This window comes from Pagrus pagrus (genome assembly GCF_965226575.1).
Source record: "Pagrus pagrus genome assembly, chromosome: 5".
NCBI lineage: Eukaryota > Metazoa > Chordata > Actinopteri > Spariformes > Sparidae > Pagrus > Pagrus pagrus.
In genome coordinates, this window is record NC_140189.1 from 28,268,091 (window position 1) to 28,407,711 (window position 139,621).

The window sequence follows — 139,621 nt, forward strand, 5'->3', positions numbered from 1 at the left end:
TTTTTCCACCACCATCTATTTCCAGCGAGGCAAATACAAAACATATTGTACATTCCGAACATCGACAATCCTGCAATGTGTGTAAAATCAGAAATAGAAATACGCCCTCTTTCAATTTTGTTTGCCCACAAGGGTTTTAAATTTCAGACTATTGCACCATTGGTGTGAGCATATGGGACAGGCCAGGTGAAACGCAGTGACCTGGCAAACAGTCCAAAGACTGATGAGAGTCGGGTACACGTCAGAAGGCACTGGGAGTGCTGGCACAAACAGTACCCAGAATGTGGATCAGACAGACACCCAGCACTCGTTAGCTTATTACTCTCTTATTAGGAACATTTTTGCCTTGCATGGATTGGCAGAGTCCCGCTAGCCACCCTCTTCACATGGCCCAGGCTCTGTCAGAGCTGATCAAAAGACATTTCTTCACATCTCCAGACGCCAGGGAAAAAAGGAGAAGAAAAGAGGGAGAGAAGAAAAGAGCCAGAAGGGGGCATACTGCTCTCTCTTTACTCTGGTCTTTTGGTGAATGAGGACTTTTCACAATGCCCTCTCCTTTTTCTTTATTTTTTCATTCTTTCATTGGCAAAAAAAAAAAAAAAAGAAAAAAACAGTATTTCCCATCGCGTTTCGCCAAATTGTTTTTGCCATATCAAAAACAATTCTCCTCAGGTGAAGAATGCGCCTGCAGAATTACAACCATTCCAGGGGGAGAAAGAGGTCTTCACAAATCTGACTGGCTTCCAGGCAGCCAAGACCCCCTCGAAGTGGTAATGAAAAGTGTAACTTTAGCCTCCCAGCTGTACGTCTCAATCCATAATCCTTCCCCAAAAACCTCACCGTAGAGCCGCCTACCACTCCCATGGCGTTCCCAGCCTGTGCCGGGCTGGGCCTGCACTGATTTATGTGGCAGTCCCGTGTCATACTCTCAACCTGAAAAGGATTTGCTCTCTTATATTTACCAGGGTGGTCAGGGCAGCTCTCTGGAAACACAGAAAGCCCAGTCTCCGGGCCTCACTCCCAGCCAGTCTTTTTTACCCCTCTGTGCCAATAACATGGACATTTTGGACCTTACCAGAATCCACCGAGGCTCCAGAGTTTCCATAGTGGTGTGTTTCAGCAGTGCAGAGGTGAGTGTCTGTGTGGGGGCGTGTGTGTGTGTGCGTGTGTGTGTGTGTGTGTGTGTGTAGAGCTGTCTGCGACAACATACAGAAGCTTAGTTAGAACCTGGTACGTATAAGCGTGTTCAGTGTTCAGGACTGGTGGCTCGGCCTGTGAAGTGACAATGGGCCCATGAACCTCTGAAATGAAGGGACAGTTTACACCTCAGCACTGCGTTTATTTCCTCGATCTTTGTGTGTTTGTGTGACCATTTTCATAAACACGCTGCGATTTGAAGAAGATCGCGTGCATGAGATGGACCATCTCCTGCACAAATACGAGGCGGTGGTCATGTCTGTGCCAGGCTCAGGAAAGTGTTTGCAGGGAAGTGTTTTACAGCGCTCTCAAATCAACCTCTGCTGTGAAACACTCGATTAAAAATGTATCGATTTTCAGTGAATTATTCTGCCCCGAGTTGAAAAGGAAGACGCTAATTGGTAGAGCTATAAGTAATTGATGACGTGTGTGTAAATTACAGATTTTCAAAGAGTTGAAGGACATAAGAGAGAGCAAGTCTTCAGCAGGTCTGTCCATCACAGTTCGTCTCTCTGTGCTGCAGCTGACTTGGGTGGAAAAAGTACAGACTGTGCTACTTACCAATACAGCGTGACTAAGGATCGAGTGAGAGAGTTGAGAGCTGAACACATGTCGGTTGTGGATGGCGGTGGTCCACTCTGCCACTGTGCATCCACCGCCGTCAAGTAAACAAGCCAAGGTGACCTCTGGATCGCTGGGTTTATACATCCTGTGGTTGGTTGTCTATGTAATGTGGTGGTGGGAGCAGCGGGTGGTTGACGCAGACTCGGAGGAAGGGATCAGCTCGTCCTATTTTGTGTGTGTGTGTGTGTGTGTGTGTGTGTGTGTGTGTGTGTGTGCGTGTGCGTGCACCCATACTGCGTGCATGAATGTGTCCCGTATGCATGTGCATTTGTGTAACAGCTATGCGGTTGATGCTAAACCTCGTCTGTAGCCTTCTGAGCAGGAAATGAAAGCTTTACTGTTCTGAACATGCCTGATTTAAGTCACTTTTTCCACCATACGTCCTGGTTAAAAGCACAAATTAAAAAGATCTCAGTCCTGCAAAATATCTGGGAAATCTCAGCAAGAATTTCAAATAAATGCGGCATGACCTGAGAAAGACATTTGAACCGATGCAAATGCAGACAAAATGGCCGCTGTTGCTAAGCTAACTGGGGAGGAAGAAGATGGAGCTCTCTTTGAATGCTGTTTGAAAGCTGCATGCTCATTTGGCAGCAACCAAAGTGCACAACACAGTCAGACAATCGCAGAATTTCTACATTTTGTCCAGTTCGTTCGAGCCGCTGAAGCCTCACTTTGCTTCCTCTTGTACATTTTGTTTCAGATGTACCGCATTTGCCGTGCTATGTGCTCTCAAAGGTGTCCTGACATAACACCTACAGATTGACTTTTAGAGCGTGTGATTTCGTTTTGTTAGCATCAGCCTGTTTAGAACTTGTGCAAGTCCGTACAAAATTTAAAAGCAGAGGTTGTAACGGATTTCAGCATCCGAATTAGTGCTTACGTAAATATTTTCAGGCAGAATTGTGAGTTACGAGATGAGTAAAATGTGACGGCTTCATATGAAAGTCTGTTTGAATCTTTGCAGTTGAAAGCTTTCATGGTATGACACAAGGAAAGCCTTCACATTTTTTCTTTTTTTCTTTTTTTTTATCCCCTATGCGTTAACTTTGGGAAATCATGTGAGAGATAGATAAGACTGATAACTTTCTCTCCCACTATACTTTCTCCACTGATCTCAGATTTTGAAAGTTTAGATGAGGTGGATATGTTCTGGGTTTTTTTTTCTTTTTTTCTGTTTTTACAGTATTCTCCAGAATGTTTAAAGTTTCTTTGACAGTTTCTTCAGGCATAAAGAAAAGAAAAGAAAAGAAAGAGAAAAGGCTTTAAAACATAGCAGAAATTAAAGTTATTATTTTATCCGTTTAAACACCGCTTTATATTGATCTTGTTATCATATTTCGCCCGTAAAATAAAATTCACAGCAGTAAGCATCAATAAAATCTGAACAATATTTTCATAAAAAAAGCAAATGTTGATTGTTTGCACTTTCAATACAGTTGACCTTCTGATGTAAATAGAAACACGAAGAAGAATTGAATATTTGTGTTGTGAGGATGTGAAAGTGTCCTGATAAGTAGGAGGGACTCTGCTGACAGTCCAATGTCCTCCCTACATGAACACCACAAAAAACAGATGGTGGCCTTTCATTCTGCAAACTGAGAGAAAGTTTCACATTTCAATCTAAGAGAAACAACTGATTTGACTCACAGCATTTGATCAAAAACTCTGGTTCTTATTTATCATCGCATATTATTAGATTATGATGAGAGCCTCGTGGTCCCTTGAAGAAATAAAAAGACTTGAAATAAAAGAATCTTCTGCCGGTTAGATACCACCTTGAAATAGAGAGCTAATGAATTTCATTGTCTTTTGATGCGGCATATGAAGTTTTGCAAATGTAGAAACAATTAAAAAGAATTACAAAGAAACTTACAAACAGATGGCTTCTCCAACAAACAGCTAAACGAACACAAAGTATGCATAATCACTTTCCGATTGTTCCTTCAGATACCATTCTATCTGACATAAGCTGGAAAACTTGAACAATTATCGCACAACTTTTCTTTTCTCCATCTGCCGGAATTAGAATAAAAAACTATAATGTTCCTTTGCGACTGCTTCTCTTCAGTGTGAAAGCAAAAGGGTCAAAATCAAGTTCATGCACACTTAATGAAAATGTGACAAAATAGAGTTTATTTAATTTCGCTACATCTTCATTGGCAGTTCGACTGCACATTTTTATTTAAATTTAGCGATGGTTTTTAAAATCATATTTTTAAAATGAACCCTGTTTCTTAACTTATCAATATGCTTTTTTAAAAAACTTTATAAATGTATTTTTAAAATGAGAGTAAAAATAGTGAAAATAACTCACATGCTATTACCACTTTTTTATCCTGAAATAGTCTTGCATTTTAAATCTACTTCTAATTATTGAATAAAAATCGTTTTTCATATTGTTAATTTATAAGTTTATTTTTTATTTAATAATAACAAATAAAATCTGATCAAAACCAAACACCCCACAACTTTCTTGAATTAAGGTAACAACGTCAAATTAATTGTCGTGTGTCTTGCTTAAATTTCACCTTTATTATAAAATCAACGTTTTTTTTCTCATTCGGAAAATTAAAAGTTCAACACTGAACAACATTTGTTCACTCATGTAAATAAGCTGTCGTCTTATTTTGATGTTTTCGTTATTAAAGAAATTCCCCTAAATTTTAACACTTCAAAATAATAATTCATTTAGTAAAAGTTTAGTTTCGCTTTTCAGTAAATAGGAAAATAGAAAATAGGAAAGAGAGGACGATAATGATGATGATGATGATGATGGTGGTGATGATGATGATGATGATGATGATGATGACTGAGAGTATTGTGACTGTGAGAGTACACAGTATGCATTCAAAGAAGTGGGAGGCCTTGCTTATATCACAGAGGGCCCCCAGTTTCATTTAGTCGAGTTAAATTGATTCACCTGAAGGTTCTGGTCACGTATTTCTCTAAAAGCACCTCAAATGAGCCCGACCATAATTTTAGTGTACAAAAGGGACGTGTCAGAGTCACACCATTGAGGAGAAATAAATAGGGAGTGGGTTTTTGTGGATGTTCTTCAAAGGCGCTCCAATTTCACACCGTCAAATTAAAGCACCCTTATATTTTAGTTCCATGTGTGTTCTGCCTGCTGTTTGGTCTTCAGGCTTTTTTTTTTTTTTCACTTTTTTTTTTTTTTTTTAACCTAGTAATTTAGGGCAATCTGAGGTTTGATATTTTGGAGTTAAATTAATCAAAATGATAGATTTTTTGCAAAGTAAATAAATATTTTTTTACTGTTCCCAGAATGACATTTAAATACTGTACATCATTTTAAGCTACATTCTTACTTGAATATTGATGGATTGACGCCTCCTCATAACATATCCACTCAACTTTGTCATATCTGGGCTACATTAGGCGTCATTTCTGTCGTCTATCAGCGCTCTGTTCTGACTGCTGATGTATATATTTTGGTTATCCATGTTGTTGCGTTACCTGCGCTGCCTTCATGACACATCACATCTCGACACTTGTCTGAGCTGAGCGCTGCCATGCGTCACTTTTTTGTTCTGGGAATATCGGCTGCGTGTCACTCAGTGTTTGCACAGATGACATACATGATGTGTGACCTGTGCACATGCGAGCTGATGCTCAATTCAAGGACTCTGACATGCAAGTTTGAAAGAGCAAGTGCAACTGACAAAGTGGGGAGATTTGGTAACCTTTAGCTCAGCTCGTGTTGTCGAAAAAAACACCATGCTAGATCTCTACTGCAAAGTGATAACATTGAAATGTAAAAGCAGTGAATACTAAACAACGTGATAATGAGGTTGGTGGAAATTCAGGAATAGCAAACAACACTTGTTTTTTCAGAATTTATTTAATTTGTGCAGGACCCTTGAGTGGGACCTACAATCTTCTTTTCAGTAAAAAAAATGGGTCAGCATTATATAACCAGGAAGTCGACTGCCAAAGTCCTGCAGCTTGTTTATGGTGACATCTCATTGCTTAGTCGGCAGGGTCCTACCAGTGTGCATCTTTATTAGTTTCTATGCACTGCTGGCGTGGGCACCCCAGCAGCAGCGGTGACAGCCCTTATCCCTCCTCTGTGCCCCACCTCATACTAAGCCCTGGATTTGAAGGACAGGCAGCTCAGGACAGAACAAGTGCGGCAAAGCAGAACGCAAGCGAAGCTTAAGAGCGAAAGGCCACGTTCCAGTGTATCATTCTTGGACAACAAGTACGCCACACTTCCCTGCTTAAAAAAAGACATGACACAGTTGATGCTTCATCTATCAGACAGATGGGTTTAGCCAACAAAAAAACGTGAAAGGGCAAACAGTAGGACTACAACAAAATATCCTGGATCCTGTTAAGCAACATCAATGCAATTTCAAGACGTTTATGTGAAAGAACAGAATAATAAAAAATTCAGACGCATAGCGAGACAGATCGCTGCTATTACCTATAAATCTGTCGGCTGAATCTTTACTCCAAAAGGGAAAGTTTCCTCCTGTGGAGCACCAGGAGGTGCTGTAAAGCAGTTAGCCTTTGATAGCACAAAACCAGCAAAAACAAACATGGCTGATGAGGAGGGGCTGGGCCGACAGTAACATATACAGGCGCAGAGAGCTAATGCAACATTTAACGTCGGAGGAGCTTTACAAGCCCGGAGTATTGACATTATTTAGAAAGATGCCCCCTGCACGCCCTCTTACCTGAGGCTCAGAGAGGAGACGCACACCTGCTACGACCTCAGCCGAAAAATTCAAAGTCATAGAAAAGCTGCAGTGCTGTGGTTAGCATCGTAGCTAAGAATGCTTAGCACCCCACAATGCTACAATGTGAAGCTTTGTCTATTTTCTAGTGAAGCAGGCATGTAAACTTACCACCTGTGCTGTTGAATTTACCCCATGTCACAACTTTTGCACTTCTTTTAGTAGTAGTGTCTAAAGCGAGGTTACATTCTATATCTGCAGTTATTACCACTGTATCACTGGATCTGCACTGGCTCGATCACAGGTGGATAAAGACTGGGTTTTGCTGAGGAAGAGCGGATTGATTGACAACAGCAAAACTGTGTTAAAGGCTTGTTTCATTGAGTTGCAGATTAGGCCAGGCGGAAAGTGATAAACTAAAAGACGAAGCGAGGCGACCTGGTCCTCCTTCATCCTCATCTGAAGTGCTAAACCTCACCCTGACTTTATAACGCTGAGGCTTGTGAGTCACAACTGTGAAGATATAATGTTATTTGAACCCAATCTGTCACCAAATGGAGCGAAAAAAAACCCTGCTTGCCAAGTGCACAAGTCTAACATCACCACTCATGAGATACACACTCTCGCACGCACACGCACACGCACACGCACACGCACACACCTCCCTATCTCCATGTCATTACACCAGCAAAATCGCCAATTAATAAAAAGTGAATTCATGCAGCTGTCATTAACACGACGGCTATCAAAGGTCAGGATAGACATTAAGGAGCAAGTGACAGAAGTGTCAACACTATCATGTGACTTATTATGACACCATTATGTGAAATAATTAGTCCCCATAACTGCCAGGTCATTTCAGTTGGTAATGAAAAAAAAAACTTGAAAATATTTTCTCGCTGTGATAACATACAGTAATGAATAATTTCTCAGCGACGAAACATCGCGGCGTCCCTCGTGGGTCTTAGTTGTTGCCTCGGCGCTTGACCTACTTTGCCTTTTTTAAACAAACCAGAGATGTCGCTAATTTTGACAGCTCATTTCACGAGAACCCAACCCTTAACAAGTCTGCCACCTTGGTGACAGACAGGGAACACTGGCATGTTGGTGCCCTGGTGGTGCCCAGGTGGTGCTCATGGTCCTGAAAAAACGCATGTTGCCACATGCCCAGAATGGATGGACGGATGTTGGCATGTTCAAGCCAAAAAAGTTAGTTTTGTAAACTGTTTGTGACCCCGTGTATACATATAGACAGTAGTAAAACAGGTTTTCAGATCCTTTTAAAAAGCTGTGCAAAGCTGTAGAAATATGTTCTTATTTATTTTATTCTTTGTCAATTTTTTATTCAGGAGCAGCATTTTAAGGGTATAGTTGCACATTCAGAACTATGTTGACCTACTTTTATACTGCCAGGTAGTTAAATCTAGAGCCGTAACGATTAGTGGACTAGTCGACTAGTCAATCGGAATAAAATTTCTGTTTATTGACACATCTGGTCGGACATCTTTCAAGCAAAACGCTGCATCCAGCTGCATGGATGTCCTGTTTTTCATCATATTTGAATGTGAATACTTTTTGTTTTAGGACTATTTATTGATAACATAAAAAAATGGCAATTAAGGGATATCACTTTAAGGTCTGGGAAGTTGTGATGGACGTATTTCAATACTTTCTGACGATTTATAGACCAAACTATTAATCTGTTAATTGAGATTAATATCAACAGATGAGTCCATGATCAAAATACCATCATTTCATAAGCTGATAGTTATATGGAGCTTTAGTTATCAGATAAATGTAGTAAAAAGTGCAGTACTTTCCTCTGAGATGTAGTGTAGTGAAACAAAAAATAGCATTAAATGAAAATACTCGATTAAATTGCCTCATAATGATACTTAAGTTCTGCACTAATGTGTCTTGTATGTGTGCGGCTATGACGTCCAATTCATCAAGGCACTGCGGTACCGGCCATTTATTAAATTTAAGTGCAACATCACAAATCTCCCTGCTGATAAATTTCACATCATTGTACGTTTTGTTATCATCATGTTGATGCTAATATGTTGTCATGAGGAGGTTCACAGATTACTTAAAACCAAACGTCCTAGCTAACATGACACACTTGAAAATGTGTACATCGATTTTCTGAAATACGAACCGCCTGCTCATTATTCTACAACACACGGCTGACAGACAGTTCACCATAATTTGGAGGTATTGTTACAGTTTTGTGCCTGTGTGGAAGCATTTCAGGGAAGCTTATGATATTATATAACCGAAACTATTCAGGGACGGTGATCCCTAAAACCCGCTCAGTTGGTTTGACTTTGTCTTTCTGAAGGTCAATGGATTCTGTTGAATTACTTTACGTCAGTTTGTTTAAATCAGCAGGTCTGCAGTATAATAGAAGGGACTAACCTAAGTACACTCGGGATATATCGTTCAGGCGTATGAATTCAAATTGCTGAGGGAAGCGGTATTTGCAACCTCAGGCCACTTTAAGAACCCAAATCAACATGGCTGCTGGGCTTTGAGAGAATAATAATAATCTAAAAGAAAAAAATTATATATTGCCAAAATGAAACTGGCAAAGAATGCAGGGTGTGCACGTGGCAGTGGGCTGCTCTATAAAGACATCTGCTGATTACTCAGTTTGGGGAGGCCTGGTAGAGAGGAGCCTGGCAGTGAAACGTGTAAAGAGATTGAGACCACACGACGACTGCTGAAAGAACACAGCACTCAGACCCTCACAGCCAGTCACTCGGAGCATGAAGCCATAAAGACGTGAAGCGGAAAGTTGTCTTTCTCTCTATTTTACACAACAAGAGAACCTGGGCTGCCCAGGGTGGCAGAATAATATTAGGCCCCCGGAATCCAGTCGAGGGCTTTCTCATTTTGTTCAGGCCCACGACTCGGCAGGCACACAAAATATCCAACATGGGCCGGATTGAATTTTTCACTGCTATTGTGAAGTGTTAGCAGGCGCAGGCAAAAAAAAATGCCGCTTTTTTGATGGTGATGGTGATGGTGATGGTGCAGTTTGGAGCATGCTCTCTGCATACATCAGATGTGTTCACCTCCCCCGACACGGTTGCAAATTGGTGTCTGTCCCGGCTGACGCTGACATGCCTGTAGACAGGTCTGCCCACGTGCACCCCTGCGTGGTGTTGCGTGCGCGCTCTGCCTGGCAGGTGGAGACAGAGACTTGCTTCAGGTGGCCCCCATGTGCTGCAGTGTGGCTCCCCGGGGAGCCGTGCTGCAGATGTCTTTCTAGACGTGGCAGCAGGGCCACAACACAGCACCCAGAGCCTTCCACCAAACAGGGGGCCAGATCTCTGGACTTAGACAACGCCCACTGCCGTCTGCCACGCTCCTTTTAGATTCAATGTTGAATCAGCAACTGCAACCGCCACCTATGTGATACTGCTCGTCAACCCTGGCATGCCATTACGCATCAGAGTTCACTGTGGAGTGAGTAAACAGGAAAACGTTTGGCTCAGAAAGTGCTGAAAAATGAAAAGAACAAAGGCGGCGCAATGTCCAAACATCGGATCCTAGTTTATGGAATTCAGGATTAAATGCTTAAAAAATATTCTCTATAATGTGATAAAACAATGTCCACATATTTATCTGGTAAATTATCGCTGCAAGTGCATTTGAGAAAAGGCTTCATGAGAGATTTGTTTGGATATGTTCCTCTGGTTAGTTACACACAGGCTCCACAACTGACATACAGATTCAGAGAAGAAACAGACGGACCGGTGAGAGTCAACTATCTGTTCTTTTATCTTTATTCTTTTATCGCATGTCTATAAATATTGGCTGGAACAACCTTTCCTCAGTGGGCTTCAGGTACTTTTGTTCAGCGAGAGGGCTCATTACGACGGAGCTCGGTGTTATTTTGAGAGAGCTTTTTAATTTGTAACTGGGCAAATGTAAGTATTTTTAAAAAAAATTTTTTTATCTGCAGATAACCAGATAAAAACGGTGTTATTGGCTCTTAATTGAAGCTTATCGCTGAATTATGCAGAACTTAAGCACAGTCCGTACCGAGGCGAGGTGTTTATACTGAGCTTATGTTTCATCAGGACTTCTGAGGGCATCTGGTTCTACCTCAGCCGAGCCATATGTGTCCCTCTGATCGTGTTTAGCCAATGCGTCCTGCGTGTGTTTTCCCTAAGCCTCCTCTCTCCTCCTGACCTCTCACCCAGGCTCTCTCTCTTTGCTTTGTTGTGCAGGTCAGAGTCCGTGCACCCGCGCCCACACAGCCGCATGACCACGTTTTGGTATGCAGATACACAGACACAGGTAAGGCTGGTCCAGGTGCACCCCACGGTGGTGCTGACCCGTTCTGATTCACCCCGCAGCTCTCGGGTCAGGCCTTGGGCCCAGCAGGCTCCCAGCGCAGGTCACAGAGGGCCTCCACATCCCAGAGATGAGACTCCAGACTGGCATGAAGAGGAGTGTTTGATGTGGCCCTGAGCCGGGCTGTGTTACCGTGTTACTATGCCTTTAATTAGCTCCAGCAGCTGCTACTTCCTGGTTGACAGGCCCTGGCAAACTCCACTGTCTCTGTAATCTCTTACAGGTGACTGTCAGTTGCATGTCAACTCGTTGTATAAGTGACAGGCTGTGTGTTCCTCTGTAAATCAGGTCTTAGAGCTTTGGAAAGTAACACTGATGTTACCAAGCTAATTAACTGTGAAGTGACTGTAGACAAGATTCAAATGAAAAAAAAAAACAGCTCACAGAGCTATAATGACCACAGCATGTATCCAAATATGTTATGCAAATATGTCTCCGAGCGCCAATCCTCTGCCCATTGTTTTTTTTTACAAGTTGCTTGTCTGTTTTCGGAGGATGCAATCATGATAAAGAGACAGCAAAGTTCTCCTGGTGACAGTAAAAGTGCCACTCTGCATTCTTTATCTGGATTTCCAGCTTGCACAAAGACATCTTAACCGCTGGAAATTGCCCTCTGAGGACTGACAGCGAGAAATTGATCTCAGATTAGACGAGCGCACCTCGTTCCCTGCTCCCCTTTGTCACTCCCAAGTTGGTGGATCTTTCCTTAAAACTGCACCAGAGATGAAAAAAGGGAGACTTCACAGCTGGCTATGGCATACTAATACCCTGGACTCATTAAATTAATGGGGGCCAGATTCCCCTTACTGAATGTGCACTGATGCCCTTTGAGTTTGCCGGGGCTAGAGGGTGTGCAGCACTTTGAAAGCCCTGACCGGCATATTGAACGTGTTTTAATAGAACTCTTTTGAGACTCTTGGTAGGATGCACACTAACTCTTTGCCTTTAAGTTCCCGCACCTCTCCGTGTGATCTTGTCAGATAGCCACTCTATCCTCGGATTCAGGCCTGGAGAGGGGGGAGGGGACCGTGCACGTTAAATGAGGCCAGAGGTGTCCACATCTCAGCAGAGGCCATTCTTTCCTGGAGATGTGAATCTTTGAGACATGGTGCGCTGCGAGCTTTGATGTGGAAAGGTGCTCGGCGTAGGACTGAAACAGGAGGCTTACAGGCCGACGTTCAGCGGGATTCCCTTCAGGGAGGAGAGTCTGGCCCTCTCGTTGGACAGCAGTCCATACAGTGTTGATTTAAATGATGTATTCTGCGATTCACCTAGCACTAGAAAATAGATTCAGTCCCACGTATGGCCATTATGACTGTCATTGCCCATTTAATGTGAAGACACCGCTGCGAATCCCTCCATAATACAGGCAAGCCGCAGGAATGTGGAGGATCCAGCGAGGAGGTGGTTTCAAAGGAAGCAATGGCAGAATTTCAAGGTATTAAGAGCACAAAAAAGATATTGTTTTTAATGACAATATATTGAATAACTCCTAATATAATGGGAGGAACGGAATATTAATATATGAATTTTGCATATTTGCCCAACAGCAAAAAGATGAATTGATAAGAATAGAAAGAGGGTGGATTTGCATGACAAAAAAAAAAGTCCCTTTAGAGCACTAATGCATCACCCTTATGGTTATAAGAACCCCAAGTGCCAGATGTGAAGATAGGAAGACTTCCTCCTCAATGAAATTAAGATATGACGCCATGAAGCTGTTTATCTCTCAGTGCTTCTTTACATCGATATTGTTTTTTTTAGGGAGCAGCAAGACGAAAACATGAACCTCTCTCTGCCCCGAGCTGAAAGGACATTGTGATATAATGATAATCTTCCTTTCAGTTCTGCTCCGTCATCTCGACTATAAGCTCTCGAACGCCATGAAACAGAGAAACATCGCTGACAATGACGAGATTATACACAGTCAGGAATGAGGTTGCAGGACTCGTCCCGGCGGGGCTGAAATATCCTTTAAGAAGGAGGTAAATAAGACAAGTGTCTGTCGTCTGCGGTGGGATGCTGACAGGAAGACGCGGCGACAATGAGGCTCGAGCTGCTGAGCGCGGTGAATAAACAGAAATCCAGTCGAGCTAAAAATGGCTGACTCAGGTGCACAGCAGAGGAAGCGTCTCTCTCTCCCTCTCTCTCCCTCTCTTTCTCTCTCTCTGCCTCTCTACCTTAGCCTTTGCATGTGACAAAACAGCACCATATACCTCTTTCAGAAATCCGTGTCGGGCAATCATTTGATTTTCATAGCTAGCTTTGACAGTAATGATTTCATAAAGCCTTTGATTTTAGCTCGATCACCATGGCTGCAACATCGCCGGGTACCGCTCCTCATTAGCGATTCCATAAGCAGCGAGCAATGCACCGCTGTAGCGCCTGATACTTACATGCCTCCCACTCTAAAGTGTGCTGGTAATTTATTCTCTCCCCGGTGCTCATCATCCTGATGCAACTCACACAGTGACAAGAATCCATCTCTGTGGTACCTTGCAACAAAGTGGGAGGACGGGCAGAGGGAAGGGGGGGATCACATATTTTGTGATCGCAATCAGAAGGGAGAGGACGGTTACTAGGCAGGTTTACAACACCAGAACTAGCACCAGAACATCCCGCGAACAAAATGAGTGCGAGGAGGTTAAAACAATTCAGCGGCTAAGATCCGATCTGATGAAAACCGTCCTCTCCTGCCAAAGGTTTTTCTCAGAGTATGGCTTAAGCACTTCAAAGTTAAGTACTATATAGAGAGTATGATTCATTTGGCAGCTCATATTGTCCAGCTTCAAAAACCTAAAGCTAGCCAGAGACACACTGTGGGCTGTTTTCAGCTTCAGAGAAGAGAAAGAATTTGGCTTGAGCTTAGGCCGCCCATCCCCATCCAGAGATGGGCTCTTTTTCATCTTATCGTAGTCTTAGCGCATTGGTGTGGTGACTATGTGCTTCACAGGTGGGAGTCTGCCTCTGTCAAATAAGCCAGTTCACTAAGGACGGGATTTGCCGCTGTTATTTTTCTATTAGGGAAGAATTATGCTAAGCCTTTAGAGGCCATCTTTGTGTTGCTATGGCAGCCCATATTTCCTACCGGGTTGAGACCTTGAATGACTACAGTGCAAAGCCAAGTAGCCCCAAAACCCTTTGAGGATTAGAACCCGGGTCTCATAGTTATGCAAAACACCTCTGATATGATTGAACCTTGAATAGTTGAATGACAAAGTTTATTGAGATTGCCTCTCTTTTCATCTGATTATTGTCATTTGATTATTCCCAATCACTTGGCATGGCTTCAAACGCAGCTTTTCAAATGGCCATTGTTTAGGACAACACTGAGAGCTATTTTTTTTTACGAACATGGCCCCCCCAAACCGTCATATCTTTGACTATTATATCAGTGAAAACAAAAATGCACGATTCATGGTGGTAGAAATGTCATACAAAGGCATTCATACCACACAGAAATACAGTAGACTGCATTGCTGTTGTGGGCAGGGCTGCAACTACTGACTCTTTATGTTTTATCTGTTGATTTCACTGCACTTTTCTTTGGAAATGTTTAATCGTTTACATTTTTTTTTTTAAAAATTCTCATTTCACGCTTGTTTAAGCAAAAGCATCATCTAAAACCGCTTGTTTTGTCTGACAAAAAGGATGTTTGATTTTGAATTATATGGCAAAGGGGTGTCGCAATATCGCGATATTCACGATAAAGGTGATACCGTGAAAACACAAATATTGATATCATGTTAATAATACACACGTGATATCGTCTTAATAATATCATCTTTTCACTAGTAGCTGCGTAGTTGATAGTAATTGTTCTTTTCGTACATGTTTTAAACAGTCTCTGTCCACTTCCCTACACTCGTGCTCATATTTTGAGGAGTTTCTATTTGATGAATAAAGAGACAAAAACACAGTAAACTAAGTTTTTAAGTAATTTCTCTAGATATTGCAATAATATCATTATCATGAATATGTTTGTTGACAAGCAGAGAATACTCAAATATAAGCATTTGGCATCAGCGGATGTTTGGTGTTTGTGCCGCCTTAAACAACTGCTGGATAATCAGACTTGTCAACTAATTTTCTGTCAGTCGACGACTCGATTAACTCGGCAAATCGACCCGGAGATGACAAGCATGACTCTGCACGCCGCTCGCTCTCTGCAGCTTTTTTTTTGTGGCGTCTTCTACCACAGATGTCTGGAGTTGTGGGTGTGATGTGTGTTTCACAGCTGCTTGGGAATTTCCTTCCTATAGCTCCCACAATGCCTTTCAGCGTACTAACTGAAGTTTCCGCGTTGCTGTAACCATCAAACGCATTTTTTTGGTCATGAAAGCAATTTCACAAATCTCAGGTCAAATTTCATGTGCAGCCAAATCAATAGAAATACTTTTTTCCCTCTTTAGATTCCGTCCTAATGCTCCCAACTGTTTCAGACCAGCCATCAAAGCCTCGACTCTATTCGGAGACATGTATAGACAGCAACTCAAAGCTGACACAGAGATGAGGCTTTGAAAGTACGAGATTGACACTATTGTGGTCACAAAGCACAACAGGAAACTACTTTGAAGGGGAAAGTGCTTTGAGTATCGGATTTCACTTTCGAAATATAGTGGCCGAAGACGAGCTGAAGTATTAGACGTGTTGAATTGGTGTACATTAAACAACAAGTGAAGACATGTGCACCAGAGGCCACATCCGTGCCTGTAGAGCAAACAGGAATGTGGGAAGGTCAAGACTGCTCAAGTTTTTTAAACCGCACGTAAATATGACACTGTTTTTTTCTGTTTTATCTGGATTTTGCTGCACACGTTCTCCTGCTTCAGTATCGTGGGATGGTGCAGGCTTGTGATGCAAATAAAAAAAAAGTTGACAATATATCCAAGTGAACGGTACTTTTTTTTTTTTTTACTTCACAAACTAAAGTGCTGCTATCAGAGCCATGTCTCGCTGGCAGTTTGGGAATTGATCAGTCTCAATCCCAAGCTGCATCCTTGTCAACTGGCAGGTCTGCTGAAGATGACACATTTTCTGACAGTGCCTTGTCAATGACTGTGCTTGAGTGAAATCCCCAGCCATGTTTGCTCACCGCCAAAGTGATATCTATCATCTTATTTTTGACAAATTCGTCACACCCATCTCTCAATCTAATTGGTCTTTGAAGCCCCTGTAAGACAAAGACTGCTAATCTTAGTGTGTGCGTTTGAACAGTGCTTGCCACTGAATGCCTCTCAAGTCTTTTGAGCGCCCGTGTTCAGCGAAGTTTGAAAAACATGACAGTCACATTTTAGGTGCTCTGATGTCACACAGTCTTTCTGGCTTAAAAGTTCACTCAATATGAGGTTTGGTCTGCTTTGATGTGGGGTCTCTAGTGATGCGATTTTAGCATGCTATCTGCCTCTGCTGTTCTCTGTCACCCACTCCTGCAAAGACTGACATGGGAGCTGCCAGAGCTGAGACTCAGCCTTTTATTCCTGGTGACTACAAATTAAAGATATGGGGAAGGTAAATTCAAGCAGCGCCATGACAAGCAGAATGTACAAACTTCTGCCAGCATTTACTCCGGCACTTCAAAACCTAGGATTTAGATTTGTGATGCCATCTATCATCCGTTTCTTTAAATTGTTTTTATAATAATAAAAAAGTTATTTTTAATGAATAGGCGCCTGATCATGTGCAAATAGCATCAGAACAAAGATATCAAGCCCTGAATTACTAATGCATCCCATGATACTTTTACATGAACAAGCTCACCTGCCTGCTCTGGGAAGTTTATTTATAACAGGGAAGTTTATTTACAACGTTAAAAAACAACAACAACAAGAATCCCAACGACACAACAACTAAGAATTCATTTTCCTCTCTCATTATGCAACAACAGCCCCCCTATTTGAATCTGAGATTGTGGAGTTTGCTTGTTCTGCGAGGGGGGATAAAGATCTCGTAATCTTGTTTTATGCTCATGACGGTGAGAGGAGATCCTCCGCCCCCCTGCGACGCGACGCTCACCTGAAGAAGCAAACCGCAGCTCCACATGACTCCTCTCGCTGCTCACATCTCCGTGTCCTGACAATTGGGGTTTTAGGGAGGATTAAAGCAGAATATTTCAATTTAGCGCCGGAATTCACCTGACTGTGCCAAAGTAACTACCTTACCCCTGCTGAAAAAAAAAAAAAAAAAAAATGCAATTACGGAAACAGTAAAACACACCTACAGACGGGGGACACACAAAGAGCTCTAAGACGTATAAACAGGAAATCTAGGAGTGTAATGAAAGCAATTTAAAAATCGTCGCAGCAGCCGGGACTCTTAATTTATCGCCTAAATAGTGAATGGGTGATTGAGCTGAAAAGACATAAAATAAGACAAAGCTCCATTCAGAGGCTTCTCCTGTTGGGAGACGAGGGCAACAAAAAAAAATTTAATTTAGAAACATTTGGCTATTTTAAACACATTTCTATTCAACAGATATTTCAGTAATTTCAGTCAGTTTTCAGGATTTTCCTCTTTTTATTTTGATGCGTTCAAGGAAAACAAAAAGAATCCGAAACGGAAATATCTATCTTGAATATGTATTTATGATCACAGGTTGGCTTCAGGAGTTAATACATATCATTGAATAACGGTGTAACTGCGGACAGTGTGTGCACTGAAAGACAGCACAGAGAGAAAAAATAATACATTTCAGCAAAGCCATGTATTTAGTAGATTGTGTGTTTGTAAAAATCCGCTAAAACACGTGCAGAATAATTGTTTTTTAGGGGGGAAAGTGGGAAACAAAACCATTTCACATCCTCTCCTAACATCAGGCTGGCTGTAAAATGTAGGGTCACATTTTGATTGCTGGTGATGCATTTAAAGTCCTGCTGGAAAATAATTCAACCAGTTTCGCACACATGATGTCGCCTTCAGTTGAATCCGCGTGCAAAAAAAACACTAATTTCACCTCATGTGCGTGATATAACGTGATCCTTACGGTCAACTCCTGTTTTATTCGTCTGCGTGATGCGTTCAGGTGCTGCATCAAGAGTTGTGTGTGTGAAGTTGTGTTAGGAGAGGGGCCTAAACAAGAGGCAGTAACGGTGTGGCTGTGTGTGTTCGTTAGGCTGCTGCCCAGTCGTTTGTTGTGGATGTGAGGCGTCACAGTCTGAGGGAGACGCTCACATTTAGTGGATTCCACTTTTCCAACATTTCTAAATGTAAACTTTGATTTATTTATCCTGGGAAGCCTTTTTTCCCCCCTTTTTTAAATGAAACAGGTGAAAACAGGCAGTAAGTGAAAGATGCTGGTCGTTGCTCTTTGTTAGAATAAATCACGCCTGTGCTGTCTGTGCTTTGGTTTTTGTTGCAGATGGTGCCAGAGCTGATTCACTTTGCCTTTCAGACGGAGAAAGAGAAAGAGGGAGAGAAAATGTGCAGCTCTGTCCGGTCTGAAACGCAGGGAAGACGAGGCAGAGGCCCTCTGTGGGTATATCCCATGTAAACAGGGCCCTGTGCATTGTGTAAATTAGGTGGATTAGCCCCTGCTTTTGTTGGACATGGTGTGTACACATGGACACTGATTCAGCTCTCCTTAAAGCCAGTTTGGCCCTCAGAAACTTTAAGGAAGTCTTACAGCCTCGAACCTTCAGCCGGAGATGATCTAAAGGAGGAGGAGGAGGGGAGAGAGCCTTCATTCATCGTCGCGTTGCTCCTGGTTTTGTTTGGCGAAATGCAAGAAAACACAGCTTTCTAGAGAAGAATAGAAAAAAAAAACATCCTGTTGCTGTCTCCATATGAAAACCCAGGAAATTGTTTAATCACCTCCCGAACCACAGACCTTTTGATTATCGAGTCCAAAAAAAAAGAGATTTGCGGACGCCAGAACAAAATGATTTGAGTGACGTGAAATTTTGTCAGGAAATATGGCACACACACACCCTCACACACACACACACACATGCACACACGCACACGCACGCACACGCAGCATCCCAGCCCACCCGCCGCGTGTGCACGTGTGCACGCATGCTGTACTTGGAGGTGTAAATATAAACATTTGCACATATTTCTTAATAATTTCAGCATTTGGACCAATTAAGGCAGATAAATTTAACGGCTGCTTTATTAGCTGCGTCTAATTAAAACGTCCCCTGAAAGGATTTTTTTTTATTTATTTATTTTTTTTTTTATCTTTATATCAATTATCTTCATAGATGCGTCCAAATCATTTTATTAAGGGAAGCGTGCGCCTCTCGGTCACCTGTCGCTCATCTGCCAGGTGCTTGTGAAAGGATTTTATTTTGATATTAACTCACAGTCTAAATTTAATTTGGTGCAAACTTCTTTCCCTCTTCTTTATGAATCTTTCTCTCACATAAAAATAAACACTTTTATTTACTCTCTCCGCTTTTTCTGTTGAGAACACGGAGCGCAACAGATCCCAGAGAAGAAGAAAAAGGAGGAAACTTCATTTAATCGGACACTTAATGTCGAGCTGGCCCACATCTAACAGCCTGACCCTTTTATCATTTTAGTGATTAAAAATAAGCAGCTTGGAAAATAGTTTTAATGCGGATATTTTTTTTATTTTTTTTTCGCGAGAAGATGAGGAAGCAGTGGAGGAGACAGGAGGAGGCCTGTGGGCCCGACTCACTCTGGGGGATGTTTGCAGCATTGCCCGTCCACCTGTAGCATCCAGCCTCCTGCTGCCTCCGCTCGTACAAACGGAGACTTTCCCCTTATATTTGATAGTGTTTTGTTAAAACTACCTCACCTCTGCCAGGTGTTCCGTTCGACTTTTATTTTAGTATCATTATTATTTTGATAATAACTTTCTGATGATATATTTCATGACGTCTGATTCAGAATAAAAAGGCTACAGAAAGTGTATTCAGACGCTCAATTTTGATACTCACACCCGTCATGTAGCCTCAGTTATACATGTATTTACAACTTTTTTTGTTTTATTGTGCCTTTTGTTTGTCTCATTATTACGCACAGTAAAAATCAAATCCATGCAGATTACCATCACCTCATCCAACGCGTAATTGTCAAAACTCGATTGACATAAAATCTCCTTGTTCAGTGGCACATAATTGTCACAGAGAGGATTCAGATAAGTATTGGATTTTGTTAGATTGTGTTGATATTGTAGTGTAATAAATTGTGTTTGTGTTATCGCCTGTGAGCTCGCGCTGACAGACTTTGATTCTGCTTGATAGAAAAAAGGGATTTTGCGTCTTTTTGTGTGTGTTTGTGTGAAAGCAGATTAGGGTTGGAAAGAAGAGCTTCAACATTTGGTGGTAACCTTTTCAAAAGGGGAGCACTTCAACTTATATTTCATTAATTTGTTTGCTTTCTGTTTGTTGAAGGGTAATTGTCTTAAAGCCACATGTTTTATGGCTGCGTTATTACTTTTATTAAAGTTCCACTCTAATGTTTCCCTCTTTTTTTTCATGGAATAACAAGTTTTATAATTAAAACAAAAACAACAAAAAAAAGGGTTAAACTAAAAATATCTATTCTCAGAAACCCTCTGTAGTTTTTCCAGTTAAATGTACAGGCGCTAAGAGTTTTTTCTCTTGTGAAAACTGATTTCATATGTGCACAGATGGCTTTTCAAAGTAAATCTGCCTCATGTCTTTCCATGTGTTGGAACATTTTTATTTTACAGCATTTCCTCTTTGTTTAGTTAAAGGGAGAGTGTCTCACTCTCTGGTCCCCTGAGATATAGATGCTGCTCTCCAACATCCAGGAAAAATCAAAGTCATTTAAAAAAAAAAAAGAACAAAAAAACAAACAAAACAAACCCAAAAAATGCATCTTTGCAGACCTAAATACTATTTTCTCACTGCGAAAAGTAACATTTCAAAGTGGAAATATTTTTTGTTTTCATGCCATCAGTGTCCGGCTGAGATTTCCACATCCTGTGAACAGATGTGAACAGATGTGACGAGAAGAAGATGACCAGAAAAAAAAGCCAAATTTTACACAAAAGACTCATCCCTGCCTTTCCTCTCTAGAAGTGACGGTAAGAGAAGCCTCATGAGAAGTATGTCAGATGCCATGTAGGAATGAGCTGTTGAACATGTTTAACCATACAGGGAAAAGCTTTACGTCCCACAGATGACGAGGGAGGATGACTCACATGTTTGAGGAGCGAGTTTGAGTATTTATTTAATCATTTTCCTGCTTCACGTCTTAATGAATTCTTTATTTAAAGGCAGGGTCATTGAATTCATTAGTGTGCCGAATCGTTATTTTTACATGTCCCGTTTTGCAGCGTACAGTATGTCTATGGAGTTAATTGTGCCTAATTGTGTGTGTCCTGGAATGTGTGCGCTCACCATAGTTGTCTTTTTGTCTGTAGCCTCCATGTGCCCATGTGCCAACGCAAGTGTGTGCCCATATGTGGGTGTATGAGTGCTCCACTGTTACTCTGTGCCTGCGTGTGTGCCCATGTGTGTTGTATGCAGCCTATTAGTGGAGTTTAACCCCTGTGTTCAGGGAGTCACATCCCCTCAACACACCAGTCTCCATTCTTACTGCAGCACGTTAACATTTTACTCTCTTCCCTCCCCACCCACCCCCTTCACTTTTGTCCTAAGAGGGCAATTAAGGAAACAAACGTTTTCCCTAAGATAAGCTGGCTGCCAGCTTTGCATACTAATGCAATGCCAAGTGGTTACAAATAGTGAGTGCTCTAATTACCGGCACTGTTTTCAATCAGAAATTGCTCAATTTCCCAGGATGAGGTCTCCATGGCTGGAGAAAAAAAGCACAACCTGACAGAGGCAAGAGACAATCATCTCTATGTGGAGTGTGGCTGATTTTGTCTCCCTACGTGTGCGTGTGTGTGTGTGTGTGCCCACATGTGTGCACACGTGTTGGTGCAAATAAGCTCATCTGCCTGTGTGTGTGCGTGGACCCCGGCACAGCCCTCTCTATCACCGCTGCCCTTGACAAGTCAAGAAATGGATCCTGTCAGCCGCTGCAGCATTTAGCACCACAATTATCCCTCTTTTCACAGCCTGGCTGCATTAATGTAAACCACACCAGGCAGTAGTTGCCACTCATTGATGAGCACGATGTGGTGCACCATCTCTGGGTGAGCAATTTGATGCAATTGTGCTGCTGTGTGATCATCAGTGCAAATCAGGGCCTGCTCATTTATTAAGCAATTTCTGTTGGAGAAAATTAGAAGGAAGGCTCTTTTGATTTGGCAGCAAATCTTAATATCTCTAAAAGCAACAATAATGCATAATGTGGCTGACATCAAACAAAAAGGGGGACATTGGAGTGAGTTTTGCCCGCGTGAACCCATCAGGGAGCGGTATACTATTCTGAGAGGAGCGGCCATCGTCATGTGGCCACGGGAGCGGGGGGCAGCACAGACCAAAGTGACAAGGACTCGCTCCCTGGGTCTGAGAATGAGTCGCTCCATAGGATGCGCACGCAGGACCCATCCGTTGGCCTTAGCTGACCTTTAGCTCTGACAGTGGCTAATGGAGGGCTGGCCCTCGATCAATGCACCGAGAGACTGGGCTCCCCATCTCTGCCCTTTCACCGGGCCAGGAAGGGAGGGGTGCTGCCAGAAGCCACGCCACGGAGCCATCGACCCTGCCACTTTCCCATCCTGTGGGTGACAGCTGCAGTGCCAATGAGCCTAGGGACGCCACGCTGCCCTGCCACGTAGGAAGGACAGCCAGCAACTCTATCTCTGTGGTGGCGGGAGAGAAAGTCACTGATGATCCGCTTGTGAATGTCAGATTCATGTAAACAAGCCCAGAAAAAACACTGTTGGTGTTGATGATAGCATGGCCTGAATACCTGCACAGCAAGATGACACTTGATCATAGTTGCCAGATGTGTTGTTATGTGGCAGGTGAAATATGTTCTGTTTGCATCTCAAAACTTTTTCTTATTTATTTATTTATTTATTTATCTATTTGTTTGTCTGTTTGTTTGTTGCCACCCTCACCACAGTCTGTCCATGCTGCATGTCACTGCCGTGCCATCGGCCAAGGAAGCATCTTCGTTCCTCAGGTACAGCTGTGAACTCATCCTCCACATTCCACCATGAAAATATTATTTTTGCGGCTTGATTATTTATTAACTTGTTCATATAGTTTTTTTTTTCTTTGGAACTACAACTGGAGTTTTGTTACACAATCTTGAATCTAAAGCTGAGACAGTCAGAGCTCTTTCATTGCTGTTTGATCGAGTTGTAGAAATGCAGTGCTTATTATGTTTGGTGTTGAACCTACACAAGGTCATGTAAACATAAAGAAAGTTGTGACCAATCAGTGCATGCGTCGACAGCTTTGTTTATAAAGACAGGTTGCACTTAATTGCTTTAATCTAAAGCAACACTGTGTAACTTTTAAAGCAGTTCTGGAAAAAGATGGTCAATTGTTGAGACTCATTCCCAGATTTGGGTTGATGGTTCGTGTCCAAAAGCCAAAGAACCGATCATGGAATTAGATTTCGGTTGGTATTTGACAATCTGGGCATGAGAGTGGCGGACCCCGCCACGCACCCAATGTTAGCTTGGATCGAGTCCAGTCCTCCACGATGCTGCAAAGGATAAGTGATTACAGATGATGGGTGGACGGACGGAAAGAGACTCAACAATCAACTTCAGTTCTGCAGAAAGTTAGATAACGTTGCTTTAAACTGAACAGAGTTGGACCTCCTGTAACCTTGGTGCGAAAAGTTACACTAATAAAGCCCGACTCCTGCATAACCCTTGTCCAATGTTAGACGTCGTGTTTGCATTTTGAGCCTTCTTTGCATTGTGCACTTAAAAAGCTACCGTAGGGAATATGTTTCCTCATGCAGCACCATGTTGCTAAGATGTGCCTGATGTTGTTCTTGGGGATGTACTTTGTAACCCAGATGGTGCACCACTGTATACCTTTTATCAGAGCAGCCTTTTGTCAGTAGGCAATGCTTGCATAAAAACACGGAAACAATATTTACTGTGCATTTTAATTGCACACGCTCTAGTTCAAAAACATTTGGAGACATTCAAAACAACAGCAGATAAAACATAACTTCCATATGGGGAGAGAGGAGAGGACATCCAAGAGGTTTAGCACAGATTGTTCTTTTTATTATCATTAACAGTAATGTGATTCTGAAGCCCCCTGTGACCTCCTCACAGCAGCACCTCATCTCAGAAGTCATTCATTAGAACAACCAGAAGGCAGGCAGAGAGACAGCGCGAAAGAGACATGGGGAGAGAGCGAAGTGTAAAATAAATTAGACTGTTCTTATGAGCCAGATGAACCTTGATGAACCAGTTTGAGATGGGGAAAAAAGAAAGCGTGCCTCGTAAATTCAAAGGAAATCTAATAGCGCAGTGTTTGGGAGATGAAGATGTCACAAGGAGCCCCGTGATCCAGTTGTCGGTGCTGCTATGTGTGTAATCACAGCTACACTTACTGTCCACTTTGGATTGTAAGGCCCACAGGGAGTCTTGGAATATATGTGTGTTTGGTTTGAGATTGGGCTGTTTCAGACCACGGCCTGATGCTGGCTGTGGTGAAACTAATCAAAAAGCTTCTTATGTCTTCTTCCTCTGATATAAATGGATTGTACAGCCCATGATTTGTCCCAGTGTTTACTAAATAAGATTTCTTACAGTGGAGTGAGAGTAAAGGCCACCTCTCTCAATTAAGCCGTTCCATAAGAGCAGTCGAGACGGTCGTTTCTCCGTATCTGCGCGCCCTGCTGCTGCTTCTTATCTCACCAGGCCTGTAAAGGTCTGAATGACCCACCTCTATACACGCTATAATGTGTGAAAGCATACACATGCGAGGATAAAATAGCAGGAATGTGATGCAGAGTGGTCAGAGGCTCATGTTGGGCCAGGGCGACAGAGGAGAAGCAGGAGATGGGGTGGCGGAGGGGGCGTAGGGGAGGGTGGGGGAGCCGTGTGGATCCTTGGAGTGGTGTGACAGACTCCCCAGCCTCCTGGTAGGATTTGTTGGAATGTGAGAGAGGAGGATTTTAGCACCAGGCGAGCCACGCCAGAGTGCTGCAGACTTCATGCCATCTGTCTCAGCCTCCATCCTCTCCTTGCCAAACTCGTCAGACCTTTATTTCCTCTCCCTCTATCTCCTTCTCATCCCTGTTCACAAGAGTAGCGGACATACTGAGATCTGCTAATGTATTGGAGGGGAAAAAAATGGCTGGGCTTAATAAGCAGATTCAAAAATTCGCGATTGATTAATATGTATTCTTGGAGCTAATTGTCCAACAGCCCTCATGGAGATAAAATGTGTGTTCGATAGCCCTGCCATTTGTTACTTGACCAACAGGGAAGGAGAGATAGAGATTTTCATACCATAGCAAATCTGTTGATCAGTTAATAATGAAACATGTTTCAAGTGAGAGCCAAGAAGTTCACTTAATTTAATGCATCATTATAAACAAGCTATTACCTTTATTAACTTTTGTATCGTACTGTCTTCTGCTATGAATAATGTCTGATTAAAAATATGAACGAATAATAATCTGTGTCGATGTGGTTATTCTGTCACTGAACTGAAAATGAATTGATGGAAATCAAAATTAGAGATTAAAGTCCACTTGACATCTATCAGACCATGAAAATGAGCATGTAAGCCAACTAAAAAAGGACCAGATCACCTCCATATTCACAGAGATATGTATCTTAGGCCACAATTGAATCAAAAACAGATTTTCACATCAAATGCTCGTGTGATTGTGTGGCGTCTGAACGGGACTGATCTCTCACCCTCTCTCCCCGTGTGGGCGACTGGGGAGGAGGCTGAAGGAGATCACAGGGAGGAGCTGTACCGGCTCCATGTCCTTAACCTGTTCTCGGAAGGGCAACCGAGGGTGGAGGGAATGGAAAGGAAATGTACCCTTTGTCCGAAGTGGAACACCAGGTGGCAGGAAGTGGGCAGGAGGCCTTTGAAGCTGACCCCCGGTCTCTGCGCTGAGATGGCCTCGGCGATCGATTGGGCCAGAGATGGCAGGGAGCGGAGCCAGGTGCCCCCTGAGAGCCAGCAGACCAAGCAGACCTATTACGGGCGAGGAGGAGAGCGCTCCCATCATATCGCTGTTCAGACCGCCAGAGTCAACTGGCTGCATCCTAACAAGCAGGCGAGTACTGACAACAGTCTGCTGCAGAACAAGCTCAACAGGCTTCATATGGAAACTTTAGGAAGGGCTTCCACTGCAAAATGCTGTCAAATCTGTGCGTGACAAAACACTGATTCACTGGTGTGAGTGTGCAAACATGCTGCGTGACAAATGAAATACACGCAGGTCAGTGCAGAGCATTTGGAAACGTAGCTGCATTGAGCACATTTGTAAAAACAAATAAAATAAACATAAATGAGTTACATTAGTGTATCAATGCATTTATTTCTTTCACAGAATACAACCAAAGATTGCATTTAAATGACTTGGGGAGCTGCTGCAGAAGTTGTGGGCTGAAATTATAATACAGCAACACGTATCAAGATCCAATTATGCCACACAACAGAGAGAAATATCAAATAGGAACACAAACAAAAGGAAAACACAAAAGCAGAAAATCTAATCAGCGGATGTTTTTATGTGCACACGTGCACACACATGAATGTGGGCAGCTGCTAAGTGATCCAGTAAATTGCCAACATTGCTTTGAAATTGTCAGAAAAGAAAATATCAGCAAATACTGAACAGCCATTGTGTGCCTCGGGATACCTTTTCCTGCAACACTAATGAAAAATATCCCGTGCTGAAGCTGAAATAATGCTAGAAATCAGTGAGAAATCTGACTCCTAAGTAGGTTTTAACATGAATCAGGCGTCCCATTCATAGGGAACGTGCTCAGCGACAAATCTGCTCCAGCATTTGTATTTTGGCCAGCTTTGGAGGAGGTGAGTGCTATCAGTGTCTCCGCGCCCATCCCTCTGTATCTCTAAGATGTTTACTGCATGCAACATGCGAGCAAACACACATGTGCACACACGTTTAAATGCGCAAACAGAAACTCTAATCCTGACCCCCACCCCCTCTCCCTCTCTCTCTCATCTCTCTCTCTCTCTCTCTATTCCTCTCCCTGCTTCCCTCCCCGGGCGTGGAAATGAAAGCTGGGCACTTGGAGAGGATGGTTGGAAGAAATGAAGACGTGTCTGATTTCCAGAGCAGCCAATGATGATGCAGCGCCCCGCTCTCTCTTGCCCTCTGATAGGTCTTTGTCACTCTCTTCATCTCGAGGCCCGTGTCAGTCCCCCTAATCCCCCCCCCCTCCCAAACGCAAGCGGGCCAATCCCGAGACGAGGCTCAGGGGTTGGGGAGGGATGAAGGAGCTGAGGCATGGAGGGAGTGAGGGATGTAGTTCAGGAGGAGAGAAAAGGAGCACCAGAAGCTGATGTTGGTGTGAGAAGGAGCCAATGTGTTATTATTAATAAAGCATTAAAAAAAGTGAGCACATCAAAGCATACAGGGGCTATGCTATCATACATGAAAGTAATGCACTATGGCTTAATGTTTCCTAAGGCGTGTTATGGTGACGCTGCTTTGATTTGAAATGCATTGTGTGGAAAATGGATTTACAGGAGTGGGGAGAGAAAGCCTGGTGTGGGCGCAGACCATAATTTAAAACCTGACCTCATAGGCTCTTCAAAGTCTCCTTGAGTGTGGATATTTAGGATTTCGGTACAGTATGTGTGAGACCCAAACCACAGCTGCAAAAAACAACTAATAAATACATACATACATAAAAGCGAGAGGGATGCTGAGGACACCTGCAAAACAGAGAAAGAGCAATCAGTGTCACAACAAAATTAGATTCACATTTTGATCATTAGAAATGTTTGGATCTCATTTTTCTTTCCTTTCTGAGCCAAAGGTGCCGCACCTGATTATATTGCACTCCTCCGATCGAGGACCGCAGGAAGTGAGACATCTTTCTCGTCGTATCCCCCCGTGGCCAGGTAATTATCCTAATCTACCTTCCTCCTGTGCTCCAGCTCCTGTGCCACACTGGCTCAGACCACCTCTGTGGCTTCATTATCAGTGCTGGGACTCACTAATGGCTCGACGGTCTCAGTGTGCAGGCTGCTAACGGAGACAAACCAGGGGGAGAGGAAAAGGGAGAAGACGAAGAAGAAGCAGGAGGAGGAGAAGAGGCAGAAGAGGGGTGAAAAAATTAGACACTAAAGAGCAAAGGGCTGCCCTGAAGGTTAACATCTCAATCATGAGGGACAATACTCTCCAGTCCGACAGCTTCGGCTCCTTAAAAAGTCATTGTTCACTGATGGAGGATGAGGCTATAGGGCATGGCGGTGTCAGAGAGGAAGTCAGGAGATCGGCCAAAGACGGCACAATGACCATGAAGTGTGTGCGCTCGAGGTAACAGGTCGCCACGTTCACGTGTGCGTCCCCTACACACCCCCACCTTGCATGTTTGAAGCAGCAATAACCTCACAACATACAGAAGGACTGGGGGTGGCAATTCAGTTTCACTTTTTTTTTTCTGACAAATGACACCCTGACAGTTGGAAAAAATGTTGGGGTCCCTGAACAGATTTCTCAGTTACAAAAATAAAATGTGTTGGATTAGACAAAGACAGACATTTTGCATTCTACTTTTGAACCCCAATGAGAGCACTGACAAATGCCACCCCACCCCCACTCCGTCTGTGCCATGATTGTTTTTTTCTCTCCAGAAATGTCATAAACTTAAGAGGTGACACATCTATATGGCACAAACAGACACCGGCTTCTTCCAAGTGTACATAGCATATAGGCTGACACAGATTGAGATGGTGTAACATGTCTTTGCATCACTCTAAATAGGCATGCGGGGCTCTGCTCAGTCTTTACGTCTCCAGAGAGTCCGGCGGACTCGCTTTTCCGAAGTGGAAGAGGAAACTCAAACGCAGTGCTCCGGAGGTGAGAAAAAAATATTCAGAGGTTAAAATGACTGCAGACCTCAGCTAAAGTGTGAAAATGTATACTACTCCTGTTTCTGTGTAGGCGTGAGAGCCTACATTTCAGGAAAACTTCAGAAATGTGGAAAATTAAATGATAAACAGCATATTAAATACACTCTGTAGCATCATCCAGCACATCACATGATAAATGCATGTGTAAAAAAATGCTGATTGATGCTAGTTTCAGTATCTATGGATGCAGTTTTGCTTCCAACACTTTGAAGAGAATCTCATTCAGAATTCATGTCATGTCATAGGCTATACCCAACTTGAATTAGCATGTTGGAGTGCGCTATGCTCTACGTGTAAGGACCAAGAGACGCTTCGAACCATAGCTGCTAGGACAATGGTCTACACTCATGTTACGGCGAATTGGGACAAGTGTAGGTGGGTTTGCACCAGTCAAATGAGCAAAACTCTTCTTAAACACCTCCACAGTGAAACATGCTCTCTCACAGATGGAAATTAAACGGTGCTCTTTTGCAATCTGGTCGTAGTGTGACTGGCACCAATTTATCTGCAAATGAGCAGAAACATTAAGGTAACTCAGGAACAATACGGCCCCTCGAAGGAAGATTAATATACTCTGGGAAATATAAGGGGAAAAAAACTTGAAGAGCGAACACAGCAAGTTTTAAAGCAGTGAGCTGCTTTTGTGTTAAAGGGTCAGTTCACCCAAATTACAAAAACGAAACCTATTTACTCACATATTTCTAGAGGTATTAAGCAGTGAAGATAGTGTTGGTTTAATTTGTCTGGGTTTTGTCGATCCATCTCTGAGACTTCTACCTCCAACCCTGAAAGCAAACTTCAGTGTATAAATCAAAGTGGATCTGTAATAAAGTAGTGTCGGCTTCAGCCTGTACCTTTTTGGTCACTATAAACTTGCTTTAGTTTGCTTTTTCATTTATTGATTACAACGATGGAATGTCCTGTAACTACTTACATTTAGTCAAGAAGTGCACTTCAGTACAATTTTGAGGTACTTCTACTTTACTTGAGTATTTCCATTTTCTGGTACTTTATACTTCTACTTCACTACTTTGGAGGCATATATTGTGCTTTTTACTCACCACATTAATTTAACTTTAGATACACCAGAGCCAAATGAGTGCATGTTTAAATTAACAGTTTTTATCGACAATGAGATTAAAAAAAACAAAACACTGAGTCCAATAATCAGAAAAATGCTGATTATCGGATATCGGAACAGTGACTTTCACTTTTACCAAAGTAATATTCAAACATGATGTCTTTACTTTTACTCACGTAGGACATTTGGGTACTTTAAACAACAGTAATTATCTATTTATTATTTATTTACATTTGCAAAAAGTAAAAGTGAAAATCACTCATATAAATAGCACTAGAGCAAAGCTATTAAATGTGCTCAAGTATCAAAAGTATTTTTCTTGCAAAAATGAACTTAAGTATCAAAAGTAAAAGTAAATTATGCATATATTTACATGTATGCATATGCTGTAAATCATGGGTCGAGCCAATTATCAAATCTGATAATGAGCATTTTTCTGATATTTGGAATCTGTTTTTTTATTTATTTATCTGATTGTCTATAAAACAAGTTTCATAACAAGTTAAATTGCACTCATTTGGCTCCAATGGGGCACGTAATCAGAAAAGTAACTAGTAAAGTCATCAAATTAATGTAAAAAGTGGAATATTTGCCTCTAAAATGTAGTGGAGTGGAAGTATAACTTCTAATTAGTCTGGCCAATACACGTCTTCATACTCGCCTCGCCCTTAGTGCTGCTGGTGAAACAAAATGTTCAGCCAATGTGTAATATTAAGATCTATTGAGAGGGGAAAACCTGAGAAATATGGTTGTACTCACATGATGAAATTGTACGAATATCCATATGCAAACAACATGACCTTATGTAATTGTTGACCTACATTATTTATGAGAATCTCATTATGAAGCTCTGCAATTCACAGCTACCAGAGGCAGCAGTCAGGGAAATGTTACAGAGCAGCTCTCTTTACAGTGACTATGCGAGTATATTTCAAGTGCCTCCTCCTTTAGAGTGATATTTCTGTGACACGGACACACCGCATCGCCACAATAGTGTTATAAACCAGCTCCAGTTTCTTTAAAAGGGTCTGTATGTTCAGCATTAGTGGGATGATGCAGTTTTCAGGCAACATAAACGTCCTCGTAAAGGTAGGAGGCCCACTGTGAGTAAGCTGTAAACTGATGAATTAAGGTGACAGTAAATGTGCATGCTTAGGGCTCAGGAGGATATTAATACATTCCACACCCCAGCATTGTTGTCAGAGTCAGATGGCACATGCAGTTATCAGAGGGGTGTAACTCTGTGTGGGGCTCGGTGCAGACAACCATGAAGACATGCTTCATTTTTTGTCAGGGGGTAATGTGAGGATGCTTGGTGCAGGATACTGAATCAGAAACATGCTATAAATAAATATGCTAAAATGGGTTCCGATGGGTTTTTGGTAGCGAATGAAAAAGACGCGCTTCAAATGTTTTTCTTTTCTTCTTCCGCTTTTAGTCAGAAAAGAGTTCTTGAAGGTGAGAGGTAAAAGCAAATCTTTTTTTGGCCTTTCAAGGTCACACGACTGCATGAAAGGTGAGGGTCTGCTCATCTGAGCACTTCTTTGTAGTAGATCACAACCTTTTGTTTATAATCCCGTGCCACGCTGCTAACGGCGTTCCCTTCTGTTTTGGGTCTAGTGCTGAGCAATATAGCGCTGAATATTGTGAGGCAATAAATGTACGGCTTCTCAGTGTGTGCAGGGGAGGATACAGACGGTTGAAGGCAGAGGTGGGACCCAATTTTTTCACAGTTATTTTCCATGTAACAACCCAAAACCATACACACTTCTATAAAAGGATGATTAAGGAATGTAAAAAGCTGCTCCTCTGCTGCCTTGTTTTTTGACAAACTAAAATAGGTCCCAGCTAGTGTTCCTCGCAAACAAGCATCGGTGTAACAGAAGAGAAATGTGGGGTTTCTTCTCTCCAAAGGGAGCCGGAAAAAGACACAAATAGCACTCGCGCAGAATTTACTTAACAGAACACAGTCATTTAAAATGTTTTGCAGTATTTTGATTAATTGCTGTGGTTATGTTTACATGTACTTTTACAGAAAATGGGTTAGAGTTGCTAAATTGCAGCTGAGTGTTAACTAGTGTGCAGGCAGGAGCAACAAAGCCAAAGTAACTCCGGAGAGAAAAGTATATGGCTGTAAAAGTTCATTCTTGAACTCGACCAATAGTTTTACAAACTTATCTCAATTCAAGGTCCACTTACTAGCTTTTTATAAAGGCGTCTGAGCTTCCACTCAAAAATAGCACATAATTGGCATTGAGCAGAGTGCACTCCTCCGCCAAGGCCCAACAGTCCCCTTTGATTTAATCAATTCAATGTCAAATAAAACATATTCAGATTTTTATCTGGATCCGCATCAAATTGTACTCACTCATTGATACCATCCACCAAAATACATCAAGATTTATTTAGTTTTTATTCTTCCCTGAGAAATTAATGAACATTTCTAAAAACACCCTATGACGCAATGTTAAAGAAAGTGAGAACTATTGGCTTTATCCTGATCCGCACCAAAAGTTAATGGGGTCTATTCTGGGCTGAGATCCATCTTCCATCCACGTTTCGTGGAAATCCATTCAGTCGTGTTTGTGTAATCCGGCTGACAAACCAACAAACACACAAACGGACACGGGCAAAAACATAACCTCCTTGGCAGACGTAATTATGATTTCTTGTGATGTGTCCTAAAAGCTCACGTATTTGGTGAAGGAAGGAAAATGTACCTTGTCTCTTTCTGATCCTACCTGCCCACGTTTTTTAATGTCTGTTTCCCATCAGTCAATTTGTTGTTCAGATTTTTACACCAACACAGTGACACGATCTTCCTCCAGTGAATGGGACCTCCACACATCTGCTTTATCTCTTGGCTGCGCTAGCTGTAACGTTAGCCTCCTACGTCCATCATTCGATACTTCAGCTTGGCCGGGAGCAGCTTTCTTGGCTGACTGAAAAAAGTTGGTCATTATTACTTTATATTTGGGTCTAAGGCTCCTGCCAGATCCCTCTTTTTCTTTTCCTTTCTTTTCTGGCATCCCGATTTATGTGGAGTTCCTGGCATAGCAATAAAATTCACTCCACTGCAGTTACTTTTGATCAGCACATTTCTGAGGTCATGTGGCCGGACGCCAGCAGCACACTTTTGACATTTTGATGTAAAGAAATATGAAACAGATTACATTTTACTAAAGCAAAAATAATAATGTTAAAATATGTTTCATATAAATATATAAATGAATTTAGAAAAAATTAATTTTTGCAATTTTAACAAGAAATGGAGAGTATGTTGTTTTAAATTAAAATGCGGTTTTCATTTTAATATATTCAAGTCATCCCTCCGGTCAGAAATGTGATTTTTCTTCTTGGTCGTACAGTTGAATGTTTATGTCTCACTGTGCAGAATGACAGAATGATGTATGTGCAGAAGTTGTTTTCACTTGAATGAAAATGTACATTTTCTCTGTGCTCTTTGGAGTCAGATGTTAAGATGTATGATCTGTGACATCGCAAATAGTTTAGAAAGCTTAAAGCCTCCAGTGTACAAACACTGTGGATCGACTTCACAGTGAAGGAGGAGACGTCTTGTGTCCAACAGTTAAACTTGTGAAATAAATATTTGATTTGCATATTTATATATTCTGGGATGTTTAATAAGGGGGGAGGGGGTTGATGCCATTTTATGGATTTCAATGTGGTGATTGTATTTTTTTTGCAAAACCCATTAAAGACATGCATTATTTATTGATTTTATTTCCCCTTATATGTGTGTGTAGGGGATCTTTAAAATAAACATGATTATTGCTTGCCTCCATGGCCCCCCCTGTAGCAGCTGGGCCCCCACAAAGCTCTCCCCCTTATGTGCGGCCCTGTGCAGTGATGGAAAGAAACTGAGTACATTGACTCAAGTGCTATACTTTAATAAAATTTACAGGTACTATCATACTATTTCTATTTTGTGCAACTTTATACTTGTCCTCTGCCACATTTCAGAGGGTAAAATCATACTTTCTACTCCACTACATTTATTTCACAGCTATAGTTAGTAGATATTTACCATGAATGTACATATAAACCATAAGATGATCTGATAACATATTTTAAAATCAGCTCCACCTCAACTGGCTACAACACTAAAATGCATCTTACATATTATTGCATCAGTGTGAACTATCTATAGCCAGGCATCGCCCAAACCAGCGTCTGATTCCCAGGCTGAAATATCTGTTAATATGAAATACAGTCAGATAACACTCACATGGACCATGTGTCTGCATAACAAGTATTTTAACCACTTTACTTTTAATACTTTGAGTAACTTTGGCAGAAAATACTGCATGACTTGATGGAGTATGAAATGAAGTAATTGTACATTGTGATGTTGCTACACTTACGTATATTAAAGGATGTGAATACGTCTTCCACCGCCGTGAATATGGAATCAAATTATGCTCAAACACACCAGGCCACTCATATTGATAAACAGGGAGTCATTAACCAAATTACTGGGTCTGCCCATGCTGTTCTGTACATGTAATTTCTTAACGAGGTTATTGCATTTCAAAGTCAATATGTACAATCGAACAGACAACATAACTTCAGAAATCAACAAGAGGAGGGGGGGAGATTATGCTGAGCAGAGTGATGTGCCTTAAACCCAGATCATAAGTGCGGATAAAGAACTAGGTTAGGAAGAACACTCTGACCCATTCACACCAAAGGAAAACTTCTTTATTTCCAGTTCATTGCAACATTGTAAAATTTTAAGAAAGCATGGACCTGATCCCCATCTCAAGCAGTGTGCAAGGTATGCTTTTAGCTTTACAGAGGAGTGTGTTAGTCAAACAATGGGAGAGCATTAAAACATGCCAATGGAGCAGTATTAGTCAACAGCCTGAGTCAATACACCCCACTGGGCTGCATGTCTCTCTACAAACACAAGCAATTGCTTTAGAAGGCCTCGGCACTAGATAGAAACATCAATTACAGTAAATTACACCAAAACAGTGTGTAACACTTCAATTTGTTAAATCTCCTGAGCTGTCTGAGCTGTTTTGGATGAAAGCGGAGCAGAGCACTGCAGAAAGATAACATTCAGTAGCCTTAAGATACATTGCCCTATCTATCCTCGGTCGTGAATAGAATGAGGGACTTATTTATATTTTGATATTTAGAAAGCATTATGAAATTATGAAACACAGAGAAATTAGTTTAAAATATTCCATTTCCTGTTTGCTTGAATGTAGAATTCAAAATAAGAGCGCTCTGTTGCAGCCCAAAATCCACTGTGTGTGCCCACTTTTTCTGTGGGCACAGTGGCCGTTTATGGGATAAAAGTAGTACTTTCACTTCGGTCCAAGTTCATGAAGTTGAAAACATTTGTAAAGACGGGGTTAAAGGCGCTGTTTATTGTGTTTATTAAGGCTTTCATTTGGAAGCTGTGGGACACAGGTTGATAAATCCAACAGCGAGACTACACTGAGACAATGGTAACAAAGGATAAAACACCACCTTGGTTCACACACTCACATTCGTGCACGGAGGAGCCACAAATGACAGCCTGATAAAGGTAGCAACTCTGCTCGGAAAAAACGAAAAAACGTCCAATTTCAACTAAACTTTGTAGTGCTTCAATGACTTCCTTTGCTATGGTTGATTATCCAGGAGGGGTGTTGGTTGCTGGGGACAGATGAAGATTTGGCTGTTTCAGGGAACATTTTGGGAGAGGGACGGGGAGGGGGGCTGGAGTAAATGAAAGACAAATGCGAGTAGTGCCCACTCAGCTATTTTCCCAGTCAAGATCAAAGGCACGCCGGACTGGCCGCTCCACGGGAAACTTGAGATGGGTCCTGCCTTTGTTTGCTGTTGCTAGGAGACCTGCAGAAGGCTGAAAGTGTTTGCAGTGGGGTACAACATCAAAACCATTTCCAATATAAATTTTTAAGACAGCCATGTATTTGTGTCCTGGGCTTTCAATTTACCGAGTACACTGAAAACGCTAACAAATAACGTCTCGCCCTCTGTTAGCCGTGGAATAATTTCCTTGGTGTTTGTTTAAAAGAGAAAAAAGTCGTTACAGACGTTACTTGTACATGTGTGCGAACCTAGAAGGGGCACTTTGTCAGCAGTGTGAGTACTACGTGTAGTATCAGTGCTTTCATAGTATGCACACATCGCCACGTTGATGCACAATCTAAAACCACCAAACAGCCGTAAAAGTGGGATTAATTCGCTTTCTGGCCCCGTGCAGGAACACACAGCATGTGAAACCGCGCACACAACTTAAATATAGTTTGATATATTTATAAGCTTAGGTTTGGCTTCCCAACGAAGCTAATTACGATGCTGTTATCCATTAATGGGCCCCATGATAGTAAGGGTGGCTAGACATGTGTCACAGAGAGCTCATTACATATCATTAGTTCAACACTCCAATAATGTCTACACCTGCTGAGCAGAAGATAATGACTTGGCCCCTGATATTTGCAGGACTATTGTCTATCGAGCAAAGCACCACCAGGAGGATAGGTCCACAGGCTGGAGAGCTGCGGGAGAACTGATAAAGCTATACAATAAGTAAAGATGCACACGTTTTTTTTTTTTTTTTTTAATGGTTGGAAGCTACAGCGAATGCAGCACAGCAAAGACGAGAGCAGCGTTTGTTTGGTTTGTAACAGAAACGGTGGCGACTTGAATAAAAACAACACGATCTGCTTGTGAACAAACATTCCTACTTACATCTCTATAACGCCGTAAGTGAATCCTGGGAGAAATGTGGCAGAAATATGCAATCGCATATTTACCATTTCCGAATGCAGCTTACATCTTCATAACAGACTTGTGCTATTCCTGTTTGCTTGATCATCGGAGTGGATCTGGCTCACCCACTGTTACATAACACGGCAGAACATGTCTGAATAACTTGACCTCAATCTTTTCTCCTTAATTCGAGAGGAAAAGCAACACTTTAATAGGGTATACTGGCTGAATCTTGCACTTAACTCATGTAAACACACTCGTGATGAAAAAGCAGTGAGAGTCCCAGCCTCATGTATGTGGTTATATGGATCCACACATAGTGCGTGGAGTCTGACTTGTGACTAATGGGCTGCATAAAAACTGCAATCGCCACAGAAGTGACCTTCGTGTCTGGAACGATAAAGATTAGAATCGTGCTGTGTCTGCCTTGTGTTTTCACTACTTGAGCCAACTGGCACGGCGCTGGCGTCCTCTCCCCGGCTCCCAGTCTGCCATGATGACAATGGCAACCAGCTACCGCATGGCATGTAGAAATGACAAAGCATGCCAAGGGATATTTGGAAGATACGAAGATAATGCGAAACAACTGATCAATCGCTCTGTTGCGGAAAAATTCCAAACATCGCCACCGCTAACCGCTTTTTGCGTTTCTAGGACATCCGCCTCGTCATTCAAGCAGAGAATACAGCGAGCCTTCAATGAGCTTTAAAAGAGGCGATTTCCAGCTGGAGAGAAGAAATTAGGTTCTTTGAGGATTCTAAGTTTGTATCCTCTAAAGGGCTGAATTTCTTCTAACCAACAAGAACTAAAAATGGCCTACATTCAAGTGTGCCATGAGCTTATGTGCTGTGTCCTGCTGTAACCTGCTACAGTCCTTAACAGTGTGTGTGTGTGTGTGTGTGTGTGTGTGTGCTAGTGTGCTATAGTGAAGCTTCAGCAGAGCAGGCAGTGTACGGCAGGCAGACAGTGACAAGACAAAACGGATTCAAACATTTGTTTCACCATTTTTTCTTTTCTTTTTTTTTTTTTAAAGCAAAGCTAATTCCTGCTGTTATTGTCTTCGGCGGAGGAAGACGGAGTTGTCTCCTCCTGTCACTGCAACCCTGCGTGACATCACGGAGAACATGCTGCTGCCAAATCCCTCATCAGCAGCCTAAATACACTTAAACTGGTGTGTGAAAAGCTGTTGCATTAACTGAACATCGTGCAGATTTGCGACTGCTGAGTACAAGTCTGCGCTGCGCTCGAATTGGTGTTTTTTTTTGACTGAGAGCGACTTTGTTCATTTGGCTGCCACCTGCCTCTCAGCAATACAAATACTTCACTGCAGTTATCAACACAGACTCGTATTGGGTCTAATTTGTTTGCCAAATCTCCGGCTACATTCATGACTTCACTGCCAGCAGGCTGCTATTGTGGCGGGTTGAAAAGTTGTTTGATTTGAGACTTTATTTTTTCAACACAACATCAATCTGAAACCTATTGTTCTTCGGTTGTCCTTCTCTGCAAAGGGAAGAATTGCAATTAATAAATCATCTAGGAGGGAATGTATAAATAATGGAGACTTTTATAGCCATCAGAAGTTTGCATGTATAATAAGCTTGGAAACACAGTGGGAAAGCTTTGAATAGAGCCATGAAAAAGTATGAATAGTACAAATATGTCCTAGTTCTGGGGCCTGGTTAAATCTTAATTTATGGTTCATTTAGAGTTGATTGATAATTGATGCTAACGTTTCCGTTCCGATGACCATATTTACCATCTTTATCTGTTCGCTCGAGACAAAAAAAGGTGAATATTTTAAACTTTCACCTGAGCAACAAAGGCTTGTTTAGTTCAGCTCTATTCAAAATGCTTTATTTGCCCCTCAAGGAGAATTTTTGTTTATCCTGTCCGCGCACTAGAATCTACAACTAGCTTACAATGAAGAATCCACCCTGTGTGTGTGTTTTTGTCCTCCTTCAAAGCCCTCGACAGGACTGAATGATAAGTTAGCACAGTAGTCAAGACGCTTCCCCAAACAGTTCACCTCTGTTTTGGGGATGACTGCTGCCTGAACTCTGTACCCCCACTGAGACAATAAAACGGCTGGATGACTGCGGGACTAGCAGAAAAGACAGACAGTTTATAACTCAACAGAGGCGAAGCTATGCAGCCTGTGTGAAGATAAAGATTTAGTAACGGTAAGAGATTGGAATTCTCTCGGTCTGAGGTCAGAGGGCCAACGTTACCTTTCTAAACCCCCTCAGGGCGTATGAAGGGACCCCGGACAGTTACATCCCTTGAGCTGCAGACAAAGGAGTTGTCGCAGTCAATCAGAGACCTCATCATTCCAGCCAATAATTGCTTACTTGGTTTGTAAATGAGATGTGCTATCTCTGGTTAGAAGAACATGAGAGTCAGTCTTCTCTCACTTTGCTAATAGCAATGTCGCTATGTAAGGAAGGAATAGTTCACATAATTTATCATAAACGAGCAGCTAAGCCACCACAAAGGATAGCTTGATTTGCTATACCTTATTTGAGTGTCTGTTGTGCAGCGTTTATTCTACTTTTCGGTGTCACTTTCTATGAAGCTGAATATGTACATACTTATAATGTGTGTGTGTGTATGTGTATATATATGTGTGTGTGTATTTATATGTATATATGTGTTATAATATGTGTTATAATGCACCAATGGCACTGTATAATAATAAACACTGTTGAATATTCATAATGGTCTACACAAATAATCATTATATTTGCAAATGTTTATAATGTATTATAAACATTTGTCATAGTGTACCTGTAGCACTGTATAATCAAAGTTATAAGCGCTAATGAATACTCATAATTCTTTATGAAAACAATCATTATCACCCTAATGTCTATAATGCTTTATAAACATTTATAATGTGTTATAATGCACCTATAGCACTGTATAATGTTAGTTATAAGCACTCATGAATATTCATAATGCTTTATACAGATAATCATTATATTGCACAAGTCTATAATGCATTATAACACATAATAAACATACTTATAACGCATTATAGTGTACTTTTAGTACTGTACAATGTTAGTTATAAGCATTCATGAATACTCTCAATAATAATTTATACAAATAATCATTATACTGCCAGTGTCTATGAAGCAGTATAAACATACTTATAATGTGTTATAAGCTATCATAAATATTCAGTATGCTTTATAACAATCATAATAATACATAATAAAGCATCTTATAATGACTTAAGAGTTATAGAGTATAGAGTATAAATACTTGATTAAACAATTGCTGGTCACTCACTATTTTTGAAATTCTCAGAGTAATGTAACACATTATAATCACTATTATGATGCATTATAATGTGATTGTGATTGATTGTGAAAGTCATTCAGTGCTTTAAGTAAAGAAATGAAATACCTGCGTTATAGGCAGATGTAATATGTTAGAAGCTGCTTATAAGTCATTATAAGTGGCCATTGTTTGCTTTAAGTGTCATTAAAAAATGTTTAACAGGTACTAACATACAATGTACAATGTAAGAATAGACTAATATATTAACTAATATTATAACGCATTATAGGCAGTGTTAATGAGTTATGATTATTGTTATAAATCATTAGGAATAGCCAAGAGTGCTATAATACAGCTCTAAAGGGGCATTAAAACCCATTATAAGTGTTTTCATAATACACTATCATGCATTATGGACATGGGCTTCATATAAAGTGTTTTCTTTAAGGTCACTTTTTAATTTAATTTAATTTATCTTAATTTGAGGTTAATTTCACTGAGATGAGAAACAAAGTCCTTCACACCTTCGACCATCTTCAGTCCACTGATGTTATAAAAATAAACCCAACACAATAATTCAAATCTCCATTTGTAAGAAGCGAGTAATGAATAGAAAATAAAACTGCAAAGCTTTTTAAATGCGGAAGAGATGAAGGGAGATGCACTAGTTCAGATTTTTACACTGGAGAAATGCAAATAAAGCTTTAATTGCTGCATTCAAGTTACTCTACAACAACAACAAAAGAAACAAGAGCATTAAAGCCACTTATTACAGAATGTTTTTACTGTTTTACCTTCCTATCTCTACACTATGATGAAACTGATGAGAGTATTTCCAAAATGGAAAATGTTTAAAATATTTTTAAATAAAATGTACACTGTAAATATGTAACTTTAAATTGTGTTAAATGCATCCAAAACATGAAACATTGCAGCAGTTGTATCTTAAGAGTGACTGGTACATTATAATATAGGAGTATGTTTAAAAGTCTTGATCTTTTCACACTCTCAGAAAGAACTGTTATTGGAGAGGATTTGCTGTGAGATTCCCTTTTCATTCTAACGGTATTAAAAAGCGTAAAGGCTGGAAGACAGAGGAGTGAGGCTGACGTCACAGTCCAAGAGTCACCCGCCGTGTGTTCGGCGTCTCCAAGTAAAGACTTATCTGCAAAGAAGTTTGGACGGACAATGTGGGTGGACAGGGCGTGAAACTACTATCATCATCAGTTCTGAATGAAAAAAAGAAAACATATCTTCCACAAAAAAGGAGGCTCATTCCAATTCAGCTGCGTTGTTAGGACAACGAGAACCATCCCTCAGATGATTAGTTCCACTTCAAAAGAATTTACTTTCCGCAGTGGAAACGTCCCCCTTTTGTGTCCTTACACAGGGTTTTCTCAGCCCAAAAGAAGAATCGTATGTTTAGTCAGCCTGTTTATTATTCCTTCTGTTCACACTACAATTGTATTAAATAAATAGAGTACTACTAACAAAGGCCTATTAGCCCATAAACATGTCCTGGTACAGACAAAAAAGGCTAAATCACAGCCTCTGCATAAGAATTAAGATACTATAAATGCTGGTAAAGGCATAAACTACATAGCTCGGGACGTGGTGCCAGCTCAGAGTGTCTTGTTGCTGACTTCATGGAACATGCATGTTGTGTTGCACATGTTTTGTCTAACTGGGGATTTGATGTGTGGCTCCATCTCAATCTTGAAAAGATGCCGCCCCTTTGCCAACCGGCACTGGTGATGCTGTGAAGCAGCAGTAGGCTGTACTTTTTGTGGCGCCAATATTTTCAGATGAATGAATGAATTGTGCTCGTTCACTCCTGATAAACAGCACGACCAGCCCGCGCAGATAGGCAGGCTCATCGCAACAGCTGAAAGTGATAATCTTTGAATAAATAAATAATAATAAACATGACATGCACACTTTGAAATCTACATGTCTGTTTACCCCTCATACTTTAAGTTACTTTAGTGTTGACTAAATAAAATAAAAAAAATCACTCAGATTTTGTCAAACAGTTCAGTGCAGATAAAGAATGAACTGTAATGTTTGGTGCAGATTACAGAGCATTAACGTGTGTCAGATCAAAGAGAGTTACAGCAGTTAGCTTGATTGTTAACCTGACTTCCCTGAGATGTTGAAGACACGATTTTGAATGCAAAACAGGCTCAGCTGAAGATCTGCCGGTTATTCAGATAAACAGACATCTTGCCTGAATCAAAATCCCAAACGGGGCGGAGAAAAACATAGTGCGCACACCTAAACGCAGATGAGTGGAAACAGGATGAAAAGTTTCTTCTTGCCTCTTTTTTTTTTTTTTTTTTTTTTTTTTTTTGTTTGACGCAGCCTGCAACTGGCAGCTGTGACATCCTGGTTACTTTTATTGGATTTTTATTTATTTATTTATTTATTTTAATGTGAGGTTTATTTCTGAAGCCGAATCCCCAAATCAGCCTGGAATACAAGTCTGTCTGCAGGCATTTAGGCAACATGCAAACAGTCTACCAACAATAAGTAAAGCTTGACTTTTCCAGAGGAATAATCTGTATATGTGTCGAAACTTGGAGTAAAAAATAATCTTTTATTTATTTGTTTAGATATTGCTGGAATGGATCCCTCAATTAAACTTGTGATGTCTTATTTTTTTTTTTCTTCTCCGTGTGTCTTGTTTTTCTAAAATTCTTTTACTGTAAAAATCCTGGTTGAAGAAAAAAGTCTCACACCACTTCAATCATTTCAGTGGTCCACTACTGCACTGTCTTTGATGACTGTATGTTCCAGTATGAATATTGACTGGAATCATGCCTGGTGTGGCTCAGGAGTATCTCTCCTTCCCTTCATGATCAGTGATGATGAGCCTCCTTGTGACCTACAGTGTATTAATATGCTCAGCAGAAAGAAGCCTCTTGGCACAGGACACACCAGCAGCAGCCCTTTAATGTTGGCAACTGTCAAAGCTTTGATTTCTGATTGATGAGTAAGGTCGGCGCAATAACACAACGACACCACTGGTCATCTCACCCCCTTTTTTTTTCCACAACAGGAAACATATTCTTTAACAGTGCAAAGCAGCCCTGCCCCTCGGACGACTCCAACAGCCGCCCCATCATCTGTTTGAAACTGTACACCCCTGAAACAAGTGCCTCACGGCTAGGAAATGTACAGAATAATCAGTATGGATGCAACACATATATTGACTGAGCAGGATGGAGGCCAACAAGTGGGAAGAAGGTTTCTTTTTCTGTCCGCTAGCCAGCATGAAGGAGAGAAACTGAAGGGGTTGGCTGTTTATATACAGTGTCATCTATACTGCACAAGACCCATGAGATGTCTGAAAATGGAGGACTTCTCACTTCTCACTAAAACCTGTACTCTAAGTTATTTCCAAAAGAATAACAGAAAATGAGTGAAGCATACTCACTCAGATGTCGCTTTATAAGGTTCAAACTAATGCAGTAATACAGCAGCCCTGCAGGAGACGCAAACTTCATGAAGGTGATGGTGTCCAGTTAGCGTTGAAACTGTTTTAAAGAGAAGTCGTGGTCATTTTTGCCCCCTATTTACAATACATAAACAGTGCACAAACATTTAGTAAATGGTTTGTAACCCATCATGCAAGTAGATATAATGCTGCATTCACATAGATTCAAGCAGACGGCAAACCAGATATCATTAAGTGGATGCCAGCAGGACGGTAAAAATGACTGTAGGTGAGGCCAGCAGAGAATATAGGCATCGGAAATAATGACGTCTAAAGTTACAATATGTTACATTCATTGTCCTCTGAGGAGGAATTCACGGAAATTTTCCCTACGCTAAAGAAAGTGAGAAAAAATAGCAGGATCCATCCCTTTTTCTGGATCCGCACCAAGAGCTAATGGGGTCTATTCTGGGCCGAGACCCATCCTCTATCCAAGATTCATGGAAAACCGGTAGCTTTTCCTGCTGACAAACCAACCAACCAACCAAGGAACATGGCTGAAAACATGACCTCCTTGGTGGAGGGAATAACATTATATAATAGAAACAGAATAATTGTATTTAATGTATTTTATTCCTTTCTTTATAAACGCTATGACATCAATATATCGCGATATCGTCATGTGTGTTACGTTTTGTCGTCCTGCCATTCCATAAGACTGTTTGTATCTCTTGTGCCGTCCAGAAGTTGTTGTCCGTCTGCTGTTTACCGCCTGAAATCGTGTGAATCATGCATCTATCACTACTCCTACGAGCTCACATAAATGGATACTGGTGTGTAAACAGATAATGACTGGCAATACAGTAAAACAGAGTTGTAATAACATCAAATCATAGGAGAAGTTACAATCATGGGCAAACACTGTGTGTTAATTAACCATTACAATGCTCCTTTATCTGCTTGTAACTATATTATAGTGTGTTATAAACATTCATTCAAAGGCTATAACTGCTACATAAGGGGACTTAGAGGGAAGTTTTACCATTACATTAGTGGAATGCATTAGTTTTAGCTAGATGTACCTAATCAACTGGCAACTGTGCGTATATCTAAATCTAAAAAATCATTGTTTGACCTTCTCACCTCTACAGCACAGTTTTACACCACAACCACAGAGAGAAGCATCACAATAAGAAGAAATACACTTACTGGCTACTTTAATAGACACACCTGTACAGTGTAAAGCAATCCAATACACCTGTACTGCCATAAAGTCTACTTACATGACGCCTATAATAACTCAGTAGAGATGTTATTTAAATAATATGTCTCGGCATTTAAGTCATAGTTGTGATGGTATTGTACTGTATTGCATTGTATTCAGATGTGTGTCTAATATTACGGAGGACGAGAACTAACTGACGTTCCTGATCATACCAATAACCTCTCAGTACAAAACACCAGTACACCATCTTTAACTATGACCTCATCGATAAACAAAGAAAAATATGATTTTCCAAATGTTTCCGTCAGTGTCAGCAAAACCCGAACGTGATAAACTTTGCAAAAGGCGGGATTTAATTTTCACAGGTGTGCCTAATAAAGTGGCCACATTAGTGTAAATAAAGCCCTTTAACCCAGAAATGTTAAGACTGAAGAGAGTATGGTTAAAATGCATCATTATTATTATTTCCCTTTTTCTGATAAATGAGGACAAGCTGACTGAGGGAAAAAAAAAGAACTTAACTCAACTGCAACTAATTGCTCCTTTCATCTATCCAATTAAAAGCAGAATTTTAATCCGAGTACTCTATTTCTTGTTTTGATAGCTCATCACGTGCCACAGCCTTTTAATCAGCACAAAAATGTAAGTATTGCATATTAATTCAGCACTGAGGGATGAGCCGTTATTTACACTGCTGATTTTCATCACTCTCTCCCCGCGCTCCTCCTCCAGGGCCGCTCCCCACAATGACTGGGCCTAATTGACGACGGTGGGTGAAAAAAAAAAAAAAGCTAGCCGCTAACTGCTAACGTTTTCAATCCATACTCACTCAGGTGTGCATGTGTGAGAGGGTGTGAGGAGGTTGTTAAAATGGTGGCGCGGATCAATAGGATGTTGTTGTTAGTGAGAGACCTTTCAAGGGAAACATCAGTAAGGTGGCATCACAAGTTGTCATGTGTGATGTTTGTGAAATGTATCCGGGACGTCTCTACCTTCAGCCGCCCGTATAAACAGTCGGCGGCGACAGCTCAGCCCCGCGCACCCTCCTCCCTCCCCCTCCCCTCCATTTTCTGTGATGAAACAGCTCAGTTGCATGAGGTAATCTCACCCTTACCCAAATGAGATGGTAATGCCTTCACTCAGGGAATTCGGCAACACAGAGCAGCACCTAGAAGGAGGCTGTGCACCTCAAATGGGACTAATAATAGAGTCTCCATTCTCTTTACTTGGAATCCATATTATACGCTTCAAAAATGAGATCAACTATATGGGTCAGTGGGATTTCTGTGAGAAGGGAAAAAAAAAAGAAAATAGAAAAGGAGCAACCACAAGAAAATACACTCTGCTGACAACAGATCTAAGGAATGCAGCAGCTAATAAGAAAATTATTTGGGCAGAGTAACAGCTCAGAACTTTAATTAACAGAGCTGGTTTTTAACTGATTGAAAGGGAATACATGTCCGCACTCATGTGCACGCGAGCCTAATTATTTTCAACCCCTTGATTGTCTAAATAGGCTTTATAAATAAAAGCACGAGTGACTTGAAATGTTCAAAGGAAATTATTTTAGAAATGGAAATGATCAAAGAGCAGTCTTTCATAACTTCTGTGATCTGTGAGCCTGAATACACGGGGACTTCAGTCCTCCACGCTGCTGCGGCCTAGGTTTCATTTTAACTTTGGAGGAGACCCACACACACACACACACACACACACACACACACACAACACACACCACCACTCCACCCCCAACATCTGGCTTTCTCAGGGGACTATAAAAGACATTTATTAGCCTCCATCCTTGCTCAGGCTGCCCACTAATTAAACTGAACCAATAAAATAAAACTCTGGCGTCAATTAGTATCAATCTGATCAGATCCGATCGATCGTATCTAGATCTGCTCTATAGGCATCCTCCGTGGTGGATTTACAACGCGCAACAACGGCGAGGCCTGTTTTATTACCGAGATGAATAATAAAACGTGTTTAGATAATTATGTCAGTGACTTCACGTTGCCTCTGGCATCTTGTTCACGTGCGTGTGCATTACCAACAGCCCACGCTGGCTCCTGATCCGTTTACTCTGTGTTATTCTGTTACATGCTGGCATCTTTACTTTACGCGTCGATAAAAGGAAATAAATGTACAACATTTCAAAACTCGTGGAGAAAAACAGCACAGTTTGGTACTTGCAGTACAGATGTGTGGTAATGAGCTGGAGGGAGGGGTCTCTTCATGGCCTCTCAGATGGGATTATATTCTGAATGAAGTTATTGTACAGAGCATAGTTAATGATGCGTTTGATCAAGTGGTAATAATACCAGTCAAATACAGTATATGCGTAGTTTTAGTGATTAATTTATAGCTGATGTTTTCACGCTGGTGCTCTTAAAAGTTTCAGATATTTTGTCATTTTGAACAAGAGAGTCAGCTTCTACAGTAAACTCTTCTCTCTTCCCCATCCACACATACACACAGCTGTTTTTCTGAGATCAGATTTTGTTTTGGCATTGACCTGATATCTCTCAGCGCAGAGTGGTGAAGTTGTATTTGTTACGCTGAAGGCGCTGCATTTTCCAAGGGGATGTGTTCTTTTTTGTTGCAGATTAAAATTTCTGAGGCACACCCCAGTTGCACAGATGGGTTGCATAATTCTGTCAATTACATAACTGAAGGAAAAACAATGGCATTCACAACAGCATCGGCAGTACAGATCACGTATCAGACACAGGAGTGAAGCTGAGGACAAGAGCTGATTACCTCAGCCATGTCCCACTTTATTAATGGACCCGAAGGAACTGTGAGAAACGCTCTGTGCAGACGGGGTGGATTTTTGATTCGCTGCCTCCTCCAGATACCTAGAACATAGGATTATTCCCTGCGCACTAAAATAGAAGCAGGCAGTTGTGACTTTCAGAAAGTCGTCTGTGGAAGGGTGCAAGCTTGACAGGTTTCAGTCAGCGCTGATACTAGTAGTGCCAGCCCAGTCCCCATGATAAAATGTTAGCAGTTAAAGCAACATTATGTAACCTTTCACCTTAAAGTAAGTTCAAAATCATGTTGATGGTACAGTGTCTTGTAACCGGGTGAATGGTGTCTCCGCCCCCCCATCACTTGTTTCTGCACTGCGTAACTTCAGTGAGAGGGTCGGATCACAGCGGTACACACATGTTGACTTCAAGATACAAGTTTTCAACACGTAACACTGTTATGATTTATTGAATTTTGTTTGTAGTTAGCACCTACATTGCGTCTGACAGATTGTTACAGACCTGGGATTTGTATTTACAACGGCGGTGTTGTACTGAGAAATTAGTCGGGAGCCAAAATGCACAAAAATGCCAATTTCTACATGATGTTGCTTTAACGTTTCAGCAGCCCACAGATAAGTTGAGATTTGTGCGTGTCATAGGCTACATACTGTCATATCACATTCACATTACATGTTTGTCATCAGACTTTCATATCAGTATGTGGAGGGGATGGCGGTGGAGATGCCGGCTACAAGGCTGCCAAGCCAGTGACCACAGTTCGAGTCTGCGTTTTCAAGATTTGTAAACGTGACACCTGTGGGTATTTTTATGGAGACGTCAGCCGTTGTTTCCAGCCGTGTTTATGGCGGCAAAAAAACATATTTTGACAGAAAGTCAGGCTATCTGCAGCTTAAACAGTCATTTTAAGACAAAACACAATGTTTTCCTGACCCTAACCAAGTGGTTTTTGCACTTAAACCTAACCAGAGCATAAGCACAGCATTGTGACAAGAGAAACATTTAAGATTGAACCTAAAGAAATATAAGATTTTAATTAATCTGTGGTTTTGCAGAAACGTACTTTGCCAACATTTATTCTGGCGATTGTGTTGATCATGGCGTTAAAACACTGCAGCTGTTTTTGATGTTAAATGTGCATTAGTGCTCGCGCGCACACACACACCTACTCAGATACACACATTGTGCATCACATTACCATATCATAGCATACGTCCAATACAAGGTTACGCTGCCTTATTGATCATGAAAGAGATGAAGGGACCGTCAATCACTTTCCCTTCACCGCTCTTAATTCCGTTACCTGGGCTCCTCAAAGCCACACTACTGGCTTATTACTCTCTCTCATGCTCCTTGTGCTCCCTTTAGCTTGTGGCTAATGATAAACTATTTCCATCAATAGCACTTTAACTTCAGAGGGACCTAAATGACGCTTTGGTCTGTTTGGATTATTTTTATTGATGACTGTGAATAAATAAAGCAACAATAGGTTACCCTGCATTTTCTTCCTGTTGCCTGCGCACCACGAGAGTGCTTCTGTCTGAGTCATGCACTTTGGGGTCAACACCACACCAAATCACATTTGTCCCCTCCATTAATGTCACAGCCTTAAAGCAACATATCATCACAGTGTGGAGCTTGGTCTAACTGTAATTGAAAAGGCCCAAGGGGAATTCCTGGGTTGTGTGTGGGCCCCCCTAACCCCCGCCATCCTCCATCCATCATTGTAGAGTTAGGCCCTGGGGTGTTCTTGTAACGCTGAAGGTTAACAGCGAGATCGCCGCGCATCCCCACTTACAGCTTTCTAAAATGTGGGACCTCCGTACTGCTACACGCACCAGACATCGACTGAAAACTATGTACAGCATCATGTGAAGAACATGCATTAATTTGACGGTTACATACCAAGGAGAGCAGGCTCAAGTGTGTCAACACATCCGTGTTCAGCGATGGATGGACTTCAATAGGGATGTGATCAGAAACAGAATCCTTCCTTCAGATGTCGAGTTCACAGGCTTGATTACACAGCCGCCTTGCAATGCATACTGCAACAGATAAAATTAAACACTCGCGATTACTCTTTGCTTTGAAACACCCTGGACCGTGATCAATGTGATCCCTTTTTTAAGTTCAACCTCAAACGACGGAGATTCGAGAAATCGCACAAAAAGTATTCAAATGCAAAACTGAATCGCTGCTAATGAAATGTGATTGTTTTGAGAGACAGCAAAGACAACAGGCACTTAGCGTCTCTTTTGCGCTGTTTTTGTACAAATCTAAGTCGTTGTGCTCTTTAGGCGTTGTGATCAAAGCCTTTTAAACTGTTTCTAACAAAAGCTTCAAATGCGTTCTGTAAAATGTGAATCATTAATCAGAGGCTCCAGAACGTAACTGATCATTTCTCACAGATCGTATACTGCAGAACTGTTAAGAAACACAGATGAAGATAAAGGCATCAATTCCTGCTCAAACATGCAGATTTAAGCATATTCATCTGGCTCTTCACATACATGAAAGCTCCCAGCTGCCCTTGCCAGCGAGTTGAGGACATTAAGGCTCAGCCTGGTTGATCTCTGATGACAAGGGTCTGGAGGAGGGATTAGAAGCACGGGGACCAAAGTGATGGTCATTCCCTTAAAAGGATGGCATTGCATCTCATAGGCCTGGAGCTTGCAGGAGTTGAAAGATCTTCAAAGGTCGGCTCACCCCACACAACCTAACTCACAAAAAAAACCTTGGAAGTATGAATTTTGAAACATGTGGACTTTTAAAATATTATTTATTTCTCCTTTTTGCATCGCGACAGGCCACAACAACCACCGCAGGCCACGTCTGCAAACTTTCAGCTTGTTGTTTATTCTTCGTATGAGATAATCATTGTCAGTCATATGGTTACCTCCCGAGCTCACCAGCTCACAGGAGACCATTAAAGTCTCCGTGGTCTCTCCGAAACTGGCTCATCAGAACTGTCAAAATATCTGTTACGTAAGGCATGGATAATGAATGAAAAAAACTGAAAAAAAGACATCTTTTTAAGAACCATCCACAGGGGTAAATTGCAATGCATCAAAAGACAGATATGCATTAGATATGAGGATGGGCGGGGCCTTTATCTCTATCCTGCTGCATATTGGCTGCTCAGCGATACTCAGTTTTGGGTGAATTCTGCAACAATAGTCGAAGCGCTGAGCGGTCGAGGGGCTTGGGCTTAAGTTGACAGTGGAGCGACCGTTGGGGAGAGTGAATAGGAGCCTAGTTTAATAAGCCCTGGTACAGGCTGGACTTCACAGGGGGCTGGCACCGCTGAAATCAGAAAAAAGTGCAGCGCTGATGAGGATGAGAAAGAAATCTAAAGGATCAGTCTGGTTAAATCATAAGAGCACAGCGCTGGGACTTGACGTTCCAATTCACCATTTTATGGTTTGTAAACACATGTGCGTACGAATCGCAACGATTGCATTGTCTTACGTAAGAGCCCCGCTTCTGATGGTGTGTTTTTAAAAGCTTATTAATTGTCAACCTGTCAAATTAAAAGAAAGACTTTGACATGAAACAGATTACCTTGCTTATGTTCTCCGAGAGGAGCTACATATCCATTTCACGCCGTTGTTTCATCTTATTGACACTTGTATTATTATATCGTTAAATCTTTTACTTGGAATCAATCATTTCTCATTGTTACTATTGCCCTCATTATTCACTGTTAGCATCACTGATGCCTTGATGCCGAACCCCTCAGTAGTCCTTTTTCTCCAACTGGAAAGAGAATGCGAGAAAATATAAAAACAGCAGTGCAGCTGCATCCAGTTTACCATTAGGGGTTGCAATTTTCCATGGAGAGAGGGGCAGGGAACAGAAAAAAGCAGATATATGAGTCGAGCTCCATGCATGTTTCTGGCAGAGCACTCCTACTTACCATGGAACCACACTGGCAGAGATTAGGGGGCCATCATGAAGGAGCCATAGAGGGTGAAGATAGCCAGGAGCTGCAGGGGTAGAGATAGATGAGACGGAGGAACAAGAGGACCTGGCGAAAAAAAAAGGGGAGGGGGGCACAGAGGGGTGGATGAAAAGAAAGCAAGTTGGGGAGCACCAGCACCACTGGCTTGACCTGGGGAGGATAGGGGGGGGGAGAAGCCAGAGATCCAATTAAAATCACACTTTGTCAGTCAGAGTCAACGCTGACACAGCCCGAGCCGGCTGCTTAAACCTTACTTGGGAAAGTATGGGAGCCACGCAGTGTAAGTTACGCAAGATGTCATACATGGTTATGATGATGCATAAAAACCAAAGACCTGGTGTGACAAAGCAGCCCACCCCCTGGTACACAGCTGGGTCTCAACCCCAGCATGGCATAACAGCGACCCAGGGGAGGGCGAGATAGCAATTCAATGGATCCCAAGGTGAAATGGATTTATTTACATTAAATTGATTTATACCCGTGTATACCCTGTCCAAAATGGCGTCTGTGCTTGTTGCTAGGCAGAGAGCGCGAGAGTAAAGATGGCGGGCGGACAAGTGGCAAACTGGGAAGCGGAGGTCTAATCAGTTGTGATTACTGGGGGGAAGGGTGTGGCAGGGTTCAGTGATTATGGAATATTACCACGGCTTGGTCAGAACATAGGAGGTAATGCGTACACGATGAAGTCGCAGAAATTCACAGTTCAGGTCGCCGCCTTTTGGCTTTCTGCACGTCCTCACACAGCGAACGGAAAAATCAGTTTTCCATATGCAAATCCAGAGGCGTCTCTGAGCACCAAATAATGTTTGATCACCTCTATTGTGTTTTCTGAGGCGGGATTTACTATTTTTAGAAAATGGAGGAGAATAGGGCAGAATGTGACAGTGCATACAATAGTTGGGGTTTAGAGGATGAGCTCTGAGATAGAAATACAGAATATGTTGAGATTACTTTGAAAACATCGATACTACAGTAACACCAAAAGCTTTTGATGCAAGCTATTGATAAGGTTGCAATACAAGAGAGAGCGATCCCAGAAAATTTCAGTCACCGCATCATTAAAGTACGCGGATCAAAGCCAACCCAGTTCACCTCAATTTAGTGGAAGAAAGGAGCACTTGACAATTGAAATATTTTTACAGAATCAACCACTTTAAATGATCCATATTAGGCCGTGCCATACTACTTAACACAAAATCTTAAACTCCCTGAAAATGATTATCATTATCAACCTGGGTAGTGCTGGTGCTGCGTCACAATCGCTGCTCTTTACCAAAAAGCAGATTAGAAAAAAAGAAATGATTGAAGCAGGACCTGTTCAGGGTGTTCATCGCCTCTCGTCTAGTTTCAGCCGGGTTCGGCTCCTGGCCCCCCCGCCGACCCCGAAGAATATTGCTAATAGATGGAGGATTTGGTTCAAACTGGTTTCAAACTGGTTGCTGTCTTATCACAACTGAAGTCCAGATACTGCAACTTGTGGATGCTTTTCACAAAGACGCCTCATGGAACGCTAAAAGCTAAAATTAACTGGAGCCAAACTCAAGGGGGACTTTAAAAATGCATCATCAAAAATATCTGACTCTCCCAAAAGATGTATCCCCATGAGCAACATGTGCAACACAGACTTTAAACCAGCACACAGAATGCATAAACAAGTTCATCACAGTTTTGCACCAAACTCAAGAACAATTACACTGTAAGCACATGAAATACAGCCGCTTACTTTGCATGTTTTCACAGAGGATTAGAGCATTTTTTTAAAGCATTTTTATAAAAAAAAGGACGAATGTTGCAACAGAAATAATGTGAGCGGCTTGTAGGTTTATCCCGCTTTTATTTTGCCGTACACACAACATCCAAATAACAGCACCATAACCAAAGTCTTCTGAACTTTTAAAGAAGCTAAAGCGTGTTAAAATGGTCGACACTGGCAGGAAAATGTCTTCTAACACAGCTGTTCACCTCCATGTATTATTTTTGTGTGGCCATCGAGACAACTGCCCCTTCATCGGATCTGTTTCGCTGGAATAAAGAACATCCTTGAAACAGCTAGTTAGCCGTCAGATCACTGTAAGCATATATATTTCAAAGAAATGTAAAAATTAATGCACTTTTGACCTGGCTTCCTTTTGATATGTGAGGAGGAGATTGGTGTGTAGAATGGCGGTCATCTTCCACGTCTCTAATGGTATAAAATGCTGACATCTATACATGCAGGTACAGAGTATAAAGCTTTGCTTCCGGCAGCAGAGCAGAGACTTTATTACCTTATTCATCATAATTGAGACCCGGCCGACCTCCACAATAATCAAGCAATTGCAGTATTTTTCTTGAGCAGGCCGAGGACGGACAGTCCCTGTGTGCATCATCTTTAGCCACACACGATTACACGTGCCATCAACTGTACTTCAGCCTGGTCACTCAGCAGGTGATTTTGTCAGAGAGAGGTGTAATTTTTGACACAGGGAGTCGAAAAAAAAAAACCAACAGGCAGAGTAAATCAAGAATGAGCTGCATGACAATAATACTGACTGTAGATGAATTTAGCTCTGCACCAGGATCAGCAGCGAAAAACTTAATTGAAGCTGTGCCGAGGCTTCAAACTGAAATCTTCTCAGCTTATTTCTCTACAATAATGAGGTGTTGGTTGAAATTTGCATTCCAGAAGGTACAAGAAAGCAAGCAAACATGAACAAATGTCAGCAGAAACTGTAACTCGGGTGAAGTGAGGCAAAACATTTTGCTGTTATAGCAGTATGGGCATCCAAAAAATAAAAACTAACATGTCGTTTTATGAATATTTTTTTTTTCCTCTACAACTTTTTCAACTTTTGTCGACAGCCAAATGAAAATGAACACCACATATCTGTCCCCTCTGAGCGGGACTGTGATTTTTGAACTGTGAAATCCAGAAAATCTGTTAATTCAGACTCAAAGTGAGGAGCTCGAAACACTTTGAATGTACAAGCCTTTATAGAGAAAATAAAAGCCTTTCTGTTTGTGCTATAAAATAATGATAGGAATACTAATTAGTGTTTGCACAATGCAATATTTTGAGGCTACATGGGTCATATTTGTTGTTTGCAGCTTGCTAACCTTCGAGGTTAGACGCTTTGGAGCTTGTGTGTGCGCACGATGTTAAAAAGTGATTCACGTGATATAAAAATCTGCAAGAGTGACTCGAAGTGGAAGCAGAAAGGGACACGAGGGCGTGCTGACCTCGTGTCGGATACACCTGTATCCTGCTGACGCGCGCACTCACATGGCGCAGTTTGGATCATTTCAATCTTGCAGGTTTTGATTGAGAAATGCCCGTTTGACCAGTTACATTTCGGCCGTTTTTTCTAGTAAATTAAAGTCCATCACGTGAGATTGACCTGAATCAAAGCAGGTTTTGGTGCGAGAGGCCTGACTGAATATATCGCCTGTGCGTCAGAGCACCCTCCGTATCCAGGCGGCACGCTGGTTTGCACAAAAACTGCAAACCTGCAAATATGGCGGACTGGAAATTATGACAATTTTTTTTTTTTTTAAAAAGAAAAAAAAGAAAAAAGTTTTAGTTCACGATGAGAATACATTGATTGGGTTTAACCACACACGCCTGATCAAAGAGAATATAGACACTTTAATAAAATATAGAATACATAATTAATTATACAGTAGGCTTATGTACAGTAGAACTGTATGCTAATTAAACGTTTTTAATAGTATCACGAACACTGGTTTATGCTCACACTGGTCTTACTTTGCACAGAAATGTGAAATATACATATAATACAAACAGGAATGTGTAATGAAAAGAGGGAGAAGAGAAGAACTTAATCAAGGGAATATAATAATAATAATTAAAAGAGAGAAACTTACTGAGCCTCGCAGTATCTTAATTACAGACAAATTATGCTTCAGGCCCATCGCGCAGGCTTGTTAGGTCACAAATCTTAACTCGAGGAGAGATCTCTCGGATATTTATTTCATCTCGCGACACACATAAAGACATGAATAATGTTTCTATCATCCCGACATACATTACATCTAGTTTACATTCAGTAAAGTTCCCCAACACTCAGGGCTACATTCAGCAAGACGTTTCCTTTTACTTTCCAGTAATATAGCCTGTAAGTTCAGAAGACTCAACACGCAGATTTCCATTAAAGAAAAAAGAAAAAAAGAAAATCCTTTCTCATTTTTTGTCTCACTTACTGGAGATAGATATCTTTAATAATTATGTAACACAGCGAACAATTAGGCATATACACTTTGTTATAGTTCCTCTAAGCCACTGTGGGGGGGGGGGGGGAAGATGCAGCTTCAAGCCAAACCCAACCGAACAAGGCCTCACGACGACACATAAAGCTTCGCCACATTTCAAATAGGATGACTCAGGACGTGTCACAAAATATCTGATACAACAATCACAAAAAAATACAGAGAGTAATAGAGATACAGCTGTAAAGTGTTTTTTTTTTTCTTCTTCTTATGCTATAACATGAAAAAAATAGGCCCAGGGGAGGAAAAAAAAAAGTGGAAGTCGCCAACAGGGGCTTCCTCAGAGAGACGGGATGTTGTTACACTGCTTTGGTGGGAAAGAGTCCACGCCGCTGTGGCATGTGTACCATCCATTGACGATACTTTTCTGAAAGGGGGAAGTGGAGGGGAAAGTCCTTGAGCTCTGGGCGAACGTGTGACCTGTCTGGCCGCAGGGGTACTGGGAGGACTGGGACCTGTAGCTGCCTCTCTGTAGCAACAAAGGGTCCAAGAGGGGCTGTGACCTGTGCGCGGAGTAGTCCAAACTGCTGTCAAACGTGTGATGGAAACGTGACCTCAGGGTCGACTCGTCTCGACTCTCTGGGGACATGGGGACGTCTTGGGTGGAGGTGGGGGGGTGAGTGGGGCTGATCTGCACTCCATCCGGGACTCGGGTCGACCTGGCCTCCGCGACGTGACCCCCGTCGCCAGGACGCGCGTCACCGCTTTTGGCGTCGTGGGCCTTGTTGCAGTGGAGCTTCATGTGCTTCCGCAGGGAGCTCGGGTGGGTGTAACACTTGTCGCAGCCCCTGACCTTGCACATGTAGGGTTTATCACTGGAGTGCACGTGAGAATGTTTCTTTCTGTCGCTGCTGTTCGCAAACCTCCGGTTGCAGCCCTCGAACTCACATTTAAAAGGTTTCTCACCTAAACGTGCAAAGAGAGAAATGGCGGCGAGTTATGAAAATGCTTACAGGCCCGTGCATGCTCTCCATGACCATATACCCTTATTATTACCTGTAGCATAAGTCACCTGAGTGCGCTTCGTGTAACCAAGTACATTTAAAAAGGGACCCTAAGAACCAAAAAAATGCACATTCAGGCTTCACTCGACACTGTGAAGTGACTGTCTGATCCTCAGCTGTCAGTCAGTGACTGCGAACACACAGCCGCTCTCAGGCCTTCATTAGAAATGTCTTAAAAATGTCACATTGTTTTGGTTAATTGCTCCTAAAAATACAAAAACTCGCCGTGAGTCATGAAATTGCAGAGTTCAAACCAGTTTGCTGAAACTTTGTTGGCAAGTTCTGATCGCAACAAGTGAGCCCACCGGATCAACAAGGCTTCTGGTTCAACGTGCGTTAGATTATCACGGAGCTGCCACAGCAAATGCAAAGATTTGTTTTTTTTAAATGGAGTTATCATGCGCAGAGTGAGTTATGGCCATCAGGGTGCTAATTGATCTCCCAGCTCAGAGTCGCCTGCAGCAGCTGCGCACTGTCTGGACAATCAGCAGCCTGAGAGCTGGACTCATCAAGGCAACTTTAGTAGTTTCGGTTTAAATTATCAATGTTTGTGTTAATGCGGGACTTTGCTTTGGCATTTCAAAATGTAAACATACATTTCCTTGACGTAAATCATGTCTGGTTAGAGACACAGTACGCATGTGCAGCTGTGTAATAACAAAACGTCCCCTCTCTGCCTCTGTCCTCGTTTCCTTTCATTAGTTAAAAAACTATTTAAAGCACAATTAAACCTGGTAAATAAATATTTTTCCGAGGGTCAGTCACTTCATTCGTTATTTACATTTTGAATTTAATTGAAAACACTTCGGTGTTACTGCAAATTAGTGAGCTCAGGTTTCTGTGGTGTGTGAAAATCAGAATAAAACACGATTGCACACTAAATCCTTTTTCAGAGAGGAAGTTGGAGCCTGTGCTCAGCACCAAAGTCTCCATTTTTAGATGAAATGCATTTTTTTGAGCACGATCTCAGTGTGTTTCCTGACAATAACCGGCCAAAATGATAGAAATGAAACAAAGATAAGGCCAAAAAATAAATATTCTTTATTAGGAAATGTGACTCGTTTTTGTTTTGCATTGATAATTATTTCCTTGGCAGGCTGAGGTCATCCGTTCGCTCACCTTTTTTTTTTATTATTTATTTTTTTATTTCCCACTCCATCACTGTGTGATGTGCTCTGAGTCCCTGGGAGGCACAGGCAGCGTAACGGCTACGTCACAGCTCTCCGGTGTCCCGGCATTTATTTAATAATTTCACTGAATGAAGTGGGAGAGGCACCCAAACCGACTAGGCCTGCAGACTATAGCCTACTCGTCTGTAACTGGCTCACTGGGCTACTATTCATGCGTGCTTCCTCGTGGAGCCTGAAACATGCTGCTGTCCTACAAAAAAAAAAAAAACCCAGACAGCTCACAGAGACGGCGAGGAGCAGCCAGGGAGGCTCTGCGTGACACAGTTTTTATGACTCTGTGGGCCTAAATAACAGCAGCAACACGTGATGGTAATTTAATACAAATCACAGCAATAATAATAATATTAAGAAGAGTGGAAAATACTGTGGCAGAATTAGCACACGTCCATTATTAAATTAAATAATGACAAATAAAAAAAAACATGTTCACACAGATACAGAAAAAGTACATCTGGTAAATATTAATGAAAGAGTTTGTCAAGTTGAAAATACTGAACACATTTTAATTAAAATTCCCCACATCAAAATGCATTATTATTATTATTATTATTATTATTATTATTATTATTATTATCATCAGAACATCTTGTTTTAGCAGGAGGGTTAACTGACCTGTGTGAGTCCTCTTGTGGATCTTCAGATTTTCTGATCTTGCAAAAACTTTCTCGCAGCCGTGGAAGGGGCAGGGAAAGGGCTTCTCCCCTGTGTGCACTCTGACGTGGTTCACCAGCTTGTATTTGGCTTTGAAAGGCTTCCTGTCCCTCGCACAGTTCTCCCAGTGACAAACATATTCAGAGTGCTCGGGTCCTCCGACATGCTCCACTGTCACATGGGTGACAAGTTCATACATGGTCCCGAAGGCTCTGGAGCAAGGCAGCTTCCCAACCCCCTCTTGGCCGTCACTCCACTTGCACACCAGCTCGTGCTTCACTGTTTGTTTGGAGCACCTGAGGAAAGCGTCGCCTCCACCACGCTGGATTGCCATGTTGAGGGGCTTGTAGAGACCCAGGAATTGCGTGACAAGCTGCTGGCTGTTTCCCTTGGGGTTGATAGCCTGGCTGTAATGGTGAGTCCGGTTGAGGAGGTCGCCAGGTAGACCCAGCATCATCTGGCTGCCGAGGTCTCGGGATGCGTCGGTGGAGGCGTGGGCCTGCTCCTGGTAACTCGTGAAAAAAGCATGGCTTCTGTTGTCCCTGCAGCCAGGAAAGTCACGATACCTTCCAATCCCGCCATGTTGGTTAGCTCTTGATGCCAGTTGATCAGTGACGGGTGGCATGCCGGCTCCAGAAAGATTGGCTCCAATGATAATGCCCCTAGGGCTGTGCTCTAACCGGTGGCCGGGGTATCCAGAGTCTGCAAAATTGGGAACCGAATGGTCAACATATGCACTGGACCTCGTCTCGGGGTAGTCTCGCAAATTGTGCGAGGGGCAGAGTTTTAAGGAACTGCCAGTGGGGTGTCCCATGTGCTCTCCTGCCAAAGGTGGCAGCACCACGCTGGGTTCAGTATTGCTCTCCCCGGGGTTGACGCAAGAGAGAGGGCAGCCACTAAACCTCGAAAGGCTTGTCATGTTTTGTTGTGAGTTTGGCTGTGAGTTTGCAAAATCAAACCAATTCAGCACTCAGGATACACCTACAAATTCAGTTTCCATTTCCCCCTGTTTGTATATCATCTGCATGTGAAATTCTTGGCCGTGAACTTCGCAGAAGTAGGAACCAGACTCAATTTCGTTAAAGTTGGTGTGAGTCCCATGCCGTTCACTTTGCCCTCTTGATTTGTGGCAATAACCGTGGTAGTAAAAATGCTTCGAAACAGGCCATGGTGCAATATAAAAGCACAGCAGGCAAACCTGCTTTTAAAAAGGGAGCTTTGGGATTGGTTGGAATGCGCTGTGATTGACAGGCGCTGGGTTTGTTTTAAAAGGGACACGCAGGCGTTCACCGCACGACTCCGTTTTCAAATATCGCAGAGAAAATGCTTTGAAATGTGCCGCGATACTCGCAAATATTGTTGCCTCTTTAACTTTAGGCGCCTTCTGCTAAGACCCCTTTCTCCAAATCTCCACGTATGGACAAAAAAAAAAACCAACAACAACAGCGTAAAGGTTAATGTGAAATACTAATCATGTGATGGAAGTCAAGTGATTAAACGCAGACATGAGCAGAACACAAGACAATCACAGCCCCCATCTACCCGCTCCTATTCCACTGGAAATCTTTGCCAAAGCAAATGTCCCACTCCTGCCCTGCAAGAATAATGGAGAGACTGGCCACTGCGTGTCCAGGCCAATTATTGTCAAGGCTCGCATTTTGAGTGGAGTGCCACATGTGAAAAACAGTGAAAGCTACAACTAATTCTCACAATTAAATCAGTTATTTTGAAATTATTTAATAAATATTAATAATGCACGTGTCATTAGGCTGCATGAAGGCAAAGTTTAAAGGCAGTATTTTTTTTTTAATGTAATACACAAATAACTGAGCTCTCGTTGAGGTGAGAGTATCTTTACATTAATGTTTTATTTTAAAGGATTACACGCATTTTTTCGTCAGGGCACAGGATGACTTGTTGGCACCACGTCCAAAGAAAAATAAAAAAGTTTGATAAAAGCAACAAGTAGTTCAACCAACGACGCGTCACGAGCTCAAATGGACAAAACTTATTTCCCAGCAGCACTTTGCAGCAGTGTCACAGGAGCAGACAACAGGACATGATGTACTATTTTACCTCTGAGCCCCACTGTGAACCGTGTCTGTCTCCATACGTGCAGCCCTTTTCTCTCATTAGGGCCAAAATAAATTAATAATCATCAAGTGTGCGCGCCATGCGTCACGCGGGCAGGCCTATAGCAGATGTAAAAAATCGTTACGTAAAAATGTAAATCATAAAACGTGACCAAAAAAACAGCAGTGGATAGGCTCGAGCCTGCCTGGGAAACTCAGATAAACTTTCTTACTTCGGGGTGCTGTGAGGACAGCACCTAAAGGCTCTCCATTCTCCTTTAGTGCTGCACGTCTCCTGCACTTTGGTTCTGATTCTATCAACGCTTTTTTTTTCCCCTTCTTCTTCTTCTACCTGCGCCACTTTAGCCAAATACTTTTATCTGCTGCTTTTATTTAAATCTACATGACGTGGCGTTGGCTCCGGACTGCAGCTTATAGATTTAAGGTGAAAACCCTCCTTACTTAAAAAACAAAAAAAAAACGACTGGATCTGTCTGAAAATGTTCTTCTTTTTTTTTTTTTTTTAAAGAGAGAAAAAAAAATTCCCCTTTTCCACATTGTTATGCTGACGTCACCTGCAGAGACAAAGCAAAAGGGGCCCACTTGACATTAAACGCCGCAAAATAGTAGACAGGCCCAGGACTGGCCTAATTCCGTCATGATTGTAATGGACGCTCATGTTTGTCAACCTTTAACCCGATGCATTTCCGAAAATGATTGAGGGGCTGAAGGCATGTAAACCGAAAGTTTCCAATGTGTCATTCAGAAAGCATAAAGGAGTGACAGACCTGCGCCCCCAAATCACTCCAGCTCCTCATTTGCAACCAAGAAGGCAAAACAAGAGAGAGGACAGAGGATGGATGCACTTTTAATTATAACACAACAATGTTTAGCCTCAGCTCCTCAATAACACGTCAACTGTGCACCAAAGGCCCGTTTGATAACTGATTATACTGTTTTTTTTATTATTTTAGAAAGATTATTTAAATGCTCGTAACATCTACATTTGCCTCAATGTTTTCAAATGGCCCTTAATGTGCTCATAACTTAATTAGAGTTTAGCTTAATAAGCAGTTTTCCATAAATTACAAGTCTATTCATTTCCTCTGCAGCACAAGTATGTAAGTGTAGTATTAACAACATAATCAAGTAGATGAGTGGAAGTATTTAATCAGTCGGTTTGTGTGTTTAAAATTTACAAAATATGTTCGGCACAATTTTCATTTTCCTGGGATTAATGTTGGAGTGGAAGGGTTAGCTTCACAGCGATCAGCAGCGAAATTATAAGAGCAGGGTAATGGCCAAAAATGAAAATATACACTGCGATTATTTGAGTTTTCTGTTGTGTTACAATAACATCTTTGCTGTGTTGTTTGTTTTATTTGATTTTGAAAAAATATAGCAAAATCTGTGAACGTGTAGAATTTAAAACAAGCTAACGACACATGAACATGTCCAAAAAAACAGGTTAGATATCCACATTGTAGCACATTTCCAGCATTTTGACATCTGCAATCCCCTCCAGCCCTCCAGCTTTATGAGTCCGGGTCATTTATGTTAGTTGCTTGACAGGCCAGACAAAATCCTAGTGACTGTTGCACACAAAATATCACTCCCAGCGATCAAAACACTCATGTCAGTACACAGTCTTTACATCCATAAGGTCCAAATCACTCCCAGCACAGTGAACGTGGACCTCCAAGGCGATATGGGGAGATGAAATTAAGCTGAATATAAATGCCAGTCAGGGGGAGCAGAGCTGCAGCACAACGCCATGTTGTAGTGCTGGCCCTGAAAATACTGCAAAATTTAAAAAAACGGGGGTGGCGATGAGAGGAACTCTTTTGAAAATAACCTTTTTTTGGGAAAATGTCATTCGCACAAAGTCAATAAACACACACACATACGCCAACCTATAAATGTAAATGTTTATCCACTATAAACTACACAAATCTCCTGGATTTACACTTGGCGACTGATGTTAATGTAACACAACACGATGCAAAAGAAAAAAATAATAAAGAGAGCACAAAATTATTTCATCAAGTGTCCAAATCTGTGTGACAGACAGACAGACTGACTGACTGTGTGTTCATAAGCAGCATGTGTGTGTTTATGCATGTGTGTGTGTACACGTTTTAACAACTGCATGCATTCGTGTGGAGTGTGCTCAGGTATTATAATTTATGAAAGATGGCAGTGCACGGTCTTGCCATGACTTTATGAAATTTAGATGAATTAACAGGTTTGGGATGAGTCCATTTGCAGACAGATGCTCCAGTAAATCACAGCAAGAAGTCAATTAGCCCTCTCCATCAGCCATATGAAGGCGAAGTTGTGTAGCAGTCACTCCAGACCCAACTGACCATATAATCTATGAAATATAGATGATGACCCGTGCAGTTATTATCGTACCATATGCAAGTATAAACCTGGGGTTGGATATCACAAAGCAAATACGGAATGATGGAGCATTTCTCAGACTGTGTTCCTCCAACAGACGAACACATGCACAGCACGAAAAATGCCCCTGATAGCAACGCAGCACAGTCATGCAATACATTGTGAAATTCAAAAATGACAATTTAACTGTTCTTCGCAATACACGTGACAAAAATCCTTCCCATTATTCACTGCTACACCTGCACAGAAATATAAAATGGGAGTCAACATAGGCGACGAGTGTGTGAAAATACAACGCACGGTGTTAATATTTGTTTTCCTGAAAAACACGAAGCATTCTGATAAAATAAGTTAAATCAGCATTCTCGCTGAGACCAACGTGAGCCAAAATGGTGTCTTATTTTCCCTCTGAGACTCTATGAAATCTCCTGTCTTGTGGTGTGAGTGCAGAACCAGAACCTGAGCCTTCATACTGTTGAAGGGCTCCGCAGAATGTCAGAGAAATGAGAAAAGTGTCGAGGAGAACACAGCTTAAGCAGCACACACACAACACAACGGTCCATTTTCCTATTAAACCCACACACACACACTCACACACACACACACACACAGTCGGAGGAATGTGTGACATTAAATCACAGCGAGAGGAAAAAAAAAAAACTGCAAGTTCATTCAGCACAATGTCCATTTAAGCACAAACAGTCAATCACGGTATCATTCATTTAACTGTGCCGCTGGGATACACTGATCGCTCTTCTGTCTGTTTAAAATGTAAATACAGAAAAAGCACGCTCATGTACAGTGGTCTCTGGTAAAATGGAAGTCATGTTGGGCGACGGATCTGCCTTTGTTTAAGGGAGATGGAGATTTCACTTCTGTCTGGTCACTATTGAGTTAACTTCAAGTCCACAAACTTGTCTATAGCACTAGCGGCCTGAGCCAGCCAAGCATAGTGTAGGCTACAGGCCAGACAACGTGGTCTGAAAAAAATTACTCCACTTAGCTGCAAGAAGAAGAGAAAAAAAAAAAAAAATCCAGAAGATTGAGAGCTGCTATAGGCCAATTTGTTTATATAAGAAGACAATCATCATGCATCTAGGTCATTTATCACATTATGCACTGAAAGAACGTTTACAGCTACTTACTCCGACACATCTAGTTAGAATAAATGTATAAATGTGAGTTGTTTACCATTTAGGCTGATGGTTATGTTCTGCTCTTTTCCAACAGCATGGGCCTACTGTCACAGAGGTATGCACACTACAATATTGTGATATTTTAAGGTAACGCGCATGCTCAGTGGGAAGAAGATTATGTTATAACCAATGGGCTATCCCAACGCCCAATGAGGTAATCCCAGCAGAGATAACTAAATCATCAAATTTATACATAGTCCTGCAGAATATGCTGCTATAATTCAGCACGTTGCTTTCAGCTCGAATCATCATTAAAGATTTTTTTTTTTTTAAACCTATGTGGCACATTTAAACAGAAGAAAACACAGGATTCCTTATTTTTTTAAGTAAAATTAATATCTCAGAAAATTAAAGAAATACACAGAAATAGTGTGAATGCAAAACAAGAAAATATAAAATTGAATTTAATAGATATTTTTTTTAAAAAGAAAGAAAATAGAGGTGAGTGTGTCAGTGAGCGGAGGGCGGCATGCTCGAGGAGCGGTGTAAAATATTTTGGGGGGAAAATGGCTGGTGTGAGTGAGACAAACGGTTAACAAAAGTGCAGCTCTATTAGAGCTCTATGAAGCTGTCTTTCCCCCCCACTCTCTGAAGTTTCCCCATTTTCTATTCTAAGTTCAGTGCAAAAATATATAAATATATATATATTATAAATGCGCCATGGTAGTCTGCTCATTTCAAGTGAGAAGAAGGCAGAATGAAAAAATAAATAAATAAAAACAATTAAGAAAAGAGAGAATAATGTCACCAAAATCTTCTTGCCACCCTGACTCTCCAGGTTTTGTTTTGATCCTGGTGAAAGACACATAATTAGAAAACGCGTGTTTGAAGCCCCCACTCGTCAAATTCCACGTTTGCGGAATTAAATAAATAAATAAATAAATAAATAAAATCCCAGTGTGGCAGAGGAGGAAGAGAGAAGAAGGCCCCGCAGTAGTTTTAAATTTAACTCTCGAGCAACAGTTGCTTTACATTAAGGCCTGGCTGATGACAGCTCCCCCCTTTTTCTTCTCAGCGAGAGCTCGGTGCCTTCACTTGCTGCTCCGTGGCGCACAAACATTTGTGACTCATCTTAAAAAAAAACACGTTACTTAATTATCTCATAGTGATAACGTGGCTGCGCGTACGCGGCGCGCAACCTTGAGTGCTGTTGCGGAAGCGTTTCAACAAGCCAATAAAATATGGAGGGGATAGAGGGAAACTTAACAGGCTGCTTGTCACTTGTGAAAGTTCACAAAGGTCGCCATAAATCTCATAGTGCAAAACTGCAAAGGCAAACTCTGTTAACTGCGCGCGTGTGTGTGTGTGTGTGTGTGTGTCGGTGTGTGTGTGTGTATTTGTGGTACACTGTGTGTGTGAGTGCACGCGCAGGCTGTGTGAGAAGACGAGTGTGTGTGTGAGGGAGAGAGAGAGTGAAGGGGGAGGAAACTGTGTGAGAGGCTATGCCTTAGTGGCGAGAGGGGAGAGAGAAGGAGGGAGGGGAGAGAGAGGCAGACAAACAGAGAGAGAGAGAGAGAGAGAGAGAGGGAGAGGGAGCAGCTTACGGAGGAAAAAAGAGAGATGGAGTGAATCTCATTCGTCGTTTTGCGTCGAGATAAGTTGTTGAGGTTATGTGCAAAAAGCGCAAGTGTTGTACTAATGTGCAGGACAGCTATAAAAAAAAACAACACACACACAGACACACACACACACACACACACATAGACAGACAGACAGACAGACAGACAGACAGAGGTATGCAGGTCCTTCCAACAATTAAATTACCATATGAGTAACAGGCCTAAGAGCTGAGCAGGCTATGTTCACTTCAAGAAAACAAAATCCCATGCAACCTCCACAGGGCTAAATATAATCAAGTGTAGATTTACACACTCCCACAGCACACACAGGCCTACCTCGTCTCCCCCCTCTCTCTCTCTCTCTCTCTCTCTCCCTCTCTCTCTCTTCAGCAGCAAAGAAAGACGACGGAGAAGTTTGGAAAACTCACCTTTTTCAATCTACAACTCTTTCTCGAGGAAATGTTCTGCAGTGAATGCGGTGGGATGAGGGCGAAAGCGGAATGAAGGACTGATTTGAAGCGTTTTTTTTGGGGGGTCCAGAGATCCCCCTGAAAAATAAAGAATGTGAGCTCCTTCCTGGGACAGATTGAGGGGGGAAAGGATGTGAAAGGCTTGGAGTTAAAAAGCGCCGCTTGAAGCACTCAGCGCGTCTCTGAACTTGATCAGATTTTATGTGTCCTGCAGCGAGTCAGCGGCAGCCCTGTGAAACTTGCTCAATGGCACGAATTTTTTGGCTGAGCGAAAAAATCTCAGGATATTACAATTACTGCCATCTTTCTTTCTGTCTTTTATTCCTCCGTCTTACACCCTATAGAGCTTTTGCAAAAAAAAAAAAAAAAGAAGAAGAAAAAAGAAAAAAAAAAAATACCCCCCCTCCTCCTCCTCCTCTTTCAAGCGGCTTCAAGAAAGGCACATTTTGGAGCTGCGCCAAGTACATTCAAGTTTTCAGTTAATAAGAGCAAAAACTGGCCACATGGAAGAGAAAAATAACACTGATAATGATATATAAGCTATATAAGATAGATAGATAGATAGATAGATAGATAGATAGATAGATAGATAGATAGATATTAAAAGTTGTGTATCCACTAAACATGACAAACCAAATATATTTCGTGTTGCAGAATAACTTCGTTCACACTAACTGCTCCTTTAAAATAACTCAAGTGCATCGCTAAAAAGTTTGCACAGGATTTGGTTGTTGGAGAAGACAAGGGGGGGGGGAAAAAAAAAATCTCTCATATTTATTTTTTATTTGCGGAGTTTGTCGAGGAGTGTAAAAAAGCACGTCAGGCTGCATGAGACGTGCGCCACACATAACACGCACAGGATCTGCGCTAGAGTGCTCCGCTATACCTGCAAAATAATGCCTGTAAGAGCCAATCACACGAAACCAATTGAGACGACCTGCCATCTTCAATACCGAACTGTGCCAATCACCAGAAATCTAGCCAATTAACACCCTCCTTCGCGGTCACGTGTCAGAGGGGTAGCTGCGCGCTGATTGGCTGTCGTAGCACTGCCTCCCGAGTTCATTTATGTTCTGGGAGTGAGTGATTGACTTTATCAGTCCAAGGACATCATCCGCCTGGAAAGGGGGGGAAGTTTGATCCTCTTTCTCACGGATCGCAGTCAACGGGAGTTTTTTTCTCCCAAACTCTTTACGCATAGGATTTTTCCCGTTTTGGCTTGCTGTGTTTTTTATTTTAGGATTTTGCGCAAAACGTGGTAAATCTCGGCGCGGTGTCTGCAGCTTGCGCGCTCCGCTAAACTGGATTTTAATTTTATTTTCTGTTTTCTTCCCGTCTCCTAAGTTTGCTTCAAGCTCATGACTATGCTTCTTGATAGCGGTCCGCAGTTTGCATCGCTAGGAGTGGGGGGTTTCGGGACGCCACGGCACCACGATATGGGGGGCAGAGAACCGAGTCTGGGACTGAATCCCTTCTCCGATTCCTCCCACTCCGCAGCGTTCAAAATCAGCCCAGTGACTCACGATATCGCCTCCAGCCAGACATCAGCTTTCACTCCGCAAGCCGGTGGATATGCAGCTGCCCTGGGACACTCGCACGGCGGGCAGGTGGGCTCGTACGGCGGAGGAGCGTTCAATTCAACACGGGACTTTCTCTTCCGGAACCGGGGTGTTGGAGAGTCCACAGCGCCGAGCGCCCAGCATGGGATCTTTGCAGCTTCGGCGGGGAGCCTCCACGGGCCGCCCGGGATCAGCGATAACCCCGGACATCTGTTGTTTCCAGGACTTCACGACCAGGGGGTGAGCCACACTTCACCGAGTGGACATGTAGTAAACAGCCAAATGCATCTTGGCTTACGCGGGGACATTTTCGGCAGACCTGATCCGTACCGTCCGGTCGCGAGCCCTCGGACGGACCCCTACGGGGCTCAGCTCCACAACTACAGCCATCCTATCAACATGAACATGGGGATGAATGTGCCGACACACCACGGTCCGGGGGCCTTCTTTAGATACATGAGGCAACCCATTAAACAAGAATTATCCTGCAAATGGATAGACGAGAACCAGATGAACAGACCCAAAAAGACTTGCGACAGGACGTTCAGCACCATGCACGAGATGGTCACTCATGTGTCCATGGAGCACGTCGGCGGCCCCGAGCAGAGCAACCACATCTGCTACTGGGAGGACTGCCCGAGAGAAGGGAAATCTTTTAAGGCCAAGTACAAACTCGTCAACCACATCCGTGTGCACACGGGCGAGAAACCGTTCCCATGCCCGTTCCCCGGATGTGGGAAAATATTCGCCAGATCGGAAAATTTGAAAATCCACAAAAGAACACATACAGGTAGGACACCGGCGAGAAACAACACAATAACATGTGCAAAGTGAGGCTGCCCTGCGCGACAGAGGGCTTCACAATAGCACAGTGCATGCCCTGTCTGTTGTTTACCAGAGAACTCGAGCCCGCATTTATCTCGCTGAATTGTTTTGTCAGTGCAGCTTCATTTTATTAATTATTTTCCAAATCCAGTGATGAATGAGCCCTGGCTCCAGATTTCAGGGGGGAAAATATATACTCCTCCTGGCGCAGCTGCGTGTGTCAGCCCCCTCGTTCAATCCGCAGCTTTTTTAATGCTCAGAAGTTTGTGCGTGTGTGTATTTCTAAACTTAAGACGCTTCACTCGCTTGTCAAAGTTGGCTGCATGTGAGCGAGGGGCTGCTGGGAGGGAGGAGAGGAGGGGGGGGGGGGGAGATGGAAAATTAGGATACTCCCGTGCACCCTGAACGTCTCGTATAATTACAGTGGATCAGTTTCTCTGGCTTGTGTTTGTAATTCTCACCCTCGGCGAGGCCGTCGCGTAGTGCAAGAAAATGCCCTGTTGATTCAGTGTTTACTACAGCAGAGCGGGCGCGCAGGGCAGGCCAGTAGTAGTAGCATGAAGGAGCAGGCCTCTTGAATAAATAAAGCCTGACAGAGCGGTGTGTAGTAGTAGAACTGTATCCATGTCGCCTGGAAAATGTAGGTTACTCTGTTATATAATAAGGCTGCAGACAATTTACATGCTCCGGGCTCCCAGTTTACAGGTGGTGTCACGATGAGGGAGCGTGTTTGTGCAGGCTATCCGGGGGTGTAAATTCACGGTGTATGTGCGTGTGTGTGTGTGTTTAATCCTGCAGGTGAGAAGCCGTTTAAGTGTGAATTTGATGGCTGTGACAGACGCTTCGCCAACAGCAGCGACAGGAAAAAGCACATGCATGTGCACACATCAGACAAGCCATACATCTGCAAAGTGTGCGACAAGTCATACACACACCCCAGCTCTCTCAGGAAACACATGAAGGTAATTAATGTCTTCATTACTCCTTAAACACATTAACACACACACTCTCTCTCTCCCTCACACACACACACACACACACTTCACTACCTCCTCCTTCTCCTCCTCCTGCGCTGACACAGACACACGATCACAACTTGATGCATTTTCTGTAAGATGTTATAGCACTGTCACACTGCAAGAAAAGGAAAAACAACAATAAATGTGCATTTTTGTGTGTTAGTGACACTTTAGCTCTTAGTTTAATTAAGCAGTGGACCTGTGGTGATGGTGAGCTGTGAATATTTCACTTTTCTGACATTATTTGTCAGCCTTTTGTTTAAAAAGTAGCCCCCGTCCAAAGAAAACTTCTCCTTCTCCAGTGATTATTTACTACATTTCAAGACGCACATTAATGGCGCATTGATTCGGATATTTTTTGCAGTGGAGCAGCTCCCAAGTTTGCTGTGTGTTTGCAGTTATAGTGCCACAACTGAAATCTGGAGTTGATCCGCATTTTTAAAAGTGCAACACACTTTCCATCCAAGCCACTTCAGGGTATAAATGATCATTCCCAGTCACTCATCGTGTCTCTTTGTGGGCTTTTTCCTCTCTTTTTTTTTTTTTTGTCTGCAGGTACACGAGTCTCAAGGATCCGAATCGTCTCCAGCAGCAAGCTCTGGATACGAGTCGTCCACACCACCAGTGTTGGTCACAGCCAGCACCGAAGACCCGACAAAAACACCGCCGTTAGCCGTACAAAACACGTCTGGTCACAGCGAAGGACTGGCACCCAACTTTAATGAATGGTACGTTTGAAGTCCGGAGAACAAAATCCTCTCTCGATGTTGGACAACGGGGTTGAGGATGGAAAAAAAAAATACAAAAAACAACAACCTTAAAAACTATTCCTGTTCACACACACACACACACACACACACACACACACATCCTCTCTCTCACACACACACACACTGACAGAAACACACACATGGGATTGGGACGACAGCAACAACAACAACAACAACAACAACAACAGGAGATGAGAGCAAAAGCCAGCACCAAGCAGGCCACGTCCGTTCTCAGGATCACGAAATTTGACTTTTACTCCGCAGTTTTGAGGAAATCAAATTAAAAAAAAAGGAAAAAAAAAAAAACAACAACAACAAACAAACAAACAAAAAAAATCTCGACTAAATAAACGTAATACTTTCTCAGTACAAATAAATGTTTTTTTTATCTTTTAGTTTACAGATTTCAAGAAAAAAAAATTGTTTTATTTTTCATTTTATGTATTTTCTCAAATTTTTATTTAAAAAAAAAGAATAAAAAGGAAGATTATTTCACGCTGTTTTATATTGACGGTGACGCGCTATTGTCGCCTCTTCAATTGATTGTTGGAACTTCAAACAGTCTTAAGAAACGTGCCAAAGTCTTTGTCATGAACTTGAACACAGAAAAAAAAATCCTAAATAAATATTATACTCGTGAATGTATTTCCTTGTTTGATGGGGTCGAATCTATTGTCAACGTCCGTTTTCAGGTGGAGAAATGTGGTATTAGGTTACGATTGTTACCGTTGAATATAACGTTGCCTTTTGTTAATACCGTTGTAAATACATATCCATGATGCCATATTTATCAATTTGTAATTTAATTATGGGTATAAGTTCTGAAACTTAAATGATATTTATGGAAATGTTTTCTAACAAGAACTGTACAGTTTTGGTCATAACCAGCTTAACATTGAACAAATGATAAACTAAAGCTCCAACATCGCGATTGTATCCTTCTGTTTCTTTTCTCTCTTTTTAACCAATAGGCCTACATGTGTCTTATTTGGATCGAAGAAAATCATCTATATGAATATTATGGATTTGTCTATATATAATGCAGATATTTCCGTCACTTTTATTTTGTTTATGAGACCATTGACATGTAAATCATTGACTTTGTAGAAACTGAGTTCAGTTGAGCTGAGAAGCTATAAAAAACAGGTTCTGTTGATATCTTTATTTTTGGTTAAATTTAAACCTTCTTTGTGTATTTTACTTTTATAGGATCAGAAAATAGATGTCAATTCGTAGCATAAACTCAGTATTGAAAGAAAGAAAAAAAAAAAAAAGAATAAACCCATCAGCCTATTGCACTCCTATACAGGTCTTAGACGAGTGTGCGAAGTTCATGATTTTCCAAATCAAGGTGACAGCATTTTTGAGTATTTTTCAAATTCGGGGGTCAAAGCGCCCAAATATATGCGCCAGGTTATGGCAACCTTTATAGTTCCAGCAATGTCTTTGTGCAAGTATGTTTAAATGTGTGCATCGGCAAACAATGGAACTGTCACAACAACAGTATCTTCAAAAATAAAAAAAGTTTTTTTGTCTGTCAGCTTGCATTGTTTTAAATGTAATTCTTCTGTGAAACTAAGCGTGTTATTTGTTGTGGTGTTGCATATAGAGCAGTTTGATTACACATTTGCTTGTTTTGTGTGAATAACTTTGTCAAGATGACATTTTTTTTGTGTTTAACAAAAAATCTAGTGGAAGGAATCCTAGGATCTATGTGGGGTCGGGGGGGGGAGGAGAATACGTTCAGTGGCAAAAAGAGTTACAGCATTGCATTGTAACCTATTCTCAAGAATTAAATATTATGCATACACAAAGTATATTGTACTCGTACGAGAACAATTTCAGACCACCAGCACTACTTTTAAAATAAAATGTAAAAAAACGGTACCTCGTGACAGTGATATATGAAATAAGTTTATTTAAATAATTTAAGGAATATATGTTTTATATGCTATTTTCTATACCTTAATTTAAATGAAGTACTTTTTCTTATTCCCACCACCTTTCTGCCCCATGTCCAGAGGTCAGAGACAAAAAAAAAAAAAAAAAAATATCTGATGTATAAACACAGCTAGAATGTGATGTTGTAACACTTTCTGGGAGAAATGGGTCACACTCCGAGTTATTCCTGAAGAGCAAAAATGTTTTACTGATGAACTGTGTCACTGTGCCACATTGAGGCAAACCATGTTACAACAGCAGGGCCTATGCGTTAGCCTATTTAGCTACCAGAGGCAAAAGGTTCCTTGTACTTTTTAGGCTACTGTATGTTGGTTGATTTGTTTTACCAACTATTTATGAAGAAATGTGAACGGAAATTTTGACTGAAATTAAAAAAACATTATGAAAAGCGACTTTCAGACTGCGACGTTGATTATTATCACATTTGTTGTTCTGCTCCCTGCATCTTTACGCATATAGCCGACACTGTTTGCCATGCTGTTTGTATCAGACTAGTAGGAGTCACTTGAACTTGACACTGATTAAGGCGCCATCTTAGTATCTTGGCTGTGTGTGTCTGTGTATGTGTGTGTGTGTGTGTGCGCGCGTGTGAATGGGAATATTGAGGGGGAGCGAGTCAGAGGAGCACTTCTTGGCAGAGCGCAGGGGGCTGAGGTGGAGATGTGGGTCATCCGTTTATGGCTGCAGGAGTCGCGCATGCAAAGTTCTTTTTTGTTTTTGTTTTTTTCAATTTGAAATAATCCTAACGTGCAGAGAGGAAGACGGGCAACTGAGGACACTGTGTGACCGTGAAAGTGGAGTGGGATATGTTGCCAAAAGTGGCGCTGCCTCAGCGTCTCCCACTACCCGATTAACAAGGAACCGCTTCATAAAAACAACCAAAGGAGTTACCACACATCAATGGACGCTATAATAAGCGTTTAAACGGCGAAAAAAATCAGTTTGAATGACAACAAGAGCTCATGCACAGGCCTGAAATCTTTAATATCATACAGTGTAATGTATCTAATGTTTTACAAAGCTATATCCGTGGAAAAAAAGGGGGGAAAACGAACAAAAAACGCAGTGTTTGTAATGTAAAAGCATGCTGTAAAGAGAAGAATTTGCTGTTTTACTCCTCTGGAGTCTCAACCAGGGGAGCGTTTCACACCAACCCCCCTACAAGGTGCTTCAAACCCCCCCAGCTCCCCTCCTAACCCACAAATATCCTTCAACTATAAACAGATTTTAGGAATATTGATTCAAATTCTGCTTTTGACTTTTTGCGCAAGCGCACGCCTCACATTCCGTTTGATTTCATGTCTTTTCACCCACTCTTCCCTCCCCTCTTCCCCATCCCACCCCACCCTCCTCTCTGCTCTCTTCTCCCTCCCTCCCTCCCTCCTTTGCCTACCCGGCTCGTCTAGTCGCACATTTCAAGTTCCCCCTCTCAGACACCGTGACGTCAAATAACCGAGACCCGGCTTTCTCCAAAACACGGCGGGCTCACACGGAGGGCTGCGTCCCTTTACGCATGCATCTGGGGATGAGATAAACCGACCCACAGCGAGTGATCACCGTGAAAATATGATTATGAAATAATAAAACTTTCGCATATTTACATCTCATCGTGGACGGTGCCGTTTTGTCTTGATTACGTCAGTCATGAGTGTCATTTTAAACAGGGGTGGGTCATGTGCAAGTGCAAATAAAACAGCGGGTTTTCGGACTTTCTCGGTGTGTTTATCTTCCTCTGGGAAATGTGCATGTGCTTTATGATGACGCCCGAGCAAGTCATCGTTTCCAGACTATATGAGAAACTGGAGCAGGCGATTCAATCCAGAAGGAAGAAGAAGAGAGAGAGAAAAAAGACAAAAACATGAAAGGCTCCTTTCTGCTGGATTCTCAATGGATTAGAAAGCAGTGACGGTCACGTGGATGCAGTTGTGTAAAGACTAGCGGCTGTATCACAACAATGCCCCTCTGCAGCCGACTACAACTGGCTCTGAATTACGTTAGCGCTCATTCATCTCCAGTTATCTTATGGATTGCTTTACTTGGCTGCGGTGTGTGGACCTGGGGGATGGCAGCTGACTGTTGGCAGCGCGCAGTAGCCTCTAATCTCTCTCTGTGTATAGGGTCTGCTGCTTGAGGAAGGCTGCTGCTGCTGCTGCTGCTGCTGGGGGAAGGAGTGGGGGGGTTTGTGCTCTATCTGCACGGGGTGGGGGGTGAAATAGGACTGAGTTGCACTTCTCCTCGTGTCGCCAAAGTTTCATATCGGATTGATTGGTGTGCTCCTCCGTCCTCCTCAGTATTTGCTGGCTAAGCGGGAGAGCGCTCTCTTAAGAGGATAAACGACACAAGCAGGTCCCAAACGCCTTTTGTCACGCAACGGAGGTTGTGATCTTAATAAAGCCAGCGGCTAACGTATCACTCGTTAATAATTCAGGAATTATTTGAGGCAGCACGCGCAGATTATCTCAATGAAGTCAAAAGTAAAACAACAACAACACCAAAAAAAAAAGATGACTATTTTAGGCTGAGGCTTTTATTTTGGCAGGGTGCAAGGTCTTGCTCAAGGGCGCTCCAGCAGGGAACTTGACCCCCCTTGATCTGCATCTGTGGCATTTTGGACAATGGACAGGCACTTGCGCATCAGCACATGACCGAACTCTGCCGTCTGCAACACACGCACATAACGTCTTAATCTCCTCCCATCACTGCCCTAAATAGCTCGACAAGATGCTGCCAAAAGTGAATCATCATAATTAACTCAGTCATCTGAGAATGCGTGTGAAATGTAGGATTTATCTCTTCACATACAGCGACGGAGCAAGTTAACATCGTGGATTACTGCAGATATTTATGGCAGTCGTTTCTTTTAATCAAAGACATTAAGCCTCGCTGGAATATTTTGTCAGTGAACGCACCATGACAATTAGATTGCAGCGAGATGGATTTGCAGCATCATGAGGAGGAACGTGGCAGAAGAGCTAACATACATCTGATAATTGCTTTACCGAGGGCTTCCATTTGCGCGGAAGTTGGCGCGCTCGCCAATTATCGATGCTTATTTCACCTCCAGCAGGGTGTTGAATATGCATTCACAAAGTACCTTAATCCACGGTGTGTCTTTATATCTTAGCGCGTTTCATGGCCTTTGTGATGCAAGCTGATTAACACAATGGCTTTGTCTTTGAGTTCAATTATTCTTCAATTGACTCCTCGGAGACATTTACATACTCCATCATACTGTATACTGTAGCCCGCAGGCGCTTTTCTGCTGATGAGGAAATGAGTGAAAGTGGCCAATTGTGAAACATTATGAAAACGATAGGAAGTTATTCAGTGAGTTCATAAAGCTCTGGCAGGGCTGAGCTTGATAAAATGCCTCGCAGATTAACAGATCAGTCAAATTCATTGTTTCTGCTGTTGCCATAGATAGTGGTTAATGTGCACAATGAATAAAAGAGGACACCGAGGGGCCTTCATCATCAGATTTATGGTTACTGCTGTCGTAGCGTCATTATTTGCAGCCCCCCCCAACACACACATAACACCCACCTCTCAGATGATTTTTCTATTATGCTACTGGCTATAAGACAAACTATTAGGAGATGTCCAACAGGAGACAGCGCTAATTCCCAAACATCTGGCGAGGTGTCAGAAACTTGATGAATTCCTTATCAGAGCAGGCGCAGGGATCAACGCTAATAGGTCCCGAGTGGGGGCTCCGGCAAGCGCTCATTCAGCAAAGCAGATGTTCTGCGATTGTGCTCTGCGTTTGCCTTCTGACAGATATATTCTTTAGCACGTTTGAGAGGTGGTAAATGGGCAAATGAGCAATTGACATCTTTTTTAATGGCTCGTTGCTCTGCCCTGAGCGCAGCGGCGGCGGTGCTTCACCCCAAAATCTGGCGCAATAACAACAAGCCTCCCCCCGAGGAGCGCAGACCGGTTTTATGAATCCATGAACTGCAGGTTATTGGAGAGGGTGCGATGATGAGCTTTAAATTGGTAAACAATGTGTACCCTCAACTATCACCATCTGTAATTAAATCTTTAATTAAAACCAACGGCGCAACCGCCTGTTTGGCTTTGCAAAGTCAACAAAAAGTTGGCGTTTGTTTCAGATGGCGTAATTGGCGTGATTCCGCACTTCCAGCAAACTTTTCACCTGAGAGCCCCTCAACCCCCACCCTCCACCCTCCACCACCACCCACTCACTCCCCACCACCACCACCCCTCGAGGGGACGGACAGCAGCGCTCACATATTCATCAGCCTCTCAAAATAGAGGGGACAATGCTCGTTAATGTCCCCCTTTTTTTCTGGAGACAATGAATTACAATTGGAGAGCGCCTCTCCATTATTTAAAGGCTTCATTCATTCATTCGCAGCCTCTCTCGTGGTGATTTTTCCGCGCTTGCGCAATGCTTCAAAAGTTGTGCAAAGCTGCAAAGTTGGAAGGTGCGTCCACATGTTGCGCAGTGGTGGCGCACAGATGAGATAGATAGATAGATAGATAGATAGATAGATAGATAGATAGATAGATACGCACAGAAACAAAAACGTGTCAGCACCACAGCACAACCAGGACACAAGAGTAGCCTATATCTCTTGCACTAAATTCCAATTTGTGTCCCAGAAATGCCAATCAACCCGGGGAAAAAAAGGCAAGCTGTGGTTGCATAACGTTTTGCGCAATCTTTAATCCGTTATGGATATGCATGAGGCAGGGAAAGCCTGATCCCCCTGCGTCACACAAACAGAAAGAAAGAAAGGAAGAAGGAAAATAATTCATCTTTTTTGTTTTTTTTCTCTCCCCTCTCACTCCTGATTTAGATGGTTTGGAAACACTGGTTATTTATAATTTTTAGGAAAAGAGTTCCAACACCTTTATTATAGTGATAATAATCTATATAATGTACATGTAAGGAACAGATCATGGTGTCACTGATTAAAATGAAAGAAAAAATATTGGAATAATTTCTTATATGACTGTTTACCTTTTTTCCCCCCCACCTCTCCATCCCTTATTAATAACACTCGCCTCAAAAATCTAATCAATAGAGAGATTCAACATTACCGGCTGTTGAGAGCCACTTTCTCCAAGAACACTGCAGTCATTATTTTCCTCAAAACATTAACAGTTCTGAAAGATGAACAGACCTGTTATGATTCAGACTAACATGGTGCTACATTGACGCCTTCTGTGAAACAAAATATTCTCCCTCATGAATGCACGATAAACTTTTCCAAGTGCTGCAAAACATTTGCTGCAGACACACTTCTGGCAGCTCGTCAGAACGTTAAAAAAGCAAATAAATAAATAAAGAAAATTAAAGATGATCTAAGTCGAAGCGATTCCAATGCATCTTTACTTTCTTTCGAGGGAAAGTGAATAATATAAATGTGTCTCGTTAGACGAGGCTGCCACATTTACTCTCCGGTGCTGGTGTCATACTTAATCCTGAAGCGGTTGCAGCACTTTGACCTTGACAACAAATGTCAACCATAAGTGAAATCCAATAAAAGAAGCACCAGGGAAAGCTTCCTTTAAATCATTTTCTTTCACATTTCCTATTTCATGAACAAAAATGACTCGGCGCTCCTAAAGAATCACTCAAAAATCTTATTACAATTTCTTTTCAAACAAACCAGAAGTGTCCCTTTGTGCATTTTCAGCATCATTCCAGGGGATTACCAAAGGCTGGGAACCACTTAAGAAATATGTCTTCGTGTGTGTGTGTGTGTGTGTGTGTGTGTGTGTGTGTGTGTGTGTGTGTGTTTTAACATCTGCAGTATATCGCCACAGGCACCGTTCTAAGGATGACTATGAGTGGCGAGAGGAAGCATGACACATAATAGCAAACAGGAGTCTGGATCCATCACAACAACAACAACAGCCTGGATTTTCCATCTGATTTTCCCTTGCTGCAGGAGACAGAGGTGATCCTGCGGTTAAGATGTGTTTGGATAACTGGGCCTTAACAGGAAAGGACCAGGTGGGTGGGTGGGTGGGTGGGTGGCTGGGGCGGGTGGAGGTGGCTTTGCTGCTAAAGGAGAGTGATATTCAACAGCTGTGTTATACAGGTTTTCAACAGCCATAATAAAAAGTGTTAGAGATAGCACCAGTTATTTTCTTCCCACTTTTCCACTAATCTAGACTCGACTCTCCCACTGCGCCTTTTGGCCCAAACAGTACACCACCGGCTCATATTTTCACAGCATTAGACATACTATTAGTCTGTGGTTTTTGGTCTTTTTTGGTATTTTTCACAGCTCTGTGTTCAACGAGACGAGCCGAGTCGAGTCAAAGACATTTTCTCCCCTAGAAGTATGAACAATCGTGATGGGAAACAATACAGTGTGATTGCACACCTTCAACTTTGTGCCATGCTCGCTCTCACTGGACAGTTCACATTTCTCTCTGTTTCCCCCCCCCCCCCTTCTTTCTATTAATGGTCACCATCCTGGGACAATAACAGGCGAGCGGGGTTTTTGGAGAGGGAGGAGGAGAAAAAGGAACCAGGTAGGAGGGCCTGGTGAAGGAGAGGAGGGGGGTTGGGAAAGCCAGGTGCTGGTGGAAATTGGCAGGCGATTGCCAAAGCGACCTCATGCCAGGATAATGCATGGGGCCATAGGTGTCCCCCAAGCCAATCCCAACCCTCATGCTGATAGCTTTTCAATGCCTGTGGGACAATCTCTCCAATAATTGCTTTTCCTGTTTCAATTCTGGTCTGAGGGCCGGTAACAAAAGAGGGGGGACTTTGTTTCTCACAACCATTGCAAAGGTGCGTGGTGTATTGTATTCACCGCCGTTTCTTAGTCACATATATTTCTAAATAGGGGTTCAGTTTATTTTAGCATGTTATGCAAAACACACAATCCCACACGGACACATCCAGCCCTCTGCTGCTTTCAAAGTTTGCACACTGCCGAATGATTGGCAGATCCCTCCCTAATATACTGCACATTTCTTTCCGTCAGGAGACCTTCTCGGAGGTTGTAACTAATCTCGTGTTTGTTAAAAAGTGACACAGCCAAATATTTTCATTCGCATCTCTGGGACACCCTATCCATCCTCTGCTATGATGACCGATGACATATTTCTCTCCTGGTGGAGGGAGTGAAGCTCAGCGGGCCGGTGAAACCTAAAACCTCTCTGCACAGTTTTCCTCTGAAGTCCATGGAAAGTTTGACTTGTTGCTTTAGAAAGTTGTTTTTTTTTTTGTTCTTTTTTTTTTCTTCCTTAACCATCCTGCTCCTTTAAATTTTGTATTAATTGTGCGTCCATCTGTCTGAGATCTATGACAAATAAATATGTACAAATATTCACTAGTTACAATATTATTATAATTGGACTAAAAATACAACTTTGTTGATATCAACACTAAAATAATGTTGTAAGAATATAGATTTTCCATCATCATTAATAATAATAATCCTAATAATAATAATAAAATGTTGAAACCAGATGTTTTACAAAATCCTTCTGACTTCAACTTTTAATCCTTTTATTTTTTTCTCTCTGTTGCACATTAATTTTTACGCTTCTTAATTGAACGTAACGCGTTTAAAAGTTAAGAGAAACCTCCAAGGCCTCCGTTCTCTCAGCTGCACTAACCTTCCTCCTCTTCCTCTTTGCCGCCTTGAACGACTCGAAATAAGAGGAGAGAGAAAAAAAAAAAGAAAAAGAAAAAGGGGAAAAAGTGCGCACTTGATGATTATTAACGACCCACTTGTCTTCTCGTCGTTGAAAAGGTTTTGGGGCGCGATGAAGTCAAGGAAACCCGAGTTCAATCAAAACAGGAGCGTGTTTCTATGGAGGGGGACTCTGACAGCTCCGGAGCGACGCTGAGGAAAAGCCTCGTTAGAGAAGTTTTAATTAATAACCGTGTTGCGTCGGCAGGAACGAAATCCAGCCGAAAATACGCGCGTTTCCAAACTCCAACTACAAACTCTTTCATTTGCATGCGCACACTTAATGAATCCTAGCGCGATGTTTTTTTAATTTATTTATTTTTTTAATAAGAATTAAATAAAGATAATTCAGATTGGAGTTTGGCTCCTGTAAATAAAACAAAAGGGGGGCTTGTAACTCAAGCTGTGTGCAGGTCAGGCTCCAGTTTAATGCTGAGAAACGTTACCACGCAGGCAGTTTGTTTTCATTCTTGCGGGGGCATAAATAATATATCACCTCTCCTGTCTGTCACTTACATTTAATATGCCGTCGTTCATGCATTACGAATGAAGGTGGTGGAAGCTGTTGTACAGGGGTGATATTATAAGACGTGACATTGGCTCGACCTTCGGCTACAGAGTTCACACCCTGGGAGGAGGAAAAGGAGTTGCCCCCTTTAAAAAAAAAAAAAAAATGATAATGAAGTGGACAAATTATCTTGTTTTTATTTTTTTATTTATTCTAAAACTGATTTGAGAGGAGATCAGAGCATCGTTTCAGTCGTAAAATAACTCAAAAGCTTTATGAAGTGGAGTTAAATCTGTGCAGAGGCTCAATTTCATCTCCAGCGTTTTTACAGCCAACTTTATGTGGTATTCTGGTATTTGATCTTCTGTTTAAATTGGCAACAGCAGCGTGCCAGTCCCAGTACCCAGTTTAATTTACCTTGTCTTGGGAATGATTTGTCTGTATTACCTAAATAAGGTGAAATCTGGGGCATGCAGACTCTCTGCTGCTTGTCGGAATCAGTGGAGTGTGAAATTGCAACACCAGACAGCCAGGATAATAGCTCAGAAGGGGGCTAATGTCCCTGCTACATTCACAGAACATTTTTATAATGACTGAATTATAAGGGAGAAAAAAGTATGGATTTATGCTATAGCCTGTTATTTTTCTCACTTTATGACTGTCTTGATCTGTAGCTTCAGCTTCTCTGCGGTGTGCATGTTGTCCTGCTTGGATTTAAGGAGTGTAAATAGATTTAGATCCAAAATGCCTGTTTGTAAAAATTGGGAAATAAAAGTTGGAACGATTAAAGGTGCGCTACGAAAAAATCGTAATCAGAAGAGACAGATCTTCATTCACTGATTGTTTGTGCCTAAAAAAAACTAAACAAACTCTCTTCATGTTCATGATTGAATAAACAAACTGACCCTAAAAGGACAACACAATTTCAGTTTTACTTTGTTTATATTTGGCGGACCCTGCCACCTTTCCAGCTTCAAACAAGTGCACCGGGGACCTTGTTTTCCTCCGAGAGCTGCTTGTTTATTCAGTCATAGAAAAATAAACATTTCTGAGTTTGTATTATTACCTCATTCAACCTGTGAACATTTGAGTTTGAATTTCTTCTCCAAAAACGACATAGTGCCGTTTTCATATTATTGAGTGCTGTTCCTGCTCGCTCAGTGCCACATACATGACCACAGAGAGGGCACGTGAACTCTTTCAAAACCTCCTTCTCTTGTAATACATGCACAGACACACACTTGTAGTCTAACACACACATGAATTACATGGGGGATTATTGAGACATGGTTCTGTTTTGGGAGCGATGTCACCAGCAGGGCCTGATTTGTCAGGCTTTACTATACCCAAATTCGGTTGGTAATACGTCTGCTTTTAGATCATTCCAAATAGCCCCCCAAATCCCTGCGACTCACCATTTAACACTCCCACTGGTGCTAAACCTAATCTTTCCTCTGACTGGGGTCACCATACTGGTGGTCTTAGCTTTCCAGCCACCGGACAAACTTAGTCCACACACAGTCTGTCTCACATCAAAGCACACATGTAACACGAGGAGAAGTCTTTTTAATCATGACAAACATGAAGTTGAAGCAGTGTTAGAAAGGTGCTGGAAGTGAAGCGATCAGGTAGATAAGTTTTAGGATTTTACAGGTATTTCAGCACGAGCTTGCAGTAACAGAGTAATAAAGTTTAAAAGCAGGTCGAGGATTTTGCTTCATCAAAAGCACAACAGAAGAAAATAGTTGAAAATGGATAAAAAGTTGATTAGCTTTTGGGTTAAAAGAGCACCTACTCATACGGTCAAAAGTAAGGCGTCTTTACCGGATGCTGTTCGGGTGATGTTAAAAATGTTTTACGATAATCCCGGCTTGTTCTCAAACTCAGAACCTCGTGAAATCTCTCTAAATAAGCATGTTTTCATGCAGTCTCGAGCCCATAAACTAAACCCAACCCTCTTCATTAGGAAGATATAGTGTTTTTAGATTGTTTTGATGTGGTCGGACAGCAGACGGACCATTGGCTAAGCATTGGAAAGAGCAGACAGACAGACAGTCCAAGCGGTTTAGCCTTGTTTAAAATTATTAATCCACTTCTAATTCCAGCTGGCCCCCTGGCAGCATAGAACCCTATCAAAAAAATCAGCGCCTCCATTGTGAGGCCTGGCAGAAGGGGACTGGGCGTATTTTTTCTGCTCCAATCAGTTTCTAGAGGTTGGGCGATTAAAAAAAGAATCCCAAAGCCCCCCCTTCCTCGCACAGCGGGGGAATAACGGAATCATTAATTCCCCATTAATTTCAGAAAAAAAAAACTAAATGTCGACTGGATGCAGTGCCTCGGACGACGTAGAAAGACAGGAGTGACAGACAGGAGCGACAAGTGCTTTCGGTTGACCAAAAAAAAGTGTTGGAGGGCAAAATTCCAAAACTCTACGTGTCAGTTTGGAGGGAAAAAACGCTGTAATGTGATGTTTAACATTCAATGTAAGTGGAAAACAGAAAATAAAGTCTGTGAAAGTCTCGCGCAGGAACACGACTTATGAGCCTCTCCCTTAACCGGTTTAATACAAGCTGATATCTATTCAAGGTTTTTTTGTTCTCCAGTTTTGTAACAATGCTCTTAGAAAATAGACGTTTTTGAAAAGTGCATTTAAAGCTAATTGATAGCGAAGCACTCAAAGAGGTGCGTGTTTTGGCACAGATGCATTAAGGTACATAAGAGGTCATTAATTATATGTTGTCTGACAAGGCAGCAGTTTTGACAATGGCTACGGGATGACAGATGTCGAACAAAGTGCACAATTACACTTGTTTGACACATTTGTATTCAAAGGCACACCAATAAACATATCTGATGTCTAGTATGTCAGAGGACAGACAGAATAATGAGAAGACTTCATGACAACAGGCTGCAAACACAAAGGTGGACCACTTGAGGCTGTGTACTCCTGTTTCTGTCCATCTTGGACTGTAGTGTAAGTATGTATTAAGTAAATGTACTCAAGCGCTGTACTTCAGTACAGTTTTGAGGTACTTGTACTTGGCTCGAATATTTCTTGTAACTACTTTCTGCTACTTTTAACTTCTACTCCACTACATTTTGAAAGCAAATGCTGTACTCTTTATTCCACTACTTTTATCTGATAACTTCAGTGCCTAGTTAATTTGCAGATTACAAACTACATTAAAGTCAAAGTAACAAATCTTTTAAATTAATCTATTCTAACAGCAAAAAATAAAAATTCTGTTCATAAATAAATGCTGAATATCTGAGCCGTTAATCAGCCAACTCATACCTACATGTAAATAAAAGTATAGTTTACTTTATTTGTACTTTTGATACTCAAGTAGATTTATTGCCGGAAAATTACTTTTGATACTTAAGTACATTTAATATCAGATACTTTGAGACGTTTACTCAAGTACTATCTGTATGTGTGACTTTTACCAAAGTAATATTTTAAAACGATATCTTCACTTTTACCCAAGTTTGACTTTTGGGCACTTTTGACAACACTGGTGAAGTCTGTCTGCGTCTGTCATGCGATTTTACTGACTGTTACTCTCGACACATGAAGCCTCTTTACAGTTTTAGTAACAAATGCACCTGCAGGACGGCTACAGATGACTTCCACTTTTTGTTTGCAGTTTGAAGTCTCAAAAATGAACGTGCCAATTGTCAGACATATCATTTCACGTAATAAATGTTCATGTATAATAATATGAAATATTATAATATTAAAGTCAACCTGCAACAACCCACCTTGAGTCTTTATGGTTAAGTTACTTTTTTAATGACGAGGTTAACGCTATTCTTTTAAGCCCCTACACAAGCTGTTCAAACACAAGGATGTTGCAGGCTGCTACCCACCCATACATACATGCATACAGCATAATGTGGCGGGCAGCGGGGACAGGGAGGGAGGGAGGGGAGGGGGGACGCAATGTCAAATCTCTGAGGGGACAAAGAGGTGGTTCTGCTCCGTCTCGCCCAATGTAAACACCATACAGCAAGCACACTGATGCACGAGCACCCAGCGAGTGGATGGGTTTTGATTAGGAAGCATGGCCGGGCCCCAAGTGTGGGCCCCTATCATCACCCTTTCATGAACACACACACACACACACACAGACACGTACTGACACACACAGAGACACTCATGGGGCCATTATAGCTGTCTCTGCTCAGAGTGACAGCCTTTCATATCTGTCTGTCTCCAAGCCAAGTGGTTATCATCTATGCACCCAACCATTAGGAAATGTCACAAACGCACACACAAGCATGCAAATACACACATGTGCACAAAAGCGCGCGCAGACACACACACACACACACACACTTTTTTTTTTTTCTCCAGGAAATGAGGTCCAATTAGACGTAATCAATGGCGGATAAGTAAAAAGCATTTCAAAAAATTCAATGCTTTTAATTTTTTAAAATTGATTTTTCCACTAATTTCTCTCCCTCTCTCCCTTTTCTCTCTCCCCCTCCAGCTCGCCCCTCTTTCTCTCTCCATCTCTCAGGGTGACTTTTGAGCACTCCCGAGATTGACAGAACAAAAGAGATTGTTGTGGAGATACTAATTATTTAATGAATTCTTTATTTATTTTAAAAGTTCCCTGGGTGGCGATGTGCCCAGACTGTTACAGTAGATGGAAAATTACAGGCTGGAAGACAGTGAGTGACACATGAACAGAGGCAGAGGGGCAGGGGGTGGGCCGTGCCATCCAAACATGCCCATGCCCTTAAAAGCCATGGCAACATCCCCCCATCCTGCCCGACCCCCCACACCCACACCCACCACCACCACCACCACCCCTCCCCATCTCCATTTGCCACATTCCATTTCAACAAAACTGCCATATTAATCATGTGCGCTCGCTTCAATCCAGCTTCAGTGATTTTTTTTTTTCTTCCCTTCTTGCAACGCTCCGTACAAAGTTCCCATTTTCGAGAAACAATCCTCAAAATGACAACAAATGACAGCCAATTTACCTCAGCGAGGGGCCGCGTGTCCACTACAATGAATGCAAACCGCTAAAATATCAAAATAATGCGTTCTCTTCCCCCCCAAAAACCGATAAGTAGGGCATGGGGAGAGTAGGCCACTAAAGACCGGGTCATTATTGATTTGACAAGTGAGTGAATAATTTATCTCTAGTGGCAGGCATCAGCTGGGACGACCGTTTACGACCACTACTACTGTATCCCAAATCTGACCTCTCCTCCGTCTCTTCCACCAGACTGTTATGTAGTCTAGCGCTCTGATACTGTACGTCCCGCGCCCCGCCTCTGCCGGCCTTCCTCACTTTATGGGAACTCCTCTTATGGTCTCTAGTAATCATTCCAAATGTTCCTTTCAATCCCAGATTTTGTATGATTTCCTCAGCCAAGTGCGGCTTAATTTACGATCATTTCCAGCTTCCCTGTAGCTCTTGGCCAGCGGGACACAAGGACAGCTTTATGCATGGGTGTAATTCACACACTCATTGGCACCGGCCCCAGCAACTGCCTGCTGTACAGAAATACTGATTTACACACTACCTCAGCTATAGAAGATATTAGAAAACAGATAGTTTTGATTGGCTGAGTCACAAACTGTTGCCTGATAAACACAGATATGACTGCTCAGCTGTTCACATAAATCAGACGTCCCCGCCTGGCGTATGAATAACTGCTAGTTAGTCAGCGGTTACGACATGCACAGTAGTGCAAATCTGCTGTAAGTCAATCTTGTTAGCACTAACAAAAACACAAGGGAGATGAAAAACAGCCCTTGTGGTGGTAACCTCACAGAGAGGTCGTAGGCTGATTCCAGGATTTAACTCACTAATGCCCAGTGACCGTCTGAGAATAACAAATCACTGGCCCGGCCGTGACTTCAGCTCTCCTCCTTCCTGAGGTCTTTAAACCAGTATCACTTAAACACGGGCCTTTTTTTTTTTGATCGTGAAGTTTCACAGGTTATTCCGGTAAAATCTGAATCACATCAAGTCCCTGACACGCACGCACCTTGAGAGGAAACGACTGCGAGCTGAGCAACCACTGAACCTTTCCCATCTGTACACAATAAAAAAACTAACTCCTGCAATTTATTCTACAATAAAGGAACAGCCGAGCTCTTGAATGGGAGCTCTCAGGGTGTGCTGAGCGCGGAAAGGCAGAGTTAGTTTCAATCTGTACTCTGACTACCTGCTGAGTTACCAGATCCCCAGCGAGTGTGAAGTCAAGCAGACTGCTACACTGGCTCATGCTGCCTGCCACCACCTCCACGCCGCAATCGTGATTTATGCCCTGACAGCGAGACGTTGCGACTGTAAGATTAAGACGTGTTCTGCAAGATGCCTGACACTGATCACCTGATGGAGGCAGACATAAGCATTTAAGCACATGCACAGCCTCCACACCCACCGCTTGTACATATTCAGATTTAGTTACGTTTATCCATGTACTGTACATACGTGCACACACACACAGCCTGCCTGTCAGGAGGTTAAGGCAGCGTAAAGAGTGTCAGAGCGGGCGGAAAGATGAAGAGTTATGTGCTTGAGCTGTCTGTGACCTTTCTGGGTTGTCCATATGATATCACTCAGAGAGGAGGGAACCGTGGGACGTCTCAGTCTCTATCCTGCCTCTCTGAAAAGGCCTCACACTCAGCCTATCTGCATTCTGGTAGCACATGCTTCCTCTAGTCATCTAACTTTCTTGGATACAAGAGAGCAGCTGAGTGGCTTGAAAATCTCTTTTCTTTCTTGCTTGCTTCCTTTCTTCCTTCAATCTGCCTCTTCCCTCAAACACACACACACACACACACACACACACACACACAAACACACACACACACACAGACTCAGGGGCCACAGGGAACTCCAAGTTTCCATTCATGCTTCTCATTATCGGGGCATGTCGGTATTTTATGAGGCCGTGTAAACCACTGAATTACTGCACTTTAAAATGCATCCTGACACTATTACGCGACCATGTTGATGGAGAGGCCTTTCATTGCCGGAGCGAGGACCTAAAATGGTGGACGACAAAAGAGCATGACTCGTTAATTATTTTTAACTGCCGGATAAAAATGATTACGAAGTAAGGCAGGATACACAAATGGACGAGGCTACATCATAACGTGACCCCTCTCTCTGTCTGTGGACACAAACTCACTTAAACAAGTTTGTTTGTTCCTGACTCATAAGAAAAAAGTAAAACAACATTATTTTGCTTTTAAAAGGGGCACTTTGTTGTTTTCGGAGAAGGAATTCAAAGTCAGAATTTTTATATTTACAATATTAATAAGGTAATAATACAAAATACAAACAGACTATTAACTGAGTAAACAAGCTGTTCTCAGAGGAAAATAAGGTCCAGAACACTGTTTGAAGCTAGAAAGGTGGCAGGGTCCGCCACGTATAAACAAAGTAAAACAGTATGAAATTGTGTTGTTCTTTAAGGTCAAGTATTAGTTTTTTTAGCCTTAAAAATAAAATCAGTCTCCTGATTTAAATTTCTCCACCAGAACTACAAAGTGAACCTTTAAGAACGCTCATCTGATTTTTCCGGTTTGTGTGTGTATGATAAAAAATAAAAAAAATCACATTAATAAAAAAAAAATGGATGTATATAAAAATCCTGAATGGTATTTTAAATGAGTAATGAGTTCATACCGTTTTTTCAAATTCATTCTGACGTGTTATATTAATTACAGCAGTAAGTGAAATTATTCATCCCAATTGTCTTTTCAGTTTAATAGACAAGCTTTTAATTAAGTGATTCTCTCATTGAGACATACACAGAGTGCTTCTGTGAAATATCAATGGGTTTACAGTGTGTGTGTGTGTGTGTGTGTGTGTGTGTGTGTGTGTGTTCCAACCACTGCCAGAGCAGTTTTCATGCTACTGATGTTTTTTTTCTTACATAAATGCAGTGATCAAAAGAAATTACAAATAGTTGTCATCACAAGTCAAAAAATATTAACTTTGACTATTTTCACCTCATTAAAAATGCAGATATACGATTTGTCAGAGCTGCTGCTCACTAACAGGCTGCTAAGTGCTGAGGATTTGTCTACACTTATCTGAAAAATGTAATGTTGCTGGCATATCTCTCAATGCTGAGCGACATTATGTGAAACAGAAATAACATCTAGTAGGAACTATTAACCAGACGCGTCGCGGGGGACATTTGAGGTTATTCCAAATTTGCTCTGCAGTTTTTTGATGATATATGAAGTCGTGAATCTTTTTGTTCATTAAGGTAACAAGTGGGTCTCCGTCTCTCACACACCTTCCAGTACATTTCTAATGCTCATGTGCTTTATTTGACCGGTGCTATCATCAAAGCCGATTTCAATCTTTCCAATCTCCTCCGTGTGCCCTGAGGTTTCCGCGTGTGGGTCTGTGCACACACGAGGCAGTGCGCGCTATGCCAGTGTGCATGTGCGCACATTTGCATTCCCGCTCGCGGTGCATGCGTGTGTTTGTGCACAAGTGTGCGCACATATGTTGTGTGTGAGCGTCTCTCAAAGAGCCACAGTGGCAGTATAGCTGAGGCAGGAGCAAGCTGTTGGTCGGCAGAGCAGTGACAATAAAAGGTGGCAGATCAGTCAAAACAAGCCCTGTTCTTCCAGGCTGGGCCAAAGTGCTGTTGAAGAGGTTCTTTTGAGGCACCCTTAATGTGGTAAAGTGATCTCCTCCACAATTGGGACACTCCAAGAGGCCATCCCTGACAAGCAGAGCAAAGCAAACTCCCTCCCCTCTCGCTCAGCCTTGTCAGTTTCCATCTAACCCCCTTGGCCCGGATCCTGTGAGTAGATATCCCCCAACATAGGGGGTTTATACATGCAAAATAAATTATCAAACCTTTTTTTTTAGACTGCATCTATCTCTATTTATGTGCACATTTGCGTAGGACACTTGCAGCTAAATCAATTTTCGGCTGATTGAGCAACATGTTTCTTTCACCTTTACGCCCACACATCTTAACAGCTATTTCCCCTGTGTTATTTATTGTCTGCGGTGTGGATGTGGCCTAGGTTGCGATAAAGCCAGACAGAGCTCAGAACACGACAGCAGAGCCCAGTTGGCCTCGTGACAATTTGGCCGACAATACCAGCAGACTTAGCACTCACTTTTTACAAGGGCTGCCTCAAATTGCTTCTCTGTTTCTCTCTCTCTGCGGCACTCGCAAAAGAGAAGAGTGGCAAATTGAAACTGAACTTTATTGGAGGCTGAAGCCAGACATAGTCCGTAATAAGTGTGGTTGCCCTGATCCAAATAAATAATCGGCATCAAAGGAAGCTGAAACACAGATCTGACCGTTTGGGCTAACTCTCCGTAAAGCCTCCAAAGAGGAGTGGAACTTTGGGCTCAACTTAAATGAAAAGGGGAATTTCTTTTCTTCTTCTCACTCTATTATAACTCTTCCTCTTTTCATTCTTTACTTCTTCGTCTTCGTCTTCGTCTTCTTGTCTGTTGAAACATGTGGTCAGCTGTTATGCTTCCATGTGGTCAGATGATCAAAGCTGGGGAGCAGCAGTAATTGTCCCCCGCTGAAGCCCTGCCCCGGCTGGGATCAGGATCCCAGCAGGTGGGGGGGACAGCCATGAGAACGGAGGGAGAGGGTGGAGGAACGCAAGAGGCCCTGCCTGGCAGAAATAAAGACTTCCTAAGGGCTGCTCTCTGACAACAGAGCCCCAAAGGGAGAGTGAAAAATGAAGCCTCCACACATTCGGAGGGGTTTTTCACTCAGGGAAAGGGGCCGCCATTGGGGTGAACATTAGGCAGAGAGGGCAAGATGGAAAGCATAAGAGAATAGGATTATAATATTTGCTCAGAGCGAAGAGGAACAATTGTGCGCCCATTTCACAGTGTCCTTAGAACTGAGTCTGTGTCGAATCCGAGAAGAGTTTTTTTTTTTTTTATGATGGTTCATGAAATATGGATGCTGTTTATTTCACCTGCTAACCCTGACTTCTCTGGTCAAACACCTTCCACTGGCAAACACTACAGCTGGCAAAAAAAAGAAGAAAAACTACAGAAATAAACTTGGCAGCCTCTCTTGTAGAACACACAAATACACGAGCCACTGACATGGACGTAAACACAAGAAAGTCCACTCTTTCCTCTCACGAGCGAGCCAACAAACACATTATTACCATACACAAACAAAAACACACACACACACACCGAGGTGAGGAAAGACCACGCATACCTCGACCGGTCAGTGTTTACCTGAAGACCGGAGGGAGCTGTGAAAGCTCACAAGTCGGGCTACTTTGCATGTACATGGGAGCCCGCAAAACACTTCTCACTGCTGTCCGTCATTTTGATTGCCCAGCACGACTCCTCCGCCCTAAACCTCCCAACACCCCCACCTCGCTACACCACCACCACCCCCCACCACCCCCTCCACACTGGCCAGATGGCTTTTTTTTTAACTGTCTGTGGGCTCTTGCACCTCTGCTCTACCACACTAAATCCCTGAGATGGCTGGGTGGAGTGGAGGGTTTGGGAGCTCTGCGTGGACAAATGGTTCGGAGGTAGCAGAGCAAATAAAACGGATTAAGAGGAGTCTTTTCACAGATACTTCAAAACTATTTTGGCGCTGAGCCATGGATCTCTCCCCCCCACCCACCCCCCAAATACTCCCCCCTCGATCAGAGGAAAAATCAGACACCCACAAAGAAATTTTCAAAGCATACGGGACATTGTTTTTGGGGGATCTGAGATGCAAAGAGTGCGCATGTGCTGCAAAAACACTATCTAACCCAAGTCGGATACAGAAATCCATTCACGACCATGTGTGAAGCCGTAACAGAGGTGCCTATTTTACATTTTTTGTGCATTTGGATTTCAACATGTTGTATTAATCTAACACAGAGTCGGGGTAAAGATTCTCATATTGTGACTGTTATTCTATGTGGAGGTGCTCCAGAATTTAATCCAACAATACAACCCTGACGTGAGGCAACAACAGCCTCGTAACTCAGCCCATTAGTCCTCTACCATTTTGCATTATGTGAAGAATCTTATACATTTTCTGTGTAAGTGTTTTATGCGCTGTGAGTAGACATAACAAGCCACCGGGGACATAACTAAATGCACAGTTTTCTACAGTGCAGAATGACTCACGCACACTCATAAAGATAGACATTTATGTAAGGACTGTCATTTTCGCCTGACGTTGATTGAATGCTTTCAATTTTCTCCCTGAAGTTGAAACAGTTTTTCTTCCTTCATATATAAAAAAAAACACAGTTACTTAAAAGCACACTTTATACCATAGGAACTGTAAAGTGCACTGCAGCCACAGTCAGTGCATCAATAGAGACTGATATGAAGCAAATCCAAATGTCACCTCTTGGCTCCATCCAGCCAAAGGTTAGATTCTTGACTCCCCGCTGTCTCCTGTCATTAGGTTGCTTAGCAACCGGTTACAAGCTATAATTAGCTTAGCAAAATTAAGATTTCCATTTTGTTAACACAAAAACACTTATCTGAAAAGTGTCACATGCTCTCTGAAAGACATTCCAAAGGGATGCATTGAAATATGAGTGATTTTCTTTTTTTTTTTTTTTTTTGAAGACTTGGCATGCTATGGCTGTCGCCGCTGAGTGAGATGTACAAGTGCAGCTGTTATAGCATACTTAATGAAAAATCATAAGATGGGGCATGATATCACCCTGTGAGCATCTGTCAAGTGTTATTCTCATATGTTCGAAGCATACTAATTTCAAAACGGTCTAACAGTCCCTCCATCCCTTCACCCTCTTCATTACGCCTTCATACCTGCGGCACGGAAAATTCCTCAAGGAAAAATAAACCTTTTTTATTTCTCCCTACACTTCTTGTATGCATCCGCCCACACTTTCATAAAATCACAGGCCAGTCGCTGGATTCTTTTATTCAATGTGCCTTAAAGCACTGTGATTTCAATCAATTCTGGCTCTGTCAGCCCTACGAGGAAACAAAGCAGAAACATTACCGGCGTCAATGTCGAGCCACTGAACTGCACTTAACCCTGCTGTCTGACTATGGTATGGCATATCCAGCCTTCATCTATCATCTATCCCTCTGCCATGTAACAGTCCATCCAACAACCACCACCCATCACGGAGCCAGACGTGCAGTTATGACTTAAAGCGGAGGGCAACGACACCGACTCCTGCTGACGTGTTACCAGTCGGCGACGACAGGGTCACCAGGATCACTCAATTAGCAGGGGGGACAAAAGACCCAGCAGGATCCAGCCCAGCATCCCCCCAACCCTGACACCACATCAGCCACCACAAGCAGTGGCCTGCCTGCTGCCACCAACCTATGTGTTGTTAGGGCGCACTCACACTTGGCCCAGTTGCTCTGACCGTCCCTCCTCCCCAGTCCACCGCTGGCCTGCACTCACATTGCTCCGGCCACAGCCAGGCCTGAGCACGGTTACCTCTTGTACATACGTCATCACGTCGTAGCAGGACAACACAGAGAACATGACTTTACTGACTTTTTTGTGGTGGCGTGATATGCATCATTATACTTCACTCCTTTCACACTGGTCAAAAAACCCACCAACACCCACCAACATCTGACTTTTGTCTTCCCAGCTGCCTGATCGGTACTGCTCATGTGCGACTCTCAACAGAGATGAGAAAGTGGGATGTCTTACTCCTTAGCAGCTTTCTGTCTTCACCACCAGAAAAATCAATGCGTCTAATTCAGAATGAAGACTGAGGACTTTTTAGAAGAAGTTTAAATGTCTTCTCTGATGAGGTATCTGCTGTTGTTTTTTTACCGCTCACTGTTTTATTGGCGTGCTCGTGATGACGGATGTGACACACGAGGAAGAAAAGCAGAAAGGCAAACTCATCTCCTGGTAATGGGAACAGAGTCAATCCTGTTTTTATAGCGGGCTTACACAGGTTTGGAAAAACCTGCACATACACAACAACTGTGTCTCCTAAAGAGTTACATTTACATACACGTGTTTCTGCCACCATGTTTCGTTGTCAGATTCGTTAGGTAGAGACTGTAGTTTCAGTCACAAACACAAACACATCCTGTCCCGTGCTTCAAGTCACTGTTGACTTTTTCAGTATTTAACCACGACCCAAATCTTTCACTGAACTTCAACCTCAACATAACCATTAAATATGTTAATCATACTTTACTTGCCACAAGCAAATATTGTTGGGAAAATGAATTAAATACATTTACAGTGAAAATAACATTTGGTATGAACATTTTGCGACTTGGCAGACACTTTAATTAAAAACATTTCCTCATTATGTTCCTCGTTATGTTTTTATTGGAGGCAGCATTGTGTTTGTTACAAAATGTATTTGCTGTTACAAATTAGTGGTATATGTATGAACTTCTGATTGGTTGAGTAGGGAAGTTGTAGATATTTATTTTTTACTCATAAATGAAAAACTAAAGCTGTAGCTCGTGCTTATTTTCATTATCAATAATTCTAACCATCATGTGCTTTATAGCAACATGAAGGACAGGACAAGACAAAAACAACATCAAATCTAATCATAATAGCAGCAGTACGTATAAAAATACATTTCATGATACAGTGCATAGACAAAACTTCCATTATTCAGCAAGAGTCTCGAGTTTGAGCTTGACCTGCAGATCATTACAGGACCAAGGACCAAAGTAGAACAAGCTTGATTTACCAGCCTCTGATCTCCCAGAAGGAACTTTTAACTGATAACAGAGAACATTTGATAACAAAAACATTTAAAAGCCTTTATTTTTATAGTGATATGATAACACGTAATTTAATTATTAATGTTTTTTATTCAACAGACTGGTATCGGATCAGTACTCGATATCGGCCGATATACAAGGCTCAGATATTCGCTTCGGTATCGGGAACGAAACAAAACGGTATCAGTACATCTCTATTTTAAACAAATTCTCACATCTGAGAATCCGGACGGAGCGGACGTTTGGGATTTCTGCTTGGCGAATCGCTCAGAAAGGGCCAAGAAAAGAAAAGAACATATCACTGCAGGCTGTACAGATCACGACACGGTCATCGTATCTGAACTGCGCGACAGCGATTGGCAGAGATTTTATAAAAAGCTAATAGTCGTCTAACACAGAGGTCTCAACCTTAAATGTACACCAATGTGAACTTATTACAACTCACAGGTGTGCTCGCACTTTTCGGCAGGTATCTGCATGCATGTGCGTCCTGTATACGTACGTGTCTTTGTGTCTGTCTCTTCGTTATTCTACTTTTTTCTCATCCTCTGTCTGTCAGTCTGTCAGGCCATCTGTGTGTATTTCCCCTTCGTGGCAACCTGCCTGCCTGCACCCCACCACCCACCCACCCCCCCTTCGCTCTCCTTACTGTCCTATTTGCAGCAAAATGACTCCTGTCTAGATCAGTGCTCAGGATATTCCTCGCAGCAAAGAACACACATAACCCTGTGTGTGTTTTGTGCATTCCCCGTTGAGTGGATGCTTTGGAGAAGAGGATGCTAGGAGTTGAAGAGATAGTGCCGGAGATAGAGGTGTCAGCGAGAATGGCAGCATTGTTAATTAGAACATTCCCCTCGCTGGGTCTCCACCTCGGCTACGATATGTAGGGCAGTAGTAACATAAAATAGATGCCTTTGATTATGGAAGAATACAAAACACACACACACACATGCGCGCACGCATGCACACACACCAGAGTATTATACTGAAACAGGGATGGAAATAAAAAGATTTAGAGACTTAAAAAAGAAAATAACCCTCTTGAGTCTTTCAAAGGCTTTGTCTGTGAGAGTGTGCGTCTGCGTGTGTGTAGCTTTGTGAAATCACATGACCACTTCTGTGCGTGTATATGGTTGTAGGCAAGTTCTGAATCCAACGGTGGGGTTTTGGGGCGGATAATAAGACTCTTTAAGCTTCCAGCATCCTTGAAGTTCTCTTATTCAGTGCTTTTCCTCAGTGATCGCTTGATCCCACTGTCACTCACTTCCACCCATTCAGGCAAAATTGATATTTCTCCAAGAAAATTCAGACTAGTAACAACAACAAGAACAACAGCAGCAACCACCGCCATGCTATCACACAGGAGGGCAAAGATTAAGAGCTTCCTGTTGTTGGGAAAAACAGATTGATGGCATCCAAAATTTCACCTTTCTCTCTGTCATTTTGTTCCTCCTTTTTCCAAGATGGAAGAAGTCAGAGTTGAAACAGTGAACACATGAGTTAGCTGACTGAATGACGGAATAGTCAGACAAGGCAGAGGTGGGAAGTAAAAGTACAAATACTGGATTTTTCAGGTATCTGTACTTCATTTGGGTATTTATTTTTCTTTTCATTTAAACTTTCTACTCCTCACATGTTCAAAACAGACTTTAGTTTTAATGCATTTGAGGGGAAATATCAATTATTTAAATTTTGCGTCATTGCACGCCGCCTTCCCAACATCACAAGACTGATTTCGGCCTAACAGTGCGTATCACACACGGCAGACGTAGCGAGACGAAATGATGTAAAGGACGTAGCAAGATGGAAACAGACGGAGAGGGACACTAGAAGCGGGAGAAAAGGCGCGTTAGTGACTCATATCTGCAGAAATCCTGCAGTCATCTGGCTCTATTTTCTTATTTTTTCAATTTTATGCTGTTTTCGGGACGCTGTACCAACACAAAATATTGGTATTTGTCGTCCGGGGAATGAGACTCAACAATCAACTGTTTTCCTGCTGCGTTTACAAACAGCTCGGAAAAATCCTACTGGTTCTACCTTTAAGTTTAATAGTCTTTGAATTATATCAATATGACGTGAGGTTCGGTTAGCTTTGCACAGAAATGGCCGGTAGAAATGTCCTTCAGAGGAAAATTTTTACTTTTATACATTTCAGAGGCTGTACTTTTCTACTTGTACTTGAGTACAGAAGTTGAATCAGTACTTCTACTTTCACCAGAGCCTTTTAAACACAACTATCTGTACTTCTACTTGAGTAAAGTATGTGAGTACTTTTGCAGCCTCTAAACAAAAGGGATGTTACTGGAGAGAAAAGAGTGAACTGGTAGTTATTTCCACTATGTAAGCGAATAGAAATGGCATCTCATAATGGCAATAAACTCTGCTTCTTATCTTAAGTATAATGCATTTACATTTTGAAGAGCCAATTGTGAGACAAACAAAGCAGTCAAAGCAGTGCAACAGCTGGAACCAGCATACATAGACCTCCACAGCTGCTCTTATTCAGCAGATAAATATGCTCATCAGTCATACAGTCAAATAAACATGCCTTAGAGAGCAATGAACTTTATGTCTCCATCCACTGCATTTGCACGCTGCAATTTAAATTCCAAGTTTGTTTTTTTTCTCCTCCTCTGAGGACACAAACACCAGGCAGGTATCGCAAGTTAACACTTTGCTAATGGTTCCCTTTTGGTTCCCATTAATTGCCCAATGATTATCTTTACACTCGGCAAACAGTCACACGTCACCTTGTGTCACCACAGACACAACAAACTGGCCAAGGAGGGGCTGGTTTGGAAGGCAGGGGCTGGGAACAGCGGGGGCAAGCTGATAAAAAAAATACTAGGATTCAGTTGGTCACCGAAAAACAAGTTGATAAACCTGAAAAGTGAAAGTAGCATTATAGGTCAGAAGGAGGTCAAATGGCTGAAGTGTAAATGGTAGTTTACTACACCTCAGGCAACAATCAATCAGCTGTTACCCCCAAGACATTAATCCTAACATAGAAACTTTAATTAAAAGGACTAATTTGCATTTTTCCCCCCCAAGAGTTAGAAGATTTAGAAGATCAATATCACTCCCATGTCTGTGTCAACTGAAAACAGCAGGAGACAACTCAGCTAACTTACTCCTAAAATAACAGAAACATTCTGCAGTTCAGTTATTTTCTGTAGTTTGTACACTAACAGAAATACAAAAGCAACAATGGAAATGTGTAGTTTTACAGCAGTTGTGTGATATAACTATTCCTTGGTAAGTAATGACTGGGCGCACTGACTCCCAGGAGTCTTGTCATCTCAAAAGCGGATTTCTCGAAATGCTTAACTGCAGTTTTAACTTTTTCTGCATTAATTTCATACTTTTTTCTTTTGTACTTTGAGTTTGTGAGCTGTCAGCTGTCTGTGCTCTTTCGCCAGCTCAGTCAATGTAACATAAATTCTGCGCAGAGGATTGTGGGTCAGAATAGCCAGAAAAGCATGCTGGCTTTCATACTGCAAAATGTGGCCAGATGCAACCAGACAGGGCTGCTCAAAGGGGGGGGGGGTTTGATTTGGCCCACTGGATGTTTATAGCAATTGTGATAAAAAGAAAATTATAATATGAATTGCTGTTTATGGTTTCTTGTGAGGCTAAAAGCTTTTTAAATAGGCCTATGTAGCATCCTTAACTATTATTGTTTTTCATAATGTGAGCACGGCAGGCAGAGAGCCAATCTGGGCAGGTAGTCAGTCCATTAATGGGGTCTTCGTACTACGGAGGTCCAGAGAGGCAAGTGAAAAAAAAAATAACTCAGAAAGATGATCCTGGAAACCTGCGAAACATTTGTTTGCCCTATTCTTAAGCCATAAACACAGGAAAGAAAACACTTCAGTTTAAAACTGGATGACCAGAATTGTTTTTTTACTTGCCCCTCCGGGCTTCCGGAGATACCATTTTGCGTCTTAATCGACCGATATGGCTTTTTCAGGGCCGATACCAATAATCTGACAAGAAATCCACCGATACCAAGAGTCTGAGAAATAGGGGAATATCAGCTCTGATAATCAGCCAGGCCATCCTGGTAGTTTTTGCATACTGCATTTGATATACCATGTATAAGGACGTATTTAATCTTCTCCTGCCATACTAATGGGTATGGGTATTGGAACGCAGATATCATCTCATCATCCTTATACATGGTGAGTTTATTTCCTTAAACTGTACTCATAACTCAAAACCAAATTGTCCATCAATCTTCACCCAAATCTGTTCACGAAATAGAGAAAAAACTAGCTGAGATGAAGATATAACCCCCTTGTCAGCAAAATTTCCAGTTAAAGTGAGGTTAATGTTAAAAAATTCAAGGGCGCAGTGTTTAAGCTGTTGCTCCGGTGGAGGAGTGACAAAGGCCGGGGATGGGAGTGTGTAACACCTCTGTCTGTTGACTCTACACGTGTGTCGTATTTAATTAGCCGTAATCCAATTGAGGGATATGGCTTCCTGTTAAGAGAGGTGCAAAGGGTCGAAATAAACAGCTTACAAGACTATTAAACACTAAAGATGCAGCCTACAGCCTATAGGGAGGCAAACCCCTGACCTTAGCGACACACTGAGCATCAGCCTACTCAGACCAGGTGTGACCCGACCTCCGCGAGCTGCTTCATGTTTGTGCTGCTTTAGCTTTGTCAGATCTATGAAAGAGTTTTCCCTCATTATTAAAGCGAGAGACACAGAGAGAAGAATGAAAGGATGAAAGAATGAAAGAGAAAGGACGCGCAGGGATCAGAGGAAAGACAGTGTGGGTCGTCTTGTCTCACTTATCTTGACCGGTTGTCTTTTTTTCTTTTCTTTTCTTTTTTTTGGGTGGGGAAAATGTTGTTTTCAAGAGAGATCAAAAAGTGTGGCTAGCATGTGTTTCTAACTAGAGCACACACAGAGACACACACACACACACACAGAGAGAACAGTGTTATTAGGTTATTATGACAGTGATCTCTTTCTCTCTTCAAAGCCTCTGTTTCAAAACCACCCATGAGCCAAAGGTGTCAGCTTGTAAAGACTCTCTCCAAAGCTCGTCCGATCGGGCTCAAATCATCATCCAAGCCCCACTCCCCCTGCAGATAAATGAAATTCGGTATATACATGATGTAGAACAATTGGTCTGCGGGGAACAACAGTTGGTTGATGCAGAAGGCATGGGCTTTTTTTGAGGAATAAATAAAGCTGAGTGGTCAAAAAAAAAAAAAAAAAAAAGAAGACTGATTGGAACATGGCTGAAAACCATGGCAACAGACTCCTTAGTAAACAGTTTATGGAAGCCCAGTAGGAAACCCGGCGGCTGGGTAAAGACAGCCTTGCGCTAATCAGTGCATACCAACACCTCCAGCGCCCAAAACCTCCATGAATTTCTCGGGAACAGATGTGTCAACTGCGCCGGCCCCTGCTCTGTGCTGCTGCAGCGCACGAGCCAATCACAACTGTGTTAGTCAAAGAGAATGGATGCATAAATGATTGTGCGCGTTGATGCGTGTGTGCTTAGTGGTGTACAGTATGTTTTAATGTATTCAGACATCCTGTCAGAAATCCAACATTGCCCTCTGTACTCAACTCCTGTGCTTCTTGCAGTCGGCAAACTCATCTAAACTCCGCGATGGGTTCAAGACCTCTTGTCTTTGTGCGAGTGCCAGCTGGACACAAAGGGGTCAACTCGCACAAAATTTCAAAGACCTGTACAGTGTGCTCTGGCATAATTGTCGACTTTTTTCCACACGTATAAGTTTCCTGTAGAAAATTCCACATCAAGCAGCTCAGACGAAGCGCAAATGGATAGGAGAATGTGAGAGATACTACAAGTTCAAAGAAACACGTAAGAAGAAACACAGCATCTTGACCTATCTGCCTATAGTGCGCTGTCACGTCATTAAATATAATGTCACAACGCGTTGCGCTGTGATCAATAAGCCGGCAGCAGCGAGGACGAAGCCATCTTAAAGGGGTAGGTGAACTACAAACACAACTCATCTAATCATCTTCAAAGTTTCGCAGCCCAACACAAACCCTGAGACCAGCCCTGAATCAAAGACTCTCCAACAACCAGGCGAGCACAACATGTGCGCCCGTGTACGCACACACATGTGCGGATGCGCGCGCAGACGTGCGTCCGCTCTCACTCACACTCCTCCCTGAGCAACTTTTAGCCTCAGTCACAGCCTGTTCTTCTCCCAGCGTAACCATAATGTATAATTCACCCCTATCATTTATCAAAATAATCATCCGCTGGGGCGAACTGAGAAGCTTGGCGGTGAAGTGACACATCCGAGGTCAAGGGGAATCATCTTTCAGGGACGGCGCAGCGCTGTGGGTGGTTGCCAAGCCGCCGCACGCTGGATGGTGAGGTGGCCGTGGCGACGGTGGACGGGAAAAGGCGGGGGGAGCCGTGTGTGTGTGTGTGGGGGGGGGGGTGCTGCCAGTGCAGATGCCCGCAGACAGACCGCCTTGCCTGAGAGACACGAGAGCTGCCGGAGCCTCAGACAGCTCTCTCCATCACCCCCTCCAACTCCCCCTCCCCTCCCGTTGCCATCTGTGAAGCACACACACACACTAACACACACACACACATATAAAGAAAGACAGCACCCACTAACTAAGAGGCCCAGGGACACTTAGCCACGTTAGCAGCCTTACTGAGACCGCTGTGCTGGTAACTGCTGACATGCTTTAAAAAGACTAAGAGAGAGTGAGAGTTGGTGGAGAGGGAGGGAGGTGAGCGGTGCTGCTGAGCCAGATGGTTGGTCTAAGCTACGCTAAGCGCCGAAGAAGATTGAGATACCAGCCAGGTGAATTTTCCTCCCGATTCTTTTTTGACAGGTGGGCAGAGAAGAGCCGTCTGGGGTTGACGGCACTGCCATGTTTCCAACGAGCGGTGCTGCGTATGCATGTGTGTCCTACCGTGTGGCATGTGCAGCCACGCTGATGGTGGTTTTTGTGTGTGAATATGTATGTTTGTCTGTGATTCTGTTTCTGCGTGTCCATATGGGCAATATGCGTGCGTGCATGGTCACATTTTGTTTATTTTTTAATGCCTGTGTGTGTGTGTGTGTGTGTGTGTGTGTGTGTGTCTCATGTAGGGTAAGCCTCGGTGGTTTAGCCCTGCACTTGCATCAATTATAGTGGATGGTGTTGACAAGTGTAATGACAGAGTTAGGAGCTCTAATCGGCAAGATCCTGCCACGGAGAGGAGCATGAACTGCTGTTTTCAGCGCTCTTCATGTCTCCGTTCTTTTCTCCTTTTCTGCATGCTATTCTTAATTTTTCACTCCCGTCTTTCCAGGTCTTGGCCTCCATTTTTCCTTCTATCCTTCTATTCAATTCTTATAGATTAAGTTAAATAAAGACTATTAGCACACCTGCCAACATTAGGCTGTGAAAAAGTGGGATATTTTCTGGGGTGTCGGCAAATGGCCTACCCACACCCCTCCCCCTACACCACAGATCAGTGGGACAAACACAATGGTGTGACAATGAAATTACTTTATACTAGTTTTAAAAACTGCAGAAAATGTCCCAAAAAGTGTTTGAAAGTTTAACATTTCCATCACAAACAATAACTTTAAGTGCAAAAATTGTGAGAGAGTTTGTGAGGGGCCAACGTTGCCAGGCAGACCTTCAAACCGGAGAAGAGGAAGGATAAAATGTTGCAGGACTAGAGTCTGCAGAGTGAAGTCGAGGGCTTGAGCGAGCGCAGGGATGAGTGACAAACTACAGGCAGGGTCGTTTGCGAGCGCTCACCTCCGCCTCTGGGTTGGGCTGCCAGGTACCATGACACACATTCATCCAGAAACTGAGAGACACCTATTTGATTTATTAGAAATTACTAATCACAGCAGGAGAAAGGTTTAAAAAAGCGGGAGTTATTCGCGGGCTATTAGGGATGCACAATTTGGGATTTTTGCTGATATCTGCTATGCGTTGGCCAGTTGCAGACAATGATACCTATAAATGCACATATCTTTTACCACCTAATTGCAGAGAAATCAAGTTTCTCCTGTAGCAGAATTAACACATTATTATGCCAACTCTTACTGTGATATCCCACCAACAGGTACAAACGTACAATGCTTTCAAAAATGTACACATTCACTTGGCAAAATGAGAAAACGACTTAGTCAATGGCTGGCGTTGCGTGTGCATAATTAAAGCAACATCTTATCGTCATTGTCATATCTGCAGAAATGTTCAGTGAGTTCTGACGCTGGTTATTTCATGTTAAAGCGTTTATAAACCGATATCAATGATGGTTTTATTGTTCATCCCTAACTACTATAGTATAGTATAGTTGGTCGTGTCACCATCTTTTTTGTCTCTGTAAAAAACTCCATAGTAGAAATTCAAAGGAGAATCAGGGTTCAGTTTAAGACCTTGAGCTTCTCAAAGTTATTCTCACATTTGTATTCTTTATTTTATTTTTGTCCTGAACTGGAATCAACCGTGAAGACTCACCCACAAAAGGGGCTCTGTGTATTCAGATTGAAGATTGGGCTTTTAATAATTTCTCTTTCACACTGACGTTGAATCTCTTTGATGGCTCTGAAGGTAAAATGAAATTTCATTTGGAAAAAGAATGAAATATTCCCACACTTTGATTTATAATTCAACCAAAGGAGTACTTTGTGACAGCTGTTTCAGACGAAAACAACAAGAACACTTGAACAACTATACAGGTCTGCTTTTATCACTACATTTTAAGTTTGGGATATCCAAGCTGAAAGCACTGTGACGCTTCTCCAGATTTCAAGCTGGCTGAGCATCGGTGCATGTTTTCCATCTGATTGTATTGTAATGTTGAACATGTGTGTAGGATGGCTCACCTTGAGCAAGATGAGCTCACAAACCTTGCAGCACATCGTGCAGTAACTGTCTGCCGTTACCGTAACCGTTCAGTAAATTCTCACGCTTTGATTGGTCGAAAACGTACTTAAGAGCCGTCTTAATCGTGTGACGATGGGCAGCGACTGCATCGATCTGCCGAGTCAAATCTGCCGTTAATAATTAATGATTAGTCTGGGAGAGCAAATGCATTTCGTGATCACCTCGGTGAACAAAGACAGTGCAGATTTGCTCATAGAGGATAAAAGTGCTCTTGCACAGATGAGCTGTGTAGACACACCAGCGCGCACACGTTCATGTGCACACACTTGCATTGGCTCTAATCTGTAATGCATCCAATATGTGGAGCTATTGGCCAGAGCTCTGGGAGGCAAACCGAGATGGCACACAGAAACCTGCACGCTAGTCTCCATACTGTACAGCTATCCAATCAGCATCTTGCCTGACTCCAGTGCCAGCGGGCCAATCAGATGCCCCAGATGCAGCCCACTTCCCAACCCCCACGGAAACACACACATATCTACAGTAAACACACATGCACACACATCAATCCAGCTGTGATTCGTGGACATAATCCAAGTTGGCTGTCTGGTGTGGAGGGCAAGGTGGCGTCTGTGTGTGTGTGTGTGTGTGTGTGTGTGTGTGTGTGTGTGTGTGTGTGAGACAATCTTCTATTCTAAAAAGAGAGCAGCATCATATCAGCGATCACTGTTGTCCAAAACAGAGAGGAGGTGAGCACTGACAGGTCACTCTGCAAGATCGCAGAACAATAGACACACAAGTGAGAATTAGAGAACAACAGAGAGAGAGAAACAGCGAGAGAGGCAGAGGAAACGTGACTGAGAGCTACAGAAAAGCAGGCGCTCATTGAATCATTCTCACACACTGCGCTTTGGCCCAGATCAGCCAGAGAGATAAAGGAAGAGGATTACACTCTGGCTGAAAGACTTGGAAGTCTCTTCTGACTCTCTGCCACTTCTACAAAGTCACCTCTGACAATGGGACTATCTGTTAGCAGAGGGATAGATCAAAAGCACACAAGTATGTTTGGGAAGTACGCCGGAGTGATGTGGAGGTCATTCAAATGTCCCAAATCAAACGAAAGAGAGCGAGAGAATAGGCAGATGAGCAGCGCCTGGTGGGGGTGACTAAGCATGTCCAGGGAAATTGGGGAAATCGTTTGTCCATGATGGGGTGTGCTTGCAGTGTGGACAGGACTCACCAGTTGTACAGAGGGCTGGTTCGATGCGATCCAGAGCTGCATGTGTCAGTCCGGAGAGGGATCCTGTAGGAAGAGAACCAGTGTCTGTCAGGGTTCAGGAAAGGGGACATTACATGTTTTTTCCTATCTTGGGTCTTATTTGCACAGTTTTGGCAAGCGTTGATGAGATCTGGAAAAACAGCAGCTTCATCTAGCCGGGCAAGGATGATCAGACAACAGTAGCCAATCTAAAGCACTTCAAAAAAGTGAGCACACACAAAATGTTGCAATCAATCCCTTATTGCACAGGAAGGCTGCGTGTGCTTCAAAGTCAAAGTTAAACTGGGAAGTCTGTGATGAATATATCAACAGCAGACAGTGTGGACCACGGGAGGCTGGTCCATAGAGACAGAGGAGGTTGATCCTCCTCTATTTTTGAGAAGCAAGAGGGATAAAATAGTAATTGGTTGATATCAAACATTACCAAATCTCAGTATCATATCTAAAATAGTTTTTCTAGCTACTAGTGTAAAATAACATGACACAGTGGGTTGATTTTCCTCCTGTCCTCCCCAATCTTTTGAGTCACCAGTTGCCACTGTGGACAGTTCGATCTTTGCTCTGCCTTCCAAAATAAGTTTGGTAATTCAAGTGGCCTCCTGTCAGTCCTGTTAGTCTTGTTTTGTTATATGTTTCCACACATCTTTATTTAACTGTCATGTTTGATTTTCTTACCTCCCCACTAAGTTGCACTTGACCATGCTGTTTCAGAACCAGGGAGTGTCAAACCAGTGCCAGCCTCTCAGGAGACCTTTAATGGAGGTGGGATGCACCAAACATGGTGTAGGTGGAGGAGAGGTTGAGAAAGTACAAAATTGTGAGTGGTTTTTGGTTTGATGACACTTTTTGGAGGGACTTTGTGACTTTATTATTGAACTGATGCATTTGATAATTAGTATTTCCTGAAATAGGACGAGGGTCAGAATTGAAAGTTTTCCTGAAAACATACAGTCCTTGGAGGAGGGGAAGATGGAGGTGAATTCATTTAAAACACACGGCCGGGTGAAATCAGGGACGAATAAAGTTGACTGGGAACAAGTTCAGATCTGGAGTTCTGTCTGACAACTTGAGATCACAAGTTGGATTTAGGATAAAGTGGATTTATCATTGCTCGATGTGTGTTGCAGACTCCAATGGAAAAGGCTCTGGAAATAACTGAGTGGCACGCTTCCCACTAAATAGAAGAGTCCCACTGAAGGGAGTTGTAGATGGAGAGGATTTAAAGAGTGTAACAGAGTTGTTAATAGTCAAAGAATGTCCAAGACGGGTGAGAATGATGTGAAACTAGATCTTTCATGTTATATTTTGAACCCTGACCAAGTGTCCCTGAACCTTATCAGTCAACCACTGAGATCTTTTGTTCCCGAGCCAATTAGGTGCAGACGCTGTTGTAAATTTTGACACAGCTCGCTTGTGTGTGGACTAGGAATATTTGCTATGTGTGCAGATGAGATGTGCAGTGCAGAAAGTGTAATCAGTGTGGGGGGAATCATGAGGCATGCAGAGCAGACTGTCCCTAGAGAAACAAAGAGATGGAAGTCGTGAGGCTCAGGTCCAAGCGAAGGCTAAGTCATGAGGAAGCAGTAAAGAAAAGATGGAGAATAAATCTGGTGGGAAGCATGATGAAAACAAGATTAAGTTCTTAGCATTTCTGGCTGTTTCTGTGCTGCTGAGGCAGAGAGGAAATCAGAGAGAATAGAAATAGTTGTGGATATTGGTTACTTGAGAGGAAGTGCAGGGACTTTTGAGAGAGTCTCTCAGGCCCTCTCAGAGCCGAGATGGAAACGCTGGTTTATTAGAGAATGGGATGAGGGGTGGGGAACATTTTATTTCTTTTTTAATGTTACTGTTAATGTTATTTTCTTTTTCCTTTTTTTTTTCTGTTATAGAGTAGATACAAAAAAAGTAGTCTCATTTTCAATCCAGTAGTAACCAGTAATGCTACATGTAGGTGCACACAGCCTCTAAAAACCAAAGAAGAAGAATGTCCATTCCTACTTTAAGTCCTGTCACTAGAAACAGATCGGAAATGTAGAAATGGAAATGACTCATACATTTCATCTTGAGCTGTTGTTACCTCCGCCAATGATGTCAGTGTCAGCTCGTCGGCTGGTTGGTTTGTCAGCAGGATTACACAAAAACTACTGAACTACTGATTTCCATGAAACTTGGATGGAGGATGGGTCTCGGCCCAGAATAGACCCCATTAACCTTTAGTATCGGTTCGGATAAATGGACAGATCCTGGAATTTTTTCTCACTTTCCTTAACATTTCGAGATATGTGGAGATGTATGGCAATTTTTGATATTTTTATTAATTCCTCAGGGAATAATGCCTCGATCTTGATGAAAAAAAATGAGGCGTATTTAGGTTGCTGGTATCTGTGAGTGAGTACAATTTGATAAAATCCAATATCAAACTTGATTTACTCTAAATTTGAAACCACTCATAACTGCTTAACCATAATTTAAGCTCACCAGATCTAGGATGGAGTTGTACTCACTCATAGATACCAGCCACATAAATACGGCTGTTGCTAAAGAAAGCGAGAAAAAATTCCTGCATTTGTCTATTTATCTATATCTGCACCAAAAGTTAATGGGGTCTATTCTGGGCAAAGACCCATCTGTCATTCAAGTTTCGTAGACTTGTTCAGTAGTTTTTGTGTAATCCTGCTGACAAACCAACCAAACGACCAGCCAGACAAACACATCTGAGGCTGATGTGGATGTCTGAGTCGAAAAGTGGTGGACTGACCATCAGCACAAACCACAGCATTGCTAGTGTGGCTGAAAATGGTTTCCTAAAATGTGAATCTTTGAGAATATTTATCAGTCACAGGTTCTGCACCTGTCCAGTGTGTCGTTTTGTAAATGCCTGAATAATTGAGCTGTGAGTAAGCACATCTTTTGTATCTTTTCCGACTCACTTCCTGAGGTGGCAGTGCGAAATGTGCGCTTTCACTTCCCGTAGCAGCTGGATGACAGTCATGCTGCTTTCTGATGACATTAAATAGCTTATTGATTTCTGTGAACGCTGGAACGGACAGACTGCAGGGTTTTTTTTTCCCTGCCCACCTCCTTTTGTGCCTCTCTTCTTCCAAGCCATTGGAATTATCAGGGTCAGGATTATTGTGGTATAAAAAAAATGTTGTTTACTCACTCTGCCTTCTGCTGAAAATAAAGACAAGAACATAGACAAACACATAAACAAGCCCTGCCGCGGTGTGTGTGTGTGTGTGTGTGTGTGTGTGTGTGTGTGTGTGTGTGTGTGTGTGTGTGTGTGTGTGTGTCTTGTTGTGTATTAGTGTTTAAGGGCAGCAGTAGAGTTACTTATCCAAAAGGTCAAAGGCATAATGGGTTATAATCTCTTTGTGGGCGACCTTCTCATCCAACAGCACTGCTACTTCTAACAAAGACCTCGGCCTCAGCCCCTCAGCTGTCGCTTCCCCTCCTTGGCTTCCACCGGCAGACCTCAGACGACCGGTCCATTGTCGTCCTGCCTATCGACTTGTTAGATGAATTCAAATTTCACATGTCAATTAAATGAGTGTTGCCCTGGTGATTAGCAGATCCCACTAATTGTCGCTCCCTCCTCCTCTTTCCTCCATTTTTTTTTTTGCCTCTTTCTCCCTCCTCCTCTTGCTCTCCTGCCATTTTCCACATGGAGGAGCAGGGAAGCTGGGGCTTTGTGCTGTCGGGCCCCCATGCCCCATGTCAAAGATGGCTCCTCAGCCTCTTCCCCCAGCCACGCTCCTCCTCTGAGACTCCCAGATCCCCGCTCTCAAATCTAGGGGTGTAAGGAAAAGATGGACATATAGAGGTTGTGTGTGTATGTGTGTGTGTGTGTGTGTGTGTGTGTGTGTGTGTGATTAGGGGGCACATATAGATCACACAAGCGTAAAGACCTATATAGGGTCGAGTGGATATGCATTTCATCCTGTTTGAAGCCACAGCATCAGGACGCAGGAGAGGATGCTCGGAAACATCCGAAGCTACGGTCCCACGTGCACGTCACAGACACGAGCACAGAAACACGCTCGCTCTGACACACACACACACTCCCACACGTGCACCCTGGCAGATAATTACCCCAACAGCCTCTGGAGAGCAGAACGCCCATGTGGGCCCCATAACCGCTTTAGACAAGGGCCATGGCACACCCAAGACCCTCCTTCTTTGTCTATCTCCCAAGCCATGTGTTTGTTTTGCTTGACTTAGTGAACCTGATCTGTGGATCTTCACAGCATTTTGGTCCCCATGCATCGCGGCAGTGTTGAAAAATGTTAAATCAAGTGATGGAGCGTCTCTGAAAATGCAATATGCAAAGGTTTTTTTTGCTCAGGTGAAACCATCAGAGATTTCTCCCCCAGGAAAATCATGTATCTTTATTTGTATCTATTGTAAAAGAGCACACACACAAGAAAAACCCATCATAATTAAATAAGTTAAGTAGAAGTACAGACAAATGCACAACATTTTCCTCAAAAAGCACAAATTATTTGATAATATTTCCATACTTCACTACTCGGAAACGTGTCGCTCCTTCAGCCAATAAACTCTTAAGATCACGTTCAAGTAGTTGTTGGCTTCCAGCTTGGCTTGTACTCACAAAATCGTCATGAAATTAATGCATATTAGTGAGTCACCCCTTTCATTTCCAACGTAAGTAGTTACTGCAGGTGTTGGATGAATGCATTGAAGTAAAAACTGGCCTATTTCCCGTATGCACATCAATACACCCACACACATATGCCCTGCTCTCTGATCACTTTGACAAGTGTGTCATGTTAGCGCTATCTGAGAACTCTACAATATTGGGGATTTTGAAAACCCTTGAAAGCGAAGCAAGACAGGAAACTCTCCTCCAGTCTTAAGCAAGGCTCTAATCATCCCTCATCACAATTAAACACAGCGGACAGCAGCTCCAAACACTGGGTGACATCTTAAAACTGTGTGAATGGTCCCTACCCAGTGCAACCCCCCCCCTTCCCTCCCTCCCCATCACCTAATGTTCAACACTAACCAAGCATCACACAGACCTACATTCACAGCTACAATAGAAAACAGTGCAGCAGGCCAGTGCAGCCCAGACGGTTTCGTTTGCACTTTATCAGACCATACAAAACAGCAACGCCTCATTGAGCCACAATTTGCTGCTAGTTTCCTACAAGAAGCAAAACAAAGAACGGGGCGGCCTGGTCTTCCTTTTTGTGCCAAAGCAGCGGACCAGAGAGGACACACACACACACACACACACACACACACACACACATACACACAGCTAGAGTAGAGGAAGTACAGACAGAGAGAGAGAAAAGTAAGAGCAGAACAACTACAGAACACATCTGTCACATCCTTCAAAGCACAACATGAGTAAGCTGCTGAGCTGTAAAGCCTTTAACCAGCCGCTAAAAGTAAGAACAGTGACAGTGAACAAACCTCTAATTTAATTTTTATTAGTGCAAGTATGTGTACGACAGAATTTGCAATCTAAAAATGAAAGTTTTCACTTAACATAAGCAACTGCTGCAACTTTTATTTCTCCCATCGGCCTCGCCACGGCGGCTAGAGGAGAGAACAATGGCTTGTCCTCATGACTGGGTCACGGACATGGCAAGCGTTTAAAAACCGCTTGGGGATAAAATACTTCTGCTGGGGCAATCGCTCTCCTTTCCCCTCCCTCTGCTTCCCCCCCCGTCTAAGTCCCTCTTCCTCCTCTCTCGTTGTCTCGCTCACTCTTCCTCTGTAGTTTTACTACCACGATAATTCCTGAGTGAGTAAGCGAGCGTGTTTTGTGTGCGTGAGCCAGTCGAGGCTGAAAGTCCTGTTTGTGCATTTGTGTAGTCATGCGAGAGCGCGTGTGAATGAGTGTGTTGCTCGTGGATGAGTGCTGCGGCAGCGAGTGTGCTGAGGGAGACAGAAGTCTGCAAAGCGAGAGGGGCTTACTTACTTACAGTCAGTCTATCAAACAGACAACAACAAAAAAAAAAACCCCACATAGTTAGAGGAGTTGGGTTGTGTTTGTGTGCGCGCCCCTGCATGCACACAACACGGGCAAATTAAAAGAAACCCTGCAACCGCTGCAATTATCTTTGCAATGAGGGTAATGCAAATGACTCAATAACGTCTGAAGGATAAAGGCTCCACATCTAAATAAACAAAGGCGAGGAGATGCTTTACAATGCATACGTACGACCAGATTCATTAGCATACAAACTGAGATCAAAAGGCTTTCTCAAGTTCACTACATCATAGCCTTCTCCTCAAAGGATCCCTTATCAGACTACCGTCAAGTGCCTCCTTCCAGCCACCGCCAACATTACAGTGCAATTTGAAACAGAGAACAACAGCCCCTCTGGAGGAGAAAATTGCGTCGCCATGACAACCCTGAAGAAGTTCAACTACTGACAAGGAGGTGCAGATGATGTGCCGATTGTGTGTGTGTGTGTGTGTGTGTGTGAGTGAGCGCTGAGTCGGTCCCTCCCTTTCCCACCTTACCCCACCCCAGCTCTGCTGCACCCTCTCCTAGCTGGCAGCTGTTGGTCCTGCCACAGGATGGGCGTGTGTTGTTTTGTCTGCCTGTGTGCGGATAAATAAATGATGAGAGCGTTGGGTCGTCAGGGACAGGCCCGCTGGTCAGCCCCACTGCTGCTGCCTTTCCGTCCCGTCAGCAAGATGAAAAAAAAGGGGTCGGAGACGGCCGCTAATTGGAAGTGGCGAGGTGATCTGATGACACTGCAGGGATACTTTGGTTTGTCACAACGTGTAAAGGCCCTCGCATTTCAAGGGTGGCTGCCTTCAAGGAGTTAATCAATGCACAGCTTAATGCTCGGGACAGGGCGCGGTGGCTGGTGCCGGGGTAACTGAGGTTAAAATCCCTGAGACGTTTCAGGAAGACGCTTTGACTTTGAACTATTACAGCACAGAGGCTTTACCTTCAGCAATACATCACAGAAGAAACTGTACCAATATATTATGTCAACACTGTCATCAGAGCAGCAGACGAGCTCACGATTCTGGTATCTTACCTCAGCCACAACTGTAGAGCAGACAGCGGCACATACTGCAAACAGCCGTGATAGAGAGCCTGTAAAAGAGAAGATAAAAATGCATAAGCTCGGAGCATCAATCATGGTCAGAAAATAGTGATTCCATACGCAATCGATTTCCATGCTATCTTCACTCCCTACAGCACATATGATACTACTTCCAAACAACTTTCTTCACACTCGCAAAGTTATTTGATATGGGGCACAGGAAGATGTAGGAGGAAGCAAACGCTGTGTCTGAGTGTGTGCCTGCGCCTTAACATGTCATACATCTAATTCCCTTCTAAAGAGAGGAGCATCCCACATAATACACCTCCCATGTTTAAAACGCTCCTTCGCTCTTTCTTTCTCTCGCTCGCACACATGCACATTAACAGCCACCCGTTACGGTGCGCTACGCCGACTTGTAAAGTCGGGATTTACACTTGTGTACTAAAAACAGCTTGAGACAAACAAACACATTAAAATCACAAATGCTGAGGTCTTCAAAGTGTGCCAGCAGTTGGGCTAATTTATTGAGGCATCCTAGCTGAAAGAGTAGCTGTTAAAAGCAGTTTTTTTTTTCTTTTTCTTTTCACATTATTCACTTTAACTGCAAGGAGAAATCTGAGAGTCAACCGCTAGTTTCTACGCAACTTTTTACATGAAACACGGGTGTCACGTATGCTCCCAGACCACCTTTGGTGCGTCGCTAAGCAAAATTAAGACCTTTAGAAACCAATTTACATTGTAAACACGCCATGCAAATCTTGTTTACTGTGTTGGGGGTCTGCAGGCACCGCGGTTGGTTACAGGATTGAGGATGGAGAGCTAAGGGGAATCTCCCTGGACCACCACACACACATAAACACACACAGTACTCACCCTGCACCCACTGACTGCACAGCCCCCCCGAGGAGAGCGCCCACCTCCTGACCTCCTCCAACAGGGGGGTCAAAGGGAATTTAACACAAGGGTCCCACATTCCTCCAAGGTGATAATTGATGTAGCTGCTGGCAGGGGGTCACCAGGCGCAGCGTAAACAAGCCACCCCCCCTCTCTCCATTCCCACTCTGCTAAACAGTATGCATGGCTGTGACCTGGGTAAATTATGCCATCAAGCCTGGCATGACAGCGTGTCACCCATCACAGTGAACTGTTTGGTGTCTGAGCACCCAGGTGTTTCAGTTAGCTGTAACGAAGCCATCAGCCCGACAAGCCACTTCACACATACTGTCAAGTACACGCTAGAAGCTAAAGGCTAGCTGCTTTTGACAGACTGTGAGCTGTTAGCAGTTGTGTAACAAATAATCTGTGCAGCCTAATCACAGTCCTGCATCTTCTCTACAGATTTACTGACCTGAGGTAAGGAGCGAGCGATAGAGGGAAACAGTGAGACCTTATTTGCTTCATCTTTCAGTCACAGTATCAAAGCAGCATTTGAAACCACGTTTTTTTGACTGAAACTCTACATTTATGAAATGCACTGGCGTCACAGGAAGGAGGTCGGGATGGATGGCGGACGTACCAAGTCCAAGATTGTGACACCAGAATCCAGTCGTTGCATCCAGTCTGTGGTTAGGTTTAGGAAACAAAAGCACTTGAGTTAAGGTTAGGAAAATATATTTTATGTTTAGGTGTCTACATAAATAGCACTTTTTGGATAAGGGTAGGAAAGATTGTGATTGTGGTTATATGTTAAAATCAGTTCTTGAAAATGTGACAACACTTTTCATTTAGGACATAGACACTATGTTTTTCATTTTAAAGTCATGCTGCGTGTCACAACAATTCGTGCCGATGTACATGAGTCCTATAGATTAGATTGTGTTACTGTTTCAAAAACTGCCTTGATACTAGATTGTTCCTTCTCCTGCTCTCTGTTGCATGTTGCCCTTCCCCTCACTGCAATATCCACAGATCAAAACATTGCCGTCGTATCAGGAGAGGCGGATGTTTTTATTTATAGGAGCTAAGGAGCAATAAAACAAAAGCCTTCTGCTGCAAAATCAGCAATTCAGTTCTGACTGAATTCACACTGCTTCGGCACAAAACTCAAAGAAATCTGACAGGATAAGGCTGATGTTTTTTCTTATTGTCATCAAATCTCCTAAAAAGACCAAAACCGACAATGAAGTATTGTCTGTGTATCCAAATCTTTATATATCTTACTTCCCTGTGCCATGGAGCTCCAATGTTGCCCAAAAGCTATTAAAAACACATCAATGAGGCACACCATTGAACTGGGTTAATTACGCTGAACGTGGGCACTGTAGTTTATTTTGAGTCCCACATCCAGCTGCTTTAAATACTCACAAGTGCACCAAATCTGTGTTGAAAATAGTCTCCAACAAATGCACAATTTCCTCCTGTTTGAGTAACGTCTGCGTTTAAAAGATTTATGTCTTCGGCAGGAACGCATGGGCTTGAGGCTGAGATCCGGAGGGACGGACTAAAACATTGATGGTTTTGGCCTTTTCATTGTTTTTGTTTGCAATAAGAGAAATGCCTTTTAAAATCATTCTGAAAAAACATAAACAGGAGCTATGAACAGCATTCCCGCGACAACACAAAACAAAAGACATCCATGAAAACAGATATTCAACATTGGAGAGATATTTCATTTGAAATATTCAGAGTGCTGCGTCGTAGAGTTGAAATACTTAAAGAGAGATGATGTATGCGCCGTTGTCCTGTGCGTTTTTAGTGGTGGTTAGTTTAGATAAGGGGAAGGCCTGGCAGTACCGTTATTTCCTGGTCTCTGCCCACATGTGGTTCCCCCCCAGCCACACACTAAGGCTCGGGGAGGTTATAAAAGCCGAGGGGGTGATTAAGAAGCAGGAATAATGGCCTCCACAAACCTAGGAATGTGTTTAACTGCTACAACGGCTCCGGAATCGCTCTGAATCGGACTGCCTCCGTTAATATCTGGAATTATTCTGCTGCTCTTGAGCAGGAAACGTTACAGGGGTTTTAACATGCTTTTCAAAGGATCTGGTCCTGGGAAAACATGAGAAGCACAGGCAGGATGTACTGTAGGTTTATGATTTATGTCTGAGGGTGACCCCGGAGGATTTAGGTTCGCTATATCTAGAGCTGTGCTGACCTACCCACCAGTTCTGCATTGTTGGAGTTTGGTGGATCCGTCTAAATCCAGGATTAGAAAAGTCAAATATACAAACACCTTCACCTCTCCTCTCTTTCTCACCAAGAAGAGGGAGAGGTATACAGAGTTACCGTTTGGCAGCTGCCTGCCTGCCTGCTAAGCATGCCCAAACCCCAAACCCCATCACTTTCCTCATTACTGGAGCTTCATGGCTTTTTAGGGCTCTGTGCTTTATCTGGGATTTCACATTTCCCAGCCTGCCACTTGACATGGCTCACCCAGCTGCCAGCAATCAAGTAGCAGAGGGCAGCAGTGCGGCCGGCTGAGTCTTCAGGCTGCACCTTGATTTGAGAATTGCACATCATAGCCACTGGCCCCGCTAAGCTTCGGTAATTACAGGCCACACATCCCCATCGTGCCTCCAACCCTATTTCTACCCCACATCATACACTGACTTGGCATAATGGGTGGAGGGGCAGAGGGGTGCACACAGGGAGATAGCGATGGTCACGGGTCAGGGGTGGCTTCTTAGGATGTGGATCTTTGCTTCAAAAGGCATAAAGTGCGTGACAGTGTTGGAAAAAGCAGTGAGAATATGCTCCATTAAGCAGCCACACTGTCAATCTTAGTTTGCTGCAAGTATGGAACATCCTCACATGTGTTTTTATGCGTGTCAGCGTGCGTGTGCGCGTGCACTTGCATCTACAGTACACACATTGTATGTGTGTGTGCCTAATTGAGAGGTAAGCAAAAAAGTTGCCTTTAAAGTTGCCAATAAATATCCTGCCAGTAATGTTAAACACCTGCCCGTAAAGCCCAGAGGAATGCTAAATGAAACCAAGTTGCAGAGCCTGTCTCCTGTCTGGGGTCTCAAGTCAAGACAGCAGGATTTGTAATGGCTGTATCCAGGATTATTGAGTTCAAGCAGAACAGCCAGGAAGCAAGAAAAAAAAAACATGACATGGTCGGCAACGCTGCTTTTCCTCCCTTTAACGGCCAGTACAGCGACTCATGTGTGTCCCCTTCCACGGTGCAGATTATTCCTCACTGTAATTGCAGAATCAGTGCTGTAACTTTTGGCATCAAAAATATGTCAAAACACATCATGACAGGATTTTTTTTTTTTTTTTTTTGCCAACGCTCTTACAGTTGAGTGATCAAAGCTCCTCATGGAGAGTTGTATAATGCTCGCAGACACACGGATGTTTAAACAAAAAAGTCTTCCAAATGTTCTTTGTACGAGTGTGAGCCAGATACAGTAAGACAGACGATTAACGTAACTCAAAACACGCCCTGCTGATCTTCTCACCCCAGTGTCACATGCATACCCCTGAACACCCCCATTTGAGCACACATGCTTGTATGTGCACAAAGAAAACCGTGCACACACGCGCTAATGCACATACATTCACAAAGATACAGTGTCAGGGCAGGAAGAGGCTCTCGCTGAGATTTGGAGCCTCCAGGGGTGAAAGAGAGCATCTGACCCCAGAAGTCAGAGACGCTGCCGTTTGGCCTCATCTCTGGTTTCGATTCCCTAAACTCCTGACGCCTTCCTCTCGCTGCACCTGTCGAGCGCCAATAGACCCCCTGCCCAGACCTTTCACCACAGAGAATATATGGCCCTGCTCTCTAGTCCAGTCTGGCTAATTGCTACTGGCCTCAAACTGGCCCCAAACGCCACGCCGGGACGGGGTGTTTAGCTGCCGTTTGCCACCCTGAGGCCCAGCTGAGCCGTCCTCCCTCTCTCTGGTGCCCCTCCATTCCTCAGAAAGGACCAGATAGGGCTGACCGAGCACAAGCATTTACTCCCAGAGTCACAGGCTGCCCCATTCAACCCAGAGATTAAGCACTGCTGTCTACACGCAACCATGAATAATGAAGCTATCACTCCAGACAGGCAGGCAACAGCAGTGTGAGTTATATACACCAGTAATCCCATAGGCTGCTGCACACACGTGCAAAACGTATACAGTAGCAGCAGCACTGTACTGTATAGCTCATGCATTATTCCACATTGCAGAAGCCTCACTCAGAGTCAATTAAAGATCTTCAGCTCGGCTTCACTATCATCTTTACAATAGGACGATTCATTGATGTGTAAAGCAGAGGGGCCCAGGTGCAAAGGGGCCCCACTACACACTCATTTTGCACAAGTGCCTTTGGAAACTACTTCAAGTAACAGTGTGCACGCGCTCACGACACTCACAGAGATTTATTTGCCACCGTATTGGAATTGTTAACTTCGATACAGAACCTTGAAAACTATCGATATTCCCGTTCGATACCACAGGGAAAAATGAAACATTGAGTGCATAAAATTACAGATTTTTATTTAAGATAAATGTAACAAGGTTTGTGGACTGTCTGTTAACAACAACAGCATGTAAGATAATCCATTTCTGGAGGTGGCGTCACTATGTCGGAGACGAGAGTGAAAAAACGCAGATGGTAGGGGTGTATCAATACTGCCAAAAAATGAATATTGAAACAGTTTCAAATTATTTATCGATATGTAAATATTTTTGATAACACTATTTGCAACTATCCATTCAGACAGGAGTCAGGACTGATGTGCACACAATGAAATGCAGCATGGGTGTACTGAAACACATATATCTATGAATGCGTTTGTTGTCTGTTAAATTCAAACTGGTTATTCCAACATGGACAACCAGGAGAAAAGTAACATCTGCCGGGTTGATAAGCTATCAGCCGGCGGGAGCAGTGATATTAATTTGACAGGAACTGATTGCTGGGTGTAGCTGAAGATGTGTCCGCGTAATATCATAAGTAATTATTACCTGTAAGGAAAACTATGACCTCTCCACCTCGTGTCAGACTGAGCGCTGGCAGTCAGGACAGCAGGTGGTGAGGTGATGCAAAGCAGCCTGTTCATCATCTTCAGATATAATGTCCATCTGTCCATCTCTCTGTGACAGGCAGCTGTTTGTCGTGAGACACCGAAGCTGGAAGTATTTAATTGAGACTTCAGGGGCAGTGATGGGTTGTGCAGTGAGGTGTGTTGAAAGTTTAGTGTTGCACATTTAACAATATAAATCATCCTGTAGTGCAGTTTAATGTTTATATAGAGAATACAACTGAAAACAAATATTATTATTGGTATATTTGCGTAATGTTATATTTAAGTTCTTGAAATCTATTTTGTTTAATTGTTTTAGTTGTTGTTTTCGAAACATCTTTCTAATCTGTAGTTGTGAGTAAAACCCTCCCTCACACTGCCTCCACACAGCAGTAGGCTGTACCTGACGTGAGGGTGGATAATAGCAGACACCACGTGACTGCAGCACTTTCCAGTCTGGACGCACGACAGGGTCTGTCAGTGCCTCCCTGGTGAGGGCGACGCACACACGCACCGGACGGGGTAAAAAAAAAATAAACGCAATTCTTGCCCTGGGAGGACGCGTAAACAGCTCCATAACGCACATCCAACTTGGTAAACTTCATCGGAACCGCTTGTGTTTTTATTACACAACAGTCTGCTCAGTTTATTGTATCAAAATGCGCACCACTCAGCCGTGCACGGATTTCACTCCTCCCCTCCCGCACCAAGTCTAAACAGTGGTGTTTTCTGTGCCATCGCACCAACACACACCTCACCCCCGTCTCATAAGAGCGACACCGACACAATTCGTTAATTCACACAATAAGTCCCATCGCCTCTGCTATGCGCTGCGTCACCGGCTTCAGACGGGGGGGCAAAGTATGGCACCATATCTGAACTTGCATGAATGAAAGTGACGGAATCATAGCACTCAGTCAGCAGGCGACTCACTCAGCCTCCAGTACGTCTGTGTGTCTCGCCTGCGTGGCGCTCTTCCCGGCATCCTTCAGTGAGCATCACTTTGTAGAGCCGGTGCAAGGCATCCTCCTGTACAAACACTGTCTCCTGGTCATCCTAGACAGCCCGTCCTGCGACATATTTTTAGTTTGGACCCGTTGATGTCACTTCCTGCCTGGGTAATAGCCTGTACAAACGAGCACAAGGACGTGGAGGGGTGTTCGGGGAGCCGCTGGAGGGGATTTTCGAGGTCACGCGGCAGGCAAGTTCACAAGGTCACGCAGAGGCGACGTTTCCAGACGCAGACACGAAGCGCGTTAGTCTTAAAAAATGACAGCCATCATCCCCATCTGGTTCATTCCAACTGTGCCCTATACTTTTATATAACAGCAGTCACATCCACATCAGCCTACCCCCCCTGTGATGCGCCGGCGAGTTTCATTTCCTGGTACGCTGTGCGCATTTACGGCCACGGTTATGCAACGACGAGGCGGCATCGTCACTTTGACTGTTTTGACTGTGTGCATCACAGCCGGTGAGACTATGACCGAGCACACGAGGCACCCTGGAAGCTTTAGTTCATCACAAAGTCCTGGGCCACCTGTTGATGCCAAATGAAATTAATGTAAAAAGATTCATGTAGCTAAATTCATAAATAATGCATCAACTTTTATTCTGTTTAAATTTACCTCACGGCCTACTTGGACTTTAGTTCTCGCTGCTGTGTTTGAGCTTCAAGCCGCTCATTGTTGCAAGATGTCCCTTGACACACATTCAATAACGTGGAGGAGTCATAATGGAGACGCATATTTCTACTCCGGCACCCTGGGGGAGAGCGATCGCTCTTCTCCGATGAGTAGTCGACACAATGAGGTGATCTGCGAGATGGAGATGGAAGCCGACTCCTGCTAAGAGCGCTATCCCCTTTCCTCGTCCAGGTCTCTCCTCTTTACCTTTGAACCCAGGCCCAGCAGCCCATCTCTGATCTACAGAGGGTCTCCTCTTACCCCCGTCCCCTCGCAGGCCCCTGTGATAGATGACCATCAGCGTGCCCAATACTGCACAATATTTCAATTTCCTGCCCTGGAAGAAGAATTTAAAGGGTTGAGTGAAGTTCAGAGGCACAGTGTGGTGCCAGCAGCTCACAAGCAGCCCCCCAGCCTCATGCCGAAAGACCCCGAGATCCAAACATCGAGCCGAGGAACATTCCAGAAACCAGGTCCTCTCTGTGTCAACAAAACAACCCCTGCCGCCGTCGTCCTGCCTGACAGACAGCGGCGCAGAGGACACTGACAGGAAACCCAACAGCCTCTGAGAGTGCAACATTACAAAGACAAGAGGTTGTTTTATTCAAAAGTGAATGTTCTGTCTGCAGGGTTAGGCCGGTGTGCCCGGCAGTGGACTGTTGGGTTTCTCACTGCTGATATGGCTTCTCATTACAGGTACAATTTTGAATAAAACGTTTTTTTTTTGGTTTTTTTTTAAATTTGACATTTAAGCAACAAAATATTTTTATTTAGCTATCATGGGCTTCACAAAACCTTTCTTTGGCCATTACTGGTGTTGTCACTTCTGAATGAGTGAAACACCAGACCAGAATTTGTATTTGCTGAGCATAAAAATTCATTCTTGACCTGAAATAACAACTAATCTTAACTCCAAATCCTCTGAATTCGTTTTTCTGTGCTTTCAACCACATCTCATGGTCGGCTTTCGCCTCACAAATCATGACAAATTATAATAAAAATTACCTAGAAGAGAAGAAGATGTTCCACTTTTTTGTGGCGCAACACTTTTTTCATATACAGTATCAATATTCTGCAATAATAATGCTCATACTGTACTACAAACACAAGCACAATGAAGACGTGTTTGACTTTGTTATGTGGATTTCTTCTATTATACGTCACGGTGATCCAAACAAACAGGATTATGTACATTGTATGAATGTAAGTAAGGCGGGCAGATATCCAGCATGTGTAGGAGCCTGTGCACAAGTATACATGCCTGTGTGTAATGTAGTATTTTGTGATAGGAAGATGCTCTCATGTGGCTCTGCTGTAAAGCTCTGCGATTGGCTGGATTAGTCAGAGGGCTGTGGAGACGGAGGAGGAGGAGACGCTGCGAGGCAGGCAGTGCGACCTAGTGGTGGAAGAGGGGTGTGTGTGGTGCAGAGGGGAGTGCACTACGGTTCACGGATACACTCACAAACACACACTTCGCTTCTCGCTCATAGACACACAAACCTACGCGCTTTGTTAATTCGCTGGTGAGTCATTTATCTCCTTGAAACACATGCTCCTAACCTCTAACCCATGTATTTGATCTAATGTCCTCAATACCCAATATGGTGTTCCAGGTTTAAAAATAACGGATAATTCCCCACAACCCACCCACATACATGACTTAACGCTCTCTAAACAGGTTTGTACGCATTTGTTATGTCAGCCCACCCTCCCAGCCCCTCCACCTTGCATCCCCCTCCCGCTCCTACTTCCGTCCTCCCACAGCCAAACCAACCAAATGGCACTGATGGCAACTTCAAAGTCAGGAGCTCTCTGACTACCCAAACTTCAAACAGGAACATCCCTTTGCCTCTGCTATGGAATATTAGGGATGTGCAACCAGATCAGCTGACTGAGCAGCGATGTCCACCTCTTTCCAATCAACCAACTGAGACTTAGCCAGGCTGCTTTTTGGGAGATGTTCGGCCTAGGAACACAATTTGCCCCCCCGGCCCCCCCCCAAAAAATGACAGATTACCCCACCCTTCCAGATGTGTTTTTGGAGAGATTGAGGGGACAGCAGGAGGAGCTTTGATTAAGAGGGGGCTGGGTAAAATCGGATGGGTGGAGCTGGTCACCAATTTGGGGAGAAAAAAGGAGTACAGCATGGACAAGTGAAGTCCGAAAAGCAGGGTTTAGCGGGGGCCCAGCTCTACCAGAGACACGGCCCATTTTTCCTTGAAGGGGATTAATAATGAATTACGGCACTCCCACCCCCCTTCTAAAAAGATATTCATGCATGCTAATGCATCCATTATTTATAGTGTGCATAGAGGCTGGCTAGTGGTGGCCACATGCAAGTGGGAGGGATGGAAGGATGAAGCGAGGAGGTGGGGGTCTCTTCCCCCCGACTGAAGCTTCGGGGCTCTGGAAGCAACATCCGCCCATTGTGGCTGGGCTGGAGCTGGGTGGGGATGGGATGGGGACTGGATATGGACAAGTAGGAGGAGGTGGGGGGATGAGGGGGCCTCGTTGCCAGACAGGCAGCTCGTGCATAGAGAGAGGGCCGCCAAGTGTTGTGGGGGGAGGGGTGGATTAAACAAATAAATACATGATAAGAAATAATCACGCCAGGGAGGGAGGGCGCGATGGAGACAAAGAGGCTAAGAAGGACAAGGCGGGGAGGTTAGCTAAGTCAGACAGGATTTACTGTCTGCACGAACCCATCCTTGACCAAAAATCGGCAAGGAAGTCATGACAACTTTTCTGGATGTATTTTTGATTTGACTGTGAGTTCGTACTGATGACACTCATGCAGAGGAGCTAACCAAAGCTTTTTGTCAGGATATCAGGAGCTGAAATAAACTAGAGAAATCTGATTGAGCCCTTCTTGTAATTTCAATGGCAGGTCTAGCACTTTATATTAAGGCAGCAGTGGGTGATGATTTAATCAGGTATTACAGGAAATGATCCGGTGGAAGCAAAAGTTGAAATGAAGAAATGTGAAAATAGGGAAAATGTGTGAGGGTGAGCGAGAGAGGAAGTGTGAGAAGAGGCTACGCTCTTTTCATGCGCGCAGCATGCCAGGTATGTGGTGAGGCAGTGAAGAAAGGCGCAGGGCGAGCAGAGTGATAAGATAAAGCTAAAGCACGAGCCAGATGAGCTTTCTACCTGACTGATCCCCATATTAGCATAGATACAGCCATCAGCATGGCAGGGAACCGTTGTTGTAGAGGTGACAGCAGGGCCACGACACCCCAACTCATCTCCATAGATATCACTGGGGCCATGCAGCTAAATCATACATCAGGCTTATCTAAGATACGTCTGTAGTGCATGACATTCTGCCAGCAAGCTGCCAACTTAAGTTTCAGTAATCCTTGTAAGCGATTCATTCCTAATACTGCTTTAGTTGTCCCAAAAAATGCAGAAACGAAGCACTACTTAAACATTTCAGTGCTGTCAGGGTGATTGTTTTTTAGTGGTTGCACCGTCTGCATGATGGCTGCTTCCACAAACTGCATGACTTAGAGATAATCCTGGAGAGGCTACTTAGAGTTCAGTGTTTATGTCCTTGCTTCTTGCGTGCATCAACACACATCTGTTCGAGATGTGGTCATATCTGGGGTAAGAGGTTATCAGTGTGGCTTTGCAAAACCTGTTTCAATAGGATTGCCCCCCCATGATTTTAAAGTGTTGGCATGGCATTATACCCATGACATGCTGGCGAGGAAAATCCCCTAGTATGATGGAGTTATGAATGGTTGTACGGTAAATGCATCAGATATTGTGACATGAACTGTACGATTCGGGAACAATGCAGGTAACCGCCAGACATCCATTAATGGCAGACATGCAACATGTTTCTCAACAAGTAGCACCGGAGGCAAGACCTCCCAGAAATGACAATCTGCATTGTGCAAACATTGCAACCTTTGTTCCCCCAACAAACACAAGGTGAGGCACTTAAGTGTTTTTTTTAATACCGAAACCTCAACCACACACAGGAAAATCCATAAACATTGGAATGATGTCAAAACAACACTGTGAGGTTTGACGGTTTTAATTTTCCACTGCTCCAAGTAAAAAATGGCTCCTGCAACATTTCCTGCACCCCCGGTGATTTTTATGACAAATACAACAGCAGCTTAATTATACATGCGACCACCGCCGTAAAAGCAGAACCATTAACTACCATCTTGTTAACACAGAAGACCTGCCTTGAAACTGCTAGAGTCGCATTTTAAAATCCTTTCACTCAGCGCCTGTCTGTTGTGGCAGATTGGCACCGTTTAGAGGAAATATAAAAATGAACGTGGCGGTGCGTACACGCCTCGTACATGTGTACCTGGTTTGAATGAACTGGATAGTGACCACAGAAGGTAACCTCTTGATATACTGGCTGAATATGATTAAAGAATACGTGTTAGTGAACGACCATGTAGACTGAAACCCCCTTGACACTGGACAAAAAACCCACCAACACCACTAACATCTGGCTTTTGTCTTCAGTAGAAAAGGGTACAACTGCACTCATTCCCAGGTCAAATGACTGCAGTAGTCATGGTTGTTCGACGAGTCCCGTTCCGATCGGCTGCGATGTGTATTTTTCACCCCTTTTTTGGCGTGGCTGTAAAACACGTGTCGATGCTAAAGGCCCTGACACAACAGGCTGACAACTGGTAACTGATCAGTACACGAGAGGAGAAAAGGAAAAAGAAAGGAAAAGCCCCCAGAGCCTGTCGCTGTAGTATCCATGACTTATTTTTCTCCTCTGCCTCTTCGCCGGTGCCATTTGCAACTTTTTTTCAGACATATTCTCAATTACAAGCGGCCATATTTGTGAGAGTGGTGTCAAAAAATGCAGTTCAATCATACCAACGGGTTTGTACCGCAGCAGAGAGGTACTTCCTTTCATGCAGGCGCCGAACGCACAGGCTTATTGGCCGCCAGCTGTAGTCTTTGCAGTGTGTTCAAGTGCAGCTTTTTGGCCAAGAGTTGAGGCAACAGTTGGCCTTCAACGCAGCTTGTTCTTTGATGTCAGTTTGGTGTGTCAGGGCCTTCAGGACGTGAGCACGCAAATACTTTTCCATCCATCTCTGTTCAAGCAGTGCTTGAACATCGTTCAGTCAGCATTGAGCTTGAATGAGAGTCTGAAGTAAAAGATATTTTAACCACCGTTGTCACTGGCCTGATAATTCCCAACTCATACTGGGAAAGGAAACATCTGCCAACTTTTTGTGGGTTTACACAGGTCTAAAATACTTGCATATATGTCTTCATTTTTGTGTAAAAATGGTATGACATATCCAAAGAGAATAAACTAGTACACAGATATTCTGACTGACTTTGAGTTCATCCTACAGCTGTTTGGATGCCGGAAGAAAGGTGGCTTCTGGTGTCCCTGACCTACCCCTGTGTGTCCGAGGAGAAAGCTTTGGAGTCTCCAAATAAGTGTGAACTTCCAACCTCCTCCTGTAGAGGCTTTGGTTAGGTTTCAAAGGCTTCCTGGTTTTACGTTACTGGCCAAACACGCCCCAGCTGTACACAAAGTAGTCACTCTCGATGAGACCGTATGGAGGGCGAGGGAGATCAGACACCCCGTGACGTAACCAAACATCCCAGTTAAAAGCAAAGTGAACAGAGGGGGATGCCATTGATGTTATTGCCTGCTCAAACAGGTCAGCGTTCACCCATGGCAAGTGTGATATTACAGAGAGTAATATCATACTAGCGAGCAACGGGTCAAGCCCAGAGGCCTCTACAAAGAGAATTCAAAGTTTGGCACTGTCATGAAGTCAGGCGGTCATCTGAATATTTCATACTCTGTTCTTTAATCTACCTCATCCATAAGACGTCCATATGGATTTCATCGAATGTGTCAATCTCTTGAGTGATAGAATATAAAACCCACAGAACAACCCCCTTAAGGCAATCCCATCAAGCAGCATTCACTAAGAGATGTATGGCCCTATGTTAAGCAAATGGGCAGAGAAATGGTGACCCACTGAATCCATTATTTCACCTCCTGCGTCCATTGTTTTAAACCCTGCCTTATGTGCCCGAAGAGCCTTTAAAGACATGTTAAGAGAAAAGAGCTCTCTGCCTTGGAATGAGCTAACTTAATTATCATAGCAACTGGCAGTGCTCTTTAACATGTCAATAGTACTTGGCCTGCATGCATAATTTTGCTGTGTTATTGTGGTGGCCTCTGCGTTTCTCACTGACAAAAAACCAAACCACAGGCACGGGGGCCTATTGTCATGGGCGCATCCATCTGGATCAAGGCCATTAGAGGATATTTGCACTTCCTCTGTGGCTCCTGGCTCTTTTTGACATGCGGCAGAAGGAGCAGGCATCACCCACCAGTGCAGGGCCAATTGAGGTGCAGATTGACCAGAGGGACAGTGAAGGAGGGCAGCCAGCAGGGCAGCGCTCCTGTCAAACCCAGTGATGGACACCCACGTGGGGGCTGGTGGTTGGCCTGCGGTTTCCGAGGTCCTATGGCAATTGATGGGACATGACGAGGCAGGCGCCCCGGTTTCAGTCTTTTGTCCCTGGGGATGTTGGAGGGTGTATCAGAATGTCAGAGGGTCTTGGCTACAGCACACTTCTGGTGTCAACTACCAACGATATACAACTGCCCCTTGCTTGCCCACACAAGAAAAAATATATTGAAGGAGCTGTGACGTGCAGGTGTGCCTTTGAAAAGAAATAAAACAGGTAATTTTCTCTTCTTTCAGGTCAACGTTAACACATGAATAAAACATGAACGTGTGGAACCTATACGCTGCGAACACAGATTCTGAGCGCACACAATCTAAACACAAATGCATAAACGACGTCCTTTGAAGCGATGCAAACATGCTGATAAGACACACAGATAGGCCTGATGTGGTTAACACCACAGCATTTACAGGGACCTTGAATGTCCCTTCGTGTGTGCGTGCATGTGTGTGTGTGTGTGTGTGTGTGTGCACAGGTGAGGGGGACGCTTAACGGCAAAAGCATAAACCTCTACACGAATATGGAAAAACGTCTCTCAGAGACACATCAAATAGAACCAATTCAGCTCTAACACATAAACACCTTAGCTGTCAATCCATATCTCCCCACATGTAACTTATACGCTTGTTGCTGCTCTGGGCTGTGTTGGAATGCTGACAGCACAGAGATATGAATCTTGATTTGATTAAGAGTCAGAGCTGAGGGTCTAAGCGCCGGAGCCAATATCAATTCGGGCGGGCGGGCGGACAGGGAGACTGTAGCGAAGGAGGTGAGGTGGAGGGGAAGGGGCAGAGTGTGATGGCAAGGGGGGTTACCTGTGGCCCTGGCTCCAACTGGGAGTAATTTGGAACAGACTGCTCCCAATGTGTTCATTAGGTTGTGATTGGGCTGAGCGCAGGTGGGGAGGGCCTGCCCTGCCTGACGCTGAATAGTCCTGATTGTGCCCAGCATAAAACGCCATCTGTTTCAATGAGGGAATGAGGGAGAGAGAGAGAGAGAGAGAGAGAGACAGGCGAGAGGAAGGAGGAGGGAGCTACCGGTGAAAAGTCATGTTTTATGATGTCTGGACAATTTTGTGTACTAACAAGGGCACAAAAATGGAAAGGGACGAGAAGTGCGGCGATATTTGCAACTCTCTTGCTTGTCTTAAATTCACAACAAGTCGAAAATAAAAATAAAAACTCGATGCAAGAGGCCCATAAAGTAAATTAAAGACTGGCTGTGAAGATTATTGCCATATAACCAAACTTACACAAACGCAAATAGGCCAAATGTGACTTATTCTAGACGAGAGGTAAAATGGCGTCCACTTCCAGTGTAAATGGCAGGTTTCAGTCTAGCTGTGGCCTGCCGCTGTGAGCAGACGGCTGAAGAGACAAGGGGATTGGAGATGGGGCAGCGGAGTTTATTTATGGGCCGCCTGCTTCAAAGCCGGGATGTTTTTGGTTAATCCCGTACTCATACCGAAAGCAGACATACAAATGTTAATCTAGGTGTTTACACTCACATTTACACTGTCTGCTTTGCCGTAGACACAACATTACCCCAAAATCACATTCATAGGTCTCATGCGGGCAGAAACACAGAAGACAAAAATATCTTTTTACTCAGTCAGCCTCTCTTTCTGTCTCTTTTTTTTTTTTTTCTCTCGCTGCACGGCCCTGGGAAGAAAAAGAAGAGAGCCGAAGAGAAGAAGGCCACTGTTTGCTGCTCGACTTTTGAAGCGTCTTTATCGGGCTTGGCAGCGTGGTCCTGCGTGTCCAAGCCTCGTCGTGCTTTTCATCCTTTGTGCTGTCCAAGGTGTGTCCAATGCACTGGGGCTTTGTGTGGGGAGGGAGACGACACATCACATTCTGTCTTCTGTCCCGAGCTGGGGGGATGGGGGGATTGGGGTTTTGAGGGTGTTGGGGGGGGGGGGGGCGTACAACAGAGGGGGGACAAAAAGCAAACTTATAGAGGGCCACGGCTCTTCAAAGCCGCGATGCACAAAGGCTTATAAAGCGTTACTTCATGTAGAGTTGTGCCAGATGTAATTGCGGGGTTCCTGGAGATAGAGAATCACATGCAATGCTTAGCCCCGCCCCTGACACCATGAAAGGGCTGTGAAGCTTCAACTGCAAAAGGGGGGTGAGCAGAAAAGTTTGCTCCACTTTGATGCACAATAAACAAGTGAGTAAATAAGTTATCTTAAAGGTCCTGGTACAAATTCACCACTTGATGCCTCGGAATGGGTAATTTCATGCACGGAGCTTGATGGATGCAGGAGGACTGGTTGTCCTCATTAGAAATCAGAAAGGGTGGAAATCGCACCCAGCGACAAGTGATTCCCCTCCCCTCTTTCTGCTTCATGGTATGGGCTCTTTCAAGTCTGAACACAGCTTTCCACAGAAAATTATGTTGATTTATTGTTAATAAGCCCAGAGGTTGGCAGTGCGAGCACGGTGCATTGCAAGTATAGGCAGGCTGTAGATTTCCTGATCAACCTGACTAGTCCTCATCTGTTTCCTGTGGCCTCCTGCTGAGATGGTACGGGTGTCGAGTGTGCATCGTTAAATATGTTCCAGGGCACAAACGCTGCCACTGTCAGGTACATTTGCACAGCCTGCTCCCTGTTCGAGGCGTGTGCGCAGGTGGGTATGTGCATGTGTGTGTTTATCTTACTGACAGTGAATGGTGATGGGTGTGGAGGAAAGGGTGGTGCCATCACTTTAGGCCTGCAGATGGGGTTCCCACAGGAGGGACACGCCCCGGTGTTTTCCAAGACAGAGACGAGGGCAAACATGGCGGCAGATCCATCTCTGCATCTTAAAGCTTCAGCAGATACTTCTATAGTCGGAGAACAGTAAGTTCTTGTTGTCTCTTCATGTATCAGGTCCAAAGGCCTCCTGCTAGGGCGGTGGAAACTACAGCGTCTGTATCCGCAAGGTCAAGGCTTAGATGTCTTGTACAAAGATTTTCTTGAGCAGGCTTCATTTTGAATGTAACAGAGAAATCTAAATCATGTAGAGCTTCATCAAGGTGACATAGTGTGAGCACAATAATAGCATAAAAATGCACCTCAGTGGCTCTCATCTTTGGAGGACAAGTTTACTCGGGGACATGTGTTTGTTTTACGGACTTCCTTCCCCCCACTATGGATCAGAACTTAAGTTTACTTTATATCTCGGCTGCAGGAAAAGGGCCTATGTTTGTTCTATACTAGCAGAATTACAATGGCGGTCTGTGGCGAAGGGGAAATCTTGCCCGTGATTAGAGTGGAAATGAAGGATCTTGTGTATATCCAAGTGATATTAAATGGCACCTGGCAGAGCAGGGGCGCTAAAGCCTCACCCGTTTCTCCTTTGCATATCAATAAGTACGCGCTCCCGTGAAATGGAATAATTCAACCGTGCGTGTATTGGACTACAGGGATGATTTTTGATGTAGAAGCCATAACTTGCATGTAAAGCAGCACGGATCAAATGTATAAAATAATCATCAAAAAAGAAAATGAATTGCAAATAGAGCTGGAGGAGAGCGTCCAAACACGTCGCCACCCCTTGTTTTATAATGGCGGCCATTAGCGCCGCTCGTAGTGGATAATACAGGGAAACATATACAACAACATGCACAATAGATACAGCAATAACACCACGATAGAGTGGACATACATGTGCGTAAGTGTACAACAACCGGCACTGCAACCTGCGTCCAGATGAAACTTTGGGATTAGCTATAAGTTGGCCTGTATCTCTCCACATGTACGCACCGATCTCAGGTCACAGAACAAAGCACAAGGGCCAGCGAGCAGGTGTCAGGGGTCACAGTATCCCAAGGGTATCCTGAGTCTCATGCCAAAAACCTCTAACATTTTTCAAAGCCCTCCTGCAGCCCAGGCCCTCATCAGCAAGTGCCCCCAATGGCCCCGTGCACATAAGCACTGCCCCTCGCTCCTCTCTGGTGGGTGAACGTGGAACCTGAGTGCATCACCTGGAGCCCCCAGTACGAGACGAACAGACTCGGTCTGTCCAGAACCAGCCCGAGACCCGGTAGGGGGGGCAGTAATGATGCTGAGGGGGCAGAAACACATACAGGGGGCAGATTTCATTTTCTCCATATTTCACAAAGGCTTTTCGCACATTCTTGTTGGACTCAAAGACTAGCAAGAGAAGGTTTCACCCCATGAGAGATAATTACTCATAACCCTCATGGCCCTGTTAGCCGGGGTTCATATAAACATTCACTCAAATTTCAAATGCTCCATCGCCTTATGTTTACTCAAGCGGAGCCACAATAAAACACTTCAGTTTGCTCGAAATGTGAAAGAAATGTCCAACTTTTCACTAGAGATAGTGACACAAAAATGAGCCAAACTTCAACCACCGTCAGCTTCGAGGACAAGGACGACGGAGGACGATCATTTAAAGAACAGGAATACCACTCGTACTAATCCTGCATTAATTTGATATGTCTGTGAAAGTGTCCATTGGGCCTTGATAAAGTGATGTGGTTAAAACCATTGATGCAGCAAATCTAAACCCCCATCCCCTTGTCTGCCCAATCAACCATCAATAAAATCTCTCCTCTTCACTGCTGCAGACATTCAACAGTGGCCCAGGCCCTACCTTACATAGGGGGAAAGAGACGTCACGTCCCACTAAGAGAGCAGAGAAAAATTAAGGTGTTCTATCTCTCAGCAGATTATACTTTATCCGAGATGAAGGGTTGAAAAGAACGAGTGCAGTTCAGTCAAACTAGCTAAACGGGTGAGAATTAAGATGTTGTAGCGTGGGATGAGGCAGTTATGCATACATAACATGTTGAGGCTGGGACCCCCTACTGGGGAGAGGCACGACAAAGCCTCTCAAACAGCAATACCTCTGGGACAGCTAATGATTAATTAGCTTGTGTCATTAAGTGAGGCAAATGTCACCCGAGCTTCCTGGGGAAGCTGTCACACCATGTGTAGGCTACTCACAAGTTTCCCCCTCAGGTGTTGGTGAAGGGTGGGGGGGTAGTGCACTGTTACTAAGCAAATCCTGACATCTAGTGGTTAAAAAACGAAACTGCGTCAGGCCCGAGCTGCCATAATAAAAGCAAAGACTGTCCAGAAAACTTTTTTCCCTTTTCTCGAGCATCTTCGTCTAAATAATACAGAAAAAAAATAACTTACGCATTCAAGTAACATTTCGTACAATAGGCCTTCAACAAAGAGGTTATCCAGATTCAGCTTTGGGATTACTCCCTGATCTCTCATCCCCAGTCACTAAATTGGGTGAGGTGACCTCTGACCTTTAAGTGTCATTCACCTCATTGACCATGGCACTGACGTCAAAATTAAAGAGGCAACGCTTCCTCACACCCACGTTACTTGTCAGGCGTGAGCTGGCATATGGGCACGTGTGGCGAGAGGCATTTTTTTAACTGCAAAATCCGGCATCAGGCAAACATTTTAGATGTATTAAAGTTTGTTAAAAAAAACAACAGAATAAATTAAGAAAAATCTCAAACATAAAAGCAGAAAATTTAAATTTTCTTACCAAAGGATCCGAGATGTAAGCCAGGACCTCCGACTTTAGTGCACAGTTTCCAGACGAGAGAGACCTCGGCAACAGGAGTTAGACCCAAGTTAATTTAATTGCTTTAATTTGCTCCATCAGCTGCCATTTTCACTGCACACATGCTCACACTTAAATCTCTGTCTCTCCCTCCATCTCAGATCATTTAGTCTGAGTCTTATGAGGGTCAGCACTGAATCCTGGCCTGCTATAAGACCAGACCAAGAAGAAGTGAGAAGGCCCCTCTCTTCACCAGGGAGTGGCAGCACAACGTGGAGAGGCTTAACACACTCACAGACGCACACACATACGCACCTCACGTCTGTGTTTATTCACGTCCACGAGTGCACGTGCGCACACACTCACGCACACACAATCTGCTTCACCAACACATAGACATACGCATACAAAAGCACACCTGTCAGGGCCTTTCCACTGTGTGAGCAAGAGCAAAGAAGTCTGGCCCCCCCTCCGTCTCTCTGTATGTGGTATCCCATGTCTGTTATATTAAAGCAAATCCATTCAGTTCCCACTTTCTCATCTGAAATAATGGCATGAGCAATTTTCACATTTAGGCAAGCAAGGACACATGCAGTCTCTCTCTCTCTCTGTCTCTCTCTCTCTCTCTCTCTGCTTAATGAATGGAATCGGATCCGGGCCCCTGTGGCTCTGCTCTAATCTGCCTTTGAAGATTTCTACAATTTCCCGATAAAAAAGATAAACCCGAACCTCCTCACACGGCTGTATTCTTCTGCAAAATACACCAGCAAGTAAGACATCTACTCACATCTACTTATACATTTACTCATATCTACAAGTGCGAGTGATTTCTGCGTTATTTACCTCAGCCGAAAAGGGCCCCGGGCCTTGCCAGGAGCCTCTCCGATTGTGCCAGCCCACTGGTGTGTGACGTCCATTTGAAGGGGGGAATCTGTCCAATAGAACGATTGAATTAAAGTGCACTTTGGTCCGGAGTGCTCTCTCTTTGCCACTTTGCACCATAACATGTCTTGTCCTAAAATAATTAGATTGAGGCCTTGGGTGGTGGAGTGGCCGGATCCTCAATGGTCAAAAGAAGGAATGGTCTGGCTTTGAATGGAGGTCTCCCATCTTAAAAAAACACTTTATTTCTTTACACTTGAGGTTTGTTGTCTTTTGTGACTATTATCCCCATTCGCCATTTGCTTTCATGCAGCTGTGGCCCTCTTAAAAAAGTCTTTGTGCCAGCCCCATGAATACAGGGAATGTGTCCATGGCAGGTAGCCCTTATTGCAAGTTAATCTCCTGAAAGAGCCTCATACAAGTACTTTTAAATTCTCCCCGAGCCACAGAGGGCTCATCATCAATCGAGCACTTCTCCCCTTTGTACGGCTGATGAGTGTGGTGCCCGGCCGGTGACAATGGCTGCCAAGTGTGGCAAAGTAATCACCTTCTGGGGAAAACACTAGTAATTACTTCTAAACTGTTTGGGCTTCGGAGACAACTGCTATTGTGCAATAAAATGAAAGGCTCCCTTTAGAGAGCAGTGCTGTGATGGTTGCTCTCAATCTCTTTGTCATCTGTTTGTTTACAGAGAGATTTCTCTTTGCAGTTGCCCGCTGCAACCACGCTCTGGCCTATATGTGTTTATGTGCGGTGTGTTTTAGTTTCTATATGTTCCTGTGCCTTACACATTTCTATACCTGTATTCTTGACCAGAGAAAGCACAAATCGACATCCATCATGTATATTCTGAGAGACACTTTGCATTGTATAAGCTATAATGTTAAGAAGAACCTCTGAAGGCAGTTACACAAATGCAATGTTCCCTCCGTTCCTTAAGAGCGTGTTAATTTAACGCGTTCAACCAGACTTGTATTCATCCTCTATTGGGCTCTGAATACGACCGAGGGAAGAATGTCTTTTTTTGACTATTTCCACTTAGTATTTCTTAGTCCTCCATTTTGTTGTCCTTGACTTGGACATTTGATGTTGCTACCTATTTGATTTTTTTCATACGCTAGTTTTTGTTAGGATCTCATTTAACTCATTATGGGTGGGAGCACTGTTGGAGAAAATAAATAACAGACAAAGTACACCATTCTTGAACAGCCTTCAAAATTACACATTTCAAAATACTTGTTGTGGTTGAATAGATGTTTATCCCCCCCTGGCTAAATTATCAAAATTTTATGTTGTGTTATTGTCAAGGTTCCTGCACCTTTTTCACAGTCTAATCCGAGAACCGTTAAAGCTTTTTCAAGATGCATTTTCAGGCTTTTACAGCTACTCATATATGTGGTAAATTAAAGTGTGTCTATAGACATTTATATACATATATATTATTTTACTTCCTCACATCACATCTGATAGTATTGCACTACAAACAACCAAAACTAAGTCTGCGATAGCATTCTCCATTAGGGTAAAAATGTGTCACCTTTCTGAAAGTAGACTTGCTACTTTTATAACCTGGCTGAGCCGATATAAAACAATTTATTATTAAAGTAATTCAGTTACAGTTCAAGGCTTTCAAGCACTTTATCCAAAATGAAAGCATAAGTATCTCAAAAAAGAGAATAGGATGCTTTTTACTTGCTCCGAGTTAGAAAGAAATGACAGGCAACTAAATTGCCTCTTTAAAGTCGCAAATCACCTTAATACTTACTTAAAACTGCTATAGCTAAGAATAGATCATGTCAAATTTTGTTTCAACTTGAGAGATTTATCTGACTAGGTCCAGAGCAGTTTGTCAGAGCAGCTTAATGTATGCCAACACTGATAATCACCAGAGCATTTCTGGAACGTGGTTCATGTAGTACGGGTTTTGGTTTGCTGGCTCTGCTCTATAAACTAAAAGACACACTTACAAAATCCAATCCCACTTCTGTTCTCCTTATTTTCTACCATCAATTCAAAGCATTAAGAAATATATTTTTATATATGGCCACACTGTGACGATGGATGTTGAGCTTTGTTGTAATGCCATCATTTTCCTCTCAGCTTCTTGCGGTGAACACTGATCTTTTGTGACATTCTCGGTTAAACGTAGCCAACGTCTGTGTTGACTTTAATGTAACTTGTTGACCTTTTCTGTGTCCCTCCTTAAAGAGTGCTTCACAGGCAAAATGATTTGATTTGTCGCTAATCAGGCATCTGTGTATTGCACCAGAAAGGAAAATTGTTTAAATTACTGTGACACTGAGACATAATCTTTGTGATCTCTCAAACCGTTCCTATGACAACAAGAAAGGAGCTCTAATTTCATAAGACTTTAATTTTCCTTGCAATCTCTTTAATATCAAATATCAAACACTGTTCCCTTCAAACGCTACACCATATCTGCATGCTCTGTTAAGTGTGTGTGTGTGTGTGTGAGATACAGAGATGATCAATTAATACAGACAAGAAATGGCATTTTCAAAACAATCTCAGGTCTCAGGAAAAACGGCTTTCACTTCACTGCTGAAGGCAGATTTACACAACACCATCTTCACTTACCTCAGCTCCCCCTGAAGCTCATCTCGTTAGCTTGAAACGGCCATGTGGGGCCTGACTGGAAAGGCACGTTGGACTTCTCATGCTATCAGAAAGAAAATAAGAATCAAACCCATCAATAAGTATTTTAATACATGTTTTGTTTGGTTTTTCTTGCACAATTCAATCAGGTCCTGGTGGGTTTAGGAGCAACACAAACACCTCTATATTGCATCTTCATCTGCAATCTGGCAAGAGTGACAGCAGCTGTCTGCTGATGCCACCATAAATTCATCATTGAGATAATTAATGTGGTAACACTTTAGATTAGGGAACACATATTAACCATGAACTACTTTCTTATTAGCGTGCATATTAGTAGAATATTGGCTGTTTTTAAGCCATTATAAATCACTTACTAACGCCTTGCTCTGCATGATCTTATTCTGCAACTACTAGGCCATTAACTACTGTGACAGTTTTCCCTCAGTAACTTCCTAATCACTGCTTATTGATAGTGAGTTAGGGAGTTGTTGTAAACCACTTAATAAGAATAAGCTAATAAGACACTAGTTCACGGTTAATATGTGTTCCCTAGGTAATGTTTGGTCTCATTTTTATTGTTGTATTGTTTTTTATGTTGTGCCATATGCTCACAACATGGAAACAAGCTGACAGGCAGCACAATCAAGTGAAACAAACTGGATTTATCCAAACGGTAATGTTAGCAAAGAAGTGGTTGAATGCAAACAATAGCTTATGGGTATCAAATATCTTGAAATATGGATGTTCCTCCAGATTTTCACTATCCAGCATCTTTTAAGTTGTTGATCAAAGAAAAAGCATCTCGGCTAGCAGGCTACAGACACAGATGTTTTCTCAGGAGCAGGTCAATTTAAGGCAGTGGGCAAGAGTCAGCTGTTTGCTAATATATCAGCTATACCATTTTTATGAGGCAAAATGTCAGGGATGTGTATTGTTTTTTTCTATAGCTCAGTTATGGTGTCCGTCACCTCCAGGTAAGAAAATTATCTGGCTTCAACTTGTTAGTCGCTGTCTTTACCATGCACCGTCTGCCTTGTGGTGCTGAACTACCATATGGTAGAAAGAGCTTTTTTTGATACCAGCATAAATCGGGTGCTATTTTCAGCAAACTGTAGACCGACTCAAACAGGAGCAGACAGATGCGATGAAACAAAGAACAGACTAAAGACCAGATATTTTTTGTCTCAGTAGCCAGGAGTTAGTGCTACAGACAATCCCCTCTACTTTCACATTTAGCAGACGCAATTAGCATTCATTTTATGAATGAATGCTAATTTATTTCAGTTAAATTAGTTCAACAAATAAGCATAATAAAATGAAAAGCATGTCACAAAGTATATTCCATTAACAAGCATTGGCATGGAGAAGGAAGAAGTATACACTTTAATCCTACCTCTTCTCCACGACTCAGTAATTAATCATAATCAATTTACTTCCATTCCTGAACCTGTGTACCTTTGTACGCTCCGATCACATATTATATATGATAATTTACATAGACACCATATATATGCATATATACATGTACATATATATCTTAGATCCAGTACAACACCAAGCTGCTCTAAAATTACATCAGTCCATCGGTCTCTTGATAAAAGACCATCAGTGATCACTTTTTTAGGTCAACATTTCCTGTTAACGGAGCACTTTGTAGTTCAAAGAAGAAATGCAATATATTAATAATACAAACTCAGAAATATTTGTTTTTTCCATAACTGAACAAACAAGCTGTTCTCAGAGGAAACGACGGTCCCCAGAACACTGTTTGAAGCTAGAAAGGTGGCGGGGTCCGCCAAATGTAAACAAAGAAAAATGGTATGGAATTGTGCTGTCCTTTAATGTTAGTTTGTTTATTCAGTCATGAAAACAAAGAGATTGTTTATTAAGTTTGTTTAGACATAAAAATTTGGTCATTGAAGATCTTTCTCTTCTGAAAAAACTACATAGTGCACCTTTAAATTCTGAAGAGGGACAGGTAGGAGCAGAGAGAAAGTCAAAATATCACTTTTGATTTTGCTTTTTATCCAAGTTAGAAAAAGGAAACTTTATCATTGCAAGGGACAAGTACAAGTGAATCAGGGACTTGTTAGATATTGTTTTGTCTTTTCTCTTCATTACATTGATAACACTAATAATACAAGATGTCTACACTATTATTTACACCCAGTAATTTGGCAAAATAGCAGCTATATTTACAGTCATGCCAAAAATAATGACAGATGAGAGAGAAAGAAATGCTCGTGAAGCTGCTCCTTCCTGCCCACTGTGTGTTTGACATTGTTGGCCCATAGGTGTCAGTGAGTGACAGTGAATGAGAGAGAGGCTGCATGACAAGGCTCTAGACGGAGAGGTGAGCACCTGAGGCCCCTGTGAGCATTCATACTGTATTAACCAGTCCAATAATCCCATGAGGCAGCAGGCCCGTGGGTCTCCCTTTGAACCACAGTCCATTCAACACAAGAACAGAGGAAACATCTCCCCACCCCTTTGCACCAGTATTTCATTTGCAATCTAAATCTAAAACACAGGGTGCTCGAGAGTCACATCAAAGGGCTTTTTGATAGCTTGGATAGAGCAAAGACTTGAAATAAAATGACTAATTACGAGCGTTGATTAGTGGGCCATGTAAGCTACAGACTAATTGGATTGCACAATGTAGAACTGCTTTTGTTTTCTTTGCATCTTAATGAAGTCCTTTTTTGCTAGAGAGGCTGACACGGTGGAGCAATTTCTGTGTTTCCAGCAATAAATTTGGTGACTTAGACAAACGTGTATATTCTGCACGCAGGTTGTGGTTATTAGATGAAAACTGAGCCATCCACGCACCGGTACTGATGACACTGAGGGTGAATGCTGTTTGTGTTAATTGAAGTCCCATGCAAATACATTTCAGCTCGGTACAATGGGGAGCTATTTATCTATTCAGTCTCTGTTACATTTAGAGTGAATCGGGATCTGTTTTCCTGTCAGAGGTTGGATAATGAAGCCTGAATGAGGAACGCATGCAGTTCATTTCCTTTTCTACATCAGTGAATTATGATTTTAAAGTTCAAAATAATTGCTTTTTTTGGCAAATAAGTAACTAAAATGTTGTTGCATGTATCTGGCAAGTCTGGTACAGATCAGACAAAGGTGCAGGTTTAAGATAAAATATGAATTATCCGACAGTATTTGGGGATTATTGTAACACTACAAGTCAGGTAAAGAAAAGTGTAACTAAAGAAAGGTAGTGTGAGTCTGTCCTTTATCTTCTGTCTGTATGAATCCTCGGGAGAGCAGGTGGTGATCTGAGGTAACGCACGAAGGAAGAAGAAATCTGTCTGTCGATGAATATTAAGTGATAGGACTGAAAGTGGCAAAGCAGCGACTAAATGGACTTTCAAGTGCGGCTGTTTTCTCAAATGCTGCTTTTAAAGTCAAGAAGGTTTTTAAGTGGTCGTTTAGAGGCTCTTGGGGGGAAAACATATGGACAATTGAGGAACTACGTCTGCTCGTGAAGATAGTGCGGTGCGATCAAAGGCTCAAGAACAATTACCGGATCTTGAAGTGAGATTGTTCTACCGGCTATGTCTTAGCACTGTGAAAAAATATTAATTATAGTGTGGTTGAGGACTTTTATAATCGAAAATGCTTAAAACAGTCTCGTTTGTATTATAGCTCTTTGAGGTGTTGAATTCCAATTAAAAAAAGTAATTCTTGCACCCACTTATCACCTCTCCATTGATTTATTATTGATTTTTGGGGGGGGATTTGATTCCCTGCACCACAAAAAGAAAAATAAAGCATGTTGTGTGCATGTTGCCTTTGACTCAGAAATATGAAGACGAGGTTGCTTTGCACCGGAAAAGAAGATTACTTTATTGTCAAGAAGGCAATGAAATTTGTCTTCTCACTCTTAGCTACTCATACATACAGTCCCCTATGCATTTCATCAGAGATGTCCAAGCACAGGGTTGCCGCCAGTGCAGTTTTTAGGGTTCAATGCCTTGCTTAAGGGCACTTAGGAAAGATGGTGGGCGCTGTAGATGGGATACCAGCCACCCTTCAGTCACCAGCTCACAGCAGCAGTTTGATAAATGACTGACCTCTTTTACCTCTTGGCCACAGACTTTAAAAGCATGCGTCAAACTGCATGCAGGCCGTTGCGTTTGCTTCTGCTCGTTTTTCTCTGGATGTATCAGTGAGGGTAGGAGGCTGCGTACACGGCTGTGGTGGGTAGCTTTGCAACATGGTGTGAACAGAACCATCTGCAGCTCAGTGTGACCAACACTAAGGAGCTGGTCATACATCTGAGGAGGGCTAAGGCACCGGTGACACTTGTTTCCATCCAGTGTGGACATTTACAAGTATTCGGCAGTGTACAGACAATAAACCGGACTGGGTTAAGAACAATGAAGCCCTCTACAAGAAGGGCCAGAGCTGTCTCTACTTTCTGAGGAGGCTGAGGTCCTTTACCATCTGCCGGACAATGCTGAGGATGCTTCATGAGTCAGTGGTGGCCACTGCTGTTCTGTATGCTGTTGTGTGCGTGGGCAGCAGGTTGAGGATAGCCGATGACAACATACCCGACAAACTGATCAGAAAGGCCAGAGACATGTGACAGGGATCTCCGAATGGAGGATGCTGTCCAAGTTATGTATCATCTTGAACAATGTCTCTCACCCACTCCACGATGAGCTGGTCTTTCAGACGCTCTGAGTCAATAGACCCTGAACTTATTACACCCTGTTAACAGCCATAATAAATACATGACTTACTCTTATTTCTCATTGTTCTCTCTATTTATATTTTAATCAAATCTCTCTGTATTGTGATCTTTCCATTCTCGAAGGAGCAACTGTGAGATACCAATGTCTCCTCTGGGGTCAATAAGGTATTTCTGATTCTGATGAGGCAGGTTGTGCAAAAAAAGTGATGTTTAGAGACCAAAAGCTACTGAAACACAGGCAAAACAATATGAATGAGATTATAATACAAACTCAGAAATATAACTGAATAAACAAGCTATTCTCAGAGGAAAATAAGGTGCCAAGAACACTGTTTGCAGCTAGAAAGGTGGCAGGGTCCGCCAAATATA

The 139,621-nt window shown here is 42.9% G+C and overlaps 2 protein-coding genes and 2 long non-coding RNA genes across 6 annotated transcripts; 2 read left to right on the forward strand and 2 right to left on the reverse strand.

Moving 5' to 3' along the window:
- Positions 1-946: 946 nt before the first annotated feature.
- On the forward strand, positions 947-20,875 carry LOC311257084. Its single transcript, XR_014622578.1, has 3 exons — positions 947-1,130; positions 10,760-10,829; positions 20,778-20,875. It is a non-coding gene; the product is annotated as an uncharacterized lncRNA (long non-coding RNA).
- Positions 20,876-26,244: 5,369 nt separating this feature from the next.
- On the reverse strand, positions 26,245-118,712 carry LOC311257052. 3 transcript variants are annotated; one of them, XR_014622565.1, is made up of 7 exons: positions 118,266-118,712; positions 111,364-111,422; positions 104,294-104,356; positions 51,311-51,421; positions 49,300-49,439; positions 27,757-27,956; positions 26,245-27,643 (listed from the first exon to the last, which is right to left on the reverse strand). It is a non-coding gene; the product is annotated as an uncharacterized lncRNA (long non-coding RNA). The 3 variants fall into 3 exon arrangements; XR_014622566.1 differs by having other exon boundaries at positions 27,757-27,959; XR_014622567.1 differs by lacking the exons at positions 104,294-104,356; positions 111,364-111,422; positions 118,266-118,712 and adding an exon at positions 66,125-66,425 and having other exon boundaries at positions 27,757-27,959.
- On the reverse strand, positions 54,961-59,589 carry zic6 (zic family member 6). Its single transcript, XM_084353701.1, has 2 exons — positions 58,428-59,589; positions 54,961-56,527 (listed from the first exon to the last, which is right to left on the reverse strand). The coding sequence occupies exons 1-2, from the start codon at positions 59,383-59,385 to the stop codon at positions 55,902-55,904; spliced, it is 1,584 nt and encodes a 527-aa protein (XP_084209827.1). The 5' UTR covers positions 59,386-59,589; the 3' UTR covers positions 54,961-55,901.
- zic3 (zic family member 3 heterotaxy 1 (odd-paired homolog, Drosophila)) lies at positions 67,264-72,693 on the forward strand. Its single transcript, XM_084353567.1, has 3 exons — positions 67,264-68,515; positions 69,349-69,512; positions 70,125-72,693. The coding sequence occupies exons 1-3, from the start codon at positions 67,525-67,527 to the stop codon at positions 70,305-70,307; spliced, it is 1,338 nt and encodes a 445-aa protein (XP_084209693.1). The 5' UTR covers positions 67,264-67,524; the 3' UTR covers positions 70,308-72,693.
- Positions 118,713-139,621: the final 20,909 nt, after the last annotated feature.

Coding starts and splice junctions, on each gene's coding strand:
- zic3 (XM_084353567.1), top strand. CDS start 67,525: ATGACTATGCTTCTTGATAGCGGTCCGCAGTTTGCATCGCTAGGAGTG. Junction 68,516..69,348: donor CCACAAAAGAACACATACAG/GTAGGACACCGG, acceptor TTAATCCTGCAG/GTGAGAAGCCGTTTAAGTGT. Junction 69,513..70,124: donor CTCTCAGGAAACACATGAAG/GTAATTAATGTC, acceptor TTTTGTCTGCAG/GTACACGAGTCTCAAGGATC.
- zic6 (XM_084353701.1), bottom strand. CDS start 59,385: ATGACAAGCCTTTCGAGGTTTAGTGGCTGCCCTCTCTCTTGCGTCAAC. Junction 56,528..58,427: donor CCACAAGAGGACTCACACAG/GTCAGTTAACCC, acceptor TTGCACGTTTAG/GTGAGAAACCTTTTAAATGT.